This window comes from Microcebus murinus, chromosome X, assembly GCF_040939455.1.
Source record: "Microcebus murinus isolate Inina chromosome X, M.murinus_Inina_mat1.0, whole genome shotgun sequence".
Classification (NCBI taxonomy): Eukaryota; Metazoa; Chordata; class Mammalia; order Primates; family Cheirogaleidae; genus Microcebus; species Microcebus murinus.
The window spans coordinates 55,612,380-55,718,912 of NC_134136.1; the positions used below are offsets into that span (position 1 = coordinate 55,612,380).

The 106,533-nt window shown below is 36.3% G+C and overlaps 1 protein-coding gene and 1 pseudogene across 5 annotated transcripts; both read right to left on the reverse strand.

The window, feature by feature from the left end:
- Positions 1 to 18,831: 18,831 nt before the first annotated feature.
- On the reverse strand, positions 18,832 to 96,277 carry SMARCA1 (SNF2 related chromatin remodeling ATPase 1). 5 transcript variants are annotated; one of them, XM_075999470.1, is made up of 25 exons: positions 95,957 to 96,277; positions 91,425 to 91,511; positions 89,398 to 89,564; positions 88,972 to 89,072; positions 88,772 to 88,872; positions 86,033 to 86,212; positions 82,058 to 82,213; positions 80,789 to 80,920; positions 80,140 to 80,208; positions 75,942 to 76,051; positions 73,844 to 74,070; positions 72,782 to 72,903; positions 69,425 to 69,460; positions 68,335 to 68,487; positions 66,077 to 66,209; positions 65,234 to 65,382; positions 63,678 to 63,797; positions 55,891 to 56,001; positions 55,199 to 55,312; positions 46,662 to 46,784; positions 44,532 to 44,664; positions 41,474 to 41,592; positions 41,169 to 41,381; positions 23,793 to 23,903; positions 18,832 to 22,764 (listed from the first exon to the last, which is right to left on the reverse strand). In XM_075999470.1, the coding sequence occupies exons 1-25, from the start codon at positions 96,125 to 96,127 to the stop codon at positions 22,759 to 22,761; spliced, it is 3,144 nt and encodes a 1,047-aa protein (XP_075855585.1). In that variant the 5' UTR covers positions 96,128 to 96,277; the 3' UTR covers positions 18,832 to 22,758. The 5 variants fall into 5 exon arrangements, with proteins under 5 accessions (XP_075855585.1, XP_075855584.1, XP_012605840.1 ...); XM_075999469.1 differs by having other exon boundaries at positions 18,832 to 22,695; positions 23,762 to 23,903; XM_012750385.2 differs by having other exon boundaries at positions 18,833 to 22,695.
- Positions 96,278 to 102,053: 5,776 nt separating this feature from the next.
- On the reverse strand, positions 102,054 to 102,173 carry LOC142865973 (uncharacterized; annotated as a pseudogene).
- Positions 102,174 to 106,533: the final 4,360 nt, after the last annotated feature.

Genomic DNA, 106,533 nt, shown 5'->3' on the forward strand with positions numbered 1-106,533 from the left:
TTTCTTTTTCTTAGTCTAGTTAGCTGTTTATCAATTTTGTTTATCTTTTTATAAAACAACTTTTTGTTTTGTTGATCCATTATATTATTTTTTAGTTCTATTTCATTTAGTTCTACTCTGATCTTTATTATTTCTTTCTTTCTACTAATTTTGGGTTTGGTTTATTCTTGCATTTTTAGTTCCTTGAGGTACATTATTAGATGGTTTATATGAAATCTTGCTACTTTTTTGATAAAGGCATCTTGCTTTAAACTTCTCTCTTAGAACTATTTTTACTGTATCTCACAGGTTTTGCTATGTTATGTTTTCATTTGATTCAACAGGTTTTTTTATTTCCTCTTTAATTTTTTCCTTGATCTAATGGTCATTCAGGAACAAATTGTTTAATTTGTATGTATTAGTACAGTTTCCAGAGCTGCTCTTGTTATTGATTTCTAGTCTTATTTCATTGTGGTCTGAGAAAATACTTGGTATGATTTCAACTTTTTAAAATTTGTTGAGATTTGTTTTATGTCCTAACATATGGTCTATCCTGGAGACTGTTCCATATGCTAATGAGAAAAATGTATATTCTGCATTTGTTGGGTGAAAAGTTCTGTAAATGTCTGTTAGGTCCATTTGCTATAAAGTACAGTTTAATGCCAATTTTTTTTGTTAATTTTCTATCTAGATGATCTATCTAATGCTGACAGTGGAGTGTTGAATTCCCAAACTATTATTGTATTGGAGTCTATTTCTCCATTTAGATCTAATAATATTTACTTTATACATCTGGGTGCTCTGGTGTTGGGTATAGATGTTTAGAATTATTATTACCCTCTTGCTAAATTGATTGCTGTATATAATGACATTCTCAATCTCTGTTGTTTTTCACTTAAAGTCTTTTTTATATAAGTATAGCTACTTATGCTCATTTTTTATTTCTATTTGCATGGAATATCTTTTTCTATCCCTTTGTTTTCAATCTATGTATCGTCACAGGTGAGATGAGTTTCTTGTAGGCAGCATGTACTTGGGTCATTTTTTCTATCCATTCAGTCAATCTACATCTTTTATGAGAAAAGTTTAATCTATTTACATTCAAGGTAATTGTCGATATGTGAGGGCTTATTCCTATCATCTTATTAATTGATATCTGGTTGTTTTGTATATTCACTTATATACAAATGTTTACATATTAACAGGTTTATTTCTCTCTTACTATTTATCATTGTGGTTTGGTGGTTTTGTATAGGGGTAACATTTGAGTCCTTTCTCTTCCTTCTTTGTGTATTTGCCCTACCAGTGGATTTTATGCCTTCTTGTGTTTCCATGATGGTAGGTATCATCATTTCACTTCCATGTATAAGACTTGGACCTCCCTGCAGCTTTCTTGGGTCTTGGCAATGGTAGTGGTGGGCCAGGCAGGTTCTCAAGTCCCTGGGCAGCAGAAATGGTATGAGTAATGGGAGTAGCAGTGGTGAGACAATCCTCCAGTTTCCAAGCAGTCTGCACTGGTGCTGGCAGTGACTGAGCCGGACTGGGTGAGCCAGTCCTCAGCCCCACAGATGGCATGTGCATGTGGGTGCCAGCTGTGGCAGTAATGGCAGGTACAGCAGGCCCAACTTCAGGCCCTGGGAAGGAGTTTGCCAGTGCCAATGATGGTAGATAGGGCAGGAGATTCCCCAGGCCCTTGAACAGCATGTTCAGGCACTGAGGGGAATGGAGGCAGGCCAGGTGGGCCTGCCCTCATGCTTGTGGGCACTGGTTGTGGTAGACAGACGTAGGGTGATCCCAATGCCCTCCACAGAATGTGTAGGTAGTGGGGGCAGCTGCTGTGCTATGGACCTGCTGCTGGGGAAGGTCGGGTTGCTTTCAGTGGCAGCAACCATAAACAAATGGCTAGGGAGTATACACTTCATCCCCAGGTGGTGGCTGAAGATGGGTCAGCCTGTCCTCAAGGTGTTTGTAAATGTAGAGAAGCCCTGATACTCGGGTCAGCAGGGTTGCTGCTGATGGCTCACACTTTGACCCTGGTGGCAGCAGCCAGCAGAGGTGCCTGGCCATAGGTCGGGGATGTTGATGGAGCTCCAGGAGTATGGAGATGTGGGGGCTGTTGGACTCTAGCACAGGAGATAGTCTAATGGGGGCTGGGATCTCAAATGGTGCTTTTCTGTAGCTGCTTAGGACTCTGGGAGGGGATTGGACCCAGTATTAGCTCCTTCTCTAGAGTAATGCTGTTGCACAACCTCTAAGTGGCTCCCTGTTCGTATCAGGGCCCACATAGGTCAAAAGGCTGTCTTTGTGGCTAGGATTACAGGAGCCTGTGGTGGGAATGTGGACCACTGGGGGTCACTCACTTACCTTTTCCCCATATTTGGGAACCTCGCCAGGCTTTCAGCTGATCCCAGCTAGCTGAGCAGGCTGCCTCCTTCCCTCTCCTTCCTTGACTTGGGTGTTTCCTGTCACTCCTCTGTTGAATTCCAGCATTCGCTCTTAGGTAATCTATTTGAAGTCTGACTATCTACTTGCTATTTTGGTTCTTCTTTGGGAAGGAGGCAAGTACCAGATGCCTCTAGTCAACCATCTTGAAGCTTCTCTCCAGATTGTCTTTTTAGGAAGATTCCAGATTTATTAAATCATGAATAATCACCCTGGTGTTTCAGTTCCACAGAAAACCTGGGACTATTGGCTGACACAATGATCAGGTAGCACGTAATAGATGACTGATGCTCTGACAACAATGGAATAAAAAAATGGCATATACCCCAAAACAAAGACAATAGTAAAGAAACCATCCATAGATGAGAGTGATCAGGGAATTTCTAAAAATAGTAAGCAGATGTAGATGTATTAACTGATAAAGTGGGGCAGAAGAAGCAATAACCTAGAGAACATATAAAGGAATACAGGCAAGAAAGGAATCAGTATGCCCTCTAGGATCCCAGAAAATGTTGGCATGGATGCAGAGAGATAGGAACACTCATACACTGCTGGTTGGATTGCAAACTAGTGCAATCTCTGTGGAAAGCGATATGGAGATACCTTAAAGCGATACAAGTAGATCTACAATTTGATCCAGCAATCCCATTACCGGACATCTACCCAAAAGAACAAAAGACACTCTATAAAAAAGACATCTGAACTCAAATGTTTATAGCAGCACAATTCACAATTGCAGAGTTGTGGAAACAACCCAAGTGCCCATCAATACATGAGTGGATTAATAAATGTGGTATATGTATACCACAGAGTACTATTCAGCTATAAGAAACAATGGTGATATAGCACCTTTTGTATTTTCCTGGATAGAGCTGGAACCCATTCTACCAAGTGAAGTATCTCAAGAATAGAAAAATAAGCACCACATGTACTCACCAGCAAATCGGTATTAACTGATCAACACCTAAGTGCACATGTAGGAATAACATTTACCGGGCGTCGGGCAGATGGGAGGGGGGAGGAGGGGATGGGTATATACATACATGATGAGTGCGATGCGCACCATCTGGGGGATGGTCATGCCTAAAGCTCTGATTCAAGGGGTTATATATGTAACCTTAACATTTGTACCCCCATAATATGCTGAAACTAAAAAAAAGTTCAGAAGCACCAGGGACAGCAAAAAGTAGGGGTGAGCTGTAGAACTGAGGACACAGGTATTAGTTAAAAGTCTGTATATGGAAACCCAACCTCCAATTCCCCATGCATGGAAATATAGTCACCAGAGTTCTATTCCAGGCAAGAGAAGGCCGCTTCTTCTCTGGAGCAATTAAACAGTTCTAGAGCAAAACCCTCTACCTTTTGATTGTTGAAGGCTCCCAACAGAACATTCTAAAGTTAAACACACTAGTTGACAAGCTGTACCCAAGCACAGAGGTCCCAAGCTGTTCTTTATATTTTATTGCATTATTTTTATATATGAAGACACCCAGGCATCATCAGGCATTTGAAGAAATTTTGCAATGGAAAAGAAATCAATAATAAACAGAAAATGGCCCTAAGGGAAACATCAATAGTTCATGGAATAAAGAGAACTTAAACATCAATAAGAACAAAATAATTTTAAATAGCATCCTCAGGAATTCAAAATATCACATCCCTAAACATGGACAACATGCCATGACAAAAGACCAATCAGTGAACAAAAGTGTGCTTTTGTAAATTCTAAATGTGATTTCCAAAATAAAATTTAGTGACAAGGTTGAGCATAAAGTTGAAGAAATTTCCCATAAAACGGAATGAAGAGACAAAGAGATGGGAAATCTGAGCAAAATGATAAGGGACATAGATCAATCCAAAAATTCCAAATCTGATTAACAGCAGTTTCAGAAAAGAGAATAGAGAAAGCATATAGGGAGAAATTATCAGAACAAATAATGCAAGAGAAATTTACAGAGCTTCAGGAAAAATAGAATTTATATTTCAAAGGAGTCCCCTCGAATGCCCAGTGCAATGAATCAAAAGTACCCAACAATAAGTCACATCACTGTGAATTCCAGAACACCAAAAATAAAAAGAAGATGCTAAAAGCTTACAAAAAGAAAAAAAAAATGGTGATCTAAAAGGTACAAGAATTAAACTGGCATATTTCTCATTGGCAACATTAGATACTAGAAGACAATTGTGTCATGCCTTCAAGTTCTGAAAGAAAAGTACTTTTAAAGGAGAATTTCACAACTATAAATTTATCAATCAAATGTGAGAATAGAATCAAAACATTTTCAGACACTTAAAACTCAGAAAATTTATCACTCACACATCTTTCTTAGTAACTTGCTTGAGGATCTATTCCAGCAAGAAAAAGTAGTAAACCAAAAAAGAAGACATTGAGATCCAAGAACCAGTGACTCCACCCAAGGATTGTGGTGAAGAAAAATCCTAGGATGACTGCTGGCCATTAGGACTGGAGAGCAATCAGCCAGATTGAATCAAGGTCATGGAGGGCTCTAGGAGTGAGGTATCCATAGAATACAACAGGAATTAAATGATTTGACACTATCCTTAAAAAACTGGAACCACCTAAGGAGATGATAAAGGCACACAATGCCTGGGAATTAGGAAAGCAACCAAGCAAGCAATAATTTACGTAATATTTTACCCATGAAGCCCTCTGGAAAGAACTGCTTATGGATGAAATCCATCCAGGGAAGAGGTAAGCAAAATAAAAATGTTCTAAATGGAGATTCTTTGGTAAAATGGACTGGTGTTCCAGCCATTAAATTCATGTAAATATATAACTAAAAGCAAGCAACTATGGAATTTGAGGTCAAAGTGCCTGCCCACCTTACGCAATATGCTCAGTGGAAAAAAACTACATTCCCCAGTCTCCCCTGCAGATGAGAAAGGGAGATAGTGAAACACAAATGGCAGTTAGGGCGGCTGGAAGTCTTTTTGACCAGATTCTCTGCCTTCCTTCTGTTTCATGCCCAGAATGTAAACATGATGAGTAGAACTCCAGCAGCCACCTTATGATCTTGAAAATGAAAGTCACACACTTAGCATGGCAAATCAGGAAACCAGAGGAAGATGGATCCCTAATAATGAGTTCATGGAACCTTCACCATGACTTATTCCTATCTCCAGTCTTCCTTTAGGTGAGAGACTAAATCCTTATGTTTTTAAGTCACTATAGTCAGGTCTCCATTAACTAGCAGTCAAACACAATTTCTAACTGATTCCTAGAACAAAAAGTAAATGATAAAGACCTTGATGATGTAATATGTTATTGTATAAAACAAAAATTAGAAGGGAAGAGCGAAAAATACATGTGATTTCCTCATCTTTCAAATCAGGGAGTCAACCAATATTATTTAGAATTGAAAAAAGAAAGCAAAAAATGCCGTAACACCAACCTCTTGATTTTATTCAATTTTTTTCTTCAACCTTAGAGGGATCTGTTAGAAACTGATATTCATTGTAAGAAATAAACATTTTCCCAAAGTATACAGTTCCTTCCATTTTACCTCATTTTCTTTTTATTCTGGTAAATTCCAATAAAAGTAAATTGAATGAATAATTTTAATTAAAAATATGTATAATATGATCCAAGTTTTATCAAAAATTGGTTCTATTTATCTATTACCTGTCTACATGCATACAGTGAGATATCTGGAATACTGTTAACCTCATGTTAATAGCACTTGTATCAGAGTGGTGAAATTTGGAATAGTTTTAGTTCTCAACTTTTTACTTTGAATTGCTAGAATTTTTTATAATGAGAATGCACCATTTTTAGAAGAACAATAAAGTCATTTTGAAATGAGAAGATTAGAGTTAGAGGTCTCCAAAGACTCCCAAGCTTTAAAACTTTATGATTTAATGTTCTATGAAGCAAACACAGATACCTAATGCAGTTATAAAAGACTCTACATTCTTTTTTAAAAAAAAAATATCTCACTGAGTCATCTAGCCTCTTTTGATCACTGATCTTTGTCTAGGCTCAAGGCCTGTTGAAAAAACACTAGATGACTTCAGATAATTAACCTTAGAGAACAGTGTGTTCTCATCAACCAAAAGCAGTGTTTTAAACACAAATGAAAATTTAACCACTTCGGTACCACACTCACTGGCCAGGAAACCTTGCCCACAGCCGGCACTCATAGTCCGCATGATAGTTTGTGTGTGCATTGACGACGAATCTATTTTGCTCTTGTGTGATGAGGAAAGCTTTAAAGCACTGAAAGCTTGTTTTACTTTACAGGCAGCTTTACTTGTAATGTAAATCAGAATAGGTAACATATACATAAATGTTTTATTATGTTATGTTTAAATGTTCACAATTTTATTTTGATAAATGAAAAATTAGAAAAGTCAAATCACAGCTGTCAGCTACAGCAGACACTTGGCTGTGCCCCTTCATATCACAGCTGTCAGCTAAAGTTGTTGTGCGCTTTCATCTGTGGCTATAGACTATAGGCGACACTCGTACTGAAGTGGTTAAAAACAGGAAGAATGTTATCTAGTCCAACAAAAATGAAGAAACATTAACTTATACATAAAATAGATTTAATATTCAAATATAATGATGGTAAACTGTCTACTTAAGAGGCTGTAAGCCGGGCGCGGTGGCTCACGCCTGTAATCCTAGCTCTCTGGGAGGCTGAGGCGGGCGGATTGCTCAAGGTCAGGAGTTCGAAACCAGCCTGAGCAAGAGCGAGACCCCGTTTCTACTATAAATAGAAAGAAATTAATTGGCCAACTAATATATATATAAAAAAAAATTAGCCGGGCATGGTGGCGCATGCCTGTAGTCCCAGCTACTCGGGCAGCTGAGGCAGAAGGATTGCTTGAGCCCAGGAGTTTGAGGTTGCTGTGAGCTAGGCTGACGTCACAGCACTCACTCTAGCCTAGGCAACAAAGTGAGACTCTGTCTCGAAAAAAAAAAGAGGTTGTAAATATAACTTACATCACCATCCCTTTCTGCAAAACAAGGAGTCCAAATATGTTATCTGGTAGGAGTATCCACTATTCCCCTATCTCTCAGCTCTTTCATACCTCTCTGTCTTTGGCACACACTAAGGCCTCTCCTTCATCTATATTTGGCCAAATGCCATTTGTCCTGCAAAACTCAATACCTCCTACTACTACAGGTCTATTGCATTTGGTTTATACCTCTGTTATAACAGTTCTCAGGGCTGCCATGTATAATTGTGCAGGTTGCACATTACACAAGAACAGTCAGATGGGGGAGCAAGTGGGAGCTGAAATCCAGCCTAAGCTCAGCTGCCAAACCAGCTCCACCTGCAGGAGGACTCTACTAAATTTGCACAAAGTTACCCTACAGGTTCATGTTGACTCTTACAGTTGTTTGGATTGAAATCAGAATTCACTGCCCTTCCTAGACTGTGAACTCATCAAGGGTAGTGACAGTGCAGTGTTCAGCCCCAGCATCCCTCAGTGCCTGACACAGAGTAGGAACTTAACGTCTGTTTAATGGATACTGAATAAATATAAACAGTTTTCTTAAGCTGTTAACATTATAGTGAAAACAAATGTCAGAAATTTTTCTCCCCTTATGCTGAAAAACATATTTTTAAAGTCATACATGAAACAAACAAAAAAAATAAAACTAACAGTGAATAGCTAGTGAGTAGCATCTGCATGCCAGGAATTTCATATATATAGTCTCATTTTTATGCTTTCAATAACCCTACCCATTAAGTCTTATTAGGAGTGATAGTTCAACATATTTAACAACCAGTACAACATGTACACCCACCAATGAGAGTGGACACTGGTCCAATCAGAACAGAGCTTGGCTGTAAACAAATGTTCCACCCATGCTGGCAAGTCTCAACTGAATATCAGCCCTGAGTGTGTCATCCCCACATTACAGATGGGAAAATGAATGCTTAGAGAAGTTAGTTAAGTGGAGAAAATAGGACAAGATCCCAGATGAGTTTGATTCCCAAATCCTGTGTTTTTTCTCCCATACCATGATACAGCTACTTCATCTCTAAAGCCTATCTGAAGTGTGGGAACTTGGTCTAAGTTTCTTGACATCTAGTGCAATGTGTATTCACTAGACTACTTCACCTCCCCAAAGAGGAATAATCATAATTTATAACTCTAAAGTAATGACCAGCATTCCACAAGTCATACACAAGTAGTCATGTTGCTTTATAGTCACGCTTCATATCTTAATAAATCTGAGCAGCACATTTTTATTACTTTATACATTGAAAGGGTTGGCAACAGGAGACAATTCTTGAATAATACTTCTGACTCCCTTTGCACTGTCTAAAGTCTGTATTCTTTAAATTTGAACTACGTAATGCAGTTTCCTTCAGCAAATATACCTCAACTGCTAAAGAATATACCCAATGTAATTTTGTTCTGTGAAAGTTCAGGGCAATTGTTTGCACCCTACACATTTTCCTCTTGGTTTATGAATTCTAGAGTGTTTCAAGACATCATATGTTTTATAAACATATGCTCATTTTGGGACCCTGTTCTTTACTCAATCAAGTATCAGCCATTGCATAGCACCATGGCCACACACTAATGCTAAATCCCTACCAGGAATGAAAACATTCAACAATGTTTGGTTTGTTTTGAAGTTGTTTTCCATCACAGCCCTGTAGGGGATTCTAATAAATTAGTTTCTACTATGAAATCAGTTCTTTTCTGTAAAGGAAAGGGGAATTTTTTCCTTAGGTCAGTTTTATTGGAACACAGCACTAACCTACAGGCAATCTAATCATTCTGATTTGTGACCAAAATTTATCTTCCTGGCAAGAAGATAGTGAACCCAAGCAAACAGTATCACTTTTTAAATGCTTTTTTAAAGACACGGTTTCTTCTCTCTCTTTTTTTTTTTTTTTTTTTTACAGAAATAAATTGTGAATGTTTTTAAAATGCAAAATTTATAGCAAGACATGTTGAAATTGCTTTGGAACAAATCAACCAAACTATGAAGTACATTATTTACAACTACACTGATGAAAGAACACATAGAAAATATTGTAGATATGCATTTCATAATGTAAGTTGTGGATCCTCTTTCCATCCAAGTTATGGGGTGGCATTTGAAATATTTAACAACCAGAATGGCACAGACATAAGCCAATCAAAATGGAGGTGAACCCTAACCCTGGAGAAGCAGCCTGGAGTCCTCTTCTATGCCACAGAACAACCCATTAGTTGCTGGGTAGTAAGAAGCCATTGAGGGTCCCAGGAAAGATTCAGGTCAGCTGGGGTGAGGGAAAGCACTGGAGAGGCTCATGGAAGGAACTATTTTCCAATCACTAAGATGTATTCAGCACTTTAATAACAAGTTCAGCTGCTTATTAAATAATTACCAGTAGTATTATATTTTAATTTATATTATATTTTCATATTAATATTAACAGTATAATTTAAAATAACCAGTATGGTAAGTGCCATCTGAAAATCAACCCTGCCAGTCCCTGTACTCAAAATGTCCATCAATGCCTGCCAGGCCCTTTGTCCAACTACTCTACTCTTAGCCCCTACTACCTAGGCAGCCATGTTATGTACCATATTAGTCTGCCCTTCACTGGCCACAGCCAAAAGGACTCAGAATGGACTCACAACCCAAGGGCCAGAAATCCATATGCCAGCCAGCAACCCTTGACATGGCTGGCACAAAAAAATAAACTGGCCAGCCAATCTGATTCCCAGTCTTGGGAATTTGAGTTAGGAAACATGAAAAGATTGATGCAAGTGGTGTTAGTGCTTTTCTGACAGGAAATGAGAATGGGAATAGTGATAAAAGCATCAGTAAATCCCTAGAAGATGAAAGGAGGTAGGGTTGGACACAACTAGTAGCAGTTAATCCCAGAAGTGAGTATGGACATCACAATCAGCACACGAGGAAGAATGGCAATCCAAGTGCCAGGAGAGAGAGAAAACTGGGAGACCACTATTTTGAGTTTACAATCAAGGGGTTCCAAGGAACACGACTGGCAGATGACCTAGAGAAATAAATTCTCCTGGATTGAAACTATCATACAGCAATACAACAACAACAACAACAAAAAAAAAAAAAAAAAAAAAAACCATTTCTGCTCAACCCCCAAAGGCCTGATTCAAGCTAGCACCCTAGAACAGCAGTTTGCAAAGTTGTGATTTCTGAACCGGGAGCATCAATATCACCTGGGAACTTGTTAGAAATGCAAATTCCTACTGAATCAGAAACTCTAGAGGTGAAGCTCAGCAATCTAGGTTTTAATAAGCCTTCCAAGTGGTTCCGATCAAAGATGAAGTTTGAGAACCAACCCCTAAGGTAACTTTGCTCAAGGTGCCAGCATTACCTGGAAGTGGACTGCTACTGCCCTTAGAGCATCTTAGGGGTAATCCTCCAAGAGGAAGATCTTCCAGTTGGTCAGATTTGCTGATGAAGGAGCTCCTCTGCAATACATTTATGCTTACTTGTTCCAGTATATAATTCACCATCCCCAAGCAGCTGCAGGATACAATATATGCTCTGAACCAACAACGATAGGCAGCCCCAGAATTGAAAATTTGAAGATGCTCCTGAAAGATTATAGACAGAGACTGACAGGCAGCTTTTAATGTGATCATTTCACATCACTGCTAGATGAAACTGGGTTGTCTCTCTCCCGGAAGTGGGGGAAGCACATGTTTGTAGTTAAGGTGTGATAGATAGATGATTTTAGGCAGAGAGATCTTTAGTACTGTATATAGGAGAAAGATTAGTGTACTAATGAGCAAGAAATAGACTACAGAGAGATGTCAATTACTGCCTGTTAGTCTACTGCCTGAAACCTCTGCTGCTCTTGCTGCCAAGTTTTACATCACATGACTTTGCCCCCTAGCCATAGGGTGTAGCCCTGGCCCTGGTAAAGCCAAGTCAATTGAGGCACTTACCTACAAGGTGACCTGATGCAGATGATGATCTATACTCATATGATTCTCCCACTCAAAAATTTGAACACTGCAGCAGTTAGAAATGAAAGTTAGAATTTACCAAAAATTCCCTGAAGAAGAGAAGGATCTATGACGGATGATGGCAAAGCAAAGTAATAATAAAAGCAGAATGCCTTGCACAACATGGGGTTCCAAGAAATAAAATTAGTAGGTCACATCCATTAAGGCTATGGACATCCTAGCACTCTGGGAGGCCGAGGCGGGCGGATTGCTCAAGGTCAGGAGTTCAAAACCAGCCTGAGCAAGAGCGAGACCCCGTCTCTACTATAAATAGAAAGAAATTAATTGGCCAACTAATATACATAGAAAAATAATTAGCCAGGCATGGTGGTGCACGCCTGTAGTCCCAGCTACTCGGGAGGCTGAGGCAATAGGATTGCTTGAGCCCAGGAGTTTGAGATTGCTGTGAGCTAGGCTGATGCCACGGCACTCACTCTAGCCTGGGCAACAAAGCGAGACTCTGTCTCAAAAAAAAAAAAAAAAAAAAAAGGCTATGGACACATACAGAGAGAAGCAGAGATGCTGAGAGAGAATGACAATGACAGAGACATTGAGAGAGATACATAGCCATGGAAAGAGATGGAAAGCATAACTGCCTGGATTCCTCCTGGCTGATTTCCTTACAATACCCACCTTTTCTTATTTAGGTCATCAGAGTGAGTTACTGGAGTGCTTGAGAAGAGGACTATTTAAATTAGTTTCAGTGTAAGAGCAAGTGAGGACAAGTAACAAAGAGAGACACAGAATCAATGAGAGGGGCAAAGACAATGAAAGAAACACACACAGAGAAAGACTCCCTGTGGATGCAAAGCTTGAAGAGCATTCTGTCAGAGAAGGGGTCATGGCCACAACCCTTTCTCCCTGGGGTTTAACCTGAAGTCCAATTAAAAATGAATAATGTACTCACCATCAAATTGGTGTTAACTGATCAACATTTAAGTGCACATATAGTAATAACATTCATCGGGTGTCAGGCAGATGGGAGGGGGGAGGGGATGGGTATTTTCACACCTAATGGGTACGGTGCATACTGTCTGGGGGATGGACACACTTTAAGCTCTGACTCGAGTGGGGCAAGGGCAATATATGTAACCTAAACATTCGTACCCCCTTTAATATGCTGAAATAAAAAAAAAATTTTAATGAAAAATAAATGAACGAATGAATGAATGAATACTCAAATGAATAAATACTAAATAAATAAGCACATTTTAAATGAATCCATAAAGTTAATGACATTTGTCAGAATGGACAGAGGTGACTCCGGCCAAGGTCCAGTGGCAGAAAGAGCAACAAAGCTTCTGAGATCAATCACTACAAGAGTAGAAAGAGATGACAATAGTAGGCCAGCCCTTGTCCCTAGCCATGTAGTCAAAGAGGAACGGAAGGTCTGGATCTGTGAGGTGACAAACCAAGCAACCCAGCTCTTCTAGTGTCCTGAACAAAAGTTAATGTTTCTAAAGAGCTCAAGTGTTTAAATTCCAGACCAGTTTTTGCTGAAGCACCTTTGCTCCACAGTGGCCTGAGTAGGGATCTCACTTAGGGGCCAGTGAGATAGAAGTGGGGGTGTTTTGACCCAGACACATCAATTTAGACATAACAGGTGGCAATGCACAGTCTAGCACCACCCACAGCAACAGTGGCAATGAAGGGATCAACCTTGCCAACTTTGGTGGCAGCAAAAGCAACATGAAAGCCTGTTCTGAGGCAAACGGCCTAGGTAGCAAAGGTGGAGGTCTCCTGCTTTGAAAGGGCTCTTCTGAGTTCTGGTCCAGTGATGGAATAAGAGCAGTAGGACCTTCTCTGGACCTTAGTAAATATGTTGGACCTCAGGATATTCCCAGACAACACAGGACATTTTGATACTCACTGCCTGTTTTTGGCCCTGCTATTTTAACCCCAAGGGCATTTTTGTTCTGCATTTAGCTCTTTCCTTCACTCAGAGTAAGGACCATTCTGGCTATAAGAATTCATGATGTAGAACAGACTTAAACCTGAGGCATGAAACTATAAGAGTTCTAGAAGAAGATGTCAGAAAAACTCTTATAGATAATGGCCTAGGGAAAGAATTTACAAAGAAGACCCCAAAGGCAATCACAGCAACAACAAAAATAAATAAATGGGACCTGATTAAATTAAAAAGCTCTGCACAGCCAAGGAGACAATCAATAGGGTGAATAGACAACCTACAAAATGAGAGAAAATATTTGCAAGCTATATATCCGATAAAGGGCTAATAACCAAAATCTACAAAGAACTCAAGTACATCAGCAAAAAAAAAGAAAAAAAAATCAAACCTCATTAAAAAATGGGCAGAAGACATGAACAGAAGCTTTTCAAAAGAAAATAGACAAATGGCTGATAAACATAAGAAAAAATGCTCTATGTCATTAATCATTGGGGAAATGCAAATCACAATGAGATATCACCCACCTACAGTGAGAATGGCTTTTATCAAAAACTCCCAAAACAACAGATGCTGGCATGGATGCAGAGAGAAACAAACACTTATACACTGCTGGTGGGACTGCAAACTAATACAAACTCTATAGAAATTAGTATGGAGATACCTCAAAGAACTAAAAGTAGACCTGCCTTTTCATCCAGCAATCCCACTACTGGGTATTTATCAAAAGCAAAAAAAGACATCTTATAAAAAATACATTTGTACTCAAATGTTTATAACAGCACAATTCACAATTACAAAGATGTGGAAACAACCCAAGTGCCCATCAATACATGATGGGATTAATAAAATGTGGTATATGTATACCATGGAATATTACTCAGCCACAAAAAACAATGGTGAACTATTATCTTTGTAACAACATGGTTGGAACTGGAGACCATCCTCCTATGGAAAGTATCACAAGAATGGAAGAACCAAAACCATATGTACTCACTATTAAATTGAAACTTATAGATCAATACTCATGTGCACATCTAGTAGTAAAATTCAATGGAAGTCAAGCAGGTGGGAGGGAGTAGAAGGGATGGGTAAATTCACACCTAATGGGTACAATGCACACTATATGGGTGATAGACACACTTATAACTTTGACTCAAACTGTACAAGAGCAATTCGTGTAACCATTTGTACCACTGTAATATTCTGAAATTTTTTTAAAAAATCAACTTTACTAGAAGTTTAATTCAATGCCCCTATTTTCAACTTATATGATTCCTTTGAATGTAATAGAGAGTTGACTCCTGGAAATCAGCTAAGTCCGTGAGATGCTGAGCCCAACCTAAATTGCCAACCCACAAAATTGTAAGTTAAATAAATGGTTGTTTTAAGCCACTAAGTTTTAGGGTGTTTAGTTATATAGCAAAAGCTAACTGATAATAAAGCCTAACTAAAAGTGAAACCAACCATAGTTGTCTTCAAAGGCTAAAGCTGGTAATTCTGAATACAACTCTGAATTTTTTCCTTCAGCATAGTAACTCCAAATCCCTGTATCCTGAGAGATACAATCACTAGTTCCAGCTCCATGAGACTTACGCAGCACAGCTTGCCAGGCCACAGTACCTACCTCACATTGTGGAAGGTCTCCACATGAGGAAAAGTACGGCATGAAAATTATTTGCATATAGTTTATGTTGCTTTTTTTAAGTACAAAATAAAAGCAAGTCTTTAAAAAACATAATCCATCCATATTCAAATTTCAGCAGTTGTGCATTCATAATACCATATGAAAGTATCACTTTTTCTCCCAATATCATACCCTGCAACAGTTGCCATTTCCCAGAAGACTCAAAATATTGTGATACTACAGTACGGTAAACTGTTGTCTCAAGGACTCAAGTTCACTGATAAGCAGTCTTATCAATAATCACAAAATATGGTAGATAATAAGAAATCTCATAGGTGATATAATTGTCACAAGAAGTTATCAAGTTTTTATTCTATAATGGTACCTCTTTTGATACCTTTTGTATTGGTCAATGTTGCAGCCACATATCAGCATTTAACCAACCACAGGCTGTAGGAACTGACCTGGTTATAGAAGCTGGGCATGTGAGCAGTCAAAGCATAGTGTTCATACTGACTTACAAGGGAAGGGGCTCAAAGCTCCTCTCTGGCCTGCTCCCCAGCCTCCTATCCAAGTAGTGGAAGAGTGCTGAATTAATGGGTAAGATTCCTGAGCACTCTTGAACCATAATTTGTAGTGAGTGGAGCCTTAAGAATGTAAACAACCCCATATGGGTAGAGAGCCTCTTTCTGGAATCATTCCCTCTTGAGCTGGTAGCTGTGACTTGTTTTTCTCATTGGAATGGAAAATTCTAAGATTTGATTTTCACGTAAGAGAAATGCTGAGCCATTCATCCTGTTTCAGTTCTCAGTTCCACGGTCTCGTCTCTAAGCCTCCTGTGGTCAAACTCAGCTTAATAGAGTACTAAACTAGGGTTTAGGACCAATGTCCCAGTCAATAAAATGTTACTTTGCTTCCTTTGCCATTCTTTGTACACATGCATCCCTTGTAGAACACACAAGGTAAAGGCATAATTTAAATATTTAAATATTTCTGAGTCTCCTGGCCAATTACCACCGCAATTCATCTCTTAATGGTACCTGGATCTCACTTCCATCCCTAATAGTGGCATGGTCTCAGAAGATAGAGCAACTATATTTCCCAGGAACCAACATTTGGGGAGTAAAGTCCCACAAAAGAGATTGAAACTTGAAATGTTGCTTATGTAAGCCCAATATATAATCTCCCATGTATAACAAGCAAGTGCTGATATTGGTACAAATATTCATTTTAGGAGCTAGGTTATCCCCGTCTATGACTTCAAACTGCAGGACCAGCAAGCTTCCACATGAGCTACATTTCCCTAGAATAAGCAGAATTCCAGTGTGTGATATTTTTGGCCTATTGGATCATTAGATCCAAATACTTATATAGCCAACTAGATGGCAGGCCCAATTCTGTTCCTCTGAATCTTTCTTGTTTTACCCTGGACCCAGAGATAAAGAGAGAATGATGGTGAGATAAAATTCTGGGGTATCCTGGGCCTTCTCTAAAGTTTTCTGAGTCCCTTCCCCACCATATTTTCTCACATTGATTCTGATTTGAACATTGTATAAACCCTAATATTTGAATTTTTGGAGAGAAAATAGAGTAAAAAAAAAAAAAAAAAACAATCCTTAGTTATTTGCAGGGCCTAATCAGGAGACAGCATGCTCCTTGCAATTGCTTTCCTCATCAGGAATCTTCAGTAAACATTGGCCAAGCATCTAATTATGGTTGTGGATTTCAGAGACCTTAGAGTATGAGTGCAATCACTGAAGAGAAGTAGAGTTCACTAATAACAAGGGATTAAGGCCCTTACTACATGGAGAAAGTTGCTTCTTCTTGGACTGAGGTGAAGAGGAAAATTTAATGAAAGAAAAAGCAAGAACAGAAGTCAGTAAGGCATTAAATAATGGCTATACCTATAATGCCTTGGCTTTGAGACTTGGGTTGGCCTGGAAATACTTAAAGGCCCTTGGCCATCAGGTAGTGATCATAGGATATTTTAAATGAACTAAAAACTCTTGCTCATAAAATAGTTTTAGCTTTAGAAGTGGTAGGAGGCAAACTAGGAAAGAATTAGGAAAAGAAGAGGAAAAGCTTGAAGTCTTAGAAACCAAGATAAATTTATATGAAAAAGAGAAAGGGATATACCTACAAAAATACATCCAGTCCTCAGACCTAATTGCAATCATCCCTCATGAAGGCATTAAGGCAAGGAAGGCCATCTACCCAACTGTAAACAATATGGCTAACACACACTGGGAAACAGTAGACAGAATACCATGGCAATCTTAGTAGAAAAGGGGTAAATTATCATATTTCAGCAATGCTCTGATTGCCAGTACAAAAGTAAATGGCCAGTACAAAAACAAATGGCATGTGGAGAATTACAGTTGATTTTAGAAGAGGGATGAATAAGGTACCAATCCTGAATGATGATGATGGTCACATCCCAAATACTCTAGCAAAGGTGGGACCTCATGTAAAGATCTTTTCTGTCTTGGACATAACAAAGAGGCTTTGGTATTCACCACTGAAGGAGATATGATAAAAACTGTATTCATGAAGGGAGGTAGACCGTGATGCATGAATAGTGCTATCAACTTCCCATAGATATATGGAGACTCTCAAAAACAACCCACATAATTTGGTAATCTAACATCTAATCTATGTTAGATTATACATGTGATTTCTAACATGCATATCACAGGAAGATCCGAAATTAAACAAGTGTGAAACTGCAAACTAGTACAACCTCTATGGAAAGTAGTATGGAGATACCTCAAAGAACTAAAAGTAGACCTACCTTTTGATCCAGCAATCCCACTACTGGGTATTTACCCAAAGCAAAAAAAAGACATTTTATAAAAGACACCTGCACTGAAATGTTTATGGCAGCACAATTCAGAATTGCAAAGATGTGGAAACAACCCAAGTGCCCATCAGTACATGAGTGGATTAATAAAATGTGGTATATGTATACCATGGAGTACTACTCAGCCACAAAAAAATGGTGAACTAATACCTGTTGTATTTCTGGATGGAACTGGAGCCCATTCTTCTAAGTGAAGTATCACAAGAATGGAAAAACAAAAACCACATGCACTGATGAAGTCACTAGGCAAATAGATGAGAAAACCCGGTAACACCAGGTTTCTATAATGGTTAATATACCATTGGCGAGAAAGGCCAACACTTGGTCCAGTTATCTAAATGAACCACTGGTATGAGAAAGGAGGTACCAGCCAGCATCGAAAATATTTAAAGAGACAGCAGCCTGGGCACAAGCGTTGGCCTTACCAAACACTTGGGAACCTTGTAACCTCTGCCTCATAATAGTTCCCAATACCATAGCTATGGATGGTAAAATCTCATTTGTTAATGGACAGAAATCAGAACCTAGTACTTTGTATCAGTGCAGAACACCCACTGACTGTTCACAGAGGGTGTAGATCTTATAAGAACAGATTATTACTCTCCGAAGACATCCTACACCTTTTTATGAAATTACTAAGGGCTAAGAAGGGCTAGGTATACAAGTATCTTAATTTGGGTTCCCTTAGAAGCAGATCCTGAGACAAAGATTCTAATGCAAGTAGTTTGTTTAGGAATTGGCCTCAGGGAACACGCATAAGGGAGTAGGGAAGTGATATAGGGAAAAGAAAGCGGTCAATGAAGAGCACCTTATCAAGAAAGTTACTACTGTAGGTGATTGGAGCTTAATCTCACAGGTAAACTAAGGGGAACCAGATAAATCACATGCTTTAGTTACTTTGCTCAAGGGGAGAGAGAGCCAGGGTACTTAAACACCAACTCCCATCAGTTTCTGACTGAGAGCCACTCCCAGAGGTGCTAATCCCTAGCTCTACCAGTCTATCATGCAGAGTGGGGAAAAAGCCTTCCAGGCCTCTGAAAAAGCCCTCAGACAGATACTGGCAGTTAAAAATCAGCTGGAGCAAACAGAAATAAGACTGAGGGATAGGGGAGGCGACAGTCAGCGTTAGCTATGTATATTTGAACCACAGAAAAATCTTACTCCTTTTCTATTGGGGAAAGTAGCTTAGGCAGACTAAATGGAGACATGGGGCAGAATACTTAGACATTTGAAATTTGATGGCAACTTGAGGATTTCAGGAGTTGGTAAGAACACCTGGAGAAAAAGCAATGTGGACACCAACATTAATCATGGGCTTTGAAACTGGTCTGGGGATCTTAGTTAGCTGCATTGACTACTGCACCATAGGGGGTGGTGGCTAACAGACCACAGTGGGGACCTTTGCCAATAATTTGGAAATAACAGCATTTTATTTTGTCATCAGTGAATAGTTTCGCCAGTTGAGTAGACGCTTTTCAAACCAAACACCCAGCAACCAAGAAAGCTGAAAAGATTTTAGTTCGACAACCTCTTAACTCAGAAGTCTCAAAGAAGTAAATATGGAGACATATTTCTTGGGAATATTTTATAATCTGACAAGAAACTGTACAATAAAGACTGAGATACAAATGGCTCCAATGAAAATGAGAGATTACTGAGCTCACCACCTTCTTTTGATTCTAAGGAAATTAGGATCTGAGTATTCAATAGATCAAGATAGATGCTTTATGAGGGCCTCTGTGTAAGCTCTAGGGTTTAGGGAAAACCTATTCACCCCTTATCTTCTACAAATAGAGGCCTTGAGTTAAGGAAGCCACTCAGGGTCCCTGTTCCTCTGCTAGCTTTCCTCCCTGTACATTTTCCAAATGAGGAATCAAGTTGGGTCAGATTTCAGCATAATTAATTGGACCATTTTTGCTAGTGGGCACGGTCATTGTGCTTTTATAAGATTCCATTCATGTATACAGCACTCTCTCCTGCTTCCTGTGGCTTCCATGCAGATGGTGCGATAAACTATCTGGATTTCTCTCCCCAGCGTGGCAGCCAAGTTTAGGGATACTATTCCATTAGTCTAGGGCTCTTTTTTGAAATGGGATTTCTTTGTTGGGACTTTTAAATTTTCTATGGGAGTTTAATTTCTCCGTGGAAATTTTACAATAAGTATTTTGTATTTCCAACGTGGTATTATTTGTACTATCCTATCATCAGGCATTCATTGTATGGTTCTCCTTGGTAGCCTAGGTTCAACTGTGTAGCTGTACATACTTTAAGATGAGAAATAAAACAGGTAGTAAATGCTTCACTAAATATTAATATAGTGTGCTCTTTAGATCCTCAATGAAATCATTTCACAAGTTTCTAAGGATGACATCAGAAGCATTCGTTTTGAAGGCATTGGGGAGCTAAATTTTAACATCTCTTTGTTCCAAGGCAGGCTTCTAATAGCCATGATATTGAGGGAAATGACTCCACAGAAAGGCTGGAAGAACTTACCTGCAGATTTTCTCCCCTAAGGTAAAAAGTCATATACAGCTCAGCTATTAACCCTTTAGGGTTAATAGAGAAAGAACAGTAAGTAGAGATTGTTAAATTTCCACAAAGGAGTTCAAAGATCCTAACTGTACCTGCCCCCACCCCATCTTCATTCCTCCCTAAGAAAGGATGAACTGATTGGTAAGAATACAGGCCCCTCACTGGGCTGATTTCTAATACACATAACTTCGGGTTATCATAACTTGGGGTTATGGGGTTACCAGAACTTGGGGTTATCAGTAAAAACCTCTTGGGTATTATTTTCTCCTGCTCAGGTGATGGACTGTAGCTTTTCATAACAGTGAAATAGAAAATTCTGAGATTTGATTTTGGGCTTAAGAGCTCTAGATTGGAGTTTGGAGCCAAAGCAGCAGCTAGTGAAGTACTATTAAATACTTTGCTTACCTTTGCTTCCTTTGTGGGCCTTACAGAAAAGGTAGTTAAGCCAAGGACAGATTTGGGTATCTCTGGGTCCCTTGATCTAGTATCATCCTAACCTTGTCTCTAAATAGCACCTCAATTTCACCCCAGCCCCCAAAAGAGTATAAGAATCTAAGTTCTAATCATGGAAACAGTAAAAGGAATCCAACCAAGAGCATGGCAGTTAGAAATATGAAATCTGAACAGTGAATGAAAACTTAGAAGAACTTGTAGGTTGTCATTCTAGACAATCTATTCCTATGCTGCAGAACCCTTATGAGAAGACTGAGGATGTGAAAGATGCTAACTTACACACAGGGGCTACCCAGGGTTTGCCAGTGGTACACTAAATAGAGTCTGATAAGAAATGCAAAAGATCTTGATAGAGGGAAGAGACTACTCTTTAGTGGTCCAAACCTTGTTTTGGTAATTAACATCACTATCCTGCATTCCCAGCTTTTCTTATTTGCTGTGTATTTCACACTAGCTGCTGATCCCATTTTCTTCATTCTTATAATGTGACCTTGACTCTGATTAATTCCACACTAACAGTTTCATGTGACAGACTCGGGTTCTTTCCTGAACTGACAGCCCCTGTGGCAGAGGCAGTAATGTAAGACATTCCATTTTTTCCCCTACATTTGCCAACCCTCTTGCAAGTACATAGGACAACATGACCAGTTGGTGGCAATGAAATATAAGTGGATGTGACATGTCACTTCTGGGTTGAGGCGGTAAAGAGCCTACATGAGATTCTCCAGCCTCTCATTTTCTCCTACAAGTGCCAACTGAAAAGGCCACATGTCCTGGATGATGCAGCTACAAAAGAGCAGAGCCTCCATCAGTCTGGAACCTTGAATGACTGTGTAGAACAGATCCCTTCCCATTCCCACATCCCTATGACCTGCGTAGGATATGTAGTGTGAGTGAGAAATAAACTCTGAGTGTGTCAAACCTCCGACACTTTGAGATTGTTACCTGGGAATAACTGTATTCTTAACAAATACAGCCCCCCTTCTGCATGCATTATTTCATACTCTTAACTTAGTTGTTAACAAACCTATATGTTATATCCAGACTCCTCTGAACTGGCTCTATGGGACAGAAGATCACACACAAGTCAGCAAGCAAAGCTTTAGCTTTCAACCAAATACGTAGTAGTGAGCAATACAATTCAGTAAACACAACTACTTTCTACTGCACAAAAAACAGGAAATAATTAAATTTCTTATAGACATTTCTTTATTATATTTTCCCACTTGAATATTTAGAGAATAATTTAAATGTAATGCATACTGACAGCAAGCACAGTATCAAATATTAGGGTTTTTTAATATTTTCTTTTCTCACCCTTTATTCCTTTAGGAAAAAAAATATTTAGATGACCTCAAAGAAACAATTATTATGCTAATCACAGTATGCAGTAACACATACAAGCCCAGACTCAATAGAAAAGAAAGCAACAAAGAAGTGAAAAAGTCTTTCTCCTCAAATCATTTTAATTCATTTTTCCACAGCCATATAAATTTAAAGTATGAAACAACAATAATACAGCTATAGAATCTAGGTTCTCTTTCAAAGCAGCGGCATATAAAACATAGAAAAGCTAAAACCTCAGCACAAGCTTCAAAAGAACAAGGACTGAGAGGATTTTGATGAAGACATGAAATGCACAAAATACAGTACACAAAAATACTAGAATGCATAAAATATAAAGCTACACATTTCAGGTAGAAAGCATTGTAAAATATATAAAATATGCAAGAAATCAAAACCAAAGAGATTTTTCTTAGAGTACCATGAATACACTGGAACTGGCAATTAGCATTTGAAGATGGGAACAAGAAAATAGCAGTTTCCCATTTAAAACTTTATTTCTAGGCTTTAGGATTTCACCTTCTTGACATCCTTCTTTCCAGAGCTCTCAGTAGCTGACTCTGCTTTTCTTTTCTGTGACTAAAATGGAAACAGATTTAATGTTCTGCTCCAATATGCACATTTTTAAATGGCCCAACAATGTTAAATCTAGGATGTAAATGCATTAAAAAAAAATTTTAACATGAATATTCACTTAAATGTTATACTCACAGTTAATGTTCTATATAGCCCAACAAACTATATAACCCAATGTAAAATAACCCTCAAAGATGTTTCTTTTTACAAAAAGACATAAAATACCCATCAAAAATAGTCATGAAGTATCTACTTACACATGGTATTATAAATGTACTCTTATCTTAAAGAACTACTTAATAAAGTTTTCTGGGCAAAAGTTTGAGTGTATAATTTTTAAAAAACTTATGATCGATTTCAACATACCATATTTCATATCTTCTACGATGCACACTGTTTTCACATTTTAGCATCTGTGCAATCAGGATGCATCTTATAATTATTGAGAAATTATACCTGGCAGCATTTTTTCTCAGTGGTATATAAAATAATGCTGTGTCTTACAATGGGAAGCATCCTAGATTTGATGAAATATGGCAGTTTACTTAGCCACGCTCAAATAATATGATCTCTTAAAGAATATTTTAAATTATAGCTATACAAAACAACCTGACTAGATTAATATCAACTTATCTTATTATTCAACAGTTAACTTATTACCACGTAAAGTTTTGTTGTATGTTCAAAGTTCTCATTTGTACTCATGGTTCCACAAAGATCAGAAAACTGATTTGATCAAATCAGAACTCCCAGTTTCAACCTCGGCCCCACCCCATCCCACCCCTACCCTTCTCCTACCCCCCCTAATAGCTCCAGTCTCAATTCAAAGGATTTTACTTGCATTAATATTTCTGCTTAGATTCATGAGGAATTTTTAAACACTGAACTCAGTTATTAGGGAGGAGTTCCTAACCATATGTTCTACAAATAGGAAACATGTGGTTGAGGTATAATTCTTTTTCTGTCCAAAACAAATCAGCATTTTATAAAACCAGCTTTTATAATAGGTATCGGTTATGGCAATAAACATAATATAGGCATTTTAATTATGTAAAAAAATGGGATCTACCTAAAAGTTAGGAAAATGCTGAAAATTTTACCATTGGAGTTTTAGTTGCCCGTTTCTTCTTTTCTGCTCTCTCTCTTTCCTCAATTTCCATATTTTCTTTCTCAATCAATGAAATCAGAGTGTTACAGCGTCTCTGGAATTCCTAAACAACATAATAAAACAAATTTTTAATTTCTGTAACCCAGTCATAATCTTTAAAAGGGTGACAATTCTTTAACTGTATTATTTCTGTGGTACAGAATTTCTAAAACTGATATTCTTCAGAACAATATTCATACAGGGTATTAATCCCACCAAAAATAAGGGGTGGGGGTAAGTGTCATTTGGTGGGTGAATGGTTAAACAAACTGTGATATATCCATATCATGAAACACTGCTCAGCAATAAAAAGGAAAGAACTATTAATGCATGTAACAACCTGAATGAACCTCAAAGGAACTATGCTGAGTGAAAAAAGCCAATCTCAAAAGGTTACATACCACATTATTCCATTTATATAGCCTTCTTAAATGAGAAAGTTATAGCAATGGGGAACAAATCAATGATTGCTAGGGGCTAGGGAGAGGGTGGGTGTGACTATAAAGAGTTAACACAACAGTCTTGCCATGGTGGTGGTGATTACACAAATCTACACATGATAAAACTGCATTGTACTACATACACACATATAAATGAGCACATGTATAACTGATGAAATATGAACAAGTTCTGTGGATCATACTAATGTCGATCTCCTGGTTATGATCTTTTCCTACAGTTATGCAAGATGTCACCACTGGGGAAAATGGGGGAAGGGTTTATGGAACCTTCCTGTACATTTCTTTACAACTTTCAGTAAAGTTAACATAAATCACAAACAAAAGATAAATAATGAGATGTTCTATGGTCAAAATAAGTTTTGGAAGTACTCAGTTTACAAAAGTTAAACAGCTTTCTTCCCTACAGAGCTTCTCAAAACCTTTTAGTTCCTAACGTACACTGTGAACAACTAGGCAGGAGATAGAGAATACAGCAGTTTTCAAAGCTATTTAAGCAACTGACTCTATTCTCTCTCACTGGACATCTTGTGGGACCAGAGTTCTGGGGAACATATCTCAGGAAAAACTGCTGTATGTGTTAATTCAGAGTAAACAATACCTGAAAAGATTTTTACATTAACCTTGCCACTATCTACATTTCACTGCTAGCAAATCAATGCATCTAAACTATAAACAGTTTTTATGAATGTATGGTGAGCATTAAATATATGATTCATTGATAAGGAAACTCATGTTATTAACTCTATACACTTTGCTGTATTTTAAAGGTAAATAATAGCTTAATATCAAAGAATAAATAACATTTTAAAATATGATTTCTTTTCTGTGTAAGGAAATCAGACAAATTACAAAATAGCTAAATACTCAGCAAAAGCTTAGGTTTACTGGCAACTAACAACCACAACCAAAAAAAAAAGTCAAAGTACAGAAATAGAAAACTCACAAAAAATATCCAAATATTAGAAAACAAGTTTCACTGCACTAATGATCAAAGAAATGTAAACCAATGCCATCTTCATCAAATTAGCAACATGTGCATGTTCGTGTGCATGTGCACACGTGTGGTATACATACCCAGTGTTGGCAATAAGATGGTGAAATGGGAACTCTCATTCAATGATGGAGTGTCAATGTGATTACCTGTTATGCACTGAACTGTGCCTCCCTAATATTCATATTTTGAAGCCCCAACCTCCAATGTGACCATATTTGGAGATGGGGCCTTTAAGGAGGTAATTAAGTTTAAATGAAGTCATAAGGGTGAAGCCCTAATCCAACAACACTGGTGTCCTTATAAGAGGAAGAGACATCAAAAAAATCTTTCTCTTTCTCTCTCTGTGCACAAAGAAAGGGCCATGTGATGACACTGTGTGCAGAAGGTAGCCACCTGCAAGCCAGGAAGAGAGGCCACACCAGAAACCAACACTGCTAGCACCTTGACCTTGGACTCTAGTCTCCCGAACTGTGAGAAAATAAATTTCTGTTGCTTAAGCCACCCAATCTGTGGTATTCTGTTATGGCAGCACAAGCAGACTACTATACTACCTTTGTAGAAAGCAAATCAGAAATATCAATGAAGGATCTTAAAATTTTTATGCCCTTTAACCTAACAATTCCATTCCTAGAAACTTACTAAAAGGAAATAAGAGATGTATATGAGGATTTACAAAAGAATGTTTAAAGCAGTGTTAACAGGAAAATACTGGGAACTAATTAAATTTTTGGTAATTTGGAAATAGAATACACAGGCACATCTTATTATATAAATATATACACATAAATAGCTGAAATAACATAAACAACAATGTTGGTAGTGGTTAACAGCAACTATCTCTGACAGTAGGACCATTGGCAACTTTTATTTTCTTCCTGACACTAGGCTGTATTTTCCAAATTTTCTGCAATGAACATTTAAGTCTTGAGCAAAAGTATTTAAGAATGGTATTTTTAAAATACAGCTTTATCTTTTCAAATAAAATCTAGAAAATATGACATACTACAATGACATAGAAAATGTCAGAGAAAATTCTACTCTCTAAAGCAAGCCCCAAAAGAGGCAGAAAACCAGAGTCTAGTCATAAAAAAAAATACTCATTAACAAATTATTTACCTATTAAAAATAATCTTATATAACACTGTTACATTCAACTTTCTTTTGCATCCTTGATTACTCGAGGTTAAATAATTTAGAAAATACTGGAATCTTCCCTACTTACCAATACAATCTTGATATCTTTAATATGCAGACCAAATACTCTTCATAGCTTCATTCAATAACACACATACAAATTAAACAGCATGTTATTCAATTTATCTATTATAGAAAGGGCTAAGTTGACCCTGATGAGATTTGATCGTTGGTTTCTAGGGAGACTGAATACAGTCTTTATGTGAAGCTGATTCTTGAATCATTAAGCTATACCCTCTGGCTATTATTATTCTCAATAAGTAATAGCTGCCTTGACTGCAGATGTCTTTAGATACATATTCATGGTTCATGTGGCTGATTCAGGGAATAAAACTAATACTTTTGATACAGTCTCCGACGCAGGGAAGTAGAATATCTTAAAATTATAAATAGACTATATAATAAGTTCTTACCTTCATTCCTTTTATCTTGTCACTAACTACTCCAGACACAGAAAAATAATCTAACTCTCTAAAGAAAGCCATCAAGGAATGACTGAGTACGAATGTTACCTTCCTAGCATAGGTCATATTATACTCTCTGGAGATACCAATTCCATTTTTTATTCACATGCTTTAAGACTGCCTAACTAAATAGATGGTATAATTCAGAACACTCGCTAAAACCAAAAATTACAATGAGAAAGGCAAGATTACCAATAAAACAGTGACTCACTTTTTGAATAACTAGGTCACTATGAAATGATTAAGAAATTTCATGATGTCAAAAGGACTTTCCTTTTCTATAATTTCTTCTTTTATATATTCTCCTAGATTCTTGTACCTCCCTATTCTTCCTATTTTGCAAGAGTTATAGAGAATGATCCACGGGGCCTCAAACTGTTTGCACAATTATTCTGTAGTCTAATTATCTCTTTCTCTCACCATATCCCTACACTGGATTTAGGAATGAAGTTGGAGGAAGTAGCACACAAGAGGAAGAGAGGAGATGCAAAAACAATGAAAGCAACAGAAGAGAACAAGAAAATAACAAATGGAAAACTGTCTGTAGTGTTAATAGCTGTGGCAAAAATATATTCTGTGCTCAAATGTATATGAGCAACGTTGGATTTTAAAAAGGTTAAATAAATTTCTTCAAGGCAGGACTTCTCAGAGCTTTTTAGCATTCTAATTTAGAGTGGAAGTGTCAAGGGATGGATTCATTATCAGTACGTCCCAAATCTATTTGAACACAGAACCCTTGTTCTGCATCTCATCTATTTGCATATACTGGAACAAAGTTTGGTAGAAACCAACTCGGAAAATGTTGTACAATTTAAGATTAATAGATAAGGCTAAGTTAGGATCAAAATACAGACATAACTCATTTTATTGCACTTGACTTTATTGGGCTTCACAGATATTGTGTTCTTTACAAATTGAAGGTTTGTGGCAATCTTGCATTGAACAAATCTATAGGCACCATTTTTCCAAGAGGATGTGCTCACTTCATGTCTCAGTGTCACATTTTGGTAATTATCACAACATTTCAAACTTTTTCATTATTATTATATCTCTTATGGTGATCTGTGGTCAGTGATCTTTGATTTTACTATTTTAATTGTTTTGAGGTGCCACAAACGATGCCCATATAAGACGGCAAACTTAGTAAATAAATGTTTTGTGTGTTCTGACTGCTCCACTGACCAGAAATTCCTTTATCCTCCTCCCTTCTCCCCAGGCCTCCCTATTCCATGAGACACAACCATATTGAAATTAGGCCAATTAAAAACCTTATAATGGCCTCTAAGTGTTCAAGTGAAAGGAAGAGTCCCACATATCTTACTTTAAATCAAAAGCTAGAAATGATTAAGCTTAGTGAGGAAGGCATGTCCAAAGTCAACACAGGCCAAAAGTAGGCCTCTTGTGCCAAACTGTGAATAAACAGGAAAAGTTCTTGAAGGAAATTAAAATTACTACTCCAGTGAACACATAAACGATAAAAAAACAACCTTATTGCTAATACGTAGAACATTTGTGTGGTCTGGATAGAAGATCAAAACAGCCACAACATTCCCTTAAGCCAAAGCTGAATCCAGAGCAAGACCCTAACTCTTCAATTCTGTCAAGGCTCAGAGAGGTGAGGAAGTTACAGAAGAACAGTTTGAAGCTAGCAGATGTTGATTCATGAGGTTTGAGGAAACTGTCTCCGTAACATAAAAGCACAAGGTAAAACAGCAAATGCTGATATAGAAGCTGCGGTAAATTACCCAGAAAATCTACAAAAGGTGGCAACACTAAACAATAGATTTTCAATGTAGACAAAATAACCTGATTATCGGAAGATGCTGCTATCTAGGACTTTCATAGCTAGAGTGGAAAAGTAAATGCCTGGCTTCAAAGCTTCAAAGGACAGGCTGCCTCTCTTGTTAGGAGCTAATACAGTTAGTGACTTTAAGTTGAAGCCAATGCTTGTTTATCATTCCAAAAATCCTAGGGCAGTAAAGAATTATACTAAATGTGGCTTGAGCCCAGGAGTTTGAGGTTGCTGTGAGCTAGGCTGATGCCACGGCACTCTAGCCCAGGCAACAGAGTTAAACACTGTCTCAAAAAAAAAAAAAAAAAAAAGTATACTAAATCCATTCTGCCTGTGCTCTATAAATAGAACAACAAAGCCTGAATGACAGCACATCTGTTTACAGTATAGTTTACTGAGTATTTTAGGTGTACTTTTGAGACCTACTGCTCAGAAAAAAAGATTCCTTTCAAAATATTACTGGTCATTTACAATGTTCCTAGACACCGAAGAGCTCCAATGGAGATGTACAAGGAGATTAATGTTGTTTTCATGTCTGCGAACAGTACATCCATTCTGTAGCCCATGGATCAAGGAGTAATTTTGATTTTCAAGTATTATTATTTAAGAAACATATTTTATAAGGCTATAGCTTCTGTAATTAGTTATTCCTCTGGTGGATCTGAGCAAAGTCAATGTAAACCCTTCTGGAAAGGATTCATTATTTTAAATGCCATTAAGAACAATCATGATTCATGGGAGGAGGTCAAAATACCAATATTAACAGGAGCTCAGAAGAAGTAGATTCTACCCCTCATGGATGACTTTCAGGGTTCAGGACTTCATTGAAGGAGGTAACTGCAGATGTGGTGGACACAGCAAAAGAACTAGAATTAGAAGTTAAAGCCTGAAGATGTAACTGAATTTACCATGCTATATTATCATAAAACTTCAATGGATAAGGAGTTGCTTCTAATAGATGAGCAAGGAAAGTGGGTTCTTGAGATGGAATCTACTCCTGGTGAAGATGCTAAAAAAACACTGTTGAAAGAATAACAAATGATTTAGAATATTACATAAACTTAGCTGGTAACGCAGTGGTAGGGTTTGAGAGGACTGACTTCAATCATGAAAGAAGTTCTACTGTGGGTAAAATGCTATAAAACAGCATCACATGCTACAGAGAATTTTTTTGTGAAAAGAAGACTCAATGATGTGGCAAATTTCATTGCTGTGTTATTTTAAGAAACTGCCAAAGCAACCCAAACCTTTGGCAACCAACATTCTGATCAGTCAACAGCTATCAACATCAAGGTAAGATTCTCTACGAGCAAAAACATTATGGCTCACTTGAAGGATCAGATGACCATTAGTAATTTTAACAATAAAATATTTTTAATTAAGTATGTATGTTGTTTTTAAGACATAATGCTATTGCACACTTAGTAGACAACATAGTGTACATATCACTTTTTCTTTGAGACACAGTCTCACTCTGTTGCCCCAGCTAGAGTTCAATGGCATCACCATAGCTCATTGCTACCTCAAACTCCCAGGCTGAAGTGATCCTCCTGCCTCAGGCTCCCAAGAAGCTGGGACTACAGGTGCACACCACCACACACCTGGCCAATTTTTCTATTTTTTGTAAAGACAGGGTCTATGTTGTTCAGACGGGTCTTGAACGCCTGGCCCCATGCAATTCTCCCACCTCAGGCTCTCAAAGTGCTAGCATTGCAGGCATGATCCACTACAACCAGACAAATATAATTTTTATATGTACTGGGAAACCAAAAAATTCATGTGACTTGCTTTATTGAGATATTCACTTTATTGTTGTGGTCTTGGACCAAACCGACAATATCTCCTAGATATGCCTGTACAAAAAAACCTAGAAACTAAGAACAAAGAACTTCTACTTAAATTCAGTTGACAAAAGGATCTTACTGGCAATTTTATAGAAGGAAGAGTGATATAATCAAAGATTTATTTTTGTACTCAGAAATCTTCCCTTCATACGGATTCTCACCAGTGGGAATTCATAAAATCACAAACTCTCAAGATTAGAAAGGAACTTTAAAAATCATTCAAATTGATGCTTCAATCCCTTCTACTCGATCCCTACTATTTAGTTGTCCAGCCTGTCTAAATTCCTCCAGTGATGGGGGATTCACCACCTCCCAAGGCTGCCTATTCCACTTTTGGACATGTTAAAAATTTTCCCTTATACAAAGCTAAATTTGTTCCCTTATAGTTTCCAACAATTGGTCCTAGGTATAACTTTTGCAGTCATTGAAGAATAGGCTGATTTCTTCTTCTGTATGACAATCCTTCAGATATTTCAATGCAGTTCCCATGCCTCCATCGTAATCACCGCAGACCTGCAAACATCCCTCTTTAAGGCTAAATATTCTCTCTTTTTACTCATCCTTCACTTAAATCTACCCTTGGTTATATTATTTCCTTTTCTCCACCTTTCTTCACATTCTTTTAAACCAGAGTTGGCACATTTATTCTATAAAGAGATTGATACTTAATATTTTTTACTTTGCAGACAGTCTATCACAACTATTCAGTTTTGCCAGTATAACATGAAAACAGCCATAGACTATACATAAATAAATGTGTGGCTATGTTCCAATAATCTTATGGACCCTAGAATCTGAATGAATTTTATATAAATTTCACATGTTATAAAATACCATCTTCTTTTGATTTTTTTCAACCACTTAAAAATATAAAAATCATTATTAGCTTGCAGGCCACGTGAAAACAGGACCACAGTTTGCAAGCCCTGTTTCAAATGATAGACTACAGATGCAAAAATCATCAATAAAATTCTAGCAAATGGAATTCAGCAGCACACCAAAAAAATAATCCATCACGACCAAGTGGGCTCCAACCCAAGGATGCAAGGATGGTTCAACATATGTAAATCCATAAATGTAATTCATCACATAAACAGAAGCAAAAACCAAGATCATATGATCATCCCAGTAGATGCAGAAAAAGCATTTGACAAAATTTAGCAGTTTTATAAAAAAAAAACTCTTAACAAAATAGGTATAGATGGAATACATCTCAAAATTATAAAAGCCATATACAATAAACCCACAGCCAACATCATACTGAATGGGGAAAAGTTGAAAGCATTTCCACTTAGAACTGGACAAGGATGCCCACTGTCACCACTTCTATTCAACATAGTGCTGGAGGTTCTACCCAAAGGATTCACGCAAGAGAAGGAAATTAAAGGTATCCAAATGGGGAAAGAGGAGGTCAACCCCAAAGATTTCACCAAGAGTCCTGGATTTGATAAATTCAGTAAAGTCTCAGGTTACAAAATCAATGTACACAAATCAGTAGCATTCCTATACACCAACAGCAGTCAAGCCGAGGATCAAATTAAATACTCAATACCTTTCATAATAACTACAAAGAAAATATAATATCTAGCAATATATTTAACCAAGGAGGTAAAAGATCTCTACAAAGAGAACCACAAATCACTGAGGACAGAAACTGCAGATGATATAAACAAATGGAAAAATATATCACGCTCATGGATTGACAGAATCAACGTTGTTAAAATTTCCGTACTACCCAAAGTGATTTACAGATTCAATGCAATCCCCATCAAAATATCAACACCATTTTTTACAGATCTAGGAAAAATAATTCTATGCTTTGTTTGGAACCAGAAAACAGCCCGAATAGCCAAAGCAACCTTAAGCAAAAAGAACAAATCTGGAGGCATCACTTTACCAGACTTTAAGCTATACTACAAGGCTACAGCAACCAAAACAGCATTGTACTAGCACAAAAATAGGGACATACACCAATGGAACAGAACTGAGAACCCAGGTATAAAACCATGCACATATTGCCATCTAATCTTTGACAAAACAGACAACAACATACACTGGGGAAAAGAATTCCTATTCAATAAATGGTTCTGGGAAAATTAGATAGCCACATGTAGAAGACTGAAACATGATCCATCTCTCTCACCACTCACTAAAATTACTTCAAGATGGATAACAGGCTTAAACCTAAGACATGAAGCCATAAGAATTCTAGAAGAAAATGTTGGAAAAACTCTTCTAAATATTGGCCTAGGCAAAGAATTTATGAAGAAAACCTCAGCGGCCATGACAGCAATAACAAAAATAAAGTAATGGGACCTGATTAAATTAAAAAGCTTCTGCACAGCCAAGGAAACAAACAACAGAGAAAATAGACAACCTACAGAAAGAGAGAAAATATTTGCATGCTATATATCCAATAAAGAGATAATAACCAGAATCTACAAAGAACTCAAGCAAATCCACAAGAAAATATCAAAGAACCCCATTAAAAAGTAGACAAAAGACATGAACAGGCCGGGCGCTGTGGCTCACGCCTGTAATCCTAGCTCTTGGGAGGCCGAGGCGGGCGGATTGCTCAAGGTCAGGAGTTCAAAACCAGCCTGAGCAAGAGCGAGACCCCGTCTCTACTATAAACAGAAAGAAATTAATTGGCCAACTGATATATATATATAAAAAATTAGCCGGGCATAGTGGCACATGCCTGTAGTCCCAGCTACTCGGGAGGCTGAGGCAGAAGGATCACTCGAGCCCAGGAGTTTGAGGTTGCTGTGAGCTAGGCTGACGCCATGGCACTCACTCTAGCCTGGACAACAAAGTGAGACTCTGTCTCAAAAAAAAAAAAAAAAAAAAAAAAAGACATGAACAGAAGCTTCTCAAAAGACGACAAATGGCCAATAAACATATGAAAAATGCTCAACATCAATAATCATCAAAGAAATCCAAATCAAAACCACAATGAGATATTACCTAACTCCAGTGAGAATTGCTTTTACCAAAAACTACCCAAACAATAGATGCTGGCATGGATTTGATGAGAAAGGAACACTTATACACTGTTGGTGGGACTGCAAACTGGTACAACTTCTATATAAAATTATATAGAGATTCCACAAAGAATTAAAAGTAGACCTACCATTTGATCCAGCAATCCTACTACTGGGTATTTACCCAAAGGAAAAAAAGTCATTTGTTCAAAAAGGCACTTGCACTTGAATATTTATTGCAGCACAATTCACAATCGCAAAGATGCAGAATCAACCCAAGTGCCCACCAATTCATGAGTGGATTAATAAAATGTGGTATATGTATATCATGGATTACTACTCAGTCATTAAAAAATGAATTAATACCTTTTGTAACAATCTGGATGGAACTGGAGATCATTCTCCTAAGTGAAGTATCCCAAGAATGGAAAAACAACCACCACATATACTCACTATTAAAATGGAACTAACCAAACAGCACCCATGTGCACAATACAAAGTAAAACTCAATGGAAATCAAATAATTGGGAGGGGGAGGATGGGATGGTAAAATCGTACCTAACAGCTACAATGTACACTAGCTGGGTGATGAGCACACTTATAACTTTGTCTCAAGCAGTACAAAAGCAATCCATGTAGCCAAAACATTTGTACCCTCATGATATCCTGAAATTAAAAAAAAAAATAGACTTTAGATTTACTTCAAACAAAATTGTGCTCCCTTGGTCTTCCATAACTTTTTAATGGCTTATGATTCTATTCAATGCAAAGTCACTCAAGTTTCAACTTTTGAATACTAGGACGTGTATCTCTACCTTTAATAAATGATGTAATGTTTGCAGTAAGCAGCACTGTCCCTTAGTGTGCGGTGAATATCAATCATCCCAGGCACCAAGTTCAAATATCCTTTGCCCCAATACTCAGCTTCAAAGCATCAATTCAAAAGGCACAGAAAGCATCAGTAGACTTGAAGTGACTTATTGAAAGAGATTAAAGAGACTCCACATTACATTTCTCATGTACTAAAATCCTAGACACTAAGCCTACCTAAGTCTGAATGATAGAAGGTCTCTGGCCTGTTATGGTTGAAAGTCAAAAGCTGCTGAATGAGCAAGGGCTAAAAAATTTGCACTCCACATTTGTGCCTCTAGATTTATAGGTAAAGTTCTATACAGTCAGAATTTTCTTCCATGGTTCTTAGTAAAACAAAATGGACATTTTTTTCTCTTTTCCTCTTTTATATGCTTCCTATACTTTACTTCCAGAAAATAATTTTTTAATTGATACCTTCACCTATACATTCTGCAGTCTATTAGTATTCTCCAGGTTCCTAAGTCACTTTTGAACCTCTATCATATGAACAAAAAGCAATGTCAGTCTCCACTGGAATCTCAGGGCCCAAGCACACTGGCAGTTAAATGAGAGTTAATATCCAAATAAATATATCCTGCATTTCCTAAACAAGTTATCACAAGTTATATGCTTTTATGTAACTGCTACTACTTAAGCACTGCTATTTAGAAAACATTACATCACTTCCTCATAAGATAACACATAAGTATAAATACCTAAAATGGACTCCTGTTAGTGCATTAATTGTACTTTAGATTGTTAAAACAATTCAGGGTCCTAAATCAAACACTATAGCTGCATTAATAGAACACATGAAATTTACAACTGGCTGTTCAAACTTATGAATAAATAAAAGATGCAGGGATGACAGCCAAACAAAGTCTATCATTAGAAAAAGGTAGATTAAAACAAAAGAAGTGAACTCCAACCCACTGGCACATTTCCTTGCATTCTACCCAAATCTGGTCTAATTATAGGAGTCTATGGGACAAAAGCAAACTGAAGTACAAAAGTTCTATGCTTATTTATTCACTAAGTGTCTACTCTAGATAAGGTCCTATGCTGCACTCTTTAAATATAAATAATTGCACTTGAAGGTTAAGAGAGCAATAGGGAAAAAAAACACTCTGGGGCATATTAACAAAGGGAAGGGGAAAAAACAGTGAGGAATAGAGAAAAGACATAGATATAAATTTGAGAATTGTCGGTATAGTTGGTAGTTGAGGTAGACATTTACCCACTTCCATTAGAACTGTATTTTTAAAATGTAAATCTGATCATGTCACTGCCCTGTTAAAATCTTTCAATGACTCCCTACTTTCTATAAACTAATGATCAGCCAAAGTCTAAGATAGGGCCCCTTCATATTTCAGCTGCCAGCTACCTTTCCACAGCTTCATCTTCCAGCACTTTCCTATTCACACCTTCCATATTAACCTGCTTTCAGTTTCTAAATATGTTTTACTTATTTATACCTTTGCATATGTTATTTCTACAACCTGGAATGTACTCTCATGGCCAATTCCTTCTAGTTTTTCAAGACTCAGTTCCAAGAATGACTTCTGTGAAGTTATTCCTCCTAATCTAACCCTCAAGGCAAAGTTAAGTGCTACCTGATCTGTATATACCTCTGCTATAGGACCGTTGCAAAATTAAGGTTAAAAAGGGACATTCTAGCCTTTCAAGTACATAGGGAAGTAACAAATCCCTGTGAGCATGAATACGTTTGGTTTTTAATATTTTAATTCTATAGTCAAGAAGAATCCATCAATACATTTTATGGTTTCTTAATTTTACCAGTAATGTATTAATTCATATTTCTCATCTTCCAGTAAGAATGTAATACTCTAAAATATCAATATTAGCTATTATCACACAATTAAATACTAATATATAAAATCAGAAATAATTATTTCTTTCTTTGTCAAATTTCCTAGACTATGCTCCATAAGCAACAAATGGAAGTGTTATTGTGACCACAGAACAAACTGGAAACTTTTGAATTTGACTTTCCTTTAAAAGTACTTATGAAGAAAATCATTTTCTCACTGGACAGATAATTTATAAAATATCCTGTACTGAATCAATAACCTAATTAACATCTACTACCCACTGATAAACTTATAAAAAGGGAAACAAGTTAACAAAAAGCTATGGCAATATTTTCTAAAAAGTATTTTTCTCCTACAATTCTAATGGAAAACATTTTCTTACTTTCAAATAAAAAACTTTCATTAATAATAAAGCTGTGATATGAAAACAAACAGTAATAACATGAAATGTTTATTACATTGTATACAACATTGCAGGATTGTCTCTCTGAGATGCTATCAGAAAAACTCATTTAAACTACCACAAAATGCAGGGTAATTGTAATGACTAATTACTGATACTCAGATTTAACTTCAATGTGCACAGCCCACAGGCAATGCACATGCAGCTTCTTGAGCTGGCTAGAAAAGTCCCCCCAGAGGTTAAAAGGTAAGAATTTTTTTATAACTAAAATTAAGAGTCAAAGCAACCCTGCAGAGGATACAATAAATGGTTCTATCAAGAAATGTTCTACTTTAAGTACTTAGGAGGACCCAAGGAGGTCCAAGGAATTACACTAATTGAATTTTGGGTACTTTTTCCACATGTCCTTTGCAGTAAACTGACTAATGTGCTTGGTATATTGGACCTCTCAGATGCTTCTCAAATCCCCCAGTTTAGTCTGTCACTAAATAAACAGAAATAGTACTTTGAGATACATTCTCTAAAAGGAACAGCAAGAAAATTAATAAGCTAATGTTAGTAATAGGACTGGCAAGCATTATATAAAAGGTACTATATACATACAAAGTATTATCATTTCCTCTTACACTCGTTTGGTAAAGGTCCTTTTAAGTTTTTGAATACCCTAAGACTAAGACCCCATTCTATGATATTTTTCTTAGAAAGAAAATGGTAGGGCAATTCACATGCTCTGAGCTTAAAAAGCTAAGTTGATCATATCCTTCCTACTTGTTTATGTAGTTCAATAGAGACTGATTACTTACTTAAAGACCACACAAGTTCTCAGAGAAAGAAATCACAATCCTTTTAGCACAGAGAAATGGAACTGAAACTCATTTCCTCTTTTGTATAGCCAGCATTTTTAAATGGAGAAGAGCTTCAAAGAAATCTTCAACCTTTAGCTGAAGGCTTTCAAAGTGAGGCATATTTAGAAGTGGAGGTACGTGCCTTTAAGCACTTTATGACTGTTAGTTAAGTCAGAAGCCATGAATTCCATACTTTGCTTTGAGATCTTTGAATAAAATATAACTGCTAAGGTTTCTCCTTTTTTCTAAGCAGCATTTCACACTATTTATTGGTATCTCTGGGAAAGAAAAGAGTCATCTTTAAGCAACATTGTTTTTAAAGACAGCTTCTTTAGTAAGCTAAGTTTAATCATTAGTAAGATTTTCATTTAAACACAGCGACACACTCACATAATGAATCAAATTACATCTTCTGTATTTCTAAGATGGGATTTTTCAATGAAATAAATTGTTTTCATTTCAGAAATCACAATCACCTCTTTCAACGGGGGTGGTTTCGTTTCCTAGATTGTGAATGTCATTCACTATACAGGAACAGTCATTAAAATGAAGAGGGAAAGAAATCATCAAGAAATATTAATAATGCACTTCTAAAATTCCCTAACTATTGATGTTATCATGAAATATTCTAAAAAGAAGGTCTAAATGTATACATATTTTAAGATATATTACTTATATTCTAAATCCAGAAATGTAAGCCAAACATATCCATTAGCTAGGAGGTAAATAAAAATTTAATATGATAGAAAAAATTATAAAAACTTTTAGTTAAAATATAAAAATATAAAATAAGCTATTGCATGGTTTTAAAGATTCTTTAGAAATCATAAATTCCACCTTCTAGAAGGCAATTAAGGACAGAAGTATCTTCATTTTTAACAGACAAAACGAAGATTTCATTTTGCGATCACCTATATAGTTAATATCTACTTTTTGGAAAATATACACTAGAGATTTAAATCTCTTAGTAAAGAAAGAGTACAAAGGTAAATGTTTTGTAAAAAGAAGATGGAGGAAGAATAGATTTTTTACAAGGGAGTTCAGAGACATCTAGTGGTTGTTAATAATATACTGGATTTCTTCTTGGAAAATAAAATAAGGTTATATAGTTCCATAGTCGTGTTCATATTACAAATAGTATAAGATTTTTCTTGCACTTTAAATCTCCTTCATCCTACTGCTTTAATGATTCCAGAAACTGGAAATAGCTTTAAGCTCCCAACCTTTAAAAAAATTAGCAAAATATCACTGAAATAAAACTCAAAATCCAAAAAATGCTCTATCACAGAAAAGGCCATGTATGTTCCAATACGTGATTAACCAACAAATGTAGGTAGACATTTGCCTTTTACAAGCTGTTGGTGCTGCTCTAAATTTTATCATCACACACATAAAACCCCAAATGGCTAAAAACTTTAATGCATGGCTTTTGAAAGGAGTTCTCTGCTAAACACAGTCATAGGATGCACTGTGGTAGAAGAGACCTAAAAAGCCAGCTAACTCATGCCCAAAGTCTTCAATCAAAATAGAATCTCATTTTCAAAGGCTAATAGAAAAGATATTCTACATTGTTCTTCAATAATCCATTTCAATGATCCAAAAAACTCTGTCAAACAACTTTTCTCTATGTCTAACCTCAGTCCTTCATGCTACAGATTGTTATCTTTTTTATTCTTTTCTAAATACTTCCTACTGTATCTTGCTAACATATACACTTCTTCATATCCCTTTGTACAAATATAGCACTTTACATTTATCCCTATTAAATGTCATGTTGCTAGATTTAACCAATCCATCATTCCAATTGCTCTAATTTCTTTTGGATCATGGCTTGGTCTAAAGTATTTGCTAGCTCTCCTAGCAATATGACACCCATAAATTTGAGGGCACATTCCAATGACATAATCCATGTACACTCTAAATTTGCACTCTAACATTTTATGAAATATCTGATCTTCTAAAGCCTCTGCCAAATTAATGTCTTCAGGATAACAACTCAGATTTTTCTTTTTATTCAACTTGAACTGAAATATAAAATAAGTCAAACAAAATATTAAGCATTATTTCACACCCCAATGAACTTTTAGACAAATCTTTATGATAAATAGCAACTAAGAAAAATGTGTCCTATTTTATGACTAGTCACAAAAACCATTGTTTGGATTGTTAGTTTCTAGTTGCTTTTAATTTTTAGGCTGTATAAATCAATTTTTGTTTTAATTACCATGGCTAACAGAAGACTGATGATGCCAACATTAAAAATGAGTTGCATGTATTTCAATATCATTATGAACACCACTGTTAAGTAGCACTAGAATTTAACAGGAACAATTCATGTTAGAAAGTAATGGAGAAAGCTGCATAAAGTAAAATAAAATGTCTCTTCTACTTAATTATTCTGTTTCATAATACTCTTATTTAAAAACTAGGGTGACAATTCCTTTTCATTAAAAATAAATCTTTAAGGCTGGGCGCGGTGGCTCATGCCTGTAATTCTAGCTCTCTGGGAGGCCGAGGCGGGCGGATTGCTCAAGGTCAGGAGTTCGAAACCAGCCTGAGCAAGAGAGAGACCCCGTCTCTACTATAAATAGAAAGAAATTAATTGGCCAACTAATATATATAGGAAAAAATTAGCCGGGCATGGTGGCGCATGCCTGTAGTCCCAGCTACTCAGGAGGCTGAGGCAGGAGGATCGCTTGAGCCCAGGAGTTTGAGGTTGCTGTGAGCTAGGCTGACACCATGGCACTCACTCTAGCCTGGGCAACAAAGTGAGACTCTGTCTCAATAAATAAATAAATACATATTTAAGTCATTCACACAGTCTCAAGTATCACCTGTTTAATTTAAAAGGGGAAAATATACCTCTAGAATGGAGAGCTCTGAAGATTACCATGTTGATCAAGTGACCAAACTTAGCATCACCAACAGTATGACAACCTGATATAATGTGCCTCCTGACATGATGCAATAATAAATACACGTCTCTTCCATAAGACCCTTGCCAAAAATGTGGAACCTAAACCTAACGATGAGCAAACAATGAGGGGTAAATCCACAGTGTGGGACATTCTCCCAGATGATTAGCCTGGACACCTTAAAAAAAAAAAACATGATCATGAAAAACAAAAAGTTGTGGATTAAAAGAGACTAAAGAGACTCAGCAACCAAATGCAATGTGTGAACCTTCCTGGATCATCCATTTTTAGAAAAAGCTATAAAAGACATTTTGGGGACAATTAGAAAAGTTTGTACATGGACTGTATAGTAAATGACATTATTGAGTCATTTAACATTTTCAGCTAGGATTGTGGTTATGTAGGAAAATGTCCTTATTCTTAGGAGATAACATGCTGAAGCATTTAGAGGTAAACAATCACATTGTCTGTAATTTATTTTCAAATGGTTCAGAAACAGATATTTATAAATGTGTATAAAATAGATTTATGTATTTCTGAATATAGACATGTTTCCCTATTTCTGAATACAAAATATAGATTCTACATGTATATATAGATTCTGTGTATGTATGTATGAGTATACATGTATGAGAGAGAGAAAGCCAATGTGACAAAATGTTAACAACTAGAGAATCTAGGTGAAGAATACATGGTGTGTGAAATTTTTCGAAATAAAAAGTTGGAGCAAATAAGAAAGGAATACATACCATGGCAGTTCTAGACTTGATAAACCAGTCAAATCTAAACTGAGGAGCATTCCGTACACACTGTCTTAATTCTTCATACACATTTTCTCTATCAAAGCCCATTTTGTGTAACATACAAATCAAGAATCTATCTTCTTCCTCAGTATAGTTCTTTCCTTTGCTGGTTCCATACTGAATACGCAACTGATGAAATGGTGCCTTGTATCTTGCAATCTGTGTATTTCAACAAAATAGTGCTTTTAATTGAATGTGCAATAAGAAGTCAAAGCTGACCACCACATCAATGAAAACATAAAATATAGTACTTTGGCATCCAGTGCTTTCTTGATGCTGATCCTTCGTTGAATTCTTGCTTCTCCACGTTCAATTTGAGCCATAATTTTTTCAATGTCCTGTAATTCATTGCAACGTTCCCAAAATACAGCTGAAAAACAGTTATTACTTAAAATACTATCAATTAAGCAAACAAATCCAAGGAATTATAGAATAAAGAATAGGAGGCCGGGCGCGGTGGCTCACGCCTGTAATCCTAGCACTCTGGGAGGCTGAGGCGGGTGGATTGCTCGAGGTCAGGAGTTCAAAACCAGCCTGAGCAAGACCCCGTCTCTACCAAAATATAGAAAGAAATTAATTGACTAACTAAAAATATATATACAAAAAAAAAAATTAGCTGGGCATGGTGGCGCATGCCTGTAGTCCCAGCTACTAGGGAGGCTGAGGCAGTAGGATCGCTGAGCCCAGGAGATTGAGGTTGCTGTGAGCCAGGCTGATGCCACGCCACTCACTCTAGCCTGGGCAAGAAAGTGAGACTCTGTCTCAAAAAAAAAAAAAAAAAAAAAAAAAAAAAAGAATAGGAAATAGTACAGTCAACGTATATTTTTTAAATTAAGATTGAGAGTCATCTGTATATAGATGTTCAATTATTCACTACTACTAACTTTTCACTTAAAAATAAGAACAACAACGTTTCAAGAAATTTTCTTTTCATGAAATATTATGAAATCTTTAATTATCTATCCAAAATGACTAGGATTTCAAAAGATACTACAGATACTGATTTAAGCTGGGCTTTTTACTCCAACATGACATAGAAGGGACCAAACACATAAAGTGAAACAGGAGAGAGCAGCATATAAACAGTGAACATAGCTTCCTAGCACAAAAACAAAACTATTATCAATAGGTCATTCAAATGTTTTCCATGAAGTGGTAATTTCTACTGAAACTGTTATTTGCTTTTGGAATCACTCACTAATCGTACAAAATTTCCAAGGATTTGTAGTTTGTTTTCAAGCTTATTTAGAATAGCCTTTTCTCTTAAAATAAATCTTCACTGGGAATTTAATTGGATGCATACAGAAGAATATTCAAACTACTGAGTCACTCAACCAAATTTTATAGATGAGCCAAATAATCTGGCTGCATTAATATGTCACATCTTATGACTTCAGTGAAAATATCTTTTAATGACATACTCTACATTCTTAGATTTTTCATTTTTAGAGCCTATCAAGAAAGGTATGATGGCACTCTGATTTTTATAAACACCTGTGTTCATTTATTCAGTCACTTATTCGTTCAAAACATTTAAAGGCCTATTATGTACAAGATACTATATATCATGAACATCCAATTGTACACATTCCTTCTCTTACTGCAACCAACTACATAAACCCATTCCAAACTCCCCACTCTATGACATGGCCCCCAACCTCGTGGGCAGCAACTGAACAGTCATGCTACCTGGCCTGGTATCAAATTTGAGAGAACATCTGACATGATATCTTTTTGAATCACATTTTCCTGCAATTTCACATACACTGATGCTATCTCCCTTTCTATCTTCTGAGGAAAATTCTCCTTCAGAAAAAATCTCACAGCACATACCCTTTTACACTCCTTTTGTTCAACTGTTGGAGCTAAAATGTCCCTCTTCCATCTATTTTCCCCTCTCTAAGCTCTCAAATGATCTAAACTTAGGTGTTAAATCTTAAGAGTAATAGTAATATCATGCTGGTATCAAGGAAAAGGAAGTTCATAAACTAGACATTATATAAAATAAAAACTAAATACAGCTGACTTCCAAAGTCCCCAGAAGACACTTTCAGATTTCCAGAAGAAAAAATAAGTGTCTATTATATAATTAAATCTGGAATTGTTCAGACACTAGCACTCTAGATACAATTAAAAACTGCTTCTAGTCAGTATTAATTTGTGTATATTTATTGGTACTGTAGTATCTCCTTCCTACTATTGCAAAAAAAAAAAAAAAAAAAAAAGAATTTCAATGGTTAACTTAAATAGGTTTTGGGAGCTGGCACAGAAACCCAAACCTACTTTGTAACATTTTTTTCAACCAGGAAAATGCTCTGGATTCGGAACATCTTAAGGATACAGACTAAATTTGAGAGCTCAACCTATTTGGAAGTTAAAAAATATCTATGTTCTACATATAGAAAACTTGCTAGACATATTTAGCTATTTTTAATAAGATTTCTTTTCAGAGCTGTAGGTTGGATGTGCTGTGACAGGAGAATTAGTATTAATACCATATGCTTCAGCAGCTAAACTGATTCTGGTTAAGACCAAAAACACACCTGAGTAAGAGAGGGAGATGATTCAAGGCCCAACCAACAGACTGATTCAAGCAATCTTTTTAGATCTATACCAGCTTGCCTCAAATTAATGGGACCCACATGAACCTTTCTGGAGTAGACTGTAACCCTCAGGGTGTTTGAGAATCTAAATGGGCTCCGCAGAAACTCACTACTTCAAGGACAAGCTAGAAAGATAGACACTAATTCAATCCAGTGAACCTGAATCTCAGGACTGGACTAGAAGAGGATCTAATTCCAGAGGTGGGAAAGTATGAAACCCTTGTTCTATCACTTGGCTCTATTGGCCAACTAATAGAGACAAAAGCAGTTCGTTATGATAAATCTTATATTTCATAGAAATATATTTTATACTTTCACCTACCTTTTATTCATAAAAGTTTAAAAGATCTCCAACAAAGGTATAATTAACACACTAACTGCCACACTACGAAAAAAATTTCCTTGGGGCCACAGTGTTTTATTACTAAAGTAGAATAAAAACTTCAAAAACAAAATGATCCTTTCTAATTTAATGAAAATTTTGTTATTTTTTATTGTTTTCTGTGTGCGTGTTATATGCAACTTGAAAAACAGTTCTCATGGCTCCCAAGGTGAAGAGACATGTGAATTACATATGCTTCATGAGGCCCTGGGCTCAAAATTAGTGTGAGTTAAATACAACTCACATGGCAGTTAATGTATTAAATTGACACTAAAAAATGAATGAAGTTAAAATAAAACATAATATTTCAAATTACATACAAACCTGAATACTCCATGACCTCCTCAGGGGATTTGCCCTCCACCTCTCGAGCTATATTATCAATGTCATCTCTTCCATACTTCTCATTAGCTTTAATAAATTGGTTAAAATCTCGCTTCGTCCAGTTTGTGAAACCCTGTGAACAAAAAGTTAAGCATCATCAATCAAAGTTGACTTAGTAAATCCATTTATTGTCCTATATACTTCTATACGATACCTTAAAAAGACTTTAAAAGACTTAAAATGTTCCTCCTCAAAAAAATCACATATTTTTTATGTTGGGATCAAAACTTGAGTGAGTTGTTACAGAAACAACTGCTTCTCTATTACAAAAAGAATATAATCTTCTCCAAGTACTTAAATTTGAGTTATAGTTCTAAGATATTGTGAAGTTTTTAATTCCATATTTATAGATTCCTACATTAAAATACAAACACATTAAAATACAACTGCTTATATTAATGCTGAAGTCCTGATATTTCAGTGCTTCAATAATTTTTTCACAGATCTGTTCACGTGTAAATTAAGAGAGGAATGTAGATATATTTAATCAAATGAATACTGAGGAATAATCAAAAAAGAATGCAAAAAACTGTTCTGTAGCTCTTTATATCATTCCAAACTACTGTGAATAATTTCTGTTCTACATTGTATTCATAAATAGAATTTCTATAAATGGAACATTATTGGGCCCAATTTCTTTACTAAAATATAGAGCCGTTTAGCCAATGTTTTAAATTTCTATGGCATTATTAGCATGTCTGTGAAGTCATGAGACCAATAATTTGTTTTCCACCCCTCGTGCCCGAACCCATAAAAATGTGATAATCTAGACATTGCAAAACTCTATCCCTAGCTTTTAGGTGATCAAGGTTTCAGATGACCCTATATTTTGTTCCTTTGTATTGCCATGATTTTTTGAAAAGATTAATTAAGGCAGCAGAGAAAGACAATTAAAAAGGAATTCAACTGCTAGGAGGGGCAAAAGAATTAATTATACTTCTCATTACAAACTAAAGCATTATTTCAGTTGAGACTATATATTCACATTATATTGTGCATGCACAATATACTATAAGCCATGTAGCATTCTAAGGCCATAACTTTATTTTTGTGCTCATGAAATAAATCTTGAAAATAAAACATGAATATTTAAATGTTTTATTTTATTCTGTGGTAAGTCCTAGTGTTCAGCCAACCGCAATTATATTTGCAAACTAAACTTTGACTTCCAGGCATTTGGCTCAAAAACTTATGAATGTAATTTGCAAAAATTCATTCAACAAAATTACATGTTACAACAAGGAAAAAACTATATAATAAATAACATAAATATAAAAACTATCTTTCAATAATTAATGTAGAAAATTTCTACTGCGCCTTGGATATTGTTCAAAAAATTGTTGAATAAATAAATCTTGCTGGCAACCTTCAACATTAAGGTGGTGTAATACAGTACATCTTTTTATTACTTTGCAGGAGTCTTTCACAGTGAAACTTTTTTATATCTTCTACAGTTTATTTTGGAAGTATAATACTCATAAAACTCATTAAAACAATAATGACTTGAAAGCATTAACATTTTGTTCAAATGGAAACCTTTCCAACTTAATAACTATTAGCTTTTAATTATACAATGATCACCTTTCACAGTTTCAGAAATCTCTCATCGTATGAAAGTTCTTTCTAAGAAAGGATAAAAAGAATTGTGAAAATTATGAAATTATTCCATAAATAAAAGATTAGTAGAGTATAACTTCAGGAGACAATTCACATCAATAAACAAAAGAAATTTAAATTTTTGAGAGTATGTTAAGAAGTATCGTCTCTCAGGATTCAAGTGTGAATTCATCAATTTATTATAATTGGTAAAATGCATGTGATATTTCTGATACTTGACATTTTTACTTTATATATATGTATTTTCCAGTATTTCCAAAAGAGTATATTCTATAAAAGGGATTTTTAAAAATAGGGATATTTGGTCTAAATGCATGTTTACAAAATAGCCCTGAGTGTTGTTGATCTGTCAAATCAGGATACTAGGCCCATACAATAAAAAGTAAGTGTGGTCTATATTTTCTTTTTTCTACTGGTTGACTAGAAGTATTTCAGCCACTGAAAATATTTTACTTGTGTGAGAAGTTTTTCCTTTTCTTCAGTCTCTTCTGCTGTAAGAGGTTCAGCTCCATCAATCTTTTTTTGCTCTTCCCTTTGAGCCAGAGCTGGATTGGGGATATCCGGATTCCTTGGGACCTATGAATCAAAAGAAGACCTAAGAGTAAACTGATGAGAAAAATTAATTATTGAAGGTGTATATACACATATCTTTAGACTTATTTCATCAGTAAATATAAAATCATGACCAGAATGACACATGGTCCCCTCCACATTTCTACCATGATACTACCAAGATAAAAATCATTCTTGTGCCACATGGTATTTCACAGTTAAAACTCATTGGTAAATGAATGCCACATTATATTACAGATCTGATTCTACTGTGGAACAAAGTATATCCTTCTAATATTATAATACATGGAAGAAAAAGTTTGGCAGGAAAGAATAAAAAAAGGAGAGAGCCTGTATTCCCCCAGCAATACCAGAGAAGGGTAGAGAGGTGGCAATGTACCTAAAGATTCTATTCAACACTGATCAGTTCAATGTGCAAAAGAAAGGAGTGTTTTCACTGCCTGCCAGGGTATGTAAGGGGAGAGCGTTTTTACATAAAATGGGAAGTCTGGGCGAAGTGACAGGATAATGAAGAAAAAACGAGGAAACAGAGAATGTAAGAGGGAAGGAAGTAGTAGAGTACACATACTGGTGGGATGGAACCAGCAGTCAAATGAAAAAAAAGACTACAGCAGCAGTGATCAACAGAAATTATAAATGATATTTTGGGTAGAGTGCTGCAAATATACTGACAACTGAGAAGAGAATTCAAGTTCAAAAGACTGAAGATAGAAGCTCAGCTCTCCAAGGAAGAAAGCCTTTATCTCAAAACTGTACCCCAAAAAGCATCAGTGTGTCACAGTAAGAATATACAACCAGTGTGCTTCAGCATATGGGGCAGCATTCATTGTATGGAAGGACAATCTAAGATTCTCAGCCTGAAGTCTCATACTACCACTACATGCATCTACCACTATCACTATGTACATCTGCTGTCACAATGCAGCACACTGATATAACAGGGCAGGTACATAACACGTGGAGCACATTTTACAGCATTCCATTACAAAGGAAAATAAAAGAGTTGGCAATGTGCCTTCCACTGTTTGTAATGTACACATACCATAAATGACTCTCATTCCCTAGGGGTATGAGATAGTTGTGGTTTTACTACAATGTAATTATAAAACATAGAACACATTCTTCTCATTGTTAGACATATTTCATAGAGTTTTGAACTACATCATTATAATAAATATTTTTTAAACTATTGCATCCAATAGTTTCTCAAATATAAAGCCTAAATGGGCATTAAAAATACATTCTGAAAAACCAGGTTCATTTGTAATCATCAGTACCAGGCAACCAAATGAGTATGTGCTGACTAAATGTCTATTATATTCCTAGCACTATGATAAGTACTGATTGGAATATAAAAGAAGTATAGTATTAGACATGGTCCTGGCCCACAAGGAGCTCAAAAACTGAGCTGGACTTTAAGAACTCCAAAGATTTGGGGAGACAGATATGGTAAAGAATATTCTAGGCTTGGAGTAGTATGAGCAAAAGCATGAAGACAGAAACCATGCAGGAAGGCACTTATGTGTGTGTATATGTGTGTTCATTGCACATATAGGGTTTATGCTGAGAAGGGATAAGAAACAAGGCCAGGTAGATGGCCTTGAAACTACACAGTAAGTCTTGTGCTGGATGAATTGAAGTGGGGAAGCAAGAGAACCTGCTAAACTGTTATAATTTAAAAATGAGGTATGATCACCTGGCCTAGGATGGTGGCAAACGGAAATGGAAAAAAAAAGCATAAATTAAAAATGAAATGTAGTCCCAGAGATAAGCATGATTAAAAATAATGTTTTTTAATAGCTAGGTTCAATTTGAAAATTACAGGCATACCAACAATTTCATTCATAAGTATTTACTCAAAGAAATGAAAGCATATTTCTACAAAGCTTTTTACAGGAATGTTCACAGTAGCTTTACTCATAATAGCCAAAAACCAGAGGACAGCTCAGATGTCCATCAACAAGAGAATGAATAAGCAAACTGTAGTCCATCCATACAATGGAATAGTGCTCAGCAATAAAAAGGAGTAAACCACTGATACATATGATAATATGGCTGAATCTCTAAAAGATTATGCTAAGGGAAAGAAGCCTTGAACATACTGTATGATTCCATTTATGTGAAATTCTAGAACACAAAAAATAATCTAATCTAGGAAGAAAATAATATTAGAACAGCAGCTGCCTCTGAGGAATACGTATGGTGACTGACTGGGAAGGGACACTTTCTGGGGTGACAGTAATGCTCTATGTCTTTATGGGGAGTTGGGTTATGTAAGTGTATGCACCTGTCAAAATATACCAGATGATACATTTCACTATATGTAAGATTTACCTTTAAAAAGAATCAAATAAATATTGGACTCTGGATAATGATAAGCATGTTGAAGTGTTTCTGGGTAAAATATACTTACGTCTGCAACGTTGAAATGCAAAAAAAAGATAAGATACCCATATAATAGAGGGCTGGAGAAATTGGAAAATAGGTGAAAAAGCAAATACAGTAAGATGTAAATTACAGAATTTAATATGTGGTATGTATATGTGTGTTCATTGTACAATTATTTCAACATTTCTGTATGTAAAATTCTTCATGTTTTTAAAAATTATCAACACAGTTTTAAAAGTTTAACAGACCCTTTCAAATTCCAGGTATATGAAATTACTTTGGCTTCAAATTTTAATTGAGAAACACCTCTTTGATCTCAAGATATATATCTATCAAACACCTTCAAAATTTCCCTGTCCAACAATGTTAACAAAATATTTTATAAACATCTAATTTATGACAGAAAATAGATAACATACGCACACAAAATGTTTATTCCCGTGCAGATATCCCCAATACTAAAAACTTCCCCTTTGAATTTCTAATAAGAGCAAAATCAGAATATTTTATAATACCATTAGATTTTAGGATCCACTGCAGAAAATTTCTACCACATCCACTGGTCACGTTATTTAATAAAGCAAAACTTAAGAATGACTTCATCAGTGCTATGTTTATTATTTTAATTCTAGAAATTACTGAAACACATAGCTGCTAAAATATTTAGAATTAGAAATGACTCAATTTCTAAATTCCTTTATTTCTTCATACAAAAAACTCAACATTCACCATTTTTAAAAGACTTTCATTTTTTACCTCATGAGGTTCTTATCAGCATTAAGCTTCCTCGAATGATTTCAAAGTGCTATGTAAGAATTAAGTAGACAAATTATAGACCAATAATACTGAACAGATACCTTGACGTATCTAAAGTACTTATATCCTGTGTTGTATTATGGTCCCCAGTGACATAAGATATAAAAAGTTATCTTTCAAAAGGAAACATCTCAATTGTTATTTTAATTTCAAGTTAGACCCTAAGGAATTTTTGATTAGAGCTCTGCTTCCATGAAGTAGTGAAAACTTTTTTGGGGGCCTGTTTCTTAGAAGCAGTTTAGCAAGCATTTCATAGAAATATGGAATACTGAATTAAATGTGACAGCACAGAAAATGAAAGCAGTAACCTAAAATCAGCTTACCGTATTTTAGTTCTACCACTGCAAAATAGGTAGCTCACAATGACACATTACCAAAATTCACAAAGATTATGGAACTTCCTCCATTTGTCAAATGTTTATATTTGTCCCTAAAGAATTTTTTATAGGGGATAAATGTCAGAATGTTCTACAGCTTTCTTCAGCTTCAAATATGGCAAAAGTCTTTCATTCCAGGTCTTACATTCAATGGAACTTTCAGATACTCTGGATTTTTTATGCAGCGATTAAAATTTCAACTAAGTTATCCTCTTCTAATGTAAAGATTTTAACATACAAGTGACTAAATGCATATGTAAATAACAACTCCTTTAAGTGAAAAGAGCAATGAAGTGTCTGAATATGCCTAACTTGCAACAAGGTCAAAGCTTAGACAGCAGGAAGAATGGGCACATAACGCACCGCTGTCTACCAAGCAGTTAGGGCAAAACAAACACTTCTCTCAACATCAAATAAAACAAAACCCATTAACTCCAGATCTCATTATCAGCAATACTGTTGTGACTTTGTGCTGAACATGGGGGGAGGGAGAAAATAAAACAGAAAATAAAAATGCAAATAAGCAGGTACTCAAGGAAACCACTCTTTACCAACTGCTTCAAAACTAGTGATCCCCTCACTAGCGCCACCCCAACTCACTACAGAATAAGACTTTGGGGACTCAAAATAGATTAATACATTACTATGAATCACAGTACCCCCGACTATGACAAAACCTATCTCGCCCTGGCTACCAATCATTTAAGTAGAATAATTTAACCTTTTTGAGGTTCTCCCTTTTTGAGAACCCGACTGTACATACAGAATACTATTTAACACCACTACAGCAGTTTTGCTTTGTTTATCCAAGGTAAACTAGTTCTCCATCAGTTTGTGGCCCTGATAAGTTTTCTGAAGGTGTAGGAAAGAAAAAAAATCAATGCTAGATATCCCTTGAGAAGATATGTTTAACAGTTACATATCACATCACCCTTGAAAGGAAGGTTTTTTCAGATGATTGACATGCCATGCTGGTCTATCTATACTCTGAACTCAAACACAAAACTCACCCAGTTAGAGAACCCACCTTAGCTCAGGTCCATAGTTCCTGGTAAAGAATGGAAGAGACAAGGTTCAGAAAGAACCAATATCCAGAATGTATTCTTATTTGTCTTGTAAATCCTCAGCTAAGTTTGCATAGGGAGGACCAAGGCCATTCTTAGGACAATAAAGAGGCAATCCAGGATGGGGCCGAAGAGAGCACAAGGCTACAAGTAGGGAATCGGTTCTCCTTCCACCACCATCACCGCAGTCCAAGTTGCCAACATCTTCTTTCGTTTTGATACTTCAACAGCCTCCTGGCTGGTTCCCCTAGATAAACTCTCCATTCTCTGCATCGCAGCCAGAGTGATCTTTTAAAAATGTAAATCTGATCATACCTTACCACTTACCAAGTTGTATGACCAAGAGCAAATTACTCAGGGAAAATTACTCAACCTCTCTATGCCTTAGTTTCCTCATCTGTAAAATAAGGAAGTAGGTTCCAGGGCTGTTATGAGGATAATGACCTAATATTTATAAAGAATTTGGAACAGTAAGTAACACAAGTAAGGACTAAATAAGTATCTGCTATTATTATGATTTTACCATCCACCCACTTACCTGCCTTAAAAACATCTCAATGGTTTTCCTTTGCTCTAAAGCTGAAGTTCAACCTCATTAATATGAACTATAAAAGCTCCACGTGATCTGACTCTACCACTCACTGGTCTCATCTCAAGTTGCTCTTCTCCTCATCACTCCCTAGCAACACAGGCCTTCTTGCAGCTCCTAAAAGGGGCCATCCTTCTGCCTACCTCAAGATCTTGGCATACGAGATGGCCCCCTGCCTCAGCTTTTCTCTCCCACGCTTCTCGTGGCTAATTCGCATCTCTTGGATCTCAGCTTAAGTGACGCTTCCTTAATGAACACTTCCCTGATCTCCCAGTCCCCCTGAGATACCCATGTTACCCTTATGGCATCCTTCGTAAGCACAGAAATACACAAATAACGATGATATTACACTGTGGTATCTGTTTAATGTCTGTCTCCTCCATTAGAATGTAAGTGCCGTGAAGTGAAGAACCTTTATCTGTCTTATTCACTACTTTATCCCACGTGCTTTGGCCAGCATCTGGCACAGAGAAGTATTCAATAAGTAGGTATTAAATGAAAAAAGAAGTCTTCCTTTCATTCATTCTCCCTCTCCTGTCACTTCTTTCTGGGATATAAGGAAGAGAAAACAGTAAGATATAATAGCATGAATTCCATGCTGTCTTCCCTCTCCCTGTCCTCTATTCTTAACACCTTTTCCTCCTCCCTCTTCCCTTCTATTGCCTTTTTTTTTTTTTTGAGACAGAGTCTCACTTTGTTGCCCAGGCTAGAGTGAGTGCCGTGGCATCAGCCTAGCTCACAGCAACCTCAAACTCCTGGGATCAAGTGATCCTACTGCCTCAGCCTCCCAAGTAGCTGGGACTACAGGCATGTGCCACCATGCCCGGCTAATTTTTTGTATATATATATATCTTAGTTAGCCAATTAATTTCTTTTTGTATTTATAGTAGAGACAGGGTCTCTCTCTTGCTCAGGCTGGTTTTGAACTCCTGACCTTGAGCAATCCGCCCGCCTCGGCCTCCCAGCGTGCTAGGATTACAGGCGTGAGCCACCACGCCCGGCCCCTTCTATTGCCTTTTGCAGCTGTCCTTTCATTCCTCTGTCTTCTGAGGTTTCCTCTCCCCTCTGTCTCCTTCCAGCTGGCCACCACACAAAGGGTCACTGTAAGACCTCACCCTTAACCACAAACTGCCTGTAATAAAAGGCACTGTTTATATTCAAACCAGAGCTGTGGCCAGAATGTGGTGGGCACTATAATTATCACAGGGAACAAAATTTCAGTATCTCCAAAGAAGGAGCATAAACAGTTATATCATCAGAGATGATTGTTTTTTATTGCTGCTACTTGACTACCACTTGGCCCACCTCCCAAACAACATGCCACATCACTATAAACACAGTCCCTATTTAGGACTGCAGAAAGAAGCAGGGTTCTATCACATATAAGAAAAAGCCAGGAATGTCTGAGTGAAAAGAGCAGAGCATCTGAATATTGAGAACCTGGTGTGAGACCAGCACCCTTGGCAACCCTGTTAGCTATGTGACCTGGAACAACATCATTTAAAATCTCTGAACTTCAGTTTCCTCACCTACTATACGGATATGATCATAACACCTACTTCATAAGGTTGTTAGGAATCAAATGATGTATTAAAGAACTTTGTAAATTATAAAATGCTCCTCATAAACATTTGATTTATTACTGAGGTCTAATATTTCAATTAATTCTCCTTTCAAGTCTCACTTATAACAGTCAATAAAAGTAACAGAAAATAATGTCTGAGCCTAAAATTATTATAAACCTTAACCCTCTTAGTGCGGCGGGCCGAAATACTGGCTTTTGCGTCTAGGGTGAAAAGTGCGGTGGGACGATATATCTTAACTATGTAGGAGCCGATATATCGGCCCGCCGCACTAGATGCAAAAGCCGATATTTCGGCCTGCCACACTAAGAGGATTAATGAGATATGTTTTTGTTTACCTCATGAAATCTTAACTTTATTATTAATTTTACCACTTTTATTTTGCATTTTGAACCTATATGTGCCTATTTCTTCTGGCATATCACTGTTTTCACTTTCTTTGAAACTAGTTTTATGCCTGATCTGAATTTTCAACCATATTTATGTTACTCTTCCATAATTTCCTAAAAAGGATTTTATCTAGCCCTGTTGGTTTAAACACATTTAAATTTAATCATATTTCCCTAACTAGATTATAACTAACCACTTATATTCCCCATAAGTTTTTGTTATTTAAATATTTGTAACTTTGATACATAAATTGCAAGAAAGGCTTTCTTTGTTGTTCTGATTCAAATAGCAATACTCCTACTCTGAACAAATAGTAGAAAGACTTTAGAGATCCACTCTAGTTCCAAAATATAAAGGAATGAACTAAATATCTTACATACATTAAGTTTTGCTAGGCACATTCCAGCTACTAATCAAAATTATTAGTCGAAGTTACAGTTGTGATAAAAGTTCACAAAATAAATTTTGAAATATAGCTTTAGATTCATAAAAACAGAAAACTTTATAAAAATTACAATGGGATTAATATTTTTATAATTTTTATGCTAGTGATTATTATACCTTTGGTCATCCCTCTCCATTCACTAGAAAGTCAATTTCAATATATAGAAATAAACTGGCATGCTTAATCTCCCAATAGGATAGATTTAGTATGACAGATATTAAGTTCCACTCACCAAAAATAGGTTCCTATCTACTTAAGATTTTTGAATCCCAAAAGATAATTTTAAAATTATGTAATTGTCATGTTTAATCATTATCTTTAAAACCTAAGTGACCACAATCTGCTAACTACCAACAAAGCTTTCAACAGTCTATGAGCAATAAATACAAAAATACTATTCTTTGGGTCCTATTAAAGAAACTGTTCAAAATTTTCTATATTAATATTCACTTCTAATCAAACACATACCCTATTGTTCTTGCTACATATTTTTAACCATTCAAACACTGCATTATTAAAAATAATATATTATCATTTTGAAATATTGGCTAATTCACCATTAATCTTATTTTAATCATGATCATATTGGGAATTCAGTAGTTTGATGCTTTACTTCCAGTTAAACCTCCTCTTAGCTTTTAAAAACACCACTGTTTGATTTACTTTTACATTCTCTCACATTAAAATGGAACACCTTCTAGCCTAGCTTAATAGATATTATCTTAATAGATTATATTACACTAATCTAAAAAATTGAAAAATTACCTTATAGCCTATTGTTTTCCGATAATAAAGAATTTCCTTTTCCAGGAGCTCAAATAAACGTGGTGGGAAAAATTGAAAATCTTGAACATTTGGCTGTTTTGGAGGCCGTGGAGCCTGTGAGGGGAAAATACATTACATATATATTTCTTTTTAGTACATGAAGTGAGCATGTATCTTTTACTATTTCTTTTATATAAAGAATATAAATACAATGGAATCCATATTTTTTTTTGAGACAGTCTTGTCACATTTGCCCAGGCAAGAATGTCATGGTGTCAGCCTAGCCCACAGCAACCTCAAACTCCTGGGCTCAAGCAATCATCCTGCCTCAGCCTCCCTAATAGCTAGGACTACAGGCAGGGACCACCACATCCTGCTAATTTTTTCTATTTTTAGTTGCCCAGCTAATTTTTTTTTTCTACTTTTAGTAGAGACAGGGTCTCACACTTGCTTAGGCTGGTCTGGAACTCCTGACCTCAAGTGATTCTCCCACCTTGGCCTCCTAGAGTGCTAGGATTATAGACATGAACCACCATGCCCACTCAGAATCCACTTATATAGGTGGGCCATAGCAAGTACTTTTGTTATATTTTAAGGACTATAATTTGGCAATAATATAAGTAAATGTGAATCACAGACCACATTACAAGAGAAATCTGTAGGACATAAAAACTGGCCTTGTACAGTTTTACCTTTGGAATCTTTGGCTCACTGACACGCAAAGCCTCTCTAAAGTAGGCATCCACTGCATAGTTTGCTTTGCGTTCTCGTTTAGGAGGTTCAATCCATTCCACCATACCAAGCTATACACAACAAACAAGAACAGGGGTTTAATAACTTCAAACTGTTCTATCAAAATCAAGTACATCAAGGCTGCAGAAGCATGAGAAAACCAAAACCATTAGAAAAAATCCAGACTCACTTCAGAAATCATAATTATACCTCTAAGGTTCCAAACCTTTTAGTGTACACAAAGTTTAGATGCAAAGATAGTTTCCTTCTTTTTAAAATATGTTTAAAAATTAGTTCTTCCTTAGTAACTGAGAAGAACCTGCAAACTCTGCTTAGTATTTTTTGTCAAATTAAATACATAAATAGCATTTAATACAGAAGGAAGAGTAACATTGATTCTGGTAACCGTGGTAAGAGAGTGAATTAGAAAATAGATGAGAGGGATGAATGAGGAATATCAACATGACAGGCATTTATCCCCTTCAAATCAAGAGAAATAGTCAAATGAGATCTTCTGGAAAGGTAGCTGTGGTATAGTCGGAAAAACTGGTGGAAACATAAAGACCTAGATTTGAATTCAGGTTCTGCTACTTCACCAGTTGTATAACTTTGGGTAAATTATTTTTTCCATCTGTAAAGTAAGAATAATAATACCTACCTTGAGGATTAAATGTGATCATACATGTGAAAGCATTAAGTAAACCACGGAGAGTTAAATATGAGATATATCAAACATCCAAAGTAGTATGAACAATGATTTGGTAGCATTACTGAATTTTACCTCATTATCAGCTAGAAAATACAATTTAATGGCAGACAAAACTGACAATGCAAAGTTGTGGAGTCTGAGGAATGGTTTGCTAATTCATATTTTTTTGTTGACTTCACAGTGCCTCACCTAGTGCCTTTACAGAAAATAGGCCATTAATGAACGATTAATGATCTCACTCTATTTGATCTTATCTAAAGGCTAGATTCCAACCTTGGCATCATATTTTAAGAGTAGATGATAAACTAAGATGATCAGGATGGTTAGAAATCTACGAATTCTCACAGTGTCTAGAGAAGACTAAATACAGACATAATGATGGCATTAACATAAGTAAAAGTCTACCAAACAGAAAAGAACACAGTTCTTTGTTGATCCATAAGATTAAAATCACTGTGGAAAGTTATAAGAAAGTAGATTGCTACTCAATATAATTTAACAACTATGCATTAAGTACCCACTGTATTATGTATAAGTCAGTGTCAGGGATATAAAGATGAATAAAATAATCTCTTTCATCAAGAAGCTTATAAAATAAGTCAAACAGTTTTCTGAGAACCAGAGAATATAAAACAATGAAATGAACTATCATAAGAGTGGTAAGCTTCTCAATATTACAGTGTTCAGTGCCTAGATATCTGTCCTAGATGCTAAAGATGGGATTTCTTAATTGTTAATATAAGAAAATTTATAGTAAATGACCTTTGAGGTTACTTCTAACTCTAATAGTCTATGAGATATAGATATTATAATGTGATATTTAAGCAAAATGAAAAATAACCATAGTAATGAAATAAATTTTGCTTTTTTGGGGGGGACATGGATCAATGTGAGGTGATAGTTATGAAAGAGATATTTTATAATTAATCAATATTTTATCTTTCTCAGTTGGAGTGAAAATAAATTAACAGTAGTTTAAATTAACTTTCTAAAAGTAAAGTAATTGGCCATTTAACCTATACTTGTTTGATGATCAAGGTATTCAAATTTGAAATAAGCATTAAAGGGCAATTCCTAAACTTTCAAAAAAAGAATAAATCATACTGAATTAATTTGTTTTAGACAAGAGTATATTAATATTAACTTATTCAAGTTAATTTATTCAGGATTTGTGTCAGCCATCATCATGACTTAATTTACCAGGTATGGTTATAAAGTAATGCAACTGGTTCAACAAATCATAAAATAAATCTTCCTTAATTATAATTCTAATGATTTATAAATAATATTCTTTAAGATTTTCAATTCTCTTCAAAGGATCAAAGGATAATTTAAACCTATTTAAAAACCTATCTAGAAAATACAAATAGAAATAAAATACATTCTCAGCTTAGAATATTCAGTAAAAATTCTAATTTGGGACATTATTATTATTACTTTTTTGGCTTAAACAACAGAAATTTATTTTCTCACAGTTCTGGAGGCTGGTGGGACATTACTATTACTATTACTGTCAGACATTCATTTATAAAAATACAAGTCATCATAATTATTAAAATTTCTCTACACCTGTGCATCATTTTGTTAGAATTAGAAGCACAAAGAAAACCAATCATATTAGAAATCAACAAGTATTTTAACAAGTCTAATTTTCCTCCAAAAATGTAGATAAGAAGCTCCACTGATATTTAGACTTCATTTTCTAGTATTTTTTCACTTCATAAAACACTCTTAAGTACCCATAATCCTGTAGGAATAATTATAAAATTAATATAATTTATATCACATAATGAAATCTAAAAAGCACATTAGAAAGGTAATTTCCACCCTGCGTAAAGAGGCTATCACCTCCATCTCACCAGGATAAAACATAAGCAGTCTGAGTTAAGATTATAAATACAACAACCAGACAGATATAAGAAACTAAAAGCTATTAATATCAGAAACAATGGCAGCAGCAAAGCATCATCAGCATACTAGCTGCAATGCAAACCAAAATGGCTCACCTCATTTTTCAGTAAAACCAATACCTAAGCTTTTTTAATTTTAATAAAATTCTCTTGTCAGTTCAAAAATATAACTGTTTATGGAACAATTTGAACAACAAAATAAATAATGATAGAATGAATTATACTCAAGAAAAGAAACATCTATGAGTCCATACTGATATAAATGACTGAATACATAAATAAATGAGGGAGAAGGGGCATTCCTTTCTTACAGAAAAATCCCAATTAACACATATAGATGGAATGAGAAATACAATAAATTACCATTAAAATACCACAATAATAACTATTGTAGGCAAGCCCTACCAATAGATGCTAAAGTCAGTGGGTAAAAGTTTTAGGAACATCTCTCCCCCAAGAGAGTTATCAATTACAAAGTGAAAAATGGGAACTTTACTGTGCAGAGACCCAGCAAATACCACTTCAATTAACTGATCAAGGTTAAAACCACCAGTAATCAGATACATCAACATCTTATATTCCCTGATATGCACTGAGAAGGATACATCATTCCTTCTGTGGTATTCTTGTCAAAAAACACATAATCTCAATCAAATCATGAGAAAATGTCACACAAACTCAAAGTTAAAGACAAACTATAAAATAACTGATGAGTATTCTTCAAAAGTGTGAAGGTCAAGAAAGGAAAGATTTAAAAACTGTCACAGACTAGAAGAGGCTTAGGACACACCACAACAAAAATGCAATGTGGATCAAGATAATGACAAGACAAGCCACAGACTGGGAAAAAATATTTGCAAAAGATACATTTGATAAAGGACCATTATCCAAAATATACAGAGACTCTTAGAACTCAACAAAATAAGAAAAGAAACAATGTGATTGAAAAATGGGCAAAAGAACTGAATAGACATTTCACCAAAGAAGAGACACAGATGGTAAATAAGCATATGAAAAGATGTTCAACAACATGTGTCATTAAAGAATCACAAATTAAAACAACAATGAGAAGCCACTACACACCTATTAAAATAGTGAAAATCCAAAACATTGACAACACCAAATGCTGGAAAGAATGTGAAGAAAAAGGAACTCTCATTCATTGCTTGTGGGAATGCAAAATAGTACAGCTGCTTTGGAAGACAGTTGGGCAGTTTAATAAAAAACTAAATATATTCTTATCATAGGATCCAGCAATCACATTACTTGGTATTTACCCAAAGGAATTGAAAACTTATGTCTATGAAAAACCTGCACATGAATGTTCCGAGCAGCTTTATTCATAACTGCCAAAACTTGGAAGCAACCAAGATGCCCTTCTGTGAGTGAATGGATAAATAAATTGTGGTACATCCAGACAATGGAATATGACTCAGTGCTAAAAAGAAATGAATATTACTAAGTAAAAGAAGCCAATCTGAAAGGGCTACATACAACTAACTATATGGCATTCTGGAAAAGGCAAAACTATGGAGACACTAAAAAGATCAATAGTGGCCAGGGGTTGGGGGAGGAATGAATGAATAGGTGGAGCACAGAGGACTTTTAGAGCAGTGAAACTACTCTGTATGATACTATTATACAATGGTAGATATATGTCATTATACATATGTCAAAACCCATAGAATATACTACACCAAATGAGAACCCTAATGTAATGATGGACTTTGGGTTATAATGACATGTCAACGTAGGTTCATTGAATGCAACAAACCATTCCACTGCAGCATGTTGATAGTACAGAAAACTGTGCATAAGGGTAGGGGGATATATATGGGAACTCTGTACCTTCCACTCAATTTTGCTGTGAACCTAAAAATAAAGTCTATTTTTATGGCTGAATAGTGTTCCATGTCTTTATATACCACATTTTCTTTAGCCATTCATCTGCTGATGGACATTTAGGTTGATTCTATATTTTGGCTGTTGTGAATAGTGGTGCAATAAACATGGGGGTGCAGATAGTATTTCAATATACTGATTTTAGCCAGGCGCAGTAGCACACACCTATAGTCCCAGCTACTTGGGAGGCTGAGACAGGAGGATCACTTGAATATAGAAATTTGAACATAGTAAGACCCCATCTCTTAATTAAAAACAAAACCCAAAAAATATATATACTGATTTCCTTTCCTTTGGATAAATACCCAGTAGTAGGATTGCTGGATACTGTAGTCTATTCATGCCCTTTGTCCATTTTTAAATCAAATTATTTAGGGTTTTTGTTGTTGAGTTCCTTGTATATTCTTCATGTTAATCCCTTATCGTATGAATAGCTTGCAAATATTTTCTCCCATTATGCAAGTTGTTTCTTCCCTCTCTTTGGCTGTTTCCTTTGCTGTGCTTTTTAGTTTGATATAGTCTCAATTGTCTGTTTTTGTTTTTGTTACCTGTGCTTTTGAAGTCTCACCCATAAAACTGTTGCCCAGATCAATGTCCTGAAGCATTTCCCTCATTTTCTTCATTATTATAGTCTGGGGTCTTTTTTTTTTTTTTTTTTCTTTTTGAGACAGAGTCTCGCTTTGTTGCCCAGGCTAGAGTAAGTGCCATGGCGTCAGCCTAGCTCACAGCAACCTCAAACTCCTGGGCTCAGGCGATCCTCCTGCCTCAGCCTCCTGAGTAGCTGGGACTACAGGCATGCGCCACCAGGCCCGGCTAATTTTTTCTTTATATATTAGTTGGCCAATTAATTTCTTTCTATTTATAGTAGAGACGGGGTCTTGCTCTTGCTCAGGCTGGTTTCGAACTCCTGACCTTGAGCAATCCGCCCGCCTCGGCCTCCCAGAGAGCTAGGATTACAGGCATGAGCCACCGCGCCCGGCCCTAGTCTGGGGTCTTATATTTAAGTCTTTAAGGGTGAATATAGTTAATAGTATTTTTTGCAGCATATTATGAGAGTACAAATGTTAAGGTTATGTGTATTGCCCTTGCCCCCCCCAAGACAGAGCTTCAAGCGTGTCCATCCCCCAGTTGGTGTGCATCACACTCATTATCTATGTATATACCCATCCCCTCCCCCACCACCTGCCCAACACCCAATAGATGTTATTCCTATATGTCCACTTAGGTGTTGATCAGTTAATACCAATTTGTTGGTGAGTACATGTGGTGCTTATTTTTCCATTCTTGGGATACTTCACTTAATTGGATGGGTTCCAGCTCCATCCAGGAAAATACAAGAGGTGCTATATCACTGTGGTTTCTGATAGCTGAATAGTACTCCATGGTATACATATACCACATTTTATTAGTCCACTCATGTATTGATGGGCACTGGGGTTGTTTCCACACCTTTGCAATGGTAAACTGTGCTGCTATAAACATTTGAGTGCAGGTATCTTTTTCAGAGTGACTTTTATTCTTTTGGGTAGATGCCCAGTAAAGGGATTGATGGATCAAATGGTAGATCCACTTGTATCACTTTAAGGTATCTTCATATTGCTTTCCACAGAGGTTGTACTAGTTTGTAGTCCCTCCAGCAATGTAGGAGTGTTCCTATCTCTCCACATCCACGCCAACATTCATTGTTTTGGAACTTGTTAAAGAAGGCCATTCTCACTGGACATGAGTGATATCTAACTGTGGTTTTGATTTGCATTTCCCTGATGATTAGAGATGTTGTGCATTTTTTTCAAGTTTTTGTTCATGTCCTTTGCCCACTTTTTGATAGGGTTGTTTGATTTTTCCTTGCTGATTTTCCTGAGTTTTAAATAGATTCTAGTTAGTTAATAGTAATTTACTGTATAATTTCACAAGCTAGAAGAAACGAGCTTGAATGTTCCCAATACGAACAAATGATATGCTAAAGGTAGATATGCTAAATTACCCTAATTCGAATTTTAACATGTTTGTATACATGTATTGAAGTATCACTCTGTATCCCATAAATATATACAATTACTATATGTCAACTAAAAATAAAAGACAAAAAATTATACTCTGGGAGGCCGAGGCGGGTGGATCGCTCAAGGTCAGGAGTTCAAAACCAGCCTGAGCAAGAGCAAAACCCTGTCTCTACTAAAAATAGAGAGAAATTAATTGGCCAACTAAAAATATATAGAAAAAATTAGCTGGGCAGGGTGACATATGCCTGTAGTCCCAGCTACTCAGGAGGCTAAAGCAGAAGGATTGCTTGAGCCCAGGAGTTTGAGGTTGCTGTGACCTAGGCTGATACCACAGCACTCCAGCCTGGGCAACACAGTGAGATTCTGTCTCAAAAAAAAAAAAAAAAAAAAATTAAAAAGGCTATTTTTTTAAAAATACATGTGGGATCCTGGATTCAATCCTCTAGAACAGGAAAAGGACACTGAGGGGGAAACAGGTGTTAATTTCCTGGGTTTGATATTTATACTAACATATAAGTTATTAGGGAAAGCTAAGTGAAGTATATATGGTAACCCTGTACTACTTTTGCAACCATTCTGTAAATCTAATTTCAAAATAAAACATTTTAAAATTACAGCCTTAATTTCAATTTAAACAAACAAGATAAAACCTCCATTTCTTCAACAGATGCTTGCTGTGCATGCAGTATATTACAAGGCAATATTTTATAAATGAGATCACATGTAACAAAAGTCCTTCTGACATTTAACTGACTAAATGTTACTAATAATATTATTCCTCAATATAGTTAATACTATGTACCAGGCATTGTTCTAATTACTTCATGAGCATTAACTCATGTCACTGCCAGAATCACTCTACAATATAACTACTATAATCTCCATTTGATAGGTGAAAAAACTGAGTACCCAGAGTCAATTAGTAAAGAATTCAGATTTCAGCTCCCAAGTTCAGGGACTCAGCTACAATCCTATACTGTTCTTCAATAATAAAGTAGTAGTAGTAGCAACAGCATAAATGATAATGATGATGATGATGGTAATAATAATAAACCAGCAAAATATGTGAAAAATATACCTTGCATGAGATCTTTTGACCTACATCAAATTTCACTCTATAGCAGAGTATTGTAATAGATAAGTGCCAGTGTTATTAATATTGTATAATTATTATGGGGAGAAATGCTAATGTGAGTGTCTAATGGTTGAGGGTAAAAAGTTACCTTCTGTTTTTCTCTATAATCTTCTCCTTCAAACTTGTATAAACTTTGTTCAGTGTCCATTCTAAAATTTCTAAGAGAAGACTCTCCCATTTTCTGTAAGCGTTCATTCATCTCTGCAGTCTAAAGTTGAATACATCAAAATGAGAAAATTATCACTTAATTGTTAAAAAACGGTGAATTCTCTACCTTTTTAAAAAGTCAAGTTTTGACATGAGATATCCAGTCTATTTATAAGGTATGAGTGCAATTCTAACATCAAACTTGAATGTAAATTTAACTTACCCCAAGTATTTTAAATACTTAAATGGTGTTTCCCAAGTATTCTCAGGCTTTAAAATTGTTTTATCATTGAAAATATAGCCACATTATAATTTCTATTGTATAATTTTAATTGAATAGCTGGTGCTAAAATAAAGGTAATGTTGGGCTAGAGCAATACATTTTGCATACTGATATGAAATATATTATCACAAGATTGTTCAAAATATAGGATATGACCTCAAAAACAAAAATCTTCTGAAAAGCATATTCAACCATTTTACTGAATATTATAGTAAATATGGTAAAAATACACGATGGAGATGGAATCAGCAAAATCCACACTTTGAGCAACTCAAAAGGCAAACAACCCAGTTTCTTTACCAAATAAATGACAAGGAAAAAAATACATAAATGTGAGGGGAACCTATAGATTTAAAAAGATAAGATGACATATCAACCAATGGCAATGTGCAGACTTTATGTGCATTCTATTTTTAAAAAACAAAAACTTTTTTAAAAAGTATAACTATAAAACAACTAGGAATTTGAATACTACTTGGATATTTGATGTTATTAAAGAATTATTGGGTTTTTTCTAGGTGGGACAATGCTATAATGATTATGTTTTTAAAAAGAGTCCTTATATTTTAGAAATATATAGTGAAATACAGCTGAAACGATATGTCTGAAATTTGCTTCAAAATAATCTATAAAGGCTGAAATGAATTGGGGATATGAATGGGACAGGACTGGTTGATGGTTGTTAAAAAATGAGTGATGATTGCATAGAAGCTTATTATACTATTCTGTCTACTTTTGCTTATGTTTGAAATTATCCATAATTTATGAAAAAGGTGAATTAAACACAAAATATTCTGAAACAATTTATTATGCTTTAACAATTAATGCTTTAGTATTTCATGAAATGTTTACAAAAGATTTTCAATTACCACAATGTATCAGACAATTCCTAATCCAATGCAAAAAAAAAGATTATAAAAAATGCAGTCTTTATACATGTGTTGAAACACAAAATTTACTAGACTTTTAAGTACAGTATTTTCAATAAGCATGAGATATAAGGTCACTCAATTTTAAAGTCTGGTTCTTGGTCTTTCTCACCAAAAAATATTTTTAAACCCCTAATCCATCGATAGAAATAGATCCACAAGTTGTTAGAGAAAGTATGAGTTATTTGAAACATCTAGTTCAATGCAATGCAAATATAATACATATGCTGAAGTATGTTGATTTTAAAGCAATCTATTATGAAAACAAAATACCACTCTACTAACCTTCTTTTCCCCTCTTTCCAAAACAGTTGTAATGTCTTCATCTGTCAGCTCACTTTCTTTAGAAGCAAAAACATGTGTGGCTCCATGCCGTATCATTTGTAACATTTCCTCTTTTGCCAGCTTGTTAGACTGTTGGTCAATGAGTCTTCCTAATAATAAAAAATTGTATATATTCAATCAATTATGTTCCAAAGAACAGCAAATAGTTCTAATCAGAACAGCAAATAGTTCTAATCAGACACTACCACAGTTAACCATGCATAAAGCTCTATAAGAACAAAAAATTAGTGAGCATTAAAGTTATTTATTTAATGAATAACCCTACAAGTTTTTATTCTACCATACTTTCTATTTCGGTGTCAAGTTCCTTATGTAAAATTCAGTTAAAACTTGGAAGGACAGAAACATTTGTTTTTTTTCATGTTCAAACTATATTTTTCAGATCAAACTTCTCTATATGGAAAGGCACCCTCTAATACATGTTCTAAAAAATTAAAAACTAGACATTTTATCTGCTAAATAATACCAGATATGTCAAAAGGCATGCTATTGGCATTCAACTATAAGCTAGTGAAATTCAACTATTCCATAGACTGAAAGCAAGGGTTTTACTTAGGAATATTTCTTTTTTTTTTTTTTTGGAACATTTCAATTAGCATTTTAAAATTATATTTTTACTTAATACATAATAATTATACATATTTATGGGATAGAGAGTTATGTTTCAATTTTTTCCTCTAAGTTTTCAAATTTTGGTCAATCTCTATTAAAAGTAACCTCCTTTGCAGAAAACTGCATTTGCATTTGCAAAAATGACCTAATTAAGTTTACATGTACAAATACCTTGTTGTATAACAATTGAATCAAGTCTCAATTTTATCTCAGCTCTCTCTACAATCCTTTCTTCAACAGTGTTGTCAGTGATGAGACGGAATACACGTACTGGCTTCTTCTGACCAATACGATGTGCTCGATCCTAGTAAAAAGAGTCCTAATATAAGATATTGGATATTCTGGATAAACTTGAGAGTACAGCCATCACATGCTGTGAAATTCTGAAAATAAAATTAGTTCTTTATCTCTCTAGATCTGCCTCTTTTGAAAGGAGGATGATGAATATTAAAAATACCTAAAGACCACTGGGAACAAAAATCTGTAAATATTATATCATTAATGAATGGGAAACTTCCAAAAGGACAAATGCCAAAGCCCCTTTAAGATGAGGACAAGAGGCAGCTGAAAGTTTCTGGATTGAGTTACTAAGTAACTTTAAACCACTAAATACAAACATCTTCTAAACTAGCAAGGAGTTTTATACCTAGTTAGCAAGGGTTGTTATGGTAGCAAAAGTCTGCTTTATCTCATCATCAAGCAGTTCTCTCTGCTTACTGAGGCAATTCAGGGATATGTAGTAAAGGGTCATAAAAATTAATGGGGTATTAATATCCTTACTACACAATGCTCTAGAATTGGTCCTATGGTTTATACCGTGTTGCCCCAAAAATAAGACAGGGTCTTATATTTATTTTTCCTCAAGAAGACACCCTAGGGCTTATTTTCAGGGGATGTGTTATTTTCCCCTCAAAGCCTCAGCTTACAGCACGCACAGGATGGCTGGGACCTGACAGGGGGAGCCAACCTTGTTGGTGAGGCTGCCCACACCTTTCCGGTCACCTCTGGGATAGTAGCTGTCACGATGGGGCAGATGAGAAGGGCTGCTCATCTTCTTTACCGCTCAGTGATGAAATGCATGGGTTGTACAGATACGCTGTGTAGCCACGCCCATCACTAGGTCTTATTTTCCGGGCAGGGCTTCTATTGCTCAAATGCTTAGAAATCCTGCTAGGGCTTATTTTATGGGTAGGTCTTATTTTTGGGAAAACACGGTAGTTGGTAAAGGTGACAGGTGGCAACTTCTGGCAATATAAAAACATCTAGGGAGTGTATTTTAAAAACACAAAAGCTGCTAGAGCAAATAGGTAAAGGGAGGAGAGTAGCAGAGAGAAAAAAAATCAAAGAAACAAGATTCAAAGCAGCCCTTGTACTAAATATAAAAACACTAGAGCCTAGTAACAAAGTTTCAACACAGCACATTAAAAGAGAATGCAATACCCTATACATATTTAAAATTTTAAACCCAAACCAACAAATCCTGAAAGATCAGCTCTACTCTAACACTTTTGAGGAAATAAAGTGCTATCACCATTAGGTTATCCAGTTCACTAACACTGTAACTTCCGGGGGCTTACTGCTACTTAGTCACATCAAACAGGTAGTTCAACACCATGCTAACGTAGTAATAATTATGCCACAGCATACTGATTTTAAAATGTCCCAATGATCAACCTTTTTCAAGTCTCTATTATAAAAGGGAGGACTTCTAAGTAATACCTCATTGGCAGATGACTTTTCATTGTTTCCAAAAAGACAGTCAATTATGCCATAACTTCTTGTGATTTTGAATATGTGGAGTTATTTTGCATCTTTTTACTTCTGAAATTATATTTCTTTATTTGAAAATGTGAGTCACATTTGATAGAAGCTATAGCTCTAGTTCAATAAATGATGCCAAAATGTCAAAGGAGTTTAGTGTCATGATGAAAGGTAAGAGGAAAAGCTCCCTGAAAAAAAATATTTTTAAAGTATAGAATAGTCCTTAAGCAGCAAATGACTTCCTGGAATATATTCCCTTCTTACCTTTTTATCTTCTCTCCCCAATCATTTTACTATAAAAGTTAAAATCCTACCTCTCCCAATTTCATTAATAATAGAGATTAATTTTATAACCCTTTTCATTAAAACAAATGTATGTGTCCTCTTCAATTTTCAGGAATGGGAAAAAAACTGACATTTGTGTTTCATGGTAAAAGCCAAAATTGACATAAATATGTTATAGTTGGATCTGAGGTATGTTTATTTGTTTTCATTTCTTTTGTTTGTTTTACAATTACAACAGCAACTTTGTTTTCCAGGATAATCTACTCTAACTTCTACAAAACCTCCCCCAAAGTTGTTAACCCTTTTATTGTAAATTACCTTTGTGCTATATAAATAGTATTCTGCGCTATGATAAATTTCTGACATCATGAAAGATTACTAACCATAGCTTGTAGGTCAACCTGTGGATTCCAGTCTGAATCATATAGTATAACCACATCAGCACTTGCCAAGTTAATTCCGAGACCTCCAGCCCTGGTACTCAGCATAAAGATGAACTTGCTACTATTGGGAGCATTAAAAGCCTCTATTGCTTCCTTTATTTTTGTAATTGCCAAAGGGATAGAAAAAAAAGAAATAAATATCAAATTATATCACCAGAGTCCTTAAGAAACAAATTTTAACATGCATACAGAAAATCTTTCTACATTTTACAATATCTTTATAAATATATTTTATATTCTTCTATCTTTAAAAACATTTAATCATATATCTATATACTGTACTGTGTGAATTGCTATAAAAAGTATATTACATAAATGAAGTTCCTAATCTTTAAAAGTTTACATCAATAGGCAAACTTAGAACAATCACATAATTAAATTTAACTAAACAATAATTCATTTATATTATTTTAAAACAATAGTGAAAATGTTTTAATGGAGAGCTGAAATGTACCTGGGGGTAAAATATCAGAAATCTCAACTTTATTTCCATTAGCTTATAAAGGATTAATAAGGAAGGTATGATTAGGTATGGTTTAGAAGATGAACCAAAAGAGAAAAAGTTTAGAAATGAGAATAAGAGCAACAGATAAAAGAGATGGTAAGATTTTTATCAGTATGGTAACAAGGGACAAACAGGTAAGTAATGAGGAAAACAAGATAATCTGGAGATATTTAGTAAAGAATCATAAAAAATTAATATTGATATGCTTACTATATAAAGGTCTCAAATAAATTAATTAGAAAAACACTAAGACTTCAACAGAAAAATGAACAGACAATTCACAGAACAAACACAAATGGCTAAAAAACACAGTAATAATGTTCAGTCTCACTAGTAATCAAATAAATGCAAACTGAAACAACATAATACCATTTTTTGAAGATAAAAAAAATGATAATACTCAATGTTGACGAGGGGGTGGTGAGACGGGCACTCTCATACACTGCTGCTGGGAATGTAAATTGGTACAAACTTTCTGGAAAGCAATTTGGCAATATGCATCAAGAGCCTTAAAAATGTTCATACCCTTTGACCCAGTAATTCCACTTCTAGGAATTTATCCTAAGGAAATAATCAGAGATGTGTATAAAGATTTATGTATAAGGACTTTCACTGTAGCATTATTTATAATAGTGAAAAATTGGAAACAGCCTAAATGATCAACAATAGGGGGATAATTTATAATATATAAATAATTATATAATCCATAGGATGAAATATTACTTTAACATTATGTTTACAATGATCTTTTAATGGACATAGAAAAGTACAATATGTTGAATAAAAAGTATCAGGATACTGAACTTCATATAAAGCATATATAGTATGATATCAATTACTTATACATGTTATATATACATCAAAAGATTGGCCAGAAATGCTTTTATTTTCCAAATATCCAAATTTCTTTATTCTATTTCAGCAACCACATATTATTTGTATAATCACAAAATACAGGTAAGGTTTTTTTTTTAATAAATAGAATGGCATGGTCAAAGTTATAGGCAGAGAAGGTGACTCCCACTGCCACAGTCAGCACAGCAGGTAAAGGAGGCAGTATAGAAAGCAGCGTGGTGTAGTGAGAGGCACCTTAGTGTAGAGGAAAAAGCAAAAACCTGGGCATGAATCACAACTTTACCATTTATTGCATCTGGGATTCTGGGCAAGCATTTAACCTCTCTGAGACACAGTTTCAAATGGAGAAAATTATACCAATACTTTACCGGGCTGCTGGGAGAATTCAATTGGAACTTTAAGATGCCTAGTTTATAGTAGTTGCTTGACAAATGTTAGTTCTTTTCCCTCTAAAAGTGAGGAGGCCAGTTAAGTAGAGGTTACAGGAACTGAGTCAGAGGATGACCAGAGACTTTGTTAGCTGAATCTAGCTGTAGTAATAGAGAAGGGGCAAATCTGAGAGCTACTGAGAAAGAATTATTTATTGACAGCTGGCACACAATCAGAGTAAGATACCAAATGTGGTCTTCCTCTTCTTATTGGGAAAATGGATGAAATGATGGTGTGGACAACAATGTCATGGGAAAGCAGGGAATTTCCAAGAAAAAAATGAATAGTTCTAACTTTGCTATATTGAAAGTCAACAGATGTAATTCAGAGTCTCTGAAGGGAGAACATTATTTTGAATTTTTAAAAAACCAGAACAATTTGGACATATATAGGTAATGAGCAGAGAGATCAGTCAGAAATGCAAATTGGCTACGTGAGATCAGAAAGCACTTACTATTCTGCCTTGGTATGTGCTTTTCATTCTAGGAAGGATCATCTTGAATGGCACCATAGGGCCTGTGCTTAGTGTGGATTCAGAGAAACCAGTTCTCAGAGTAAGTCACAGCAAGTAAAGCTTCAAGTTACCATCTCAGATTTAAAAAAAAAAAAAAAACAACTATAGGGCAGGGAAAAGCGTAAGCCTTGAAACATCCCCATATGCCTAAATGTTATAACAACTGTTTCCCTATAGGGTAGCAGTAAAACCCTTAATATGAAAATGGCCTGTGTGCTTGCTGCAAACACTATCCTATGCTATAGCCAGCCTTCAATGAGGAGGCCCATCCCCTTGTGCCTAGTACAGTGTTGAACACATACTAGGCATTTAATAAATGCTTGAATTAAAAATAAAAAAAATAAAAAAGGACGCCCACAAGGGACAGAGTGCCCAGTGCAGCTATGGAAGAAGAGGGAAGCATGCTAAGAGTCTTTATAGGCTGAGATGGGGCCTTAAAGGTAAAAAGTAAAAAGGCCTATGTGCAATTTCATGACATGTGCTGTGTACTGCACTATTCAGTTTAAACCTGTATTCATATCTATTATATCCACTGATCCTCACAACAATGTTGTCAGAAAAAGAAGCCCAGATGTCAATTGTATTAAACTTATAATACAATTAAAGACACTGAGGCTCAGAGAATTAAATGGCTTGCACATGCTACAAAGTGGTAAAGTTGGTGCTAAAATTCAGGTGTTCTGAAACTAAGTTCAGAGCATTTTTGACTATACCATAAAATCATAATCTTTGCCCAGAATATGAGTACAGCACGTCCTTGAATTAACGTCGTTTTGCTATAAAGCTGATGAGAAAAAAATCAGTTCCCAGCCAGGGCCACTATCTGTGTGGTTTACATGTTCTCCCCATATCTGCGTGGGTTTTCTCCTGGTACTCTGGTTTCCTCCATCCCAAAGTTGTACCCATTAGGTGAACTGGTGTGTCTACACAGTCCCAGTGTGAGTGAGTGTGGGTGTATATATGAGTCCACCCCTTGATGGATGGTGGCCTGTCTAGGGTCAGTTCCCACCCGGAGCCCTGAGCTGCCAGGAGAGGCTGAGGCCACTGTGACCATGAACTGGAATAAGTGGGTAAATAATTATCTTGTTGTTATTAATCTTTCTTAAATCTATATATAGCTCACATTTATTTCAATGTTTAATATTAGAAGTGTTTTGATCCTTATTTAGAAGTCTGGTGATGTTTTGTGACCAGACATATGCCATAGGAATTTAACTTGTTTATATCAATTATCCTACAGTAAAACTGGTTTCACCATACGTTGTTTCGCTTAAAGTTGCAGTTTCCAAGAATTCATCAACAACGTTAACTGAGGACTTACTGTATAGACTTAAAACAGAAGCCAAAGAGAGCCCTGGAGGATCACAGAAAATAGAAAATAAATTATCAAAGCCTTCCCCAAAAAAAGTGCTTTAAGGGGTTTAAAACACATGTGACCCATGACATTTGTGAGAGATAATATAAACACCTATAAGAATTTCCAAATTTAAGATACTAGAAAATAGGTAGACTTACTAAGTAACTCATTTCTGCACACCAACCTTTTAGCATCCCAAGATCCAAATTCATGATAAGCACCTATACCTATGTTGTCACATTTAAGTTTTATAAAAGCTCTATGAGGCCAAAATTATTCCTTTTACAAATTACTGTTCCATGGGTCTTTAAAGTTGTTTATAAACTGGCAAAATCTCAACCATTAAACTCCACAAATGGCAAGGGTCTGCTTTAAGCAGCAAAGCAAAAAAGAAAATGATATAAAATTAGAGGCCAGCCAGTAAGCTGAGCAACAGTTAGTAATCAAAGATCAGAGACAGCAGTGGTTAGAGGAGATAAGGATGGAATGGTATAGTGTCCTTTAGATAAGTGAGAATGTCTTTGAAGACCTTGGAAAGGATGATTTGTAAAGAGTCAGTGGAATGGAAACCAAATTGAAGATCAAAGAGAGAGAGAGATAACAGTGACAAAGTCAATGCTCCTAGCTAAAGAAAATGCGAAAGTTCAACAAAACTACCTAATGGTGAAAAACATTGCTTAAACTGAACTCTGATTTTTGAAGTTTTGTTTTATTGTCTCTTCCTTACCTCTCTTTCTTCGTGTGGGGTTTGTCCATCGAGTCGACAATACTCATAACCACGCCACATGCAATAATCCTCTAAAATGTCCAGCAAGCGAGTCATTTGACTGAAAATGAGAACCCTTGAACCTAAAACATTTCAACAAAAAAGTTATATAACTTGTGTACAACTAACTTAAAAGTTACAAGAATAAAATTAAACATTATATGCAATATAAATATACAGTACATCAACACTCCACCACACACATACAAACACACAGATACTCACACACCCCTTCAAGGGATGCTATGTAAAATTATGCATTTGTTGAGTTACATGTTTTTAAGGTCTTTAAAATCCTACATACATACTGAAATGATTTAACATCTACCTTTACTTTGTCCTAAGGATGAGTGATGGGTCCAAAGGGCTCTCTCACTGGACTAATGCAATAGCTCTCCAAACTAGTCTCCTATTTCTAGTCTCTTGTCCTCAGTAGACTCCCCATACTGCTTCCAAAGTTCTCTTCCTAACATACAAGAGTGACATTCTCTGTCACTCTCCACACTCAAATATCCTATGACCCTCCCTCTACCTTCAAGATAAAAGTCCCGACTCCTTAAAGCATGGTTTAAAAGACCTTTTCACAATTTGGTCCATCCATCTTCCCAGATTCATCAACTGCCACTCTACCCCAAATACCATAAGCTCCTCCCATTCCCTTTTTTCACACTTCTGTTTCATTGCCCTCCTTTTTCCCATAGTTCACTCCTATACATTCTTCAGTGCTCACCTCAAATGTCATCTCTGTGAAGACTCTCCCAACTCCCAGTTTCTCAACATATCATAGCACTTATCACAATGAACTGCAACTATTCCTCCTCACTACACTGTGAGCTTCTCCAAGGCAAAGACTGTTGTCTTATTCATCTTTGTACACCCAGCCCGTAGGATAATTCCTGGCAAATAGTAAGTACTCAACAATGTCTGCTGAACAAGTGAATGAATGAATATGGAAAATTTTATTCATATACATGTCATTAATATGAATTTATTCCATGCTAATTTTAAAAATTTATTACTCACCCTGTTCTTTGAGTTTGGCCAACAGTTTATCCAGAACTACCATTTTACCACTGTTGCTGACAACATGCTCATCAGTGGTGTAAGGTGGACCAGGCTCAGCACCATCAAACAGATACGGATGATTGCAACACTTTCGAAGCTGCATCAGAATGTTTAAGAGTCGCATCTTGTCCATCTTGCCAGCAGAGTTTAAAACGTCAATATCTTTCATCAGGATTTTTGTATACCTAAAATTTTAAACTATAATTAATCATCAATTATTAGAAAGGTTAATGTCAAGAAGAAATGTTTCTTTGGCCATCAGATTACATTCCTGTTTAAAGATAAACAACAAGATTTGATTTGAAACTAAATGTGATCAGCAAAACCAGCAAACTAATGAAGACGGGAACATTGTAACTTGTATGTTGCTTATAGACCTGTTTCCTCCTGGTTATCTATTATTAGAAATTGCCACAAGCTGATAATTATTTAGAGACTTATCTCTGATAGTTATTCAGTAAGTACAAAATTTGCTGAAAGTTGACAGCCAACTTTTACTTGTTAGAGTTAAAAACAAAATCAATTTTTTCCTTTTCTTTCTTATTTTTAGAGACAGGCTCTAACTCTGTCACCCAGGCAGCACAGTGGCGTGATCATAGTTCACTGTAACCTCAAACTCCTAGGTTCAAGTGATGCGCCTGCTTTAGCCTCCCCAGTAGCTAGGACTACAGGTATGTGCCACCTTGCCTGGCTAAATTTTTTATTTTTATTTTATTTATTTATTATTTTAGAGAACAAGTCTCACTATGTTGCCCAGGCTGGTCTCAAACACCTGGCCTCAGCAATATTCCCACCTTGGCCTCCCAAAGCACTGGGATTACATGTGTTCCATATAATAATTGCCAACTTTTACTAAATGCAAGTACCAGGTATCATGTCAAGGGCTTTATATGAATCATGCACCAAATCTTCACAATTATTCTGAGGTACATACTAGTATCATACCCATTTTAAACATGAAAATTCAGGCAGCTAGAAGAAGTTAAACAACTTAGGGTCACAGCAAGGGACAAAGCCAAGGTTTGATCTTGTGTCTGAGTCCAAAGAATATACTTTTTTTTTTTCTTTTTGAGACAAAGTCTCACTCTGTTGCCAGGGCTAAAGTGCCGTGGCATCAGCCTAGCTCACAGCAATCTCAAACTCCTGGGCTCAAGCAATCCTCCTGTCTCAGCCTCCTAAGTAGCTGGGACTACAGGTATGCGCCACCATGCCCTGCTAATTTTTTTCTATATATTTTTAGTTGGCCAATTAATTTATTCCTATTTTTAGGAGAAATGGGTCTCACTCTTGCTCAGGCTGGTGTCGAACTCCTGAGCTCAAACAATCCTCCTGCCTCGGCCTCCCAGAGTGCTAGGATTATAGGTGTGAGCCACCGCGCCCGGCCCGAAGAATATACTGTTAACCTCTACCCTATACTGGCTTGTATACTAGAGAAATCATTATATATTTTATACATGATCTAATTTTACTTATATAAGTAACATTTTGCTTCTTTTAGCAGCATTACTACATTCTTAATATGTCCTATTTATGTTTCCTGTGACTCCCTTGTCAATTTCCTGCTTTGCTTATATTTATCAAATGATTCCAGCTTCTATTTTTGTAATATCCAAAATTCCGGATGTTTTCATCATCACTATTATGATTATTACTATGCTCACTGATAGAAAAAGCAAGAATAACTAACCATTGTGCCAGTGACATCATCCCCTTTAATCTCAACATCATCGTCATAAGCTAAATATTACTGTTCCCATTTTACAGAAGGGAAACTTAGGTTATGTAACTTACCCAACCTAAATAGCTACTAAGAGGCAATGTGTGGGATTCAAATACAGATCTCTAACTCCACAGCCTATGCTCTTTCCCAAAGATTAAATAAAATACATATAAATTTTCTCTTTAAATATTTGAATTACTTTACTTGCCAATGAAATATAAAATGTAATTTTGAACTAAAGGCATAACTGAACAACTACAAAGGCATAACTGAACAACTACAAAACTAATTTTTAGCAAATTCTGATACACAAATTTTAATTAAAAAATAGCTCACCATTCTCGTTGCATCTTACTCAGTCCCAAGTAAATCTTTATTTCCTTTTTAGGAGGCAGACTCTTCTCTACATCAGTTTTTATACGACGTAACAAAAATGGTTTTAAAACCTAAAAAGTGATAGTTTTTATAAAAGTTTATAAAACATTTAATATTATCAACTATATATATATATATATATATATATATATATATATATATATATACACACACACACACACATACATACATACATATTTTTTTTGAGAGAGAGAGAGTCTCACTCTCTTTCCCGGGGCTAGAGTGCTGTGGTGTCAGCCTAGCGCACAGCAACCTCAAACTCCTGGGTTCAAGTGATCCTCCTGCCTCAGCTTCCTATGTAGCTGGGACTACAGGCACACGCCACCGTGCCCAGCTAATTTTTCTATTTTTAGTTGTTTGGCTAATTTCTTTTCTATTTGTAGTAGAGACAGGGTCTCGCTCTTGTTCAGGCTGGTCTCGAACTCCTAAGCTCAAGCAATCCTCCTGCCTCGGCCTCCCAAAGTGCTAGGATTACAGGTGTGAGCCACCATGTCCGGCCTCATATTTTATTAACAACACTCTAACGTGAAATTTATTTCTCACTGCATAATCTGACAAACACTACCAATACCAATTGCTAACTTTCTTGGTAAAGAACCACCAAGTAATGGCCCATTAAAAAAATCAGAATAGGGGACCTAAAGTAGACATTCATGATTTGATGGCACAAAAGACATTAGAAATTAAGACACAAAGATTATTGACTACTGAATGAGTGCAAAGAGCCCCTTTTTAAAAAGCTGCTATAATACAAGAAGATTTTTAAATCCGAGAGGAAATCTGAAGTCAGAGTATCAAGCAAATAGTCTCCAAAAATGAAATACAAATGCAGACCATTTCAAAATATGGTTATGTATTTTGATGGGGATATGTTCTGAGAAATGCATCATTGGGTGACTTTGTCATTGTGCATACATCATAAAGTGTACTTACACAAATCTAAATGGTATATATATATTTTTATTTGTGCATGTATATATACATATATATATATATATATATATATATATATATATATGGAAAATCAAATATCCCAGCATCATTTCCTACTTGATCTGCAATGCCAATATCAAGTGCCATATATCTGGTTTCTATATATGCTCCACTACATCTTCAGGGACTATGGTCATACATGCAGACTGTCATTGACCAAAATGTCATTATGCAGGGTATGACTGTAGTTAAATACATGAGTGAGGAGAAAACAGTTCCATGTGAAGGAAGATATAGATGAATAGAGATAAAGATAAAATAACCAATGTATACATGAAAGACAGATTCTATCACAAGAAAGTAACAGTGCTACAATCTATATAGTACCTACCTATAATGTGCCAGACACTGCACTATGAACTTTACACATAGTATTTAATACTTACAATAAATCTGACAGAAATGTGATTATTTCAATTTTTATAAGTTCACCAAAGTGAACTTACTAGCAAAGTCACTTTGCTAGTAAGTGGTAGATGTGGACTTTAAACCCAGATCAGGCTTATTCTAAAAATCAGCTCAGTTCCTGATTAGCTGTCATGAGCGTGGGCAAATTCTTCATTTTTCCAAGCCTGTTTCCTCATCTGTTCATCCAAAAATATTTATGTTATGTGTACATGCCAAACATTTTTAAATGGGGATAGTAACTATTTCTAAGACTGCTGTGGAAATTTGTAGTAGTACATTTGCAGAGCTTAAGTGCAGTAGACACTCAATAAGCGGTAGCTATTATGAGTAGATATCTATGGGAGGTAAAGAAAAGGGAAGAGTAAAAGATGACTTCGGGTTTCTGGTTTGAGTCTCTTAAACTTGTTTAAGATATATTCTTAAGAGTTTCAAGTGCCAGTGAGACATTTAGGCAGAAAGTCTTAGAGGGCAGTGATATGTGAAAGTATAGAAGCTTAGGAGAGATAAGGAAAGGTAACTTTGGGAGTCCTCAGTATATATAGGTGGTACGTGAAACCATGGGAATGGATCCCCAGGGAGAGCATGTATGAAAGTCAAAGACGAAGCCCTATAAAATGCTAAAGTTTAATGGACAGAAAGAGAAAAAAAATCCCATAAAGGGGACTAAGAGTGGCCAAGGATGTAAAAGCAAATCCAGGAGAGAATGGTATCCTAGAAACCAAACAGGAAAGAGTTTCCAGCAGGAGAAGTGGTTAGTACTGTTAAATAGTACAGAGAAGCCAAGATACTGACAAAAACATGTAACCTGAATTCAGCAACTGGAAAGTCATTGAAGATCTTAAAAAGTTTCAGTTGTATGGACAGAAGCCAGTGCCAAGTGAGTTCAAGAATGACTAGGAGCCGGGCGCCGTAGCTCACGCCTGTAATCCTAGCACTCTGGGAGGCCAAGGTGGGCGGATTGCTCGAGGTCAGGAGTTCGAAACCAGCCTGAGCAAGAGCGAGACCCTGTCTCTACTATAAATGGAAGGAAATTAATTGGCCAACTAATATATATACAAAAAATTAGCCAGGCATGGTGGCACATGCCTGTAGTCCCAGCTACTTGGGAGGCTGAGGCAGTAGGATTGCTTGAGCCCAGGAGTTTGAGGTTGCTGTGAGCTAGGCTGACGCCAGGGCACTCACTCTGGCCTGGGCAACAAAGCGAGACTCTGTCTCAAAAAAAAAAAAAAAAAAGAAAGAAAGAAAAAAAAAAGAATGACTAGGAGATTAGGTAGTAGTGATGGAGAGGATCAAATACTCTTTCAGGAAGTTTAGCTATCAATGGAAGAAAACAGAATCACAGCTAGAGAGGGACTGTGTTGAGGGAACCCTGTTTTGTGTAAGTGTGAGAGTGGGTGCATACAGCTTCGGGTTTGGATTTAATAAGAGATACCTGAACATGTTTATATGTTGAGGGAAAAGAGCCAATATGGAGGGAGAGGTAGAAAATGTAGACAATTAAAAGGATATATCATGGGGGAAAGTACATAAGAAAATAGGAAAAGATGAGATCCAGGGTTCACCTGGAAGAATTAGCCATTGACCAGAGAAAGGACACCTCTTCCACTCAGACAGAAGGTAAATAACACAAATGCAAATATCACTGGAAGACAGACATCCTTGAAAGAATTCCTACCTAATGACTTCTATTTTCTCTTTGAGAAAGAAATGATGTTACCTGCTGAGGGAGAAGGAGGGCAGGAGATATCTGGGATGGAAGTCTTGGGGAGATTGGGGAAAGTCTAAAATAGCTGTTAACAGGAAATGGGAGAGAGGCTAGTAGAAGACCACATTGTAAGATCACCAGTATCTTGACATCCCAACTTATGCTAGAGAACACAACATCATAGCGGTCTCAACCTGTACAGCTGTGAATTCTTCTTTATCAGTGTTGAACAGCCCAAGTACAGACAAGGTCACTCAATCTTCCAGTAAGTGGTAGAAGCAAAATTGAAACCCAGAAGACAATGACATTATTCCAGTTTAGGGTTTTCAGGGCAGGTATGGCAGACAGACAAGGGGGTAAGGGAGTTTGGCAGTACTGGCCAAAGAGTGGTTCAAGTGATAGAAAATGAACTCATTGCTGGATACCGAAAGAAGTCACAACAGAAATGGGCTGACAGACAGGGAGACAAAGCAGGGATCCAGGGACTGGGGATTTCTGTGAGGTAACAGAACAGGTACAGAAGTAGTAACATGAGTGAAAGAGCTAGAAGTATATAAGAAGTTCTTATCAAAGAATGGAAAGCTGGTGTACAATAAACACAAGGGAGCCACCTGGGGATGAAGAGATTGATAGGAAAGAGAATGGGTGGAGGGTAACCTGCAAGATGGTTTGGGCCTCAAGGAAGAGTTTTATACATGACAGTAGAGCAGCAGTAACTCAGAGGTGGCTTTTGAGAACTAGAAGAATACTAACACTATCCCGAGGACCTGTGGAGTATGGGACAGTGAACAATCTCTACTGGAGAGAGGACCACATTATCCATGGGGGAGGGCAAAGGCAAAAAAAAAACCTATTCAATAGAGAGGCTGAGGATATAGTACAATTTGTTTATCAAAGAGGCTTGTCAGAAAGGTTGGGAGGGAGAAGCAGTAACATTGAGACAAGAGGCAAACAGATTGTACAGAAGTTTGTTTTCTGGCTCAGTTATATATATCATTTAATTACTGAATTTTCTTGTCTGCTGTTACTTACTGCATGAAGTCTTTCCACAAGTTTTTGATCACCAAGGCAATTTTTAGTGTCAAACCAAGAATCAAAGTCCTGTGGAGGAGCAGAAATTCTGAAATAAGTACACAGTTTTGTTTTTTTTTTAACAAACTCGATATTCTATAGATTCTTATATAACCAATATAGAAATAATCCATTTGAAAAATACTTTCAAAAATATATTAATTGTGATGGCCAATATTATTATTTGCTTCTGAAAACAGGTAAAATACTGGCATAGTTAACAAAATTTGAACAGCATTATATAGGAATTCCATCAGCAATTTTTCCTTAAAAGACATTTATTAGGCTTCCCTATACCATAGTAATCTCACATCTAGTTAAGAAGGAGTACAAATATAAAAATCAAAGACAAATAATGCTAATAAAAAATGTTAATCTTATCAAACAATAAAAACAAACAAAAGCTAGATAAGGTATACAAACCAATGGATAAATGAACTTGGTACGTTTTATCATCAAATAATATCTCTAATGGGGAAAAATCAAGCTCCAAAGTCCTTAAATCATTCAATTCAGTTTGCTACCCTAGAATAACAATCTACATTCTGTGCTTTGAAAAAAGATGTCTGGGAACATAAAATTGTACTTAAAATGTATGGCTTAAACTTACATCTGCAGAATTAAAGACATCAGGCAATAAAAAGTTGAGTAAGGCCCAGAGTTCATGCAGATTATTCTGCAAAGGTGTTCCAGTTAGGAGCAAGCGGTTAGTTGACTTGAACTCACGAACAATCTCTGAAAGCTAGAAAAATAATACTTATATAAGCATTGTTTTATTTATTAGAGCGTGTAACATTCAGTTATACTGTACTTTATCCAACCAATACATTTCTTGACTACAATAAAACTTGACAATTAATTTTCTATGGAAAAATAGCCTAGTTCAGATGACATTGCTACAGTGAAACACAACTGAACAAAATATCCTAGGCATTTCTACACTTCAAAGAATGCAGATTATATTTATACCTGAGACCCCTCCCCCACTTCAAAAAGCTTTATTTTCTCCATTTTGGGCTCAGAAAAAAAAAGTCAGAACTTCTCCATGGAATCCAGGTAGTCATTTTACACAACAAAATCTCCTTCTTCCCCACCAACTACATTCATTTACATGCCTAGCCAAGTTCTAACTTGGCCTGGTCAAAACTTTTAGGCATCAGAATTGAGCCCATCTTCCCAGTACCTTATATTAACTTTCTAAATATTAAGACCACAGAAATTAAGACACAAAAAGCAAAAAAAAAAGAACAGTAATCTTATCAACAAAAATGCACATTTTTAATGCTCTTAAATAATTATTCTCTAACATGCGTCCTCTTATCAGGTATTAGTTCCAATTTGAAATTAGTATGATCCACCTGGTGGTTTTGCTCCAGTTCTGTCCCTGTTTCTCCCAAAGTAGCCCAGTGATCCAAAGAGAGGTTCATCATAATAATTGAAGCTTTTCCTACTGTTGATGGAGTTGAATGGCAAGAAATATTGATATTTTTCAATGTTAACACCACACTCTAATTCACACAAGTCAGATAATTCCAGGAAATTCTTTTTTCTAATCCATATAAATACATATAAGGTAGCTCCCCAATAAAAAATAAGTCAATGCAAATGATATTTGTACACCAAATATTCTCAACAATATTAAAATACTGTAGCATAATAGAATTAGGCTACACAGGAAATATAACAAATGAACACAATTTTCTTTATATTAAAAACTGCACTCAATTTATATTTGCCCTGTATTCATTAATTTAGCTTTCCATTCACATTCCATGAATAAAATCACAATCTTCCATAATGTTTTATTTTGAATACAGAAAAGTTAACAAACGGACCCAGTAATTAAATGAAAACTCGAATAAAGATATTAAGAACTTACCTTAGATTTTTCATTCTTTATCCTGTGAGCTTCATCAATGACTAGATATCGCCAATGAAACTTTTTGAATACAGATTTTTCTTTAATTACCATCTCATAAGAAGTAACACAAACGTCCCATTCTCCTGGCATCATTTCATCACGAATGAAGGCAGCCTAATGCAAAATAAAGTTCTTTATATTAGAATATACTTTATATTAGAATATGTGACAATATGATCACAAAATTTAAGTATCAAGTGAACATTAAGAGTTGTAAGAGATCTGATGATCATTCACTCTCATTCATTTTAAAGATGGGAAAACTGAGGCCCAAAGATACTTTTATTGTCAATTATCTGGAAGACATGCTACTATATTCACCAACAGAAGAGAAACAAAGGCTTCCCTTACACAAGTATAGCACAGTCAACAAACTAGAAAAGTTCTTATCACCAGAAAAATCACTAAATTACTAGGCTTGTCTTCATATCACGAGGAGTCCAAAAGGACATGGACAAAGTAACTCTTTCTGAATACCATGCTCTTACCAAGATCCAACCATTACCAACATAATATAGTTTCAACAAATAGAAAGAACTCAATATACATGAATGATTCCAACCTTTTGAAAACTCTTGTACATTCCTTCATTTTCTTGCAGGGATGAATTATATACTCAAGACGTCATGGAAGCCCATTAATGTTTTTGTGAGATTACTATTGTTATTATGAGGCTAAAATTGTAATTTTATAAAGGGGACTTGCTCTATCTAGTACAGAACGCTATTTGAAACAGTGAGACTACTTAGAACTATTTTTAACTCTTCAGAGGCAGTGGCCAACATGGTAGCCAAGTTGACTGAGAGCATTTTTAACTTGTATGAACTAAATTCCAGATGTTATAGGTCAAAAGAAAACCACAAAAGTTAATAGGGAGCAGCAAAATCTATATTAAGAAGGGGCTAATTAGTACTGTAAATCTGAAGTTATAATGCATAAACAAAATTAACTGTTCACTGCATAGTCTTTATTTCATAATTCACAGCTATGCACCAAATATACTGTTGACACAGTCAACAAATATTTACTGAGTGCACACTGTGCAGAAGAGCATAGCCTGAAGTAGAAGATAGGGGGGAAAAAAGCCTGTGTAGAAATCTCAGTTGTACCTTAGGGAATGGTCATATGTAAAAAGTTAATTAAGATATTAGGGAATTTGAGACAAAATAAAGAGAAGCAGGGTGCCAGGCCCTATTCAGTCCTGCTAACACCTTATCCTTGTTTGATTTTGTGAGACATTCCATTTGATGGTTCCTTCTACAAGTTTCATGGAATAGATGCAAATTTTCAATTTAATTAGTTCTGCTAGCTGGGCACAATGGCTCACATTTGTAATCCCAGCTACTTGAGAGGCTGAGGTAGGAGGATTACTTGAGCCCAAGAGTTCAAGACCAGTCTGGGCAACACAGCAAGACTCCATCTCAAATTAATTAATTAATTAGCTTTGCTTTGAAATTTTTGTTACTGATAGCTTTAGAGTTAACTATATTGATAAAATATTAAAGGTTGTCACATAATCCAAAAGCTCTCATTTTAAAGGTGACAAAATTAAGGCCCTTTGAGACTCACTCAACATCACACAATGAGTAGGCAAAGCCATAAATAAAACCAGATCTGTTTCTTTATCCACTATCTTTGATACCTCTAGTGTGGAAAAGGCAGGGTCACAAAACCGTGTTTGGGAATCACACCTCTATATACCTTCAGGACTGCATTGGTATCAGACAGGATCAAGAGTATCTCTAATAATCTCTTAACTTAATTAAATACCTACCATAGCCTACATCAAATGTTTTATTACTAAAACACCGTCCTCAAAATGTTTACAGAAGGCCAGGAAAATAGAAAGACCCAATATATCTATCCTACGTAGTATGAAAATTCAAATCTGCCTATAAATAATGATGTGGTCTTCCTCCATACATATTGACAACAATTTCTATGTGCTGAGTATGGTACATTCATTACTTATGTAATTGATAATTACTGATTTTCAAACTCTTTACCATGGCCCATAGTTGCATTACATTTTAAACTGCAATCCAGTATACACATAAATGTTTGAGTGCATGTACATAGAAAGAGACAATTTAAAAGTTTCTCAAAATAATATTTATCCTTACTACAGCATGAAACTCTACTATTTGCTATTTTATTTTCTCTTGATGTTGTAAAAAATTGTCACCACCCACTAAGCTGAATTTGCAACCCAGTAATGTGTGGCAACTCACAATTTGAAAAACACTAACTTTGAAGACTGGTTTTCAAGATTTAGAAATTTCTCAGGCCACCAGAATCCCAACCTCCTATGGGGCAGAGATAGGGCAGTCATAAATTAAATGCATCCACACTTTCTTTAAAAGTCCCAGAGATACTGTTCCATGAAACCCTTAGATTTCATGTAAGATAGCTGAAAGCCAGGGATTTACATTTTTACTGAGGGATTATGAAAACACGAGCCCAGATATTTCGCTTTTGCTTTTGATCTTCAAGAAATAATTTGAGCAAAAGATCAGCATGTCAGAAATGCAAAATTCTATAAGGAATGGTATTACATTAAATAACAGCAGTGACCAGAAAGAATTCTAAGAGACTAACTTGCTGCTGGAAAATATTAGGTATAGGGAAGAATCAAACCTGTAATTGTAAATTTACGAGCTCAGTATTTCAATATTTAAATTATTTATAAGTGAAATTTAAATAAATGTAAGTAATTTTTCTTCAAGCAAAATGATGAGGATAAAATTACATAATTCATTATGCTACCATTATTCTTTTGAGGATATCATTTGATAACCTATCTAAATATGTAAAACAGAATAAATCTTTACTCTAAACTATGCTCTCTGAAGGCAAAATAAAGACAAAATTTTTTTTTTTTTTTGAGACAGAGTCTCGCTTTGTTGTCCAGGCTAGAGTGAGTGCCGTGGCGTCAGCCTAGCTCACAGCAACCTCAAACTCCTGGGCTCGAGTGATCCTTCTGCCTCAGCCTCCCGAGTAGCTGGGACTACAGGCATGCGCCACCATGCCCGGCTAATTTTTTTTATATATATATCAGTTGGCCAATTAATTTCTTTCTATTTATAGTAGAGACGGGGTCTCGCTCTTGCTCAGGCTGGTTTTGAACTCCTGACCTTGAGCAATCTGCCCGCCTCGGCCTCCCAAGAGCTAGGATTACAGGCGTGAGCCACAGCGCCCGGCCCCTAAAGACAAAATTTAATAATATTTTTTCTAAGCTGATTATTCATTTTAGTATTTTTGCATAATTTATTATTTTTAGATTAATTCTACAATCCTAAAATAATTGTAGCCTGCTAGATTGACAAATGGTTAATTTAAACACTCCGCCTAAAACCTCCAGAGTTTCTAATATTATCTGAGAAAATATACAGACATGTATTTTTCTATTAAAAACCAAAACTAAAAGCTGTATCTGTGCATAAACACAGAACACTAGGCTCTCTGTACATAAAGAAGAGGTTCCATTTGTATATGTGTACATGTGCATTTGTAAAACAAGTCAAAATCCAAAAATTAAAACATTTTAGTCATGAAATTTACATATTTTTGGCTTCAAAATAGCACAAATGGAGCCAATGATAAGATACACTGTCAATAAAATAAATTTTTTTTTATAAAAAGTCACTTAACAGTACAATTCAAAAATGCTTAGGTTAATGAGCTAGTTAAAAGTAAATCCAGATGAAGTATAATAATGGATTGTCTGTTATTAATATGCAATACATGTACCTCATTAGGAGTGTTGAGCATTTAATTTATGCAAAGCACTGGAAACACAGCCTAGCACACAACTTAAGCATCATATTTAGTAGTAGTCGACTTAGATGTCTTTAACAGCAATAGCATGAAACTTAAACAGCTCCAGAAATAATGGTACTCTCGACTGCCTTTTTAAACTTGTTTCTCACTTACTCTCGCATCCTTGTCTCCAACGAAACAAATAACACGGAGAGATGGGACCCATCGCTTAAATTCATTCATCCAGTTGTATAAAGTAGACTTTGGAACTAAAACCATGTGAGGTCCAGGAATGTTCCGGTAGTGTTTCAGATAACCAAGCAAAGCAATCGTTTGTAAAGTCTTACCAAGACCCTGCATTATCATCACAAGGGCAAAAAAAAAAAAAAAAATCTATGAACATTTTTTCTTTAATTAAACATTTTGTTAGTAACAACATGATAAAAGATATCTGCCAACTCTCTCACATAGACAATTACATTTCTGCCAATGAGAAGTAAAAAATATCATTTTTTAAAAATCATTTTTTAAATATCATTTTTTAAAATTCCAATTCAGTATTGCATTTACTGTGAGCCTAAAAAGAAACCAGGAACTTGACGTTAGAATGTTGCTTAACAAAGCAACTTTCTCTTTAGGACGTTTTTTACTTCTAAAGGAGCAAGTAACCTACTACATAATTTTCTCTACTAGTTGGAAAATCAGGATTTCTTTCTTTTTTTTTTTTTTTTGCTAGAAATGGGGTCTCACTCTGTTGCCTAGGCTGGTCTCAAACTCCTTGCCTCAAGCTATCCTCCTGCCTCGGCCTCCCAAAGTGCTGGGATTACAGATGTGAGCCAGCACACCTGGTCAAAATTAGTCATTTTTTGTGTGTTTGTTTCACAAAGACATATTTCCTTTGCCAGCCTGCTTAGATACCAGCCTTTCCTGTTGCCCCCAACATTATTATAGCCCAGCATTAAATATTCAGAGTATGTGTCTCAAGGGGCTTATGGCTCTGTCTTAGATCTTGCACTCTTAAAGACCTTAGGAATCACAAAAGAACAGAAATTGGCAGCCAGAAAGAACCTTAGAAATCACCTAGTCCAGTGAACTTTAAAAAAAATATTAATAATATATTGAATACCCATGAACCCATTACCTAATCCATGGAAAAGGGAAATATGCCCTATATAGTTTGGCCTTCTAAAATAGCATTTGGCTTTATCTCTAAGCAAGGTACATACTTCCTTTTATAAACTAAAGCTTAAAGCTATTTTATAGGGCTTATCCTATCTGATATGTCACTAAATGAAATGGGTTTCATGGATGCTATGCATCAAAACCTTAAAATGTTTATACTCCCTAACCAAGTAATTTCACTCTTAGGAGAGGCACAGAAAAACCAAATTGCAAGATTCTCGTATGGCATTATTGATACTATACATCAAGAAGCAATCCAAATAAATAGCATTAAGAGAGAAATCTAATAAAACTATATAACTATGCCTCCCTAGGATTATGCAGCAATTAACAATTATCTTTCCATTTTAATTATGTGGAAAATATGTATGAATGTGAAGAAATCAGAATACCAAATTATATATACAATGATTCCAATAATGCAAAATAAATGCATCCAGAAGAAAAAGACTAAAGAGAAATATTTCTAAGTAGCAGAACTATAATTTAATTTTTTTCTTTATTTTTTTCCAAATTTTCTATACTCCTTAAAATGTCTTTCTCTTTTTTTGTAATTAAAACATAGCTGGTGTCAGCATAAATTCAACATTAAAGATCTTTAGATCCTTCATGTTTAGAAAGGCTGCAGCTAGGAGGTGCTTGGGGCAAATAATCCTGGTTCTTCTGTGGTCCAATTAATCAAGCTCCTCCCTCTGAGCTGACTATATTTCCCAAACCAGAACACACAAATATAAGGAGCTACAGACCCTTGATTTAAAGGATCTTCTACAACACACCTAACATTTGCTCATCCAGGGATGAGTATCTACGGGATTGACCATGAAATTAGATGTTATAGGGCACATATCATCATGTGGCTCTTCTGGATAATAGTTATTGCAAATACGGCTCCAGAGCCACATAAATATGATTATCATTGAGTTATATAGATCTAGAACTTCCCCTGCCCTCTCTTAAATCCAATTTTATTAATTTGGTCTTAAAATACAAATCTAGGATTTCCTATAGTCCTCTATCTGCTTAATTAGCATCTTACATGGCCTTACTTTTTCCTCTTAGGTTATTTTATTTACATGCTCGTGATTCATTAGCTTATTTCCCAACACCCACCTAGCACTCTACTGTAGCAAGACTCAAGATTACTCTTTATTTGTTCCTTATTTTATTCCATCTATGCACTTTCTAATTGCTCACAAGTTGAGATAGCTACATTCATACATGCATGCATGCATGCGTTGTTTGGTTTATATACCCCACATCATTCCCAAAAGTATTGCAGATAATCTACAATGCAAACATGTTTCAGGTGGCCTACAATGAAAACATGGAACATAAATTAATAGTAAAATAGAAATAAATAGGTGCCAAGGAAAATAAGAAAGACTAGAAAGTAAAAAATAGGAAAAGACACAAAGGGCAGACCATTAAAGGTCACACAGAGGCTTCACTCTGGTATTCAGCTTGGCTCCGTGATTTCAAAGTGCAAAAAACAAAAGTCAAAGAAGGTTTTTTGTACCATTTGAGGAAATGTCAGTAAGAATTTTGTGGCCTGTGAAAGTCTATGTTCTAAAGGTTACTTAGAAAAACAATTCTAAGACTACAAAATACTTTTACATTATAATAACTAAGTAAGCCTCCTAGCATCAGGGGGGCAAGTCAGCTCAGGAATTTCAAATTTACATAAAAACATGTTGATAACTAAGAATGTGTTTTTAACTACCAACTCCTCACCATTTCATCAGCCAAAATGCCATTGACTCCATTTTCATACAAAGAGATCAACCAGTTCAGTCCTCGAATCTGATAATCTCTCAGTGGTCCTCCTTTCACATCTGGAAAAAAAAAATTAGGATGTCTCATACTTTTGTTAATCCATTCAAGTAAAAGTGTTTCGAAAACCGAATTGAAAAAGAAATCACCAATGAACTTACATGAAGGTGACACTTCAAACCTAATACACACATTGGATGTTTTCCGACTCTCCGACAGTAGCTCTTCATCTTCTTCTTGTTCTGTGCGCCTGTGGCGGTAGCTGAAATAAAAAAAGAAATGCCTTCATATTCAACTCAAATACCAAGATTTCAATTAAGTCAATGTACACTGCTAATATCTTTTACAGAAAAAGAATAAGTTATCTAGGGTCTTATTTAGAATTTGGCAGAACGAGGCAACATTTTTACTGACTGGCCTCTGGTGAGGAAAAAAACATTGTTCTCCCTGAAACATAATTACAATGGCAATAACCTTATTTTTTCATAGAAAGTTATATTGAATAGGTGAAGAAAGGAGGAGGGACAGTCCAGAGGAAGGTAAGAGAGGAGAGAGGGAAGAAAGGAGAGAGAGAGATGCCAACATACTCTCCAGCAGAAAGTAAGCTCTGCTTCTCATCTTTCTTTATTCGAGGACGTCCCAATTTCATGTTCAGAGGAGATGTTGGAGATTTCTGTGCTGAGGGCTGAATGAAATGTGCAAAAAGTTCTGTCTGCTTCAGTAAAAATTCAAATCTCTTGGCTCGGTCTGCTTTCTAATTTACAAAACAAAAGAAAATGTAAGGATTTTCTTTTTTTTTTCGTTCATTCAAAGTTATTCAACACTCATGTTGTACTTACTTTGTATAATGTTCTAAACACTTTAAACATATTAACTCTCTTAAGAAATCTAAGAGGTAGTTATCCCATTTTACAGATGATAAAACTGAAGCACAGAGAAGGTAAGTAACTTGCCCAAGCTGCCACAAGTAGCAGAATTTGAAAATGATATTTTGAAAATAGAAGCCAAATGATCTGATAGACTTGGCAAATTCCCCAATAAGAAGTACCGTTCTTAAATAGAATCAAAAAGCAAATCCTCTTTCTAAAACACAATTTTATTTCCCTAAATAGCAAGAAAACTGAGCAGCACATATATAACATATCCCAAATATAGAAATATAAATTAACTATAATTCATTATAAATTAATTAACCATAAACTGAACTCTTAAGAATTTTCAAGCCTCATCTGGAAATAAATGAAATCTTAGAATACAGTGTCACCTTGTCCCAAAATATTTTTAATGTCATGATACAATAATGTAATAAACATTCCTCTCTTCAATTACAGTGATCTGGAAAATTGCATTTTATGCTAGCAGTATATAAAGTTTCTCCCCAAAGTAAGCAGAATTTGGGAAAAATATATACACAGAAACACAGATGCAAAATAGTTAATACAGTAACCATTGAAAGTTGAAATGTATTCCAATTTCTCAATAAACTATAAAAGGTCATATAACATATATTATATAAATGCAGTAAAACACTTTCACTAAAAAATCTTAAAAGATCAAAATATACATCATAATAAAGAAAAAAACAAAGACGATTTTTTTTTATTAGAAGTCATTTTCCAACCACGACCACGGAGTAGAGAATACTTGATTACTAATAAAGGCTACATAATTAATAACACCAGAAACTTACAGAAGAGTTCATTAACATAAACACAAGAGTTAGAGAAATACACTCAGACCACTAGCTGGAAGGAGGCCAAAAACTTTCCATTTAATGTTATCCTCACTGGAATGTTGTTTTTAGAGTTGTTAAAACATTAACTGTCTACATTAGATGTGACCTTAAACACTAAGGCATGGAGTCTTGTAAAATGGCTATCAACAACCAAAAAATGTATTTGATCAGTAATTATTTTTATAATATTGCTGCAAAAACAACCCCTCAGGGAGAAAAAAATCAGTTTCAACTACCTGTTAACTTCTTGAAAGACCCAAGGGTTTAAAAGTCTAGTTAAAATTAAAGCTAAAATACAGATTTTAGTGACTAAAAATTAAATAACAAAATGTATAACAAAGCAACATGTGGGTATAACTAAGATTATACTGCTTAAATATGTAATATTTTCATGCATTAGGCAAAGATCCTTCCCTTAAGAAAGTATATTATCATATTGCATGTTTCATGAATGTATAGCATTTATTCATATATCTAAAGCAAGATGGGGAGAGAAAAAGATATCATACTGGCTTTGTGACTGATTTTTTTCTCAGCTCACAAAGCCACATTAATATTGTAACTGATATTTTCAGTTAGTGGATAAAATGTTTCTAGCATAAAGCACCTTATTATGAGGTAAAGAGCACTGAACAAATGTGAGGAGATGTGACTTCTAGTCCCAACTATTCCATATGGTTTCCCTGATCCTTTATTTCCTCATCTGAAAATGGATTATTTACTCAACAAAAATCTATTGTCATTGATTATATATCAAATTACTTTCCAATTCTAAAATCTATGATTCTCTATTCATTATACATATACTTTTTCATCTTTCATATCCCATCTATAAAAATTAACTACAGCCTTCACTATCCTACCCAATAGAATATTTACCATTTTCTCTTCATATTCTGGGTCCATTTCCTTTTCAGATTTAGATGCTTTAGCAGCAAGTTTGAGTTGAAATGGAGAAATGTTTTTCTGGAATTTCAAAGAAAATAGATGTCATCAAATTGCAAAGCAAGATCTTTAAACTGGTCAATGTTCTCATTTGAAGAAAGTGAAAAATAAACAAATCAGTGTAGGACATGCATGGACCAATGATGAGAGCATGTCATGAAGCGGGGCTTATGATTAATCTAGATCTGTGCACCTGAGGTACAATTTTAAAAATCTGAAAAATCATAAAAACCAGAGAAATGACATTAATTAGAATAAAACCCAAAAGGTAAAACACTGAGCTTTTTCATCCATTTTTTAATTTAGAGCATTAGAAAATGTGTAACCATCAAATAAAGTGATTTAAAAATCTAGAATAGGCTAATATTACCAACCACAAACCAAAGAATTCAAGGAAAGTAAATATTAATTCTTAGAAACAATTCTTTATGTAATGGAAACAAGCCAAACTTTCAGAAGAAAAGACTGTGGTTTCTGTTCTTAAAATGGCACTTTTTCCTATTGTTTTCATAGTCTAATTAGAACATTTAAATTTTTTATGCAATGCAATGTGATCACATTTATTTAAAAGAATTTAATAGTATGGTTTCAAATTTTGGCTTATGTTAATTTTCTCTAACTGGAAAAAAACTATTTTAAACTATATCAGAAAAGTATTTTGTAGAATCAGTTTATCAGGGATATTAACTATTAATTGTTGATATTTTTAAAGTTTTAAATTAGTGAAAATTAACATCAATCAGTAACTTAATACTGAAATTATCTCTTGGGAAGGTTATCTCATATATCCTATCCTTTGTAAAGACAAGCTTGTATTTGTAGATATAAACAGATATATAAAATAAGGCTCCTTTTCTAAAAGAAATCAAATAAACTAGTAAGAACACAAATCTACCCATTAGGACAAAAGCATTTCAGTTTTAACACAGACTTTTCATAAGTTAAAACACAAATCTGTTCATGAAAACTAAAGAAGCTAGTCAATTTTATTCTGAACTTTGTCAACCTGTTTCTGAAACTGCGGTCAAAAATCAACAGAATGTAACCTTAAACATAAGAAAAACAAGGTTCTAATATGTCTTCCACCATTCACTAAAATTTCCATTTTAAGAGCATCCAAAATAAGACTATGAAATTTGACCCTGGTCAGAGTCTTACTTTGGAACACTGATCAGATACGATTCAGTTACTCTAATTTAAATAAGTACCATCTTGATTTACATCATCTCATATGTATACATCTAACATGGGATCTTTTTAAGGTAATCCTGGATGGATGGGAATAGAAAATTGCTAAAGATCCCCTCAAACCCACACTTTCAAACTGTCCTGTATACTATAAATCTTATTTTATTTTCAAAGCAACATGGAAAATTGGGTATCAAAATACACACCTTAATCATTCCTTGAAAGGGTATATGAAGTCTAGTTTTCAAGTTTCAAAACAGTGAAAATTACTTCACCTCATATACACAAGTACGTATCTAATAATGTGAGAAGTAAACTTCACTTACAAAAAAGTAAAGCTTTAATCTTAGAAAAACATTTTACTCATTACTTTTTTGCTTACCTTGTGGTAGAATACCATAAAGATTTAATTATATGCTAATTAAAATTCCTAATCTTGAGCACTGCTATAAAAAGCTGTGGGTGATTACTTAATTGGCACTATCTTCCACAACTAATTTTAAAATACCTACCTTCTAAACCTTCTCATTTGTGTTTGTGTGTGTATACATATGTTTTCAAAAATACATTTTTTCATACAAGACAAGACAAAAGGTGACTAAGATACTCTAATGAATTCCTATGGATTTTATTATCTGGTAGTCTCGAGGCCATGAGAATGCAGCACAAGGTCATCAAACTGCCTTGTCTAAAAGACCATGACCTTTTTCTCGACGTTTTCATTACCAAAAAAACCATCTCCAATTTCTACAGTTAGGTTATCCAACTGTCACTTAAAACCCAGTCAAGAACCAGAAGGTAAGCAAAAATACCTTAGAGTAGCTAAATGTCACAAGTCAATTCACTAAATCTCATCTACTTTATTCATCATGAAGGTGCTCTCATTCAGAAGACTATTTTCTTGTATTTGATATGCAATTCTGTCACGTTTGATTATCTGGATACCCATATCACAGAGACTAAAAGTAGCAGCAAATGACATGGGAAAGACCACTATATGAAGGCACACAACAGCAAAAAGAAATGGCAGAAACTCAGGGATAAAATGTGTGTTCCACTGTAGTAGCATCCCTGATCCTTGGTAATCGGGTATAATTATTTCCCTCCCTCTGCTGTATCACTGACATTTTTGTATTTTACAGTTGTTTTTAAATGATTTTATGGTTTTGTTACATCTATGTCCTTTATCATAAACTAACAAATTATTTCCGCTGGAACTAAAGGAGGTGTTTAAAAAGTGATAAGCTAACAGCGTCGCAATTGAGGAAAAGTATTGAAAAAAATCAACACAATACTGGAAGAGTCTGGGAGGTAGTTACTTAATTGAGAGGAAACAACCTGCTGGATCTCAATTGCCTTTGTGTCACTGTCAGCGTACAATAGCTGATAGTCATGAGGAAAGGCTAAATTGCACTTTTAGTACGCCATGTAAAGACTCAAGGGTGTATGTATATATTTAGATTTTAAAGGAAAATTAAAAATAAAAAGATGTAGTGACTAAATTAGTAAACTTCAGATATCCAAGAAGTTCCCGCCATGGAGCACCTCACATCCCTATCCCGAGTGGACAAATGAATTACTGTTAGGGCACTTTCTGATGAGGTTACAAGGGTTCATGAATATTTGGGTATCAATTCAATGTTTATTATACAGGATTTTTCTTGGTCTCCAGATTTTTCACAATTCAAAAAATGTATGCAATCTGTAAATTCAACAACCTTTATTGCCATACAAAAGACAGCTTAGCACTTACATTTGCCCAGTCTAGGGGGCGAAAAAGGCACCTAGACACATTTCTTAATTTCCCAATATTTGATTTATATTGATACTTGGTATTTGGCCCAACTTTAATCATCAATATTGTCTTACTGATCCAAATACTGCAGAGATTTTAAAACATGTGTTTGCTATTTCACTTTGCACTACAATTGCCTGTTTAATTAACCTTGTAACAGTAAAATATGTCACTTGAGCAACTGAATTTAAAATTACTCTTTTAATTCAAGGCAAAAGGTGTTAATTTCCCTCAAAAGCTTTTCATAAGGTGGTATAGTATCATATAATGATTCAGACAAAGCCACTTGAGATCTCTAAAGCATAATTTTAATTACCCGCCTTTTCTAAATTGTGATGTTTATTAATAAACGGAAAAAATCCACGTATAAACGATCCATTCTGCAATTTTATTATACATCAAAAATCGTTATAACCCATGCCAATTTTTAATCCCAATTTTAGTTTTATGTGCATGTCTCCGTCCATATGAAATATGTCTTATGGAGATAATACATATTTTCTGGATTTGGCTTTAAGGTGCCAGAGAGGTCCCCCTTAGGTTAGCAGCAAGTCATCCCGGCACCGCCGAGTTTTAAAAAAATTAAAAAAAAAAAAAAAACCTGCGCGTGTCCAGGAACCAGCAGCGCCCACTAGGAGAGGGAGGCGGAAGCCTGGAAGGCTTGGGGCCGGATTGAGGGACCATTTGGGTGGCCCTGGAGTGAAACCCTATACCGTCGGGGGCGGGGCAGGAGAGAGTGAGGGTGCAGACACTGGAAATTTTTCTAAACCAGCCTCCACAGTTCCTCAGTTTGGGATTTGGGTTTGGGGGGTACAACGCGGAGAGCTCGTTTTTCTCGGGGTGACATCCCGCCTCAGCAGGCGGGGTTCAAATGAACAAGGGATGATTTTTTTTTTCCCTGCCATCCAAAAGATTGACTCTGCCAATCAGAGAAATAAATGTCTTCCCTAACATACTCCACTCCCCAAGCGCTACTAACACCTTGAAATTCAAATTACAAAAATAAGCCCAGGCTAAAGCCCTTTAGTGCGAGTGTGGGATTGAAGGGCCCAGATTTCCCAGGCAGAGGCCGACGGGAAGGGGGGGGAGAAGGAGCGAGAGGAGAGGAGAGGGAGAGGCGGAGGCTTTTTCCTGCACGGCCCCATCCCCCACCCCATTACCCCAGTTCCGGGAAGGTGGAGGGGACCTGGGTCTGTCCAGGGGCTCCCAAGCCCCAGAGCCCTGGGATAACGGGCACCCCTTCACCCGGCGCCGCGCCCGCCCGCGCCCCAGCCCCGCCCCCGTCCTCCAGGCGGCAAGAAGGAAAGGGGGAGGGGAGCGAATGCCAGACTGCTCCGCCACCCCACCCCCCGCGCGCCGCGGCCCCCATCCCTGCAGAGCTCCGCGGGTACCTGTCGGCGCCGAAAGGTCAGGCTCTGGGCCCCTCAGAGGGGCCAGGCACAGGGTTTGTCCACCACACACAACACGCCCCCTTCCTATTTACCTCCTTCTTCTCGCCCTTCTCTGTGGCCGCGGTGGCTTCGGTGGCCGTGGTGGCCGTTCCCTCCTCCTTAGAGGTGGACGGCCCCGGCTCATCGTCCTCTATAACCACGATTGTGGCGGTCGCATCAGCCGCTGCCACGGTGGCTGCCACTGCAGCGGTGTCCAGCTCCATGGCGTTGGAGCGGGAACGAGGGGGACAAGAAAGGGGACGAGGGCTCCTGGGCGGCAGCAGTGGCTGCACTGGAAAGAGCTAGATGGAGCAGGGGTGGGGAATCTCTCCGCTTCCAAACCCTCCGCTCAGCACCCCCCTTCTTTAAATAACCCTCAACCCTGCCCCACTTCCGTCCACCCACCCTACGTCATGGCCTCCCCCCGTCACCCTCCCCCCTTCCTCCACCCCCCCTCAACGATCGCGAGACTCCCCCTCCCCACTCAGAGCACGGGCCGCCACGCACGACCAACTGTTGCCTGAGTGTGGGGCGCGGACAGGGGTGGAGGCGGGAACCCACAACCCGCAACCCGAAGCCGGGTAAAAACCTCCTTTCCCACACGCCCCCAACAGTGAGCCTGAACTCCCCTCGCAGATGTGTGCAGAAGGAATCCTCTTTCCCTTAAATCTGCTCTTTGTACCTCTGAGCGCTCTCCCCTTCTTGCACAAAGAACTTTTCCTCTGCTTGTAACTGTACTGTAGGTCTTTCTCACCATTTGCAAAACTCAGAACCTGTCTGGGGACTGCCCTTTCTCAGGTCCTTAAAAGAATCGGTCTGGTGGTGCTATTCTCACTTTCCTAAATTCTACAGGAAGAATTATCTTCAGCTGAGTCTCCTTGAAGCTCTTGATTGCAGCTGCAATCACTTACAAGGCAAAGTCTTACTGTTGGATTCTATGTATATTCGTTCTGTTTTCAACTCTGGTACCTCTCAGTTGGCCAGTGTGCAGAAGCCCTTCTTTTGCTTTCACCACTGAATTTTAAAACTCCTGGGGACAAGGTCAAGTTCCCTGACAGAACCTAGAGCAACACAAATAGGTACCCATTATTACTAATTGGGTTGAATTACTGTGATTTTTTTGGTACATGTTGTATTAGCACCCCTATTATTATTTGGCAGTAATTCAACATCAATAATATGCATGGTCGTGGATATAAAAGCATTTTGTGCCGTTTTATCAACATAGTCCATCACTGGACAAGTAAATAAAGAAAATGTGATATATATACACAGTGGAATGCTATTTGACCATAAAAAAGAAATGAAATCATGTCATTTGCAGCAACATAGATGGAACTGGAGGTTATTATGTTAAGTGAAATGAACTGGGCACAGAAAGACAAATATTAGTTGTTTTCACTCATATGTGGGAGCTAATAAAGTGGTTCTCATGGAGGTAGAGAGTAGAATGATAAATACCAAAGGCTGGGAAGGGGAGTGGGAGATAAAAAGAGGTTGGTTAATGGGTACAAACATACAGTTAGAAGGAATAAGTTCTAATGTTTGATGGTAAAGTAGGGTGATTGTAGTTAACAAACTGTAGTTAGAAGACAGGACTTGAGCTGTTTCCAACACATAGAAATGATAAATACACAAGGTGATGGATATCCTAAATACCCTGACTTCATCATTACACATTCTATGCATGCAACAGAATATCACATGTACCCCATAACTATATACAATATTATGCATCAATAAAGAAGCAGCATGCTTATATATGCCTTTAAACCTGCATATGTATAAGGACTGATGGAGACAGAAAAGAAACATGTTGGAATAACATGTTCTCAACCCTGGCTTACCAAGTTCTTTTTTTTCATTAAACACTTACATTCACTGAAATAAAATAGCACATAATGTACCTTTAAACAAGCATGCTTAGATTTGCCCAAAAAAAAGCATTTTGTAAAGGGTGCAACAATATGCAAAGGTAATTATTAAGTATTGTTGCTTCTATTTCTCCTCACCATTTATTTTGATCAATAATGGGAAGATCTACATCCTAGACTTTAAACTTCAGTCATTAGGGATAAGAGATAACAAAACATACAGAAAACATTATACCAAACAACAACCACAGAGCCTACAATTTCCAAAATGAAGCAAATACTTTCCAAATTGAAAAGAAGTTATGATTAGTTTCCCTAAGCATACTTTCCTAAAATACCAATCTGAAATGAGGTGTGATTTCTGCAAATAGCGCATGGGGGGCACATATATTTGCCCCCCCCAAAATATATCTCTTTTTGCCAGTGGTAGTACCCTAAATCCATTTTTGTTTTAAAGCTATGAATCCTTAACATGCAAAAACCTTGTGACCTTTTAGCTAGTATTAGTCATGTACATCTTAGTGTGAAGAAGTATGCATTCCTGTCCAGGGACTGGTTTTAACAGAGAAAAAAAAAAAAAAAAAAAACAAGACACTGGTGAGTGAAAGGGTGTGCCAATGAGAGAGGAAAGGAGAGGCTGGTGGGGCTATTTTTGTTCTAATTTTACTTTCATTATGCTCTTCTTATTTACCTTAGATTTTTCCCCTGGTGCCCATGTTTCTCATCCTCAAGTACACACATGTACTATCTAAAGGGTATGGGGAGTCTCAGTATAAAAATGGCTTGTTCCCTTCTGAGAACACAAGGATAAAATACATACATTTTAAAAATGGTTTGTATTTCTGGACCATTAACTTTAATAAAAAATGAGATGGAATGAAGTCACCTAAATGACCAATTGAAATACCATTTTTTTCTGTTAAAATATGTAGATATATTAAGAAATAAACTGCAGAATTTGAACTGTCTCCAAAGAGAAGCTTGAGACTTCCAGTAGAGATCCTACCCCTTTTCCACTACCTGTACCACCAATCTCCTCAGTTCATTCTTTGATAGGGAAGTTCAAGAAACACTGAAAGAGAAGGATACTGCTGTACATGGATCCATCTGACTTGAGAAGGATCCTCCCAGGCAGTGGAGGATTTCTTTTTCACTAAACTGCAGCTATGGGAAGAGAAAATTACACTTTTTTTTTTTTTTTGAAAATTCCACTTTTGCTTGGAGCTTCAAAGAAGAAAGGCTCGAGAAATATTTGTTGTGTATTGATGTGTTCCTGCTTGCAAGCGTACTTTGTTCTATTGTATTTGTCATTGCCAGTGTACATTATTTCAGTTATCTAATGGGTTAAATACACTTTTGTGAGGAAATCTGGGAAACTCACATTCCTTTATAACACCTTTTCTTTAGAAACATGTGTTCCATGTTCAAAAAAAAAACATACAAAATTGATTTGGGGGACAACATATTTGTACATTGACAATTTTCAATGTATATATAATGTGATCCTTCCTTTTCAAGATGACAAGGCTGAAAGCACTACCAAGTATATGAATTTGACTGGAAAAGTCAATGCTTGGTCAATAGACCTTGCCACAGGATTCATGTAAATACTGCCCTTTGGCTTGTGGCAATAGCTGCTGTTTACAAAGCATGTGCTATCCTTATTTGTCAATCTGCATAAACTTCATGATCTGTAGACTTTGTTCAACAAGAGTCACCTCATTTCTGAGCCTACTCAACACCTTGTTCTATCTGCTCCTGTCTACTACTACTTTCTCCTGTTCTTTCATTTGAAATGGTCTTTTATTACTTTACTCCATTCAGGTTGGGGAATAAAGCAAACTTTTATAAAGAACCTTGGGGCCGTATCTGGGAACCTCAAAATTAACTTCAGCCTACTAATCAATATGTACATTTTGGCAGATTATAGAGGTTGTCTAATAGTTGTTTTTGTATAGCTAAACTCATTTAGTAGCTACCGAAACACGTGCCCAATGGTGGTATTAAACACTTTTCTAAAGTTCATAATTGCAAGGCCACGGGCTTGGTGTTCCCTATCTTATCCTGTATCTGAAATTTGTTAAACTAAGGCGTAACTTAAAATCACATTGTGATCCCATTGATCAATGTTCTGCAGAAGCTAGTACAAAGGATTCTAGTCATAGCATCTTGCTTACAGTTACAGTAACAATTTGGTTCATATCAGCAAGCTTTCCCACTGTTTTTCTTGAAGACATTTATGATTGTTGCATTTTTAAAAATATGATATTTCCTTGGAGTTCTGTATGTTAAGGAAAATTTAATGGAAATAGCTAGTATATGTCTACCACTTCTTGAACAACCAATATTATATCAGTCTCTTTACATATGATAATGCTAATCCTCCTGATAATTCCATGAAATAAATATTATCTCTATTTTACAGATGAGAAAACAGAGACTTACAGAGGCTAAATAACCCATCTGAGGTTCCACAGCTACTAAGTGACAGAAGCCAGATTCAAATCCCAGACTATCTGGCTCCAAACCTCATTTTTCTACTTCATCCCTATTAAATTCTCTGTTCTTCACAGGGCTTCCTACTTGACAGTAGAAATCATCTTGACAAAATAAGTGAAAAATATTTCTGCCATCTGTCTCCATGGTGTTCCCTCTAAAGTAAATTCTCAGAACAGTAAATGGAAGTCAGGACAGTTAGTGCAAAGAGGGGGAAAACCTAACAGAAACAACTTAGGTGTCTGAGAAGAAGGGATTGGCAAAACCTTGTACAGTACATTCATAAATGGAATACTATGCAAGCATTATGAATGATTATGTAAATAGATATCTATTGACAAGGAAATATTCTCCTAACATATCACAGAGTGAAAAAGATAGGCAAAAAATGGAATGTTCCAATTTCCGCCCCCAAATCCCCCACTCTATTTATACAAATGTATTTCGACAAAGGACAAAGCCCGGAAGGGTCTACTGCAAATATTTACCAATAGTTACAGCAAGATAGTGGGATTATGGGTGTTTTCTTTCTGATTTTTGTTTTTCTGTTACTTCTAGTTTTCCTCAATGAAGATATTTCCTTATATAATAGATAAATACCATCTTAAAAGATGAATAAAAAAATATTGCTCAAAACTAGACAAGTTGGAACAATAACTGAAGGAGTATGAGCTAGTAGATAGGGTGAGTGAAAAAAAGAACAATTTTACACTGAAGAAACAATGCAGTAGCAATATGTAATGTAATAGAAGCAATATGATTATTATATTGTTTACTGATTATTACAATGATTATTTTACTGTTTACAATAATATCACCTGGTTGAAGAACTGTTTTCAACATTATTGTTTCAAGTTGTATATAAAAGGATTTTCCACTTTGAAATATCACGCAAAACCAACCTCTAGAAAAAAATATGAGATTTTTTAAAATGCTCCCAAGCATGAAATTCTACTCACCCACACATGCCCTAAAACATGAAACACATGTTAAATAATCTGAATTGGTTTTGCTAAAGGTACAATATTACCCATGGTGAATATTTTTTTCCAGTGGCGTTTTTTTAATTTCAGCATATTATGAGAGCACAAATGTTTAGGTTACATGTATTGCCTCCCCCCACTTCCCCCTCAGAGTCAGAGCTTCAAGTGTGTCCATCCCCCAGATGGTGCTCATCTCATTCATTATGTATGTATATACCCATCCCCTCCTCCCCCCTACCACCTGCCCGACACATGATAAATGGTGTTCCTATATGTCCACTTAGGTGTTGATCAGTGAAACCAATTTGCTGGTGAGTACATGTGGTGCTTATTTTTCCATTCTTGGGATACTTCACTTAGTAGGATGGGTTCTAGCTCTATCCAGGAAAATACAAGAGGTGCTATATCACCATTGTTTCTTATAGCTGAATAGTACTCCATGGTATTCATATAACACATTTTATTAATCCACTCATGGATTGATGGGCACTTGGGTTGTTTCCACAGCATTGCAATTGTGAATTTTGCTGGTATAAATGTTCGAGTGCAGGTGTCTTTTTTATAGAGTGTCTTTTGTTACAGAAACTTCCCAAAAGAAGACAGAATAATGGCCAACAAACATATGAAAAAATGCTCAACATATCTAATCATCAAGGAAATGCAAATCAAAACCACAATGAGACATCACCTATCTCCAGCGAGAATGGCCTTCATTAGTCCCCAAACAATAAATGCTGGCATGGATGTGGAGACATAGGAACACTCCTTTTTTTTTTGAAACTAAGAAATCTGTATATTTAGAGTACGCCTCCTTGACATCTTGTATTCCATTATTTTCCAAAGTTTTTTCGCTTCAGATATTAAACTGATAAGAACAGATACTACACTTGATCTTAGCCAAAAGGCCGAGAAGCAATTATTTTCCAAATTTTAGAGATTTTTACACAACCTTCATGAAGTTTTACCTTTAGACCATCACCAGTCTTATAATTTACCTAAAGTTTTTTCTTTTCTTTAATTTTCTTTTTTATTTTTTTTTATTTCAGCATATTATGGGGGTACAGATTTTAAGGATATTATCAGAGGCAGAATAGCACAGTTATTACCAGCTTTGGTTCTAGAACCAGAAAGACTTGGAGTTCAAATTCTATCAAATTACACAACCTCTTTATCCTCAGATTTGCATCTGTAAAATGGGTATAATAATATCTAACTCAAAGTGGTTTTATGAGGACTTAATGTAAAAATAAATGTAAAACATTTAGCATGGTTTTAGCATGTAATATTAACTCAATGGATGGTCGTTAACAAAAGGAAAAAAAGCAAGTGATATTTTGAATTTTAGACCAAGCCAAGGAAAGAACCAGGATATCAGGAAGTAAGTCTGGAAGTCTATGCTAACCTAAAGTGGAAATAAGACAGAAATGCTATTTGCCAAGTTCATTTTCTTTGTTCATTATCATGCATCAGGTTCAGCAATTTGGCACAATTACACTTCCCCAAAGGTAAGTTCGGAAGAAAGGCAGTAAATGAGGGAGAAGAGGGTGCGGACACTTCCCTACTTAGACTGTGACTTCTTTGAGGACAAGGACTATATATGATTCATCTTTGTTAAAATGAGGTAGAAGGGAAGGGGATCCAGGGACTAGCTGCTTAGCTACATCATGCCCTCCACCTATTATACATACTCTTTAGTTTCTATGTTGCCCTCTTGTGGTTTCTCCCATTTTTCCTCCTTCAATCTTGCCTTGGGTGTCCATTTTTGCCAGATTTCACAAGCATAATAATACATTTATTTAGCATTTTTCAAGGCTGTTTTATAGTTTACCCAATATATATAGACCAATATACCAAGCACTATGATGACTCACAAAGAAAATGGATTGAGACCATGTTCTGGGCCTAAACCAGTGTTTTTCAAACTGTAGCATATCAGCATCATCTGGAAAGCTTGCTAAAACACAGGTGGCTGGCCCCACTCCCGGAGTTTCTGGACTGCTAAACTGGGGTGGGGCTAAGAATTTGTGTTTCTAACAAGTTCCCCAGCAATGCTAACACTGCTGGTCCAGGGACCACACTTTGAGAACCAGTGATCTAGAACAAGGACCAGAAAACTTTTTCTGTAAATGGTCAGATAGTACATATTTGAGGCTTTATGGACTATAAGGTCTTTGTTGCAACTAAACTCTGCTCTTGTAGCATAAAGTAGCCATAGACCATAGATAGGTAAACACATGAGCATGTTTAAGTTCCAATAAAACTTTACTTATGGGGGGGTGGAGCAAGATGGCGGACGAATAACACCGCCAGACACAGTGTCTCTGCAGAAAAGACAGATTCTAGCAGAAATTAGAGGAAAGAAGCCAGAAGATGAGCATACAGCGGATGAGGGTCAGAAGGAGGGGTACCTGAGACCCCGGGAGACTCCACGGGAGGAGGCTGCGGAGGAGAACTGGAGGCTGAGACCACCGGAGCAGCCCAGAGACCAGCGGCAAGGGTAGGTGGATTTGCTGTTTCCCCTCCCCTGCATTCGGGACTGCTGGTGGGCTCCCCAGCGGGTGGAGAGACCTGCGGACATCAGCCCAGAGACGGCCGCCGCCAGCCAGCGGTGAGCCTGTAGCAGACATGGCACCAGGTTCCCAACTTCCTCCGGGCACCTCCGTGTGCACAGAGCCGAGCCGCGCGGCAGGCGCCATATTGCCTCCTCCTCCCCTCCGCCGACCTTACCTGTGGCTGCCCAGAAAGACAATACAGCCACCAGCCAGAGGCACCTCAAGGGAACGGGACCTTCCCTTTTGGGACCCTACACCTGACTCAGGGGAACTCAGACTGTGAGCTCCCTACCCGCCCGCCCTCCCAGGTGCTGCTGGCATGGTGTTCCCAGGAGAACGGTGCCGAATCAGAGGCTGAGAGACATAGACCCAGCTTGGGCTCCCTGTGGGTGAATTGGGACCGGAAATCCTCTCCCTGGTGGGGATACAGTTTGAACTCTGGGACCCAGAGGTCGGACCTGCAGACCAGACCCCCTGCACCGAGGGCTAGCATTGCCTGGGGCACAGAAGGGTTATACTTGAACAGCCTACTGAGGTGTGTGTGCCTCCAGGGGCGGATCGGCATCCTAGAGGGCAACCCTCCTCCCAGGAGGAGGCCGTGCACCCAACCCAGGTCGCGTTCCTGTGCAGGGAAACTCCCCGCCGGCATCACAGTCCGGGGAAGCCTGGTGGCTTGTGGTCTGGCCTGCTGGCAGAGGCCCAGGAGTAGCTGTGGACTTGGGGAGGGTGGAAAGAAGTGAGGCCCGCTCCAGACTGGGGGTCTCAGACAGCCCCACCCCCACACCCAGACTTTCTGGCTGAGCAGGACCATTCCAGCCCCACCCTGACAGCTTTCCCTGGAAGCAGAGTACAGAACTTTGACCCCTGCTAACTGCCTGAGGGCAGGCTTACCCAACCCAGCTCCGCCCAGAACAAGAGCTGATAACAGGACACAAAATCAACAGCATAGCGTGTTCCTCCAAGCAAACGCCACCTACTGACAGGGACGGCATCTAGCACAGCCTTTCCACGGCACCCACTGACTCAATATACAGCGAGTGCCCAATCTCACCCACAGACACCACCTAACGCCTCAGAAACTAAACAAGTTGTGTGAATACCCAAACAATAACTTAAGGAAAGAAACAACAACTGATCAACATGGGAAGAAATCAGCGAAAGAACTCAGGAAATATGAAGAACCAAACGGAAAACACACCCCCAAAGAGGAGCACCAGCCCCCTAGAAACGGACACCAACCAAAATCAGGCAACCAATATGACAGAAGAGGAATTTCCTATGTGGATCATAAGAACACTCACCGAGCCGGGCGCTGTGGCTCACGCCTGTAATCCTAGCTCTTGGGAGGCCGAGGCGGGCGGATTGCTCAAGGTCAGGAGTTCAAAACCAGCCTGAGCAAGAGCGAGACCCCGTCTCTACTATAAATAGAAAGAAATTAATTGACCAACTGATATATATATAAAAAAAAAAATTAGCCGGGCATGGTGGCGCATGCCTGTAGTCCCAGCTACTCGGGAGGCTGAGGCAGAAGGATCACTCGAGCCCAGGAGTTTGAGGTTGCTGTGAGCTAGGCTGACGCCACGGCACTCATTCTAGCCTGGACAACAAAGCGAGACTCTGTCACAAAAAAAAAAAAAAAAAAAAAAAGAACACTCACCGAGCTGCAACAACAACTCAATAACCAACACAAAGAAACCACAAAAAGCCTCCAGGATATGGAAAAAGAAATAGACACAATGAAGAAAAGTTTAACCAAACTCCTGGAAATGAAGAATCAATTCAAGGAACTACAAAATACAGTGGAAAGTCTCAAAAACAGGGTAGATCAAGCAGAAGAAAGAATCTCAGAGCTTGAAGATAACACCCTCCAATTAAATAAATCAGTCACAGAAATAGAGCAGAGAAACAAGAGAAAAGAGCAAAGCCTACAAGAGCTGTGGGATTATGTGAAGAAACCTAATGTGAGGGTCACAGGGTTACCAGAAGGGGAAGAAGACAACACTCAAGGGTTGGACAAGCTATTTGAAGATGTAATAGAGGAAAATTTCCCAGGCCTTGCTCAAAATCTTGATATAAAGTTCAAGAAGCTCAGAGGACCCCTGGGAGATTCAATGCAAACAGGAAGACGTCATGACATGCAGTCATCAGACTGACCAAAGTATCAACTAAAGAGGCCCTTCTAAGAGTTGTAAGACAAAAGAACCAAGTAACATACAAGGGAAAGCCAATTCGAATAACATCAGACTTCTCTAATGAGACTTTACAAGCAAGGAGAGACTGGGGCCCCATTCTCACTCTTTTGAAACAAAACAATGCCCAGCCTAGAATATTATTCCCTGCAAAACTAAGCTTCGTATATGAAGGAGAAATAAAAACATTCTCAGACAAGCAAAGGCTCAGAGAATTCACCAAGACAAGACCAGCCCTACAAGATGTACTTAAAACAGCGTTACGCACAGAACATCATAATAATAACCCACGAATATAAAAACAACCAAAACCCAAAGATATTAAAGGCCAGATATTACAATGGCTCAAGACAGAAATCATAGCAACAACATCCAACCCAACAGAATGATCAGTAATCTACCTTACCTATCAGTTCTCTCAATAAATGTGAATGGCTTAAACTCTCCACTCAAGAGACATAGGCTGGCTGAATGGATAAGAAAATACAGGCCAAGTATATGCTGTCTTCAGGAAACACATCTAACCTGCAAGGATG

Bases quoted from the DNA above. Each gene is read 5' to 3' on its own strand.
- SMARCA1 (XM_012750385.2), bottom strand. From the start codon at position 96,127: ATGGAGCTGGACACCGCTGCAGTGGCAGCCACCGTGGCAGCGGCTGAT. The intron at 89,565-91,424 runs GTAAATATTCTA...TTTGTAAATTAG, and splicing joins CAGAATATGAAGAGAAAATG to AAAGCAGACCGAGCCAAGAG. The intron at 55,313-55,890 runs GTAAAACTGTAC...TTCCCCTCACAG, and splicing joins GTGAGCCAAAGATTCCAAAG to GCTCCACGGCCTCCAAAACA.